This window comes from Pinus tabuliformis, chromosome 2_2 (assembly GCF_031772625.1).
Source record: "Pinus tabuliformis cultivar Carrire ecotype Pingquan chromosome 2_2, CPIR1, whole genome shotgun sequence".
In the NCBI taxonomy this organism is placed as follows: domain Eukaryota; kingdom Viridiplantae; phylum Streptophyta; class Pinopsida; order Pinales; family Pinaceae; genus Pinus; species Pinus tabuliformis.
In genome coordinates, this window is record NC_142300.1 from 148,287,999 (window position 1) to 148,432,177 (window position 144,179).

The 144,179-nt window shown below is 39.0% G+C and overlaps 3 protein-coding genes and 1 long non-coding RNA gene across 5 annotated transcripts; all 4 read right to left on the bottom strand.

The window, feature by feature from the left end:
• Window positions 1-67,250: 67,250 nt before the first annotated feature.
• On the bottom strand, window positions 67,251-71,950 carry LOC149191861 (formate dehydrogenase, chloroplastic/mitochondrial-like). Its single transcript, XM_089406755.1, has 5 exons — window positions 71,905-71,950; window positions 71,297-71,482; window positions 70,970-71,172; window positions 70,655-70,806; window positions 67,251-67,311 (listed from the first exon to the last, which is right to left on the bottom strand). Exons 1-5 carry the CDS (start codon window positions 71,948-71,950, stop codon window positions 67,251-67,253), a joined length of 648 nt encoding a protein of 215 aa, XP_089262881.1.
• Window positions 71,951-73,211: 1,261 nt separating this feature from the next.
• Window positions 73,212-102,803, bottom strand: LOC149191862 (cytokinin riboside 5'-monophosphate phosphoribohydrolase LOG8-like). Its single transcript, XM_089406756.1, has 5 exons — window positions 102,726-102,803; window positions 74,347-74,446; window positions 73,800-73,870; window positions 73,534-73,677; window positions 73,212-73,337 (listed from the first exon to the last, which is right to left on the bottom strand). The coding sequence occupies exons 1-5, from the start codon at window positions 102,801-102,803 to the stop codon at window positions 73,245-73,247; spliced, it is 486 nt and encodes a 161-aa protein (XP_089262882.1). The 3' UTR covers window positions 73,212-73,244.
• Window positions 102,804-103,901: 1,098 nt separating this feature from the next.
• LOC149191863 (formate dehydrogenase, chloroplastic/mitochondrial-like) lies at window positions 103,902-105,373 on the bottom strand. Its single transcript, XM_089406757.1, has 5 exons — window positions 105,328-105,373; window positions 104,719-104,905; window positions 104,393-104,594; window positions 104,078-104,229; window positions 103,902-103,941 (listed from the first exon to the last, which is right to left on the bottom strand). The coding sequence occupies exons 1-5, from the start codon at window positions 105,371-105,373 to the stop codon at window positions 103,902-103,904; spliced, it is 627 nt and encodes a 208-aa protein (XP_089262883.1).
• Window positions 105,374-107,253: 1,880 nt separating this feature from the next.
• Window positions 107,254-118,632, bottom strand: LOC149191864 (uncharacterized). 2 transcript variants are annotated; one of them, XR_016254302.1, is made up of 2 exons: window positions 117,220-118,632; window positions 107,254-107,870 (listed from the first exon to the last, which is right to left on the bottom strand). It is a non-coding gene; the product is annotated as an uncharacterized LOC149191864 (long non-coding RNA). The 2 variants fall into 2 exon arrangements; XR_016254301.1 differs by lacking the exon at window positions 107,254-107,870 and adding an exon at window positions 113,278-115,667.
• Between the last annotated feature and the right edge of the window lie 25,547 nt (window positions 118,633-144,179).

Here is a 144,179-nt window from a genome sequence, read left to right on the forward strand (position 1 = left end):
AGAGAGTACAACACTTTACGACTTTCGAAATGAACACTTGTTTCAACACTTAAAAGAGACAAACTCAAACCAAAAGCAAAAGTAAACGTATAATCAACTGTCAATCAGCCAATGAACTCTCTCCTAAGATCAAAATCAATAGATCTGAATCAAGGGCTACAGGTCGACTATTTCACTCTTGCAAAGGAAAACTGTAAATGACGCCACAAACACATAAAAACACTCACAGTCTTTTTGTACAAAAGGAGGCGGAATTAAAGTAGAGAAAAGGAGTTATCAGACAGGTACCTATGCTGGTTACAGGCTGTAGAAATCAGAGATCAAAACAAGGCAAAACAAAGCAGAGAACTGCAGCTGCACAAGGCCTAAGCTGGATCAGCGCACTCCCAACACAGAGGTTTTGAAATTCAGCGTAGGTAGCCTTCACGGGACCTGCGTTGAAATGCAGAACCTCTTCACAGAGTCTGCGCTGAAGCAGAAACGAGAGTTGTTTCTGGGTTCTGGGTTATGGTTTGTTGATTAATCTACGGTTTCAGGCCAAATAAAAGAAATAAGCAAGGTACAATCAAAGGGATGATTTGAAGGAGGGCTAAGATCTATCACAAAGGATCATCAAATCATTTGTGAGTCCATTGTTCATATCATAGAAAAATCCAGTGATTGGATCAAAGCAGCAGCTATCTACTTTGCATCTGAAAATAGCAGATGCAGTTCGATTGCTGCTGTTGAGTCTATGAAACAAACAATGATAGAGACACAAATAAAATTACTAAACAGATATCCCCAGTGGAGTCGCCAATTTGTTGTGGGGAAAAATGCCTATGCAGGACGATCCTATCCACCTAAGGTGTGACAGTGCCTTAGCAACAAACAAAAACAGCCATTCTAGTATTCTTCCTTTATGAATTAAGAATGAAGAGAGATGGATGGACTAACCAGTGTCTTCCGTTTGTCCCTCGATCCGATTTCTCTTCTCTTTGAGAGTTCCCAGCTACTTGCCTTCTCGCTCGCCCAGCTTCAACAGGTTTCTGCAAGATCACAAGAAGAGAACACTACACAAAGACATAGATTCATATTCATAACTAGTTCAGGATTAGAAATAAACTAAACATACTAATGCAATCATACATCAAAGATACATCAGCATATAGGAGAAACCAAGATAGCTTTATTGATGAGTAACAAGGTTCAGGAGGAGATACAACCAAAAGAGTTCCAATCCAGCATCTACCTCCCAGCGAATGAAATCCTTTCTTCACCTCCCTTCAAAGCATTAAGCACCCAATGATTCTAATCTCAAACCAACAGAAATTCTTTGCAATAACAAAATTCCAGCCTCCTGGATCTCATGGAGGAGAGATCCATATATAGATGTTTGGAGAGAGGATGAGTCAGCTTGAGATCTGACTAGTGTCCTCTCCCTCTGTCAGTTCTTGATTCCACTTGGAGACTAAGAGCCTCTTACTCATCACTAGTCGAATTCATTGAGGCAAGTGTCATTGGAGAAGATTCTGGAAGCTTCCAGGGTCTTTCCACCTCGTTGAATGAACTTGCCATTTGTCATTTCCTGCTCAGCGCACCCTGGTAGTGCTTCTACCTGCGTTGTAGTGCACCTAGCTAGTGTAATCTCTGCATTTCAGCGCAGACAGCTAGTGGAGCCTCTGAATTGATCCTGTATTGACTGTTTCTGAGTGGTTTTTGGTGGAGAACTTCTGTGAATTGATGTGGTTTGTTAGCCTTGTTCCTCTAGGGGTAGGAACAACATGTTTAGGGACTTTGGATCCCTTGGATTATGGGCATTTCATGCTTATAGTTGTAAGGCACAAAAATTTCTATAACAATTGGTAATGGTGTAAGTACCATATCAGAGTGGTCTGAGTTTCCAATAGGCTCTCGTAAGGCATTCCTTTTGCAAATGAAACCAGACTTTGTCGCCCACCTGAAACTTGTGTGGCACCCGATGTTGGTCATGTCGCTGCCTGTACTTGGCATTTGATTTCTCTTGAATTTCATGGACATGTTGGTGAATATGTTGGATGTGCTCACTGAAGTTGTTTTCCTTATCTATTTCGAACTAGACATGAACCGAATCTCTGTGAGTAACTACAAATGGCATGGCCACATCAATGGGACATAGTGGTTGGAATCCCAAACCCACCTGAAAAGGGTTGTGGCAAGTCGGGCTGTGAAGAGCCGGTTGTAGCTGTGCTGAACATAAAGGAGGCTCTCATCCCATGTGCATGGATGCTTTGAGTTATACATGCGCAGAATGTGTACGATCATCCTGTTGACAACCTTTGTCTGGCCATCAGTTTGAGGATGGAAGGCTATGCACTTAGTGAGTTTGGTGTCTAACATCGAACAAAGACTGGACCAAAAGGTACTGAGGAACCTGTTGTCCTGATCTAAGATGATAGACTATGGGATCCCAAAGTGTACCCACACTCGTTCAAAGAAGAGTTTAGCAATGGCTTCTGCTGTGATATTCTTCTTGCAGGCCACCATAATGGCCATCTTTGAGAACCTGTCGACGACCACAAAAACACAGTCGTTTCCATGCTTAGTGGAAGGAAGGCCTGACATGTAATCCATGGAGATGGATTCCCAAGGTCGACTAGGGGTAGGCAGCGAGGTATAGAGGCCTTGCTTCTTGATGGTCGGTTTGGCAATGGCGCAAGTAGTACATGATCTAATGTACTTCCCGACATCCTGTCGAAGATTCGGCCAATAGAAATACTTCTGCAGTACTGCCACCATTTTCTGGACCCCGAAATGCCCAGTAGCCCCACTATAGTGTGCTTCCAAAATCATCTTGGCATGCTTGCTTGATGGAACACAAAGGTGACCTAGGTGGCATAACAGGGTATCCTGGAGGTGAAAATCTAGAACATGCTAACCCTCTAAGATTTTCTAGTATGTGTGGATGAATTTTGGGTTGCTTTTGTAGAGAAGTGGCCAATCAGAAGTCTCATGCCCACAAGAGTTGAGCATGGTGGTTAAAACCATGATCGGTGGTCGACTGAGGCAATATACAACATTATTGGTGCTGCCCTTCTTATACTTGATATTCAAATGGAACTGTTGCAGATATGTGGACCACTTTTGATGGTTATCATTCTGCAATTTCCCTTGGGTCTGTACGAACTGTAGGGGTTGGTGGTCTGTGTGGATGACTTTTTCCTTCCCCAAAATGTAATGCTTCCATTGTCGGCAGGCCTGCACAATGGAATACATCTCTTTGTCATAAGTGGGATACTTTCAGACTATGTCTGAAAGTGTCTCATTGTGATATGCCATTGGATGCCCATGTTGAGTAAGGAATGCCCCAATAGCATAGTTAGAGGCATCTGTCTCGACCCCAAATGGTTGTTGCAAATCTGGTAATGCGAGCATTGGTGCTGAGCAGAGGTGATCTTTCAACTTTGTGAATGCCTTCTGTTGAGATTCAAACTAAAATAATTTTTCTTTCGCTTCTCCCTTGGTGACTTGACTCAAGGGCCAAGTGATATGAGAAAATCCCAACACAAACCTGCGGTAGAAGTTGGAAAGACCTAGAAAGTTGCGGAGCTCTGTCAGAGTGGTTGGAGAATGACAATCCCAAATGACTTGGATCTTGGATGGATCCACATGCACCCTCTGTTCATCAATAATGTATCCTAGATACTGAATTTGGGTCATGCCAAAAGTGAATTTATCCAAATTAGCACATAACTTGTGTTGCGTAATGTTTGGAGAACTTTTCGGATGTGGTGGAGGTGCTCTTCCCAACTATGGATGAAGATCAGGATGTCATCCAAGTATACCACTACAAATGAGTTGATTAATGGCTACAAGATGTCATCCATTAGCCTCATGAAGGTTGCAGGAGCATTCGTCAATCCGAAAGGCATAACCAACCATTCGAAAAGGGCCCCTTGGCTTTGAAGGTAGGCTTCCACACATAGGAGGGTTTGATTAGTACCTAGTGATATCTTGACTTCAAATCAATCTTGTTGAAATATTTTTCCCCCTTCAGTTGGTCCAGGAGGTCATCAATCCATGGGATTGGGTACCTATTATGGATAGTGATCTTGTTCAGTGCATGATAGTCAATACAGAGTCTCCAAGTCCCATACTTCTTCTGTACCAACATCCAAGTCCCATACTTCTTCTGTACCAACATGATCGAGCTCCCACAGGGTGATGAACTCAGATGAATATGACCTTTCTACAGCAACTCCTAAATCTGCCTCTTGATTTCATCATTCTCGAGAACGAAGTGCAAATAGATTGGTCCATTGGGTAGCGGCGCACCTAGGGTCAGATCAATGGAGTGCTTGACCTGACAATGCAGGGGAACCCCTGCAGGGGAGGTGAAGATGTCCTCGTACTCCTCCACGATCTTGTCCATTTATAGTTTTCGTGCAAAGGGGCCCTATCTGGAGGTCGTGGCCACCATCTTCTTCTTTCCTTGAGGGCATATCATCAGGAAAATAACTTTCCCTGTTTTGGAAATGAGCTTACTGCATTGTTTTGCAGTAACCAAAGAGATGGCAGTATGCGGTGCTACCTCCAATATCATGTACAACTTATTTGGCGAAGTAATAATAACAGCATAGGGCCTTGATTCACACACAACATTTCGCTTCCACAAGTATGGTTGTCCTAATAATACATCACAAACTTCAAGAAGAGAAATGTCACACAGTACCTCATCTGTGAAGGGCTTGATGTTGTATGGAAGGCGACACTTCTGGCTCATGCGAAGATCCCATCCTTGATGAAGCCACCTAATGGTGTATGGTTGTGGATATGTTGTGGTCGGTAAGCCCATCCACTTCATGACCTCTATCGAAATGAGGTTCTCTTGGCTCCCGTTGTCAAAAATGAACTATAGCGGGGAGCCCTTTACCCACATCTAGGAGTGGAAGAGACACTCCTCCTCCTTTGGATATTCGGGTTCCTCCTTCTAGATCTTCGTGGTGGAAATGGTGGCAGTGGGCTCTGCATCGATAATCTGCTTCCCTTTGTCATTCCCCTTGTCAGGTTCTGACTCATAGTCGGAACATGTATCTGATTCTGAAACCTTTAGCTTGGCCACCAATGACTGCTTGGCCCAACACTCACTTGTGTTGTGAGTGGAGCTCTTATGGAACTCACACCACTTTCCCGTGTCCTTTTTCGGCTTCATAGCACTGTTCTTTGATTGTAGCTTTGGCAAGTTGTCTTGGGCCGCCCCACCTTGGCTTTATCCTTTGTTCTGTGGTTTGGGGGCACCTTTCCCTTGCTTTGGATTCACAGATCCAAAGTCTCGCTTCTTCTGTTTAAACTTTTTCTAGACCTTGACGACATATCAGTATGTCATGTCGAGCGAGGAGATGTTCAAGAATTCTATTTCTTTTTAGATGTACTTGTGTAGGCAGCTGCCATATTTGAGTATCAAATGTTGTTCTGAATCCTTGATACCCTACTTTGTGAGAAGGGTATGGAAAATATTGGTAAACTCCGGCACGTCTTGGTCCCTTCCCTGCCGCAGCGTGGTCCACTTTATGTATTGATCCTAATAGCTTTCGACAGGGTAGTAATGCTCCTTGATGGCATCCTGGAATGAATTCTAGGTGGGTGTGGCTGAAAATAGTGAGCCTGTACTTTCATCCTTCTGCTCGCAGTAGGTTTCCCACTAGTCCTTGACATGGGGGGGCTGCTTTGAGAAGAGAAAAAATAATCTTTTCCCGACTAGAAAAATCATGAATAGAAAAATAACCCTTTAGCAGAATTAACCATTTATCAACGACATTTGCATCTATCTGACCCTCGAATATGGGGATTTCAAAATTAACTTGTACCTTAAACAGTGTGGCATTTCCAGAGTAGTTGTTGGAAGCCGATGCGTCGCCCCTGGGTAGCCGCTGAATGATTTAGTAAAAGCTATCCATGATCGCGTTCCTTTGTCACTCGAGGGCTTCTTTGAGCAAGATTTTGATAGGATCTCCTACCCCCTCATCTTTATTTTCATCTTCCATGGGAGGCCGTCGGGATTTGCGAGGTTGGTCTTGCAAAGGTTCGACCAGTTCAAGCCCTAACTCCTTATATCCTGACCTCATTGGGGACATGCAAAGAAAAACAGAGAAAAAGAAAACCGCTCTGATACAACTGATCTGGGTTTAAACAAGAATGCAACAAATTACAGAGATAACCATAAACATAGAGATGAAGCGGAAATAATACTTCATTTCATTCATGTAAAATACTAAAATATGCTTACAAACAGAAATGGAAATAAACTAGCTAGGGCAATGGTAGCTTATCTCTGAGAAGAGATGTGGTGGCTACATGCCACTGAAATGTGTTACAATGAGGCTCAAAGGCCTATTTATTGTTGAGAAACAATGGAAAACCCTAAACATCCAAAAACCTAACCCTAGAAGATGAAATGCCAAACTGTGGGCTCCGTTTGGATAAAATGGTACATCAACTTCCCGAGGTTGTAACTTTGGCATACGATCTCCATTTGACGCACACTATATCTCGTTAGAAAGATCTATCCGAGAACTACAACGTTGGGAAGAGAAACATCAGTCCATGGACCCATGTTGCTCCTAGTTTTCCCAAAAAACATCGTTTAGGGCCTTAAAATGATTTCGGAAGTTTAGGACACGAAAAACTGCTAAAAATAGTAAATTGTGCTACAATTAAGGGAACTGAAAACGCTGAAGGAAACAATGGTGGGGGTCCAAGTGGACTTGATGGGTAGACACCAATATCTACTTGGATCAAGAGTCCATTTATTTGACTTTTGCATCCATTCCGGAAGCCCTTCATGAGAAAGTCTAAGGATCCAGGAAGGGTGAGGAGAGGGTATTTTCAAAGAGGAAAAGGAGGCTAGAGGGAAAGCCCAAGGGGAGATCCAAGCAACTTCATCGTGATCCAGAGACGATTCCATAGTAGTTTCGTGTAATTCAAAACACAATGTTATGGCTTTAAGAGCAGTGGTTTTGGTTGGCGTACCATCATTTCTGAAGATCACCTTATTTCTTAATAACCATATATTACAGCAGACATACTTAGGGAGAGTGATCCAAAGCTCTTTGAAGTTGATTTTTTCCTAAGGAGACAACATATAATTTGGGCCAAGAGTCAAAGTACTAAAGGAGATCAATGGGCCACCTTGTTCTAAGGAAAATCATACCAATGGACAACGACCAAACAATTCTTGAAAATGGGCAGTGGAGGAAGAGATGTGGGATGCTTTCCTCAGAATTTTCACATAGGGGACATCTGGAGGGGCCAATGAAACCTATTTTTTGAATATTCTCCATCGTGAGGATTTTTTATGAGCTAACAGCTAGCAGAAGAAATTTACCTTGAGGATAGCATTATTTTTCCAAATAGAGGACTTGGGAGGGATTTTGGAATTGAAAATCATATGGGAGTATCCTTCCTTGATCGAAAAAATGGATCTTTCCATCCCCACTTGTCCTTCATTGATTGTGCAATAGGGGTGCATCCCCTTAGATTTTTAATTAGGTCATCTCTTGATGGCATCAAGTTTTTCATGTGATTCCTGATATTTGAGAGAGGGATCCAAACCCAAATGGTGGAGCCCCAGAATCAAGTCCAGCCAAATATTAATTGAAGCTCCTTTACCTAGAATTTTGCATAGATTGTTCAAGATTATAATCAAAGATGTTCTCATAAGTTTCCAAATTGGAGAGCCTTGAGACGGCTCCATTCAATAATCTATGTTTTTGTGTTGTTGCATATATGTTGATCTCATTACTTGCACCCACCAATTATCAGGCTTTGTTATCAGGATCCAATATAGCTTGGCCCCCATTTCCATGTTGACCATAGTAGGGTCTCTTATACCAAGCCCTCCATGTTGTTTTGGCACTCTAATAGTCTTCCAGTTTACCAAGTGAAATTTTTTTTCTTTTTTTTTTTCTTTTTTTTCCTTCCTTTCCTCCTTCCCAAAGGAATTTTCTAATGTAAATCCCAAGTTGATGCAGAACATACTTAGGGGCTTGAAGGGTAGAGAATTGATACAGATAGATAGTTGATAGCACTAATTTCACAAGTATATTCCTCCCCGAATTATTATCCCAGATTCCTCCCCAATTCACGATTTTGGATTTAATTTTGTCAAGGAATTTTTTCTAGGCATAGGGTGTTGATATTCTTAGGAATATAGGGACACCTAATGAGTTGAAATATTTCCAATCCCTGACTGTTTTGAATCCCATAATTTCTTCTATTTTGTTTGCTTTTTGAGGAAAGATATTCTAGGTGTATATATGGATTTTGTTGTCATTTGTGTCTCCTTTGGAGGTTCTAAGGAACCGATCTAGATTCCCTTTGAAGTGCTTGAAGATCATAGTAGAGGCACCTCCAAGAAGAATGGTGTCATCTATAAATTAACCATGGTTAATACTGTTGATTCCCTCTTTATATCTAATCCTAAGAAGGAGGTGAGAGTCATGATATTTCTCTAACCTTCCACTCAGCCTGTCTACCATAATTATGTAGAGAAAGGGTCAGAGAGGCTAGCGTTGGCGCAACCCCCTTGAGGCTTTGAAAAATCCAACCACCATACCATTGACCAAAGGTGTGATCTAAGGAGAAGAGATGCAAAGTCCAATCCAACTTATGAAGGTTTCATCAAAACCCATCTTTTTCAGAACTTTCAACAAGAAACTATGTCTAACTCTGTCAAAAGCATTTTCCATATCCAATTTTATTATCATTCCTTGATCCCCTCTTCGCCAGCTCGAATCTATAGCCTCTTGAATCAAATTATATTATCAAAAAATTGTCTACCCAGAAAAAACCCCCTTGGTTGGCCAAGATCAAAAGTGGCAAGAGATACCTGAGCCTCGAGGAAAGCAACTTTGAGATGATCTTTAATGAGACATTGTAGAGGGAGATGGGGCAAAATCTAGAGAAGGAAGAGGGGTTTGACTCTTTTGGGATTAAAGATAAGAATAAGGTGTTAATTCCCCCTCCCATAATGTAACTCTTGAAGAAGTATCCAACCATACGGCACAGGTATGCCCTTATCAGCTCCCATAAATTTTGATAGAAGTTGGTCGAGAAACCATCTGGGCCTAGGGCCTTGTCAAGGGACAAGGAGAAAACAATTGACTTAATCTCATTAGGCGATGGAGAGGAGGCCAATGCATTATTCATCTTCATCAAAATCAACGTTGGGGTACTCTCCAGGAAGAAATCCTCACTCTCTGGATCTCTCAGTGGGTCCCCTTGGTAAAGGCTCTTGAAGTGATCCACCGAAACTTTCTTTATTTTCTCAAAATTTGTTATTGTTTCCCCCCATGATGGATTTGAGATATGTTGTTTTTTATCTCCCTGAAATTTGCTTGCTTATGGAAGAAATTTTTGTTTATGTTCCCAGCGAAGAGCCATTTGTTTGTAGATTTTAGTCTCTAGTACTCTTCTTATCTTCTAATGTGGGAATGAAGAGCCTCAAAGGTTTCAACTTATTTTTGTAAGTTAGAAAGGTTCACCTGGGAAGCCTCAATTTTCCCCTGCAATGAGGCTAAATTTCCCTCCATGTCCTTTTTCATAAATTACCTTTCTGATTTGTTTTATTTTAGCCACTTCTTAAAATCACCTTTTAACCTTTTGAATTTTGTCTCCCAGATGGTAATTGGGCTTCCCACAACCCACTTTGACCAAGAGAGGGAACCAACTTTGAGAATTCAGGAGAGTCCAACCATAAAGGAGAGAATCATAAGGGGATAGTACCAAGGTTGAGGGAATGGGAGATAAGGAGGATAATAGGGTGATGGTTTGAGCGAGGCCATGGAAGAATGAAGGATTTTAGGCAAAGATTTAAGATAAGGAGGCTATAAAAGGCTATAAAATGATCAAGCCTAGTTGCAATGTGGCCCAGTCCTATACGTTTAATATTCCAAGTATAGAGAAATTTTGGGGGCTTGACATCAAATAGGTTGAGGTTGAGAAATAGGTCCTCCATATTCTCTTAAAAGGCATCCCTTACGATTGAGCCTCCCCTTTTCTCATTTTTACCCATTGTGATATTAAAATCCCCTCCCAATATACAGTTGCAACCATAATTAGTACTTTTTAAATATGTCAAGGATTTCTAGCAATCTTGTTTTTCTCTAAAATGAACAAGCATGTATACATTGATTGCAATGAAGTTCTATTGCATCTCTAAAATTTTAAATGTAGTTGCAATCCAGTGTGTGGTTTTTATAGAGCTTACCAGTTGCAATTTTGTTGGATTCCACATCGTGCAGAGGCATCCCAAAGCACCTCTCTAGTTTTTTGCTATCGTATTGTTATAACCCCAAATTTGGAGTGGAGTGAGTAGAGTTTTGTCTCACTCAACTTCATCTCCTGGAGGAGAGTGACTATTGGTATTTCATTTTGTATTAGTGATTTCACTTTTGATATTATTTTCCCATATCCTAGTCCCCTACAATTCTAGGAGATTATATCATTATTTACTCTTTGAGTTTGTCACCCCTTTCACAGGTCCCGCTATACTTCCTTTTTTTCCTCCTTTGTTCCCCAAGTGCACTAACTAGAGAGTAGAGAGGTATAGTGTGTTGGAATACCAACTCTTTGTCTTTTAATATTTTTTCCTGCCTTATTTCTTTGTTTGAATTCCTTCCTAATATTTTGACCTTTCTATCAATATCCTTAACTCTTGTGCCTTCAGATTTCTCATCTGTTGATCTCACTGGTATTACTATCCCCAGTTCTCCCTCGGAGGATAAGAATCCTTCATCTTCCTCCTATTCATATGTGGTGTCTTCTAAGCTACTGGATGTTCTTTGACTTGAAGTAATTTCTTTTTTCTTTTTTGAAGCCAAGGAGAAGCAACCTCCGGGGCATTGAGGCCAAGGTTATTTTTTTGGGGGGGGAAGAGCTTTCATCCTCATAAATTGAAGTCAAAATTGCGAACCTATTTTATTATTTGTCATTACCACCATCCAGAGTGGGTGAACCCAAAGGAGGGGTGGGAGCACTCTAGCTTGGACTTGCGTTCTTGGGGGTGTTCTTTGAATTTGTTACTAGTCCATTATTCTGATTTGAGTTCCCCTTTTTTAGTTTTACTTGTTGACATTTCTCATTTGCTTCTCCTTGTTTATTTTCTAGTATGTCTTGTTTAATTGGGAAGCTTTTGGAAAAGTTACCATATTCATGATAGAGTTTACATTTGAATGGAAGTTGGTCATAGTCTACTTCATGAACATGAGTCCAACTATCTCTACATAGATTTACTGCAACTAGGAGACCTTTTTCTAGGTTAAATTCCACACAAATCCTTGCACAGGAGGATAGACCATCCTTTGATTCAAAACAATCTATGTATTTTCCTAGAGTTCCCTATCAGTCTAAAGGTTGCATCATTCCAGCAGTGAAGAGGGGGGTAGGGAAATTTCACCCAGAGAGGGACTGAAGAGAGAACATCACATTTCAGGTTAAATCTTGGACTTCGTCGATCCAAATACATCCCTTGAGCTCCCATGAAGTATGGGCCACTTCTAAACACTAAGTCTATGTCCAATTTATTCTCAAAGTAGAAGTTATAGAAGCCCTTACCATAGAATGACGAAATAACCTGATCCTATGAGAATTTTCCAAGTCTTCTAAATCCAGGTTCAAACCATTTGTGGAGATGGACAGAGGCCCATGAACTAGCCAATAAGTCCCATGCTCTACAAGTTGCAAAACCTAAGAGCAAGCTTGAGGGGACAAAATCTCAATCTTAGGGATTTCATCCTTCTTTTTCACGAAACCTGTCAAGACCTATTTCTGAAAATTTGGGGCCACAACCACCATGGAGTTGAATGTTGCAATGTCCACATCTAGAGATCCCCCCTAGGCTAGCACAACCATCGGGGTTGTCCGGCTAGCCAAAAGCTGACCCACCAAGGCTGTGACTCCGAAGTAGAGGGGAGAAATAAAGGAAGGGGAGGGAGGAGAAAGGCCCTTAGCAGGATACCAAGAGCGCAGAGTCAAGCAAAACCAGTGAACTCATTAACCATTCACATGCAAGAAATCAGAGAGTACCTTAGGAAAGGTCCATCATTTTATTGCATAATTAAAAATACCAAGGCTGAAATATAACCATTTTTGTAATGTGTCCATAAAAGGGAATTTTGTACAATGGTTAATTGATTATATAGTTTTAAATGGTTATTGTGAGTTTTTGGGCTCATTATTGGTCTAAAGTGGATTCCAGAAGAAGCATGGTTATTATGGTTTAGAGTTGGATGCATATAAAGGAATGGAATTTGTTTTGAGTTGAAGCAAAGTATGGACAGATGTATGAAAACTAGTAAAAGTGATTGATATAATCGTTTGTGATACTGTTTATAGTGGCAATGATTGTAGTGACAGTGATTTCAAGTTGTGACAATAATGATAGTTACAATGATTGTAGGTTATGGTTGAATATTGTGACTTTACTTATGATTTAGTGATTAAAAACTATAGATGATGACAATAGATCCAATTTGAAAATGATATGAAATAGAGGTCCATAGAGTTTAAAGAAGGAGGTGGGTGCCTTCATTGTGGTTGGATCTTAGAGTAGGTCAAACCTTGCTCATCATCAAGGTTGGAGCCTAGAGCAAGATGGATCTTTCTCATCATCAAGGTTGGTGCATTAATAAGGTTGGAGCCTATATCAGGTTGCAGCTTGCTCATCATTGAGGTTGGTGCCTCAATCAGGTTGTAGCCTACAATAAGTAGTTGTTTGCATACTTTGGAGGTTATTCCCTAAAACATCTTGCATATCTTGGGGGATGATCCCTCCAATGGGTTAGAGCCTACAAATCTATGTAATGAATTGAAGCATATGAAGAAGAAGAATTTGTGGTTTTATCTTGTATGGGTTTCCGTGTAAAATATTGTGTCTCTTTGTGATGTATTAGATTCTTGATGTGTTATTAATATGATGGTAGTCTTATATTGCAATATTTTATTTTTTGATATGTTGCTTATGGTTGTGGTGTATTACAACGTGATTGCTTGACTATGAAAAAGTTATGATATGGTAAAATTTCTCACACTGATTCACCCCCCCAATAGTGTGATATTTGGTCCAACATACATCCCCATAAAGGAAATATTCCACTACTTTTTTGTGACCTTTAAGAGTGCTATGGCCATCAGTCATTTAGTGATGTATTTAATGTAGATGAGGATGTAGGATTTTTGTCTAGATGGAGGGTGAATGGGCTCCAAAAAGTGTAAGGCCTATTTCTTAAAAGATTCCACCACAAGATGAATTTGAAGAGACAATTTATTTGATTAGATAGGGAAACTTGTACTTTGATAGCTATCACAACTCTTCACATATTATCAGGAGTATCAATAGATGGTGGGAAAATAGTACACCAAATGGAGTATCTTTTATGTAGTCCTTATGTCCACCACATGGTTCATCATGAAAAATATTAAATATATCATGGATATCATCTTCTCTAACACATTGTCAAATTATAAGGTTTATTTTGGTGAAGAAGAGATAACCTTTAGTCCAAGAATACATATTGATTTGCTTTGTGATTTTCTATTGTTGTTTTTGTGAGAGGTGTGCTAGGATATCTAATGTAACCAAGTAGTTATCAATATTTGAGAACCATGTGTTATAGGCTACTTTGTCTCATCTGATCAATTAGAATCCTAATGGGATTATTCACATCCTATTCCTCCTTTACTTCATCATTGCACAAATCCCTATGCACAATTCTCTCATTCCCAAAAATTTATGGCATGAACTGCATCATCTGAGCCAGTTTTAGGACCAATGCACCCTGGCCTCTTGCTAGACAACATTCACCTACATTTTACTCCATTGTGACCTATGTTGATCACTTACAGATTGCCCTCTTTTCACCCGTGTTGGTTCTCGAAAGTCTGGAAAAAGAGAGAGAATCTCGAAGCCTCCATTTCCATAAGCTTCCAAGATCTATTGTAACCATTTACCTCATATAAAAATCTCAAATATTATCCTATACTACCTTGGAGTTTCCATCCCTTATCCTTAGATATCATCCTCCCATCAGGAGTGGATCTCAATCCCAATATTGGTAAAAGGATAAGAAGTCTCAACTTACCTCACTCCTCTATATATTTATTGCCTTCCATATGCAAGGGATTGGAATTTCGAGAGTGATTCTACCCTTATGTTGTTGTGAAGGGAGTTAGTTTTTAATGTATTTGGGGTGATTAGAGCTACACTTTGTGACAAAGGAAAGAAAATTAAACAATTTGGAGGAGTTCTTCTACAAGATCGACACCTATTTATGGTTGTAACTCACTCCATTTTTATCAATACAAAGAGTTCTCTTGTTTTCCTATATGTGATGTCATTATTTCATGTATTTAAATGCCATGTTTATCTGTTGAATGAAGTAGGTAGATGATCCTACATAGATCTCGTAGTTTCTCGACTTGTGTTGTCTAGTTGTGAAAGTTCTAATTTTGGCAGCTGGAGCTAGGATTGGAGCATTCAAGCCAAAGAAGGAGTGAAACATATGACAGGTTCCAAGTAGGTTTCTTCCCCTCATCTACTTAATTTAAGGAAAACATTGGTTCCTTTGTCATTTTGTTGTTCTAGGTTGGCAACCAAACCTAGGGGAGATTTTTCTATACGAGGTCATAAAGCTCACATAAAACTTAGCCACTCAACTGGGAAACGTTGTATTTCCTTGTTGGTTTCCTTTTACATTGTGTTTTATTTACCTCTTTCATAGACCTTTGCCGCTTTAATCAACCAAGAACAGACCTAGGAAGTTATTGCATTGAGTCTTGTTTGCAATTTTTGTGTCGGAATCCTCTTTCCTAGGACCAACGCACCCTCTGGTCTGCTGACAGAGCGTTGCAACCCACACGGGCCTTATTTTTTCCTGTGTTGCACCCCACCTCTGCCTTCTCTGTGTCTACATTGCAAAGCACTATTGCCTCTTCTGCACCTGCATTGATCCCTATTTTTGCAAGAAAATTTCCCTTGTTTGCTCAGTGTTGCTTTGATCATCCTACTTCCAGTGGACCTTCCTTGAGTCTTGAGTGTCGGGTGTTTTCTCTAAAGCCTCCATTTGGTTTTCATTTGTGTGTGATTTCCTTTGGTAAGAATTGGTTTCGATTTTATTTGCTCTTATCATTAGGTCACTTGAAAACTTGTTTCATTTGATCGTTAATCGCTTGGATGAATTGTTGTTCTAGTCCTCATTCTGAAAAGTGAATTTGAATTGGTGATTAGACTTTACATCTTATTTTTCCTCATTTTCGAAAATTAAGTCTGGTGAAAAGAAAAAAAATTGCATTTGCATCTAGGGTTTTATGTGTGAAATTGGAATTCCCTAGTGTGAAATTGTGTGTTTTTTCTTTCATTTTTGTAAAAAAAATTCTTGAGTCAATCGCTTGGTGGGGGGGTTGAATTGTGTATGATTGTTAATCACCTTTGAGTGTCATCTCTTTTGATTTTTGAAATTTTTACCCAATTTCAGTTTGAGTCCTCTGTTCATGAAATCCTAGATTATGTTTGATTTCATTGGAATCCTCTTGTGTTTGTTTTGAAGAATGCTCTTGCATAGATCACATTTGCATAGTTAGAATTCTAATTTTCATAGCTAGAAAGGAAATTGTGCATAGATTACATTTGCATAGTTTTTAGCGGAATTATGCATAGATTACATTGCATGGTTTGACATATTTTAATCCTTTGAATTAAATTTGAATAGTGAAATTGAAAGATCTAGTTAGGAAGCTCTTGTTGGCTTATATTTGATTGTTTCATCATTGTTTGCACCTCTTCCCTGCACTAGATAGTTTTCATTGAAAATGAAAAGATTTTTTTCGTCATATTAGTTGCATCGTAGGTGTGCTCAGGTGACATTGAATTTTAAGCCTTGAAATCAAAATCTAATTCAAGAAACTCTAAAATTCACCTTAATTAACATAACGAGCATTTGAAACTTAACGAAGCACATATTTTTAGGCTAGAGACGTGTTCCGACATCATTAAACATAGGATTTGTTCTTGTTTTCCAACGTTGCATCCCAGGGGTGAAATCTCATTCCACATATGTGAATATATAGGATCGTTCTCCACGTACCATCGGGTATACTTGTGGCACTCCATGCACATAAAGTATATGGGAATGCTCTCATCAAACAGTTACGCATTAGACAACACTACTATGGACTGCACTCCCAGGTAATGTTGAGTATATTTTGGGAGTCCCCTATAAGTTGCTATCCATCCATAGGTAACTGATTTAGCCACCTTGTATACCATGATACACTAAACACAACATTCAGGGATATTTCCTACACGTACATTAAGTCTTTAGTTTGCCAAGGTGTATATTGTAGTTCACAGTTGCTTGATAAAAATTTATGTCTAGTTACCCCTTTGTTTTGTTTGTGTCTTTAATTTCTAAAATCAATTAATTGATCGTGGAACAACATCCTCTCCATGGAACAACTCCTTAGTGGATCTTAGGTTGAGACTAATGGCAATAGTTTCAGAGTCTGCTAATCAAGGGAACCCCTATGACGGGATCCTGGTATTTTTACTTCTTTTGGAAATATTGGTGCTACTTAAATGACAAATTTTTCCCTTCTCGAATTTACCATTGGTTTGCCAGTTTGATTATTTATGACCCCTATGGTTCTGAATATCCAAACTTCTTCTCAACTAATTTCCCCTCCACCTGAAAAACATCAACCTCATGTTGATCCTAAAGTTGAACCTTTTCCTTCTTCACCTATTGTTTCTTCATCACTTTATTCCTCTTCGCCTAGTTAAAGTCTTGATTCTAGTAAACAGGAAGGTGTTAGTGTCAGTCTTTCCAGCCTTCCTCCAGTGATCAAATATGCTCTTACAAAGTGATCTCAGAGTATCAAGGTCAAATTTTGTCATTTCAAAGAGTTTTCAAGCAAAATTTGGTCACTAGGCATTAGGTCTAGGGTTTGCTTTCACTCCTTCTAAAGTTGTCCAAATGTTGGTCCATGTCACCATTCAGCTGAGCCTATCATCATTCAGAGGGTTGCTATCATCATATTAGGTTCCATTGGGTCATGTTACACCTTATTCATGCTTCAGTTGTGCCTAAGCAAGGTCATTTCCCTCTCCTAGGGTTTTGAAGGCAATTTCTCTTGGATGGTCAAATCACCGGCAAAACTTGTTTCCTGATGTTCATACACCTTCCCCTATCCTTAAAGTACCTTATCAAACACTTCCCATCCCTTAGATCCGCTAAATTCCTCATTTTTGCACAAACCCTAGTTTCTAGCGACAACTTGGCAATTTTCTAGGTTTGGACTGTGTTTTGCCCTTTTGGACCCCTTCCCCTCACTCAATCTATGAGATTCCACTTTCCATTGCTTCCTAACATCCCTCCCCACTCCCAAAAATTTCCCCAAGAATTTAGAAGCCCCCTATTCCCTTCATTTCGCTCCATTTCGACAAAATTCCTTGTTTCACACATCGGGACAAGCCGCACTCAAATGATGTTCCAGAGCAATAAAAGATGAATTTTAGAAAAATGAGAGAGGTTTTTGTCCAAAACATGCCAAGGAAGAAAAACCTCCTTCACTTTTTGCACAGGTGTCATGGTTTTAGAGAAAGGTCAAAATTGCAATCGCCGGATCCAAGGAGGTTGGCCAAGGCACTAAAACGACAAAAAAGGCCCGATCCACTCCAAATTTTGGTCAAAGCCTCTTTGAATGAGCATGGTACTTGATTGGGGACTCCCAGCCCAAATTTCAAGAAATTTGGAGAAAATTTTGTCATTTGTGAATTTTTTGTGTAATTTACAGGTTTTTGTCCATTAACGGGTCTCACCCCCCGCGCGACCCTTCATCATGGCAACTCCTTTTGGCGAAAACTCAGCATTTCTAGATTTTTCATGCAAAGTTACATATGCCCATGGATGGACTTGAGATTTTGTGCAGTTTTGGTCCCCCAAAAGGTCAAAAAACTACCAAAAAATGACTTTCTGGCCCTTTTTTGAGTTGCAGAAACCAGTCTTGGGAGAATTAAGTTTTGACAGGGCAAATGACCTCCAAATTCAACAATTCCAGTTGGGTTGGAAAGTAGACTCACATAAATTTCCAACAACCCCACGTTTGCTCAATTTTGACACCTGAAAGTGCCTCAAACATCGCTCCAAAGGCGCGCGACTCGTCAAGCAGGGGCGTGCGACCCGTCGGGCAGTTTTTGCCAGATTGCATTGTACAGCCCATAAAACGCAGTTTTGACCCAGTTTGACTTTTTCGGGTGGAATATGATTATATTTGATGTAATTATCGTAAATCTAAGACACTTTTACTCTTGTTTAACACTTCTAGAAGATTCATTCATGTAAAGGGTAAATATTTAATGAATGAATTGGTTTCCTAGCTTATAGAGGCAAGTTGTTTTGACTGCCTAGATTGTAGTGCTTAGTTTAGAAGTGGTTGAAACAGCTCCTAGTATAGTGAGCTCGACCCATGGAGGCAGGGAAAGAGGTTAGATCATCTATATTATGTACTTTCTTGCTCATTTTCATGGTTGGACTCTTGAGGGAGAAGCTATCATTGTATTATTTCACTGTATCTCTGCAATTTTTGGCTAAGGAAGACCAGGGTTTTGCAGTCCTCTTTGGGATTCTTGTGGACTCATGTGTTGATGGTGTGTTTCTCAATGTTCTTGTAAGTGTGTTTATGTGAATCATTTCCTTTCCTTTACTACTGCACATTAAACAAATGAAGTGTTAAAGTAAGAATTCATGCTTGCCATGCTCTGCTTTTAAATTTGTTTAATTTCTATGTTTTCTACTGTCTAAGGAGAATTCAAAGTATTATTTGCTCTCCTTAGCTCCTCACCGGTCTATTCCATCCACTCACCTCAATCAAAGGCATCAATACGGTCTCCTACCTCGCCCCAAAGAACCCCCTGCAGAAACTATGTCAAATCCCCGCACCCAAAATTGCAATTCCTCAATTTGCCACCAAAAACCCAAAAAACCCCAAATCAACCTTTTTAATCAGTTTACTAGACTAATATCAGTGTTACCTTGTTGGTCATCTCATCCCATTGAAGATCTGCCGAGATTGACCGGAGAGAGCCTTCTCCTGCCCCGTAGGGCTAGCTACGAGGCTAAATGGTTTGATGTAGCCTTGAGGTTTACCTTTCTCAGCCTGAGGTGAAATTTCAAGCGCTAACAGAAGGCTAAGAAGAAGAAGCAAAATAAGTAGGGGGGAACAAGAAACCATTATTACAGATGCAACTAGTATGGAAAATGCTTCCAATTAGCCCCGTAAAGTTAAATTCCCTTACATGTTATGTAAGGGTGATCACCTTCTTAGAGATTGTCCTGGTATTTCCAAGATATTAGAAGTGTGGTCCACAACTCACATCGACCTTTTTTGTCAGCTTCTGGAGATCATGTTGGTGACAAACCCTTAACTTGTGATTGTAAGGTCCATGAGAAAAATGGTAAAGTCAAATTTCATGTAATTTATGTGAAGGGAATCATCCTATTCAACTTTTTCCTTATATGGATGAAGCCTCAAAAGTGTTGGAAGACCTTACAACTTCTCAGCCACGACTTCCAGCTGATTACCTAAAGCTTTCTCCCAATCATCCACTAGTTGATGAAGTGATTGATCAAAATCCATCTCTAATAAATCCCACTCTCTGAACGTGAATCCCATGAGTTTTTTCTCAACCAACCATTGGTTGAGAAAATTGTTGACTCGATTCCACCTTTAGTTGATCGTATCTTTCCCATAGAGATTGGACTTCATATTGCTCAAGTTCTTCTTGTTTCTTCAGATTCCAATGAATTGGGGGGGAATCCTCTCGTTCCCACAACACAAGGGGATAGTTATCTCATTCCCACAAGACCCCCTCCAAGTAGCATGGCCACTTTGTTTGATTGGAGTTGACTGGCAGGATATCATCTTCCTCCTTACATGCCCTTCCAAATCATAGTACAGGCTTATAATGTGGTCGTACCTAGCACAATCATAAATGAATGTGCATTTTTTAGTATTTTATCCTCAACTACTTGGCAAGCTTTGGGTTCTCTGTAGCTTGTGCCCGTTACCTAGAATTTTTTGGCTTTTAAAAGAGGAACCAGTCAACCATTAGGGATCCTTCCTAAGTTTCCTATTACTTTGGGGGGGAAATTGTCTATATCGATGTGATGGTAGTCCAAGGCCCTTTGGAATTTAACCTACTCCTTGGGCGTGACTATGTTTATGTCATGGGAGCTCTTGTTTCTTCACTCTTTTGTGTGATGTGTTTCCTGCATGAAGGAAGAATCATGACCATTGACGAGATTTCATTAATTTGTCCTAATTTGGCTCCTAATTAACTAGCTTCCCTAAATGTTCCTTATATGAAAGAGGTATCTTCTCCACCATAGGTTAATTATGTGGCAACTTGTTCCATGATCGTGTCTATTAATGATCTAGTAGGTGATGTAGCACATCATTTACTAGGGGCATTGGAGTCTAATCTTTCCATTTGATCCCTTAATATATATCCCTTCCAGAGCATTGTTCTCCCATATGATGAGAAACTCTTAAAAGCTATGGTCTCTCGGAGGCCATGATCAGGATCAAAGAAGATTTTCTTTTCTTGTGTCAAGCTCCTTAAAAATGAAACAAGGTCCTTGAGAATAGTTCTTTTTCTTGTGTCAAGCTTGTTAAAAATGAAACAAGTTATTATGAGGATAGTACTTTTACTATCTCAACCTCGTTAAAAAATGGAATAGGTTCCTATGAGCAGAGTTATTTTCATGTGTCAAGCTCATTAAAAAATGAAACAAATCCCCTTTCAATTAGAGTCTTTGGTTAAATCTCATAAATTCCTAGTCGAGTCTTTCACTTGATCTCGTAAATGAACCTTCATTCCATCCACTTGTTAATACCCAGTAGTCTACTTAGGTGCATGATATGAAGCTTGGGGGGCATGTACCTCAAATTGAGTCATTATGTTGGGGGCATGTGAACTTATTTCAAGCATAATTTTTCTTTGTTTCAAGCTTCTGTAAAAACAAAACCACTGTCAAGCATAGTTTCCCATGTTTCAATCTTATGTAAAAATGAAACCATTTCAAGCATAGTTTTTCTCTATTTCAAGCTTCGGTAAAAATGAAACCAATTTCAAGCATAGTTTCCCATGTTTCAAGATTCTTTAAAAATGAAACCATTCCCATTTTATTCCTTGTGATTGCCATTTTTGTCAACTTATTTTTTTCCAATGAGCCTTGGTTCTTTCATTCCATCCTCACCATCTGCTTGGTCGATCATACACTTTCACTTGGTTGTTTTACCCTTTCCTAAATAACAACTGCGATGAGTGGTCTTCTTCGCCAACCTCTTGACCTTTGCGTGTTTTGAGTAGTTCCATCATGACCAGAACTAGTTGTTGCCCTTTAAACCACTCGTTCCTCTAGGAGGAGTCCTCTTTCATCTCTTTTTAGACTCCCAAAATATGAAAATATTGTCAAGCACTTGTCTTTTCGAACTCATAAAAGTAAATGAAAAGAAGTCTACTCAGTATAAGCTTAACCCTTTTCCATACTGAGATAGACTAACTATGAAAAAGGAATACCTTAGTCGAACATGGCTAAGAGGTTTTCATGGGTTTTGTTTTCTACCTTTTCATACCTAAGGGGCTACCTATGAAAGGGACATATGGAGTTTTCTTTTTCACCTCTTTTTCAAATCCTCTAAACATGAAAAAGAAGGCGAGTTTTACCTTCGTTGGACTCGTTAAAACATCAAACACTAATGGAATTGTCGATCATGACAAGGTCGAACCACTCCTTCTCAGGGTTCATTAAATATACTCAGAGGGATTCATTTGAAGGATGGACGTACAGATCAAGCATATGTTATCCTCCTCAATATTGTTAAAAAATAAAGAGGTACTAACAAATATGGTTGGGGAAATTGGGAAAACAGGGTACTCTTTTCATAATGGTAGAAAGTCACTCTTGGACATGACACTCTTCCACTTCATCTATGTGGTTTTTGGGTTGGGTAATCTTCTTGTCTTTCGGTTCATCATACCTTCAGAGGACCTCCATTTCGGTTTTGGGTCAATTTTTCCAAAGTCCATTTTAGTGTCATCGGTGTGTTCAAGAGAAGTCATTCAGTTGATATTCGTTACAATACTCTTGCCTCATTCCATGTTTTCATTTCCTGATCTAGTTCCATATCAGCATCATTCTGATAATTTTGTCTCAACCATCATACCCATTTCATTTCATTGATGGGGGATACATCAAGGCCCTCCTGTGATGGGTCGCTTCTTGTCGACTTCAACACATTATCCAGGAAGTTGACTTAGAAACAACCCATCGATACCTTGGTGCTCGCATACATCAATGGAAATTTTCCTCGCTATCGGTGACATGTTTACATCATTGGCCTTCAACCGAAAGATTATGTGTGGTGTTCAACATCAATTCATTTATTCACACCATACATATTGTACTTGAGTACCTTGAGAGCCATTAACATCATCAGTGGCTTCTCTCGCATCTGTTAATGGCTTACATCATCGGTCGGTAATCAGATGGTGTATACCATGTTCGACCTCACCTCATTGGTTCACATGGTTAGAATCGTACATGGTTATTCATGCGGATGAGATAGAAGACCTGATCCATTTTCTACCATTTGGGCTGCGATTTTAGGATTACATACTGAAAGACCAATATCTTTCGAACATCAACAATATAATTATGTATGATGGCTATGATCATACTGACATTCATCCAGTCATGGCCCCACCATCGGTCATTAGTGGACATGTCTTTTGATCATATACATGTAATTTTAGCTTATGTGTTGAGTATGGGTGTGCCTCCCTCATCAAAAATATGTCATGATGTAATGTATTTTAATAGAATATGAAGCTTGTTGGTTGTTCTTGATCCTAACTTGTCACAAGGTAAAGCAATTCAGTCATCAGTCATCATCTCTGACTTTGCACTTTAGGGGGCACTCTATTATAGGGTATTTTTTCTCATCTAATCAATCAACCTCCTAATGGGATCATTCACATCATATTCCCCCTTTAAATCATCATTGCACAAAGCTCTATGAATGACGCTCTCATTCCCCATAATTTATGCCTTGAACTGCATCAACTGAGCTAGTTTTACGATCAACACACCCTGGCCTCTTGCTGGATAGTGTTCACCTATAGGTTGCTCCAATGTGGCCTACGTTGATCACCTACAAGTTTCCCTCTTTGTATCTGTGTTGGTTCTAGAAAATTACAAAAAAGAGAGAGAATCCCAAAGCCTCCATTTCCATAAGCTTCCAGGATCTATTGTAACCATTTACCTCAGATAAAACTCTCGAATCGTATCCTATCCTACCTTGGAGTTTCCATCCCTTATCCTTATATCTCATCCTCCCATCAAGAGTGGATCTCAATCCCAAGATTAGTAAAATGATAATAACTCCCAACTTACCTCACTCCTCTATATATTTACTACCTTCCATATGCAAGGAGTTGGATTTTGGAGAGTGATTCTACCCTTATGATGATGTGAAGAGAGTTAGGTTTTCATGCATTTGGGGTGATTGGAGGTACACTTTGTGACAAAGGAAGGACACATCAACAACTTGGAGGAGTTATTCTACAAGATCGACACCTATTTACGATTGTAACTCACTCCATTTATATCAATACAAAGAGTTCTCTTGTTTTCCTATATGTGATGTCATTATTTCATGTATTTCCATACCATTTTTATCTATTGATTGAAGTAGATAGATGGTGCTACATAGATCTCGTAGTTTCTTGGCTTATGTTGTCTAGTTATGCAGGTTCTAATTTTGGTAGCTGGAGCTAGGATTGGAGCATTCAAGCCAAAGGAGTGAAACAAACAACAGATTCCAAGCAGGTTTATTCCCCTCGTCTACTTACTTTAAGGAAAACATCGGGTCCTGTGTCATTCTGTTGTTATAAATTAGCCACCAAACCTAGGGGAGATATTTCTGTCTGCAGTCATAAATCCCACATAACACCATGGAATGTTCATAGATAATGCAAATGTATCACTCATAGGAAGTGCATATCCATCATTGATTAGTCTGAAGAGCAAGTCAATAACGAAATTATCTCTTCTAAGTTTATCAAGGATACTTATGTTTAACTCCTATAGTAGCAAAAATAACAAAAACCATCTAGTCACCCTATCATTCTTGACTGATTTATTCATTAAATAACATACAACATATTGATTAATGTGCAATATTATAGGTTAGGATGATATATAGTGATTAAACTTATTTATAGAATAAATAACATGATAATTATTTTTTAGTTACTGTGTATTTTGAATTTTGTGGGATTAAAATTCCTATTGATAAATTAGATGGAACATGGAATTTTCTCTTCTCATTGTCTAAGTACCACTCCAACAGTAGTTTTGGAGGCATCAATAGATATGTAGAATTGTAAGGACAATTTTGGTCCTCTTAAAACAAGTGTTGTTATAATTTTTCCTCGTTTTGTGACTTTGGAGCTAAGAGTTTAGTTATTACCTCAATTTTTTCTATATTTACCTAAATACCTATAGAAGAAATATGATGACCCAAGAAAATACCTTTTGTTAGTAGCATGACATAATTTTCATGAATAGCGGTTACATTTGCTTCCTTATATGTTCTACGTAGCTTATCTTATCTTATGCATCCCCAAACCTCATAAATTCGTCCATGTAGACTTATACACAATCATGCATTAGGTTTGAAAATGTACAAAGGACTTCCCATTGAAAGGTTATTGATATATATAATCAAATTTAAGATAAAGAATGACAATATACAAGACTAATGACAATATACAAGACTTGACTCAGAATTCCTTTATTGAAGACTTTTGGGCGTGGAATCCCCCCCCAAGGCATATTTTGGGGCTTAAAGCCCAAGTTTTGACCAAATCCATTGTAAAGACTTCGCGATTTGTGGGCACGAAGCGCAAAGTCATAATAGAGTCGCAGGGTTGTCCGCCCTTATTTTTGCAATGTAATGTCGGTTTGAAATATCTACCCATGGTCCACGGACCATGGGATTGTATAAATAGAGCGAGGCTCTAAGTGTAGAAAACAATTAAGTTAATCTGATAGAAGCATGTTGAGTCTAAGGAAGTGACTGAGTCGAAGTGTAAGTTGTGTCTTTGGGTCATAGAGTAGGAGAAGGCTCTGCAGCTGAGTGCGCAAATGCCTAGTAGTCCATAGATGAGTGCGCGGACCCCTGCAGCTGAGTGCGCCGGGCAGGTCGAGTCTGTAATTGTTGGAAGCATTAATAAAGAGAAGTTTTATCATATTTCTATGTATCTTTTCCTATTTTATGTATTATTGGGTATGAATTGCAAGTTTACTATTTATTTGCTACGCAAACTCATATAAATGTGATGTATAAATAAATATAACATAAGGCATCCATTTACGCGAAGATAACTAACCAGTATAAGAAGATAAGTAAGATCTTGAGTGTGGCTTAGGAGAATAGTGCAGAGCGCTGCTCCAGTAGTGTGGGAGCCCCACAACCCCTGGTTAGGGCTATGTGAAGGAAAATATATCAAGACGCAAAGGCCAGGAAAGTGCGCGAGGTAACCTACGCGAAGGGGCTAACAATTGGACGGAATCAACCCCTTAGACATCTCAAGGGTGAAAAAGCCTGGTTCCTATACCCCTCCATACTTCTTCAGGTGAGACCTCATTCTACGCTCCACGGACTGTTTACGAAAGGGCTAGTAGTACAGGGATTTGTTTGGCTAATTAACTACAAGCCTGGGTCAGGCCCAAACAAGCCAACAAATGGTTCCGTTTCTAGGACCGGGATCTGCATAGAGATGTTTAATGTTGTATCACTAGAATCCAACTAAGAAAGGAATTGAGGATTGGTTGGATAGGAAGATCCATGAGTTCGCGGCACAGGAGAACAAGAATCTAAGACTATCAAAAGAAGAGTGGTTAGACTGCTACTTATACGCAGAGATCCACAAAATTTTCTTCGCATCTTTCCCTACTGAGCTATACAAGTGGATCGCGAAGCTAGCAGATAGCCAAGGAAGGTGCAAGTTCGATAGACCTATTGTGTGGACCCCAGAATTGGTGCACAGATTGGAAGCATCGGAGGATAATATCATGCACACTGTTGATCATTGGCTCGATCAAATTATAGGAGGATTCATCACTGAGTTCACGGTAGATACTTCAGTCAGCTATAGCAAGGTAGAGCGACGCTTCCTCAAAGGACCGCGAGGTAAGTACGTTAAGTCTTTGAACACTTGGATTAAAATGCTACTATGTGAAAAGCAGGTTATGCGAATAATTGTTGTTTGGGGCTACACGAAGTGGGAGAATTTACAGAAATGAAGGTAGGGTAGAACTAGAACGATTTCACTTCCGCGAGGGGACGAGGAAGAGCTCGCGAAGGTCTCACCAAGAAGTGCGATCAATTTGATAAGATAGAGGATTCTGTGCATACCACCCCCACCCACATCATCGCCAATTTCACTGTGTTCACCCCCATCTTCGCCCATACCACCTCCGCCACCACCGTGAGTCAATATGGCAAGCGTGATAAAGTTGTGAGTGTTCAAGGGAGTAGGAAATGAAGATGTGGACCAATTTTGGTTTGTGATAAAAGATGTATGGGAAGTGTAGGGAGTTACGAATGACAATATAAATAAAGCAACATTGGTTAGCGGTCTACAGGATTGTGCACTGACTTGGTACATTAAGCATTCCAATGACAATCCGAATGCGGGGATCGTGGATATCCAAACTGCGCTAAACAAAGAATTTAGCAGGCCAAAGTCATAGGCATAGTCGATCATTGGGTTCAAGGAGATCATGATTCTACAAGGTGAGACCCCTTGGGAGTTGGATCATAGATTGAAGCACACAATTCGTGAAGCTAACATGACGTTGACAGATAGACAACATCGCAAATGGTTTGTCGCATCATTAACGCCGCATCTAAGGAATGCAATGTCACAACAAAGGCTAACAACTCAGGCCGAGGCCTTGGAGATAGTGATGAGACTACACAAGACCCTAATACAGGATCCCAACCTGGGAGTTCAAAAAATTCACACACAATTGGAAAACTTGTTCCTTGAGATGCAGAGTCTGAAACAAGATAGGACAGCTCGCCCAGAAGTTCGCGACGAAGTGTGGTGTGTAAAGTGCAAGGGTTGGGGACATGACAAGGACCATTGCCCAGTTTTCGCAAATTACCTCGTGGGAGGAGGACCAATGCCATTGAGACCAAAGGCACAAGTAGCACCTAGTGCAGTGCCTGCATTATGGTGCCCGATTTTTAAAATAGGATGAAAGCATGCTACGGACAACTGCCATCTGTTGCAAAAGTACACGCAAAATTTGCAATCATTGTTCTATAATTTATGTAGATAAGTGGGACATGATGAGTGCACCTGTAGAAGTTATGAGCTGATGATGGATAGGACTCCTACCTACAGGAGTCGAAACGTGGCCCCATGACCAGAATGCAGGGATGGCGCGAACCGGATTTCAGGGGCACGGACGAGGCCGGGGTGGAGAAGGACCTAGAAGAGGTCACGGACAACTGATATGTTACAATTGCGAAGGGCCAAGACATTATGCCCGCGATTGTACAAATCTGACGCGTCCATCATGCTTGTATTGTACATTGTTTGGTCATGAGATGGAGGATTTTCCCACACTAATAGCAAGGTTGCACGATAAAGGATCACTCCAACCTCCCCTGACTCGGAACCTACAAATGATGAGGTCTGAGCTGCACAAGGAATACCCTAATGTGAATATTGTGCTCCGAAGTGGAATTACAACAGGGGATGACAGAGGCAAGCAACCTGAAGATAGTACTTAGGTTCGCAAGGATCTGACGAAAGAACCAGAGTTTGATTTGGAGTGTGGTAAGGAAACCTTCATGGAAGCTAGGAAGAGCTTCGTTGGTGCCTCCACTTGAGGAAGCAAAGATAGACAGGAGCTGGAAATGGAGAAATTTATGCTCACAATGTTCCTAGAAACATGCATGAAGTTGTTGCGCAATAGCATGGTCGTAAAGGGAATGCAAGAAATTATAAATAGATGCACAAGGACCGTGCCAGGAGAACCACGCATAGTCTAGAAGATTGGAAAGCACGCGATGAGGACGGGAAGGGAGATGACATTGATTGCGCAGATTAGAGAATATGATATGGACCAAGTGATTCTAGACCTAAGATAAGATGCAAACGTTCTGCTGAAGCAGACATGGGAGCACATGGGAAGGCCTACGCTACAATGGTCTCCTATCTAGCTACGAATGGCGAACCAACAAAAGATCCTACCTGTGGGAAGATTGCATGGAATCACAGTGGATATCGAAGGAGCAAGCACGATAGTAGATTTCGAACTGATAAAGATTGTTGATGACAGCAACCCCTACCCTGCATTATTAGGAGTAGATTGGGCCACTGACATGAATGGGGTGATAAATCTGAAGAAGCGCAAGATTATTTTTGAGAAAATGTCTCTGTGTGTAGTTGTACCTTTGGACCTTGTAGAAGGATCACACTACACAGAGACAATGCGCGACTATGAAAGCGACTACGACTTAGACAACATCTACAAAATAACTATGCGAGAGCAAGACTGGGTAAATCCAACCGCATATGGACGAATCTCATGGGAGCATGAAATCTCCTGCACATCGGATTCTGACGAGGAGATAGAATGATGGCAAAACCAGTTACACGAGGTAACCATACTGAACTGTAAAATGATGACGACATCGTTGCGCTACGTATCAATGAAGGTAAGGGATCTGCCTACGTGTTATAGGGAAAAGTGTCTATGCAGAACTACTAATCCCACTAAGGTGTGGTAGCTACCTTAGAAACAAAAAAAGTAAAACTACTTTCGTTTTCCTTTATGAAAGATAGATGAGAGAAGAATAAAGGAGACCAACCTCTATCTTGCGCTTGGCTCCTAGTTCGATTCCTCTCTCTTCTGATAGTCTTTTGCTACTTCCTTCCTTGTACACCCAGCTTCACAGAGTACCTGTAGAATCAACGTAGCATAACACTATACAAGAACATGGATCTATTATCATAAACAATCTAGGATTAGATGTAAATTGACCATACAAATGCATAAAACATAAACGACACAAGAGTATGGAGGAAAACTTGAATAACTTTATTGATAATCAAGAAAGAGCCAAGAGAGTTACAACCAGTTGTTCTGACCCAGCATCGTCCTCTCAGCAAGTAAGCCCTTCTTCACCTCATGCAAAGCTTAGATCACCCAACACTATGATGTTGCCTCAAGAAACCAAAAGCAATTCCTTACAAGATCCAAAATTCCAGCCTCTGGATCTCTGGGATGAGGGATCCATATATAGATATTTGTAAGGGAGATGAGTCAGCTTGTGATTTGATTAGTGTCTTCCCTTTGATAGTTCTTGCTTCCACTTGGATATTGATGATCTCTTACTCATCCTTGGTCAAATTCAGAGAGGCAAGCATCACAGGAGAAGTTTCTGGAAGATTCCATGCCTCTCCACCTCGCGGATTGACACTGACATTTGTCACTTCTCGCCCATCGCACCCCATAGAAGGGATTTTTAAAATGCAACGAACCCACTAAGTGTAGTTAGGTGAGATGCAACGCACTTTGCCTATGGAGCAGGTGAAATGATCCTTTTTTGACCAGTTCTAAGCAGTTTTTCATGGAGAACTTCTGAGAGAAGCTGTAATCAGTTGACCTTGTTCCTTTAGGGGTTAGAACAACACTTTTAGGGACTTAGGATCCCTTGGTTTATGGACATTTTATGCTTGGGGTTGCAGTGCCCAAAAATGTCTATAACAGTTGCCCCCTAAAGCATGAGGTCGTTAATATTTTTTTTTTTGATTTCGGGTGAAATGCTTTATCATGAGGGTCCGAAGTTGTTTCAAGCTGGGAGGAGACCTGTAATAAGATACAATACAATACATTGTCTTCATAATATTTTCATGATCTAGCTGAGGCGGGCATTCCCATGCTCAGCTTTATAAATTCATTTTCATGTACATAGGACAGAAAATCGTCTGAGTGTAGACTGATGATTCTGGTAGAGCCATCATCCCTTTGATTGGATGATTATCTGTGCAGCAATGATGTACATTTGATGTCTTTATTTTCCTGAATATATATTGCAGCCAGGATGGATGAAAATAGATCTGGGGTCTTCAATCTCGTTCGATCTTCACTCAAAGTACAAGTCGATCCATGTGGATATGTTCTGGAGTCGAACATGGAAAGACATCGCCTGATTACCAGCCAATGATGTAAGTTGTTAACAGGCGCTAGAGGAATCACCGATAATGATAATGATCCTCAAGGTACTACAGTACAATTCACGTGGTGTGAATAAGGGACTTGGTTTCGAACACCACGCAAAATCTTTCAATCGAAGGCCATTGGTGTAAACCTGTCGCCGGAAGTGAGAAACTTGCCATTGAGGTATGCAAGCTTCAAAGTACTGAAATGGGTGTTCCTAGATCGACTTCTTGGATAATGAGCTAATGTCGACAAGAAGCGATCCGTCATAGGAGGGCCTTAATGAATCCCACATCAATGACACGGAATGGAGCAAATGATTTTAATGGAGGTGAAAACGATCTGGTGATATAAGGTTCAGGGTGGCGGTCATGAAAGAATGGAGCGTAAATGTATTGCAGTGGGCGAGACACAGGTGAATTCTCTGAGTGACTTCTCTTGAACATACCGGCGACACTGACATGATGGATTGGTAGCATTAACCCCAAATGTGGATGGTGTGATGTGACCATGGTGATGTGACCGGTGAATGAAACAACCCAACCCGACTTGGATGCGGAGTGAAAGTGTCATGTTCAAGAGCGACTTGCTACCAACAAAGTTTCTTCAAGTTTTCTTTCCAATTTTTCCCCAGTCATTGCTGACCAGTACTTCTTTAGTTTTGTCAAGCTTGAGGAGGATAACATATGCTTGTTCTATAATTTTCCCTTCTGGCAAACCCGTCGCTATGTTTTAACGAGCCTAGCGATAGTGAAACTCGTTCTTGTTTGCTATGGACAAGTTTGTCGCTATTAGGTTTTAATGAGTTTAACAACAAAGATAACTCGGTCCTTTTCAATTTTAGAGAGTCTGAAAAGGGATGTAAAGGAAACTCCAAAAATCCTTTTTCGTCATCTAATCCCTTAAGTCCGAAAAAGTATAAAACAATACAGAAGGGATGAATTTTTGATACTTTTAACAAGCCAAACAAAACAAGCGCTCGATCTTTTTGTGTAATAATCCCTTAGGTCCAAAAAGATTAAAATCTAAAGGAGGGATAGCACTTCTGGTCCCTTTAACGAGCTGGAGAGGCTAATGGCTTGGCAATCTTTTCATATTTTACGAGTCAGTTGAAAAGAGCTTAAAGGAGACTCGTCTTTGAGGAACGAGTGATAAAATTGGGTAGCAGCTGATTCCAGGTAAGGTTTGGAATTTTCCAATCACGGCAGTGTTACAAGGATGGCTAATAGGATCACTCTTCGCAGCTATTCCTCAAAAGGGGTAAACAATCAAATGGAGGTGAATGATCGGCCAATACAGAGTGGAGGTGATGATGGGAACACGGCCAAGGCTTTAAAGGCTGAAGTACTACATTCACGATGATTAATTACTGGGAATTGGTTCAACTTTTATTGAGCTTAAACGCTGGGGGAAACATTTGCTCATTTCTTATATTTATTTTTTAACGAGCATGAAGTCCGCGTTAAAACTGCTCGATGCGGGTTTATTTTTTAACGAGCTTGAACCCTGCAGTAACACTGCTCGTGATAAGTTTGCATGCCCCTAGCATAATAATGCAAATCGAGGTGCATGCCCCCCAAGCTTCATTTCATTCAACTCGATGGTTGGAATGAAGGTTTACCTTTGAGATTTGGAAAGGGGATTTGTTTCATTTTTTAATGTGGTTGACATAGTAAAAGGACTATCCTCATGACTCCTTGTTTCATTTTTTAACGAGGTCGACATGAGATAAGAACCGTCCTCGGAATCCACCGTATTTACAGTATTTGATAGAAAATAAAAAACTGAAGGATGATTAAGGTTGTTGGAATAATCTTCATGGTAATCTGAAAGATGCGAACGATGGTGGTGATCTTCCCATGGTGCCTCCCCTAACATCATTGACTGAATGATTCCTTTGTCTGTAGAATGTACATGCGACCAAGGATCTAAAGAGGTACCATATTCCTTAGACCTATCTATCCAAACACTCGATGAGCATTGATTTGGGTTTGCCCCCCAGGCCAAGAAAATTGATTGCTACAATATTTCTAAAATGGCGATGATCCATGCTGAAAAAATGTTTAGGAATCTTCTGAATCCATTAGATATAGAAGATTTCATATTGCAGGTTTCCACTGTGGCCACTTCCGCCAGATTACTCGGAGGCGGTAGGGAAAAAGTACCCATTAAGGCAGGGTCTTTTAGGAGGCCTACTCCAATATTTTGAAGCGAATGATTGCTTCCATGGATAATTGGAATGCTTCCCATAACTTGTGAACTGTTGGGGAGAAATGTTTGTTGGTCGACGATTGTAATTCCTCCTTGGAAGGGAAATGCAATCTTCCTGAAGTAGGTCGACACAACTGCGGCCATGGCATATATCCAAGGCCTTCCCAGTAGGATGTTGTAATCGAGGTTTCCCTCGATTACTTCAACATCAATTTCTACTGTTTTTCCCCCCAGTTCAACTTTCAAGTTACTTAAAATCCCGTATGGAGTGTATGATCGTCCATCAAATGCTTTTAACATTGTTGACGATCGTGACAAGGGTGGTGAGCCTAAATTTTTCCAGCAACTCATCGACATAATACATGTAGATGCCCCCTCATCAATAATTGTTCGATGAACACTTTTGTTGAGGGCCTTCACTTGAATAAGGAAAGCTAGTTGAGCTGGTAATTGAGGGTCATATCCTTTGTGATTAAAGGATACAAGATTGGAATCCGTTGGGTCAATCCCACCTATTACTGATAATAGATCCTGCTTTTGGGAGAGGCAATTTTGCGGTACATCAAGTGTTGACATAGCGGACGGCGATTGGGCCAGGTCCTCTACTATATTATAATCCTGTGCTACTTTTTTACGAGGATTAAATGTTGATTTGTGTACTACTCCCTTTGGCAACTTTATAATTGGTTCAGGAATGATGGGTGGCACAACTTCGGTCAAAGTTGTTGTTGAACTACTAGGTTGTTCATTAGCCTTGTTATTCGACAGTTGTGGATTCCCGTAATCTTTATTCCTTGTCAAAGCATCATTTTGCTGCTTTGAGATAGACAACATATGCACTTGGGATCGGGAAGCATTTTGATTAGCAACCATTTTGGTTCCCGGGTTTGGAAACGGATCAGTCAATACTTCTGAGGTTTTTGAACTCTTAAAGAGTTTCTTAACTTCAGCTTTATGTGGACAATCTCTCGTCCGATGATCCTCATCGCATATCTAACACCCCGCAGGGGGTTTCCTTTGCCCAGAAGGGTTTGCAGAAGGTTTTTCAGGTGATGATTCCTCTTGTTTCTTCTTCTTCCCTTTGTTTTTCTTCTTGCCTCTTGGTTTCTTGGTTTCTTTGCCTTTATCTGTTGAGACGACATTTACTTTCGAGGCAATAAGTTCTTCTTTTACATTTTGACTGGAAATCTTACGGGCCTTTTTAGGTGTAGCCTTTGTCGATCTTGTGTTTGTTGCGCCAATCACGCCATCACCGACATGAGATTCATTGTTTGATTTAGGAGGAGGAGGGACCGAGAATTCCAGTCTAGGAGTGTCAGGTATTTTATCGTAGAGCGTGCTAGACTGAGTGCAAATCAAGTCTAAATATTGTGCACGAGTGATAACTTGCTCTTCGGTGACGACTCCCCCTTTTGCCACATCTTCCGTGATGGAAGGTAATAATGACTTAATAAACCATTCAGCTAAAAGCTGATCAGGAACATACGTTTTTACCATTCTACGACGACATCGCCACTCATGTATATGATTGGATATGTGAGTGGCCGTTGTTTGTTTGAAATTGGTAAAAAGTTCTGTTCCCATTTCGTACCTTATCGGTAACTGAAAATGGGTTAGAAAGGTTGTGGCTAGGGTACTGAAGTTGTCAAATGAAGCTCTAGGTAATTTGATATACCATTTTGCTGCCGGACTCGTTAACATCCTCTGAAAAAGGCGAAGCCTAATCGAATCATCATTTAGGGTGTTTGATGAACACCACAGATGAAAGGTCATCACATGATTCGACGGATCTTCACCCGGATTTCCATTAAATTTAGGAATATCTGATGGAAGTTTATGCGGAATTGTTGGCCACCATGTGGCGTAAGCGATTGGATCGTTTGTTAACCGATTTAAATCAGGTAACTCTAAAGTTGCCACAAAGGGTAACTATTGATTCAGGTTAGGTGAAGCATACCCAGGATAAGATGGAATCGCCTGAGCAGTTGGTCTTTGCATACCAGCATAATGCATTTGATGTTGGTAACTTTGGTAAGGTTGGTGGGCATGACCATTATAGAATGGTTGATTTTGACCATTTTGAATATACAGCTGCCCACTATTTGCAAAGATTTGTTGCTCAGATCCTTGGTATACTTATTGCAATTGCGGTTGTTGGTATTGCACTAGCCATGGTTGTGAAGCCATGTACTGTTGTCCGATACTAACTGTTTGACCAAGATGAGGGGTAATTGTACCCGTTTGGACCTGTGTCATTCTACCAGTCGGCGATTGTGGTTGAGTCGCAGGGTCAAGGGGTTGTTGCATTACAACCTGAGAAACCTAAGGTTGGCATACAACAAGCAGCGCTTGTACTTGCGACACAGTCACAATAGCTGGCGTAGTTGGTATATTTGACATAGGTAAACATCGTTGCATCGAATATACAACTCTTGGTTGTTGAGGTAGTATCGGTACCCAACAACTAGATGTAATTCCAGCATAACCTGAATTTTGTTGTGAACTCCCGCATGGTTGTCCTCCCAGAGGGGACAATGAAAGGGTATACTGCCCCCCATACGGCGGTAATCCGGTACTTAAAGGAATGGTTTGCCCTTGAGGACCGAACTGCCCAAATTGACATCCCAATGGATCAATTTGCTGAGACTCAACATAAGAGTTTCCGGATACTATTCCGGATGAACAAACAGGAACGAAACATACCGTCGAAATTTCCCCTGAGTGGGCTCCTTCTAGTGATTGAGAGCTAGTTGGGACAGATGGTATACCGGCGAACATTGTTGGAGTGATAGCAGGAAGTTCTGTCGTCGCTGTGTCGGACGACACAGCCCTAGATGTTGACGGTTGTTCAGACATTTCTAGTCTATCCAAAAGATTACCTAGCGATTCTACAGGAGCTTCCGCTGGTGGTAGACTAATTTCTGATGAAGAAGGATACAGAGTGATCCCGACTCCAAATTGCGATGAAGTACTAGATGGAGGATCCTCCACAATCTCTTCTATAGCAATCAGACTAGGTGGAAGAGGTAGACCGTCAGGTCCGTAGAATATTTCTGGTGCCGAAGAAGGTATGGAATCTGCAGCGATAGATGTTTGGGGAACAACACTCTCCGAACCGGTTGTAGATGGAACTGGTTCAGTGATACAGGTGTTTACCATCAGATTAGGATCAGTACTACTATCCTTCGGTGGCTGCTGAACTTCTTCTGTAAAGGCAGGGATACCAGAAATGTTTGGAGTAACTGGAGTCTCTGATGTTGTTGGAACACTTGTTCTAACTTTACCAGGAGATTTGGGACCGGTTAAACGAGTTCTCTTTGTCAGTAATAGTTTCGATTCCGGAGACAAAGACGGTTAACTCGTAAGCCTCCGCGAACGATGGGGTTTCAATTGAATTTCTTCCACGATTTCAGATTACTCGATCAACTAAAAATAAAGGGGAAGTATGTTTCCGATTTAGATGAATTTTAGACGCTTTTGACACAACTTGTTTTTTCAATTTTAAAGAGTCGAGAAAAAACAAAAGATGACTCTAGTCGCCTTCGATTTTTAATGAGCCTAAAGTGACAAGTGATCAGATGGACCTTTTCTGTTAAGGAGTCTGAAAATGAATGAAAGGGACTGCTCTGGAAATCTAGGTAGAGGGATTACCAAACCAATCGCAAAACTGCCGAATACTTTTTACGGTACGGCAGTCAATCTTCCCGAATGCTGTGTTCAGTGCATTGCAATTGATAGGGTGGCAGACACGGCTTCCTATGGATAAAGGATTAAGCCTATTGTGGTCTCCCAAAATATATTCGACGGTACATGGGAGCACAAGTCCGTACTAGCACTTATCGTCTCAAAGTGGAGGAATCACCCAACCAACAGTGAGAACAACAGTTACCAGGATTTACGATGCCGGAATACGTCTCTAGCCTAGACTTCTAGATGTTGTGCGTTAGGTTCCAAAGCGTTGTTAGATTCATCAAATTTATTTTATAGTTGATCTTGCTTAAGAAATTTGCCTTTCAGGTTCACCGCGTGATGTAGATGTACAATTCCTAAAATGCAATCTAAGATGATAAACAGTCTTTTATCTTCTTTGTGCAATGAAAATCCTAGCTACTAAGGAAAGAAAGACAAAATTATTTCAACAAAGAGCAAAGAGCACACAATATATGCACTGTCCTAAATCAAACCAATCAAACAGTCTAAATGCAAATGCATATGCATGTATTTGTTTTCAGCCTTCTTAATATGTGAATGATAAAAAGAAAGCTAATGTGCAAATCTGAATTTCTTTTCAAGCGACAATTACTAACAAGTTTCTTTTCAAAATAAAAAATGAAGACAATGACAACACTTTGCGATTTGGAAATGAAGACTTGCTTTCGACACTAGAAAAACCACAAATTCAGATAAAATACAATAGTAACAGGGTAATCGACTATCAAGAGCAATCAGACTCTCTTCTATTACTGAAAACGACACTTGCGACACTTTCAAATCAAGAAACGACAATACAATTACGTTACTTTTTTGCAAAGGAGAACTGAAAATGACTCAACAAATACACAAAAACATTTACAATTCTTTGCACAATGGAGGCGGAATATCAGCAAGGAAAGGGGTTTCAAACAAAGGTATACAAACTACAGGCAGCAAAATTCTTGAATAGATCTTAAAAGAGTGAACATAGAAACTAACATTCAGGAACAATGCCTAGTCTGATCAGCGCACCTATAACACAGTGAATTTGAAATGCAGCGCACCTACTACACTCGGGAAGTGCGCTGAATTTCAGATTCATAGAACAGAGACTGCACTGGGCTAGAGACGAGACTTTTCTCGGGTTCCGAGTCACAGTTTGCAGTTCAGTTCAGTGATTTTGGCCGAGCAAGTGGTAATCAGTAAATCAACAACAGGGGTAGATCTAAGGAGGTTACTAGAGCCACCACAAGGGTAATTAGAGAGTTTGTAAATCAGTTGTTTAATTCATAAACAAAACCCGGAGATTGACTGAAGTGGCATTTATCTACTTTGCATTTGCAGGGAAAATGCAGTTCGAAAGCTACCTGGCTCAACTTCAGGCTCCGTCTGTAAGTTTATAAAGTAAACAAAAATGTAGATAAACAAACAACCTAGTGGCTCCCCAGTGGAGTCGCCATTTTGTTATAGGGAAAAGTGTCTATGCAGAACTGCTAATCCCACTAAGGTGTGGTAGCTACCTTAGAAACAAAAAAAGTAAAACTACTTTCGTTTTCCTTTATGAAAGATAGATGAGAGAAGAATAAAGGAGACCAACCTCTGTCTTGCGCTTGGCTCCTAGTTCGATTCCTCTCTCTTCTGATAGTCCTTTGCTACTTGCTTCCTTGTACACCCAGCTTCACAGAGTACCTGTAGAATCAACGTAGCATAACACTATACAAGAACATGGATCTATTATCATAAGCAATCTAGGATCAGATGTAAATTGACCATACAAATGCATAAAACATAAACGACACAAGAGTATGGAGGAAAACTTGAATAGCTTTATTGATAATCAAGAAAGAGCCAAGAGAGTTACAACTAGTTGTTCTGACCCAGCATCGTCCTCTAAGCAAGTAAGCCCTTTTTCACCTCATGCAAAGCTTAGATCACCCAACACTATGATGTTGCCTCAAGAAACCAACAACAATTCCTTACAAGATCCAAAATTCCAGCCTCTGGATCTCTGGGATGAGGGATCCATATATAGATATCTGTAAGGGAGATGAGTCAGCTTGTGATTTGATTAGTGTCTTCCCTCTGATAGTTCTTGCTTCCACTTGGAGATTGATGATCTTGTACTCATCCTTGGTCGAATTCAGAGAGGCAAGTGTCACAGGAGAAGTTTCTGGAAGATTCCATGCCTCTCCACCTCGCGGATTGACACTGACATTTGTCACTTCTCACCCATCGCACCCCATAGAAGGGCTTTTTGAAATGCAACGCACCCATAGAGTGTACTTAGGTGAGATGCAACGCACTTTGCGTATGGAGCAGGTGAAATGATCTTGTTTTGACCAGTTCTGAGCAGTTTTTCATGGAGAACTTCTGAGAGAAGCTGCAATCAGTTGACATTGTTCCTTTAGGGGTTAGAACAACACTTTTAGGGACTTAGGAGCCCTTGGTTTATGGACATTTTATGCTTGGAGGAAAACTTGAATAGCTTTATTGATAATCAAGAAAGAGCCAAGAGAGTTACAACCAGTTGTTCTGACCCAGCATCGTCCTCTCAGCAAGTAAGCCCTTCTTCACCTCATGCAAAGCTTAGATCACCCAACACTATGATGTTGCCTCAAGAAACCAACAACAATTCCTTACAAGATCCAAAATTCCAGCCTCTGGATCTCTGAGATGAGGGATCCATATATAGATATCTGTAAGGGAGATGAGTTAGCTTGTGATTTGTTTAGTGTCTTCCCTCTAATAGTTCTTGCTTCCACTTAGAGATTGATGATCTCTTACTCATCCTTGGTCGAATTCAGAGAGGCAAGTGTCACAGGAGAAGTTTCTGGAAGATTCCATGCCTCTCCACCTCGCGAATTGACACTGCCATTTGTCACTTCTCGCCCATCGCACCCCATAGAAGGGATTTTTAAAATGCAACACACCCACAGAGTGTACTTAGGTGAGATGCAATGCACTTTGCCTATGGAGCAGGTGAAATGATCCTGTTTTGACCAATTCTGAGCAGTTTTTCATGGAGAACTTCTGAGAGAAGCTGTAATCAGTTGACCTTGTTCCTTTAGGGGTTAGAACAACACTTTTAGGGACTTAGGAGCCCTTGGTTTATGGACATTTTATGCTTGGGGTTGCAGTGCCCAAAAATGTCTATAACACTACGTATGATGGGTTAAGCAAGGTAGATGACTTCCTGAACAGATTTGAAAGAAAGGTGTCAGAACAGAAACGTTTTGAAGCTTTGAAATGGGTACTACGCGCTATGCCCGCGAGGTAGTGGGGTACACACCAAGGAAGCTTTGAGGGCTGGTGCAAATGCAGGAGGATGATGCGCATATGGTTTTGGAAGCCTCAGATGCGACTAACAGATAAGTATGATAGACGAGATGATCCGCTCGCACACCTCGCCAAATGGACAAAGGTCTATGGGGAAGAGCTGCAACCTGAGTGGGTGCATCTGTTCTGTCATACCCTAGAGGTTACCCATGAACTGGTATATAGAGACGGAGCTCCACCATGGAACGAGTGAATGGGATATCTTGTGTGAAGGGTTCCTATTAACCTTCACGTTTGAGGATAGTTGGTGGGATATTGTTGATGACGCGCTACAAGCGGTAAAAAAAACTATCTTTAAAATAACCTAGGAGCCAATAGAAGTAATCCAACCTGAATGGGCGACCCAGCTGAGTTGCACACTGGAGTGTTACAATGTGAATACTGAAGAAGATGACGAAGATCCGTGAAAAGTTAACATTCTAGAAACTGAAGGTTATCGCAAGGTTCAAGGGTCATTGATTGAAGACCCTGACATAACCGCACCAGTAAAGACAATGCAGGTGAACATTGGTACAGATGTCAAACCTAAGTATGCAACGCTCGGCGACTACTGGGATGACACAATGGTGGATAAGGTCGCTGAGTTACTCCGCGAGTATCATCCAGATTTAAATAGGAACGCAAAAAAATATAGAGATAACCATAAACACAAAGAGGTAGTGGAAATAATACTTCATTTCATTAATGTCAAATATTGAAATATGCTTACAAACAGAAATGGAAATAAACCAGCTAGGGCGATGGTATCTTATCTCTGAGAAGAGATGTGGCGGCTACATGCCTCTGAACTGTGTTACAATGAGGCTCAAAGGCCTATTTATTGTTGAGAAACAATGGAAAACCCCAAACATCCAAAAACCTAACCCTAGAAGATGAAACGCCAAACTGTGGGCCCCGTTTGGGTAAATTGGTACATCAACTTCCTGGGGTCGTAACTTTGGCATACGATCTCTGTTTGATGTGCACAATATCTTGTTAGAAAGATATATCCAAGAACTACAACTTTAGGAAGAGAAACATCGGTCCATGGACCCATGTTGCTCCCAGTTTTCTAAAAAAAACGTCGTTTAGGGCCTCAAAACGGCTCCAGAAGTTCAAGACCCGAAAAACTGCTAAAAATAGTAAACTGTGATACAATTAAGGAAACTGAAAAGATGAAAGAAACAAAGGTAGGGGTCCAAGTGGACTTGGCGGGTGGCCACAAATATCCACATAGATCATTCCTCCCCCCTTAGGAAGCAATGGTCCCCATTACGTTGAGTTCCTCCATGAGATGAGGAAACTTCTGCTGAACTTGGTCCCTGGTGAGCCACTTGCCCTGGTGAAGAAGTTGGCTTGCATTGAAAACTCGATACAAGTGGATATTCTGTTGGCGAGTGTGTTGATCTATGTGTCCATGATCTGATCAGTTGTAGCTTGTTCCATGCAATCTGGATTTAACTCTGTGGGTGTGAGTGGTTCTGCAATGTCAGATGTATCTAGTAATTGTGGAAAGTATGGCCGAAGGTGGTCCACATTGAACACTGGGTGCAAGCCAAGGAATGGGGGAATGCTGAGCTCAAATGCATTGTCTCCCATAGCCGTGGTAATGGTTAAGGACCATATCGGAGTGGTCTAATTTTCTGATAGGCTCCATTAAGACGTTCCTTTTGCAAATGCAACCAGACTTTGTCACCCATCTAAAACTTGTGTGGCACCCGATGTTGATCTTGTCGCTGCTTGTACTTGGCATTTGATTTCTCCAAAATGTCATAGACCTGCAGGTGAATATGTTGGATGTGCTCAATAAAGCTATTTTCCTTATCCGTTTCGGACTGGACATGAGCCGAATCTGCATGAGTAGCTGCAAATGGCATGGCCACATCAATGGGACATAATGGTTGGAATCCCAAGCCCACCTGAAAATGGTTGTGGCCAGTCGAGTTGTGGAGAGCCTAGTTGTTGCTGTGTTGAACATAGGGGAGGCTCTCGTCCCATGTGTTTGGATGCTTTTAGTTGTACATGCGTAGAATGTGTACGATCATCCTATTGACAACCTCTATCTAGCCATCAGTTTGAGGATGGAAGGTTGTGGATTTAGTGAGTCTGGTGTCTAGAATCAACTAGAGACTGGACCAAAATGTACTGAGGAACCTGCTATCCCAATCTGAGATGATAGACTGTGGGATCCCAAAGTGTACCCACACTCGTTCAAAGAAGAGTTTAGTAGTGGCTTCTGCTGTTATATTCTTCTTGCAGGCCACCATAATGGCCATCTTCGAGAACTTGTCGAGTACCACAAAAACATAGTCATTTCCATGCTTAGTGGAAGGAAGGCCTGACATGTAATCCATGGAGATGGATTCCCAAGGTCGACTCGAGGTAGGCAGCGGGGTATAGAGGCCTTGCTTCTTGATGGTCGATTTGGCAATTGTGGAGGCAGTGCATGATCTGATGTACTTCCTGACATCATGTCGAATATTTGGCCAATAGAAATACTTATGTAGCACTGCCACCATTTTCTTGACCCCAAAATTCCTAGCAACCTGACTGTAGTGTGCTTCCCAAATCATCTTGGCACGGTCGCTTGAAGGAACACAAAGGTGACCCAGGTGGCATAACAGGGCATCTTGGAGGTGAAAATATGGAACATGCTGACCCTCCAAGAGTGTTTGGTATGTGTGGCCGAATTCTAGGTCGCTTTTGTAGAGAAGTGGCCAATCAGAAGTCTCGTGCCCATAAGAGTTGAGCATGGTGGTTAATGCCATGATCGGTGGTCGATTGAGGCAATCTGAAACATTATTGGTGTTACCCTTCTTATACTTGGTATTCAAATGGAACTGTTGCAAGTATTTGGACCACTTCTGATGGTGATCATTCTGCAATTTCCCTTGGGTCTGTATGAACTACAGGGGTCAGTGGTCTGTGTGGATGATCGTTTCCTTCCCGAAAATGTAATGCTTCCATTGTTGGTAGGCCTGCACAATGGAATACATCTCTTTGTCATAAGTGGGATACTTCCGGACTGTGTCTGAAAGTGTCTCACTGTGATATGCCACTAGATGCCCGTGTTGAGTAAGGACTACCCCAATAGCATAGTCAGAGGCATTTGTCTCGACCTCAAATGGTTGTTGCAAGTTTGGTAATGCGAGCACTGGTGCTGAGCAGAGGCAATATTTCAACACTATGAATGCCTTCTATTGAGATTTAGACCAAAAAATTCTTCTTTTACTCCTCCCTTGGTGACTTTGAATCAAGAGCCAAGTGATATGAGAAAATCCCAACATGAACTTGCAGTAGAAGTTGGAAAGACCTAGAAAGCTATGGAGCTCTGTCAAAGTGGTTGGAGATGGCCAATCCCGAATGACTTGGATCTTAGCTGGATCCACATGCACCCCCTATTCATCAATAATGTACCCAAGATATTGAACCTGGGTCATGCCAAAAGTGCATTTCTCCAAATTGGCACATAACTTGTGTTGCTGCAGTGTTTGGAGAACTTGTTGAGTGTGGTGGAGGTGCTCTTCCCAACTCTGGCTGAAGATCAGGATGTCATCCAAGTATACCACTACAAATGAGTTGGTGAATGACCACAAGATGTCATCCATTAGCCTCATGAAGGTTGTGGGAGAATTCATCAGTCTGAAAGGCATAACCAACCATTCGAAAAGGCCCTCCCTGGCTTTGAAGGCAGTCTTCCACACATCGGAGGGTTCGATTGGTACCTAGTAATATCCTGAATTCAAATTGATCTTGCTGAAATATTTCGCCCCCTTCAATTGGTCTAAGAGGTCATCAATCTGTGGGATCGGGTACCTATTACGAACAATGATATTGTTCAGCACCCTATAGTCAATACAGAGTCTCCAAGTCCCATCCTTCTTCTGTATGAACATGATCGGGCTCCCATAAGGTGATGAACTCAGACGGATGTGACCTTTCTGCAATAGCTCCTAAATATACCTCTTAATTTCATCGTTCTCCAACACGGAGCACCAATAGATTGTCCCATTGGGTAGTGGCGCACCTGGGGTCAAATCGATGGGGTGCTTAACCTGATAGTGTAGAGGAACCCCTGCGGGGGAGGTGAAGCTGTCCTCGTACTCCTTCATGACCTTTTTGTTGGGTGTGGAGCATGATTATTTAGAGGTCTTTGTTTCAGCCGGATGTATACCCTAGGAAGTTTGTACACCCCTCCACGCGGGGGGGTGTAGGGGGGACTTGTCCCCCCCCCCGGCAGGGGTTTCAGGGGCAGCGCCCCCGAAGCTAAAAACAGATGTAAAGTTTCCTTATAAAGTATAGTAATTTCTAGTCAATCTGGGCCATTCATTAGGTGGATGATCTGATGATAGAACTTATGTTTAGTTTAGGGTTTTTCCCTAGAAGGCAACCCCTCTCTTTGTATGAGGGTATTATATTGAGGCTGTGTAATAGATTTGTATTCTTCGAGCGGGAAAGAAAGAGGTGAGACTGTGAGATAAAACAGAGGATATTACAGCGGATCTACTGTAGGTTGTGTCTCTTCATTTTTCTAGATAATAGAAAGGAAGGACTGGCTGTTCGGGGTGGACGTAGCCCGAACTGGGTGAACCACATATATCTGTGTCTTTCTAGTTTTATGCGTTTTCTGTGTTTATATTTATGCAATATTATGTGTTCCATTACTCTATAATATATAAATTTCTAACAACTGGTATCAGAGCCGAAGGTCTATTTGGCTGATAAACTCACAGAAAAGAAGGGTTTCTCGTTCGAGTGGGAGCAATGGCGAAAGATGGTAAGTTTAGGGCCGAGAAATTTAACAACCAAAACTTCTCGTTGTGGAAGATGTAGATGGAAGATTATCTGTATCAGAAAGATATGTACCTACCATTGGGCGGAAAAACAAAGATGCTGACGGGTATGACAGATGAAGAATGAAACCTTCTCAATAGAAAGGCACTCGGAATAGTACGTTGTGCCTGGCAACGTCGGTCACCTTCAAAATTTCGAAGGAAACAACGACATATGGTTTGATTAAGGCATTGACGAAACTATATGAAAAACCCTCAGCTTCAAACAAGGTATTTCTTATGAAATGGTTATTTAATATGAATATGTCGAAAGGTGGATCTGTTGTAGACCATTTAAATGATTTTAATATTGTTACAAGTCAGTTAAGTTCTATAGGGGTAAACTTTGATGATGAAGTTAGACCTCTGTTATTCTTGTGCTCATTGCCAAAAAGTTGGAATGGTTTAGTAATGGCCATTAGTAACTCTGTTTCTGGATCTAGTACTTTAAAGTTTGATGATGTTGTCGGTGCTATCCTTAGCAAGGAAATGCAACGGAAAAGCTCCGGTGAGACATCGAGTAATTATTTAATTGCAGAGTCTAGGGGAAGAAAAATGGAAAGAGGAAAGGGATCAGGATATCATAGTAAATAAATGAAAGGAAGATACAAGTCCAGATCGGGGATAGTGTGTTGGAAATGCGGAAAGAAAGGACACCTAAAGAAAGATTGTAGATCTTGGAAGGGAAAAGAAGTAGATGCACAACAACAAAACAATCATGAAGCAAATGTGACAAGTGAGGTGTTACAAGATTCTTTGATTCTTTCTTTCGAAAATATTATTGATTCCTGGGTGGTAGATTCAGGGGCCTCATTTCATGCCACACCTGATAAGAAATATTTTCATGACTATGTTCAAGGAGATTTTGGACAAGTTTGTTTAGGTGATGATAAACCCTGTAAAATTGTTGGAATGGGTAAGGTTCTTGTAAAACAGCAAAATGGAAACCAATGGATACTAAAGGAGGTAAGGCATGTTCCAGATCTGAAGAAAAATCTGATTTCAACAGGGCAGTTAGGTGGTGAAGGTTGTGTGACAACTTTCATAGATAAAGCTTGGAAGGTCATCAAAGGATCCCTGGTAATAGAAAAAGGTGAAAAGATTGGTAGATTGTATTTATGCAATGGTACTTCTAACTCTATTAATGCTTTAACTTCCAAAGGAGCAGATGCAGCATTATGGCATCATAGGCTCGGACACATGAGTGAGAAGGGGATGAAGATTCTTCACTCAAGGAATTTGTTGCCGGGTTTGAAGAATGTTGATTTGGACTTCTGTGAGAATTGCATTTATGGAAAACAGAAGAGAGTTAGATTTCTCAAAGTTGGGAAAGAAAAGAAGAGCGAAAAATTAGAGCTTGTGCATACAGATGTATGGGGACCTGCTCAGGTATCATCTCTCGGTGGCTCTCGTTATTATGTTACTTTTGTTGATGATGCAACTAAAAAAACTTGGATTTATTGTATTAAGAATAAATCTGATGTATTTGATATTTTCAAGAAATGGAAAGCTTTGGTTGAGATTGAGACAAGAAAAAAATTGAAGTGTCTCAGATTAGACAATGGAGGTGAATATTGCAGCAAAGAGTTTAATAGGTACTGTTTAGAGCATGGAATTCGCAGAGAGAAGACAGTTCCAAGAACACCACAAGAAAATGGTGTGTTAGAAAGGATGAACAGAACAATCATGGAGTGTGCAAGGTGCATGAGATTGCATGCAGTATTGCCTTTACAATTTTGGGCAGATGCTGTAGATACTACTATTTATCTAATAAATAGAGGGCCTTCAAGTTCCTTGAATGGTGGTGTTCCAGAGGAAGCATGGACATGTAAAAAGGTAAACTACTATTTTTTAAAGCCTTTTGGTTGTGAGGCCTTTGTCCATATTTATAAAGAAAATAGAACAAAGCTTGAGGCAAAATCAAAGAAATGTACCTTTATTGGATATGGTGTTAATGATTTTGGTTATCGCTTATACGATTATGAAAATCACAAAATCATTAGGAGCAGAGATGTAATATTCAATGAAAAGGTCTTGTATAAGAATCATTTGCAGGAAAAGAAACAGGAAAAAGAAAACAAGGAATACACAGTTCTTGATGAGATCACTAAAAAAGTAAAGGTGCCTGAAAATAATAATAATCAACAACCGCGACAACAACAACCACCACAACAGCAACAGGCACCCCAAACACCTGAAAGTGGTGTTAGAAGATCTACCATGATAAGTATACCCCCTAAATGCTACTCTCATTCATTATATTATTTATTGTTGACTGATTCTGGTGAACCCGGATGTTATGAAGAAGCAATGCAGGTTGAAAGCAGGAAGAAGTGGGAGGTATCCATGGAAGAAGAGATGGACTCCTTAATGCATAACCAGACTTGGGACTTAGTCAGGTTGCCTGCAAGAAAAACTACATTGAAGAATAAATGGGTTTACAGGCTGAAGGAAGAAGATGGAGGAAAAAAAAGGTACAAAGCTAGGCTTGTGGTGAAGGGGTTTGAACAGAAGAAAGGTATTGATTTTGATGAAATATTTTCTCCTGCTGTTAAAATGACTTCAATCAGAACTATTTTAAGTCTAGTAGCAGTTGAAGATTTGCATCTTGAGTAGTTAGATGTAAAGACAACCTCTCTACATGGGGATTTGGAGGAAGAGATATATATGCAGCAACCACAAGGATATATAAGGCAGTGGTATCTAAAATTTGACAAGTTTATGTCTAAACAAGGTTATACTAGATGTCACTCTGATCATTGTGTTTATTTGAAAAACAAAAATGATGGCAGTTATATTATATTGGTATTGTATGTAGATGACATGTTTGTTGTAGGGTCTAACATGCAAGAAATAAATGTGCTCAAAAGAAAATTGGCAAATTCATTTGCAATGAAGAATTTGGGAGCTGTAAAACAAATCATTGGTATGAGAATAACTAGAGACAGGAAAAATCGCAGATTAACATTGTCTCAGAATGAGTACATACAAAAGGTGTTGAAAAGATTTAATATGCACAATACAACCAGTTAGTACACCTTTTGCTAACCATTTCAAACTTAGTAAGGAAATGTGCCCAAAGACCCAAGAAGACATGGATTATATGTCTAAATTTCCATATGCATCAACAGTTGGAAGCTTAATGTATGTAATGGTCTGCACAAGGCCTGATATTGCACATGCAGTGGGAGTTGCAAGTAGATACATGAACAGTCCAAGAAAGGAACATTGGATGGCAGTGAAATGGATTCTTAGATATTTGAAAGGTACCACAAATCAAGCATTATGCTTTGGTGGTTCAAACATTTCTCTACAGGGATATGTTGATGCAAATATGGCAGGTGACAGAGATAACAGGAGGATCACTACAAGATATGTATTTATTGTAGGTGGAACAACTGTCAATTGGGTTTCAAAAATCCAAAGTGTTGTTGCACTTTCAACAATAGAAGCAGAGTATGTTGCTGCTACAGAGGCTAGTAAAGAAATGATTTGGTTACAAAGGTTTATGAGTGAATTGGGTAAGAAGCATGATATGGGCATGTTATACAGTAATAGCCGAAGTGCCATTCATCTTGCAAACAACTCAGCATTTCATTCCAGGACTAAACACATACAGCTCAATTACCATTTCATATGATCAATGTTGGAAGATGGAGAGTTGAAGCTGGAAACGATACACACTAGCCAGAATCCTATAGATATGCTAACAAAAGTTGTAACCAGGGAGAAACTGAGAATATGCTCAGTTTAAATTGGTCTTCAAGGATGACGATGAAGATGAGAAACAGCTAGGTCCAAAGAGGAGTCATTGTCCAACAAATGAAGCAGCGGTGGAGTTGCTACAATCATTCTCCAAGTGGGAGATTGTTGGGTGTGGAGCATGATTATTTGGAGGTCTTTGTTTCAACCGGATGTATACCCCAGGAAGTTTGTACACCTGTCCACGCGGGGTGCGCAGGGGTTTAGGGGGTCTGGGGACCAGCGGTCCCCTAGCGGGGGTTTCGAGGGTAGTGCCCCCAAAGCTAAAAACAGATGTAAAATTTCCTTGTAAAAGTATAGTAATTTCTAGTCAATCTGGGCCGTTCATTAGGCAGATGATCTAATGATAGAACTTATGTTTAGTTTAGGATTTTTTTCCCTAGAAGGAAACCCTCTCTTTGTATGAGGGTATTGTATTGAGGCTGTGTAATAGATGTGTATTCTCCGAGTGAAAAACATAGAGGTGAGACTGTGAGAGAAAACAAAGGATATTACAGCGGATCTGTTGTAGGTTGTGTCTCTTCATTTTGCTAGATAATAGAAAGGAAGGACTGACTGTTCGGGGTGGACGTAGCCCAAACTGGTTGAACCACATATATCTGTGTCTCTTTGGTTTTATGTGTTTTCTGTGTTTATATTTATGCAATATTCTGTGTTCCATTGCTCTGTAATATATAATTTTCTAACACTTTTCCATATGTAGTTGTCGTGTGGAGGGGCCCTGTCTAGAGGTCGTAGCCACCATCTTCTTCTTTCCTTGAGGGCGTATCATCAGGAAAACAAATTTCCCGATTTTGGAAATGAGCTTACTACATTGTTTTGCAGTAACCAAAGAGATGGCGGTAGGCGGTGCTACCTCTGGTATCCTGTACAACTTATTTCCCAAAGTAACAATAACAACACGAGGCCTTGATTCATACACATCATGTCACTTCCAAAAGTATGGTTTTCCTAGTAATACATCACAAACTTCAAGGGGAGAAATGTCACACAATACCTCATCTGTGAAGGGCTTGATGTTGTATGGAAGGAAAAACTGCTGGCTCACGCGAAGATCCCGTCCTTGGTGAAGCCACCCGATGGTGTATGGCTATGGATGAGTTGTGGTTGGTAAGCCCAGCCACTTCATGACCTCTACCGAAATGAGGTTTTTTGGCTCCCGCTATCAACAATGAACTATAGTGGGGAACCCTTTACCCATATCTGAGAGTAGAAGATACGCTCCTCCTCCTCTGGATCTTCGTGGTGGCAACGGTGGGTTGGGCTCTGCATCGATAATATGCTTCCCTTTGTCATTCCCCTTGTCAGGTTATGACTCAGAGTCAGAATATGCATCTGATTCTGAAACCTTTAGCTCAACCACCAGTGACTGCTTGGCCCAACACTCACTTTTGTTGTAAGTGGAGCTCTTATGGAACTCACACCACTTTCCCGTGTCCTTTTTCGGCTTCGCGGCGTTGTTCTTTGCTTGCAGCTTTGGTGGGTTGTATTGAGCCGCCCTGCCTTGGCTTTGTCCTTTGTTCTGCAGTTTGGGGGCACCTTTCCCTTGCTTCGGATTCGTAGATCTAAAGTCTCGCTTCTTCTTTTGCTCGACCCTGACGGCATATCGGCATGCAGTGCCGAGCGAGTAGATGTTCAGGAATTCTATTTCTTCCTGGATGTACTTGTGTAAGAAGTCACATATTTGAGTACCAAATGCTACTCCAAATCCTTAATACCCAACTTTGTGTGAAGGGTATGGAAAATATTGGTAAACTTTGGCACGTCTTGGTCCCTTCCCTGCCACAGCATGGTCCAATTTATGTATTGATCCTCATAGCTTCTAACAGGGTAGTACTGCTCCTCGATGGAATCCCAGAATGAATTCCAAGTGGGTGCGGCCAAAAATAGTGAGCTTGTACTTTCATCCTTCTGCTCGCAGTAGGTTTCCCACCAGTCCTTGACGTGGGGGGCTGCTTTGAGAAGAGTGAAAATAATCTTTTCCCAACTAGAAAAATCATGAACAGAAAAATAACCCTCTAGTATATTTAACCATTTATCAACAACATCTATGTCTATCTGACCCTCGAATATGGGTATTTCAAAATTATCTTATACCTTAAACGGTGTGGCATTTCCAGAGTAGCTGTTGGAAGCCGATGTGTCGCCCCTGGGTAGTTGTTGAAGGATATGGGCAAAGTTGTCCATCATCGCGTTCCTTTGTCGCTCGAGGGCTTCTTCCAGCAATATTTTGATAGGATCTCCTACCCCCTCGTCTTTCTTTTCATCCACCATGGGAGGCCATCGGGATTTGGGAGGCTGGTCTTGCAAAGGTTTGGCCAGTTCAAGACCTAACTCCTTATATCCTGACCTCGTTGGGGACATGCAAAGAAAAATAGAGAAAAATAGACTGCTCTGATACCACTAATCCAAATTGAAATAGGAACACAACAAAATATAGAGATAACCATAAACACAAAGATGCAACGGAAATAATACTTCATTTCATTAATGTCAAATATTGAAATATGCTTACAAACAGAAAAGGAAATAAACTAGCTAGGGCGATGGTAGCTTATCTCTGAGAAGAAATGTGGCAGCTACATGCCTCTGAACTATGTTACAATGAGGCTCCAAGCCATATTTATTGTTGAGAAACAATGGAAAACCCTAAAAATCCAAAAACCTAACCCTAGAAGATGAAAAGCCAAACTGTGGACTCCGTTTTGGGTAAATTGGTACATCAACTTCCCGGGGTCGTAACTTTGGCATACGATCTCTGTTTGACGTGCACAATATCTCGTTACAAATATCTATCCCAGAACTATAACTTTGGGAAGAGAAACATCGGTCCATGGACCCATGTTGCTCCAAATTTTCCCAAAAAACGTCGTTTACAGCCTCAATACAGCTCTGAAAGTTCAAGACCCGAAAAACTGCTAAAAATAGTAAACTGTGATACAATTAAGGAAACTGGAAAGCTGAAAGAAACAAAGGTGGGGGTTCAAGTGGACTTGGCGGGTGGCCACCAATATCCAACTGGATCAGAGTACCAGGACTTCTTCCCAACCAAGATCACGGATTTAAAGGGAATCGTTGGCGATTTAGGGATGATGAAGATCACCTTAAAACCTGACGCGGAGCTAGTTAAGCAGAGGCCTTACTGCTTAAATCCGAAGCACAAGGAAAAAGTCCGCATAGAACTAGACAAAATGCTCGTCACTGGAATCATTGAGTCAGTGGAAGAATCCGACTGGGTAAGCCCTATGGTAGTGCAGGAAAAGAAGAAAAAGGGTGAGATAAGAATATGCATGGACCTCAGAAAAATGAATGACGCATGTGTGTATGAACCATTCCCAACTCCGTTCAAGATGAAGTACTGGAAAATGTTAGAGGGCAGGAAGCATATTCTTTCACTGACAGATTCTCAGGGTACCACTAGATCAAAATTGCACCGAAAGATAGGAGTAAGACAACCTTCGTGACTGAATGGGGCTACTTTCAATACACCGTTATTCTGTTTGGATTGAAGAACGTGCCGACCATATTTTCAGGCATAGTTGTGTCAACATTCAAAGAATATATCCACAAGTTCCTGGAGGTTTATCTGGATGATTGGGCTACATTTGGATTGGTTAAGCACCATGTAGCGAGCTTACACTTGATGCTGGATACCTGCCGACGACACCAAATTGCGCTAAACCTCAAGAAGTGTACGTTCCTCGTTCCCTTTAGGAACCTGTTGGGACATGTGGTTTACAAACAGGGAATGATGGTAGACCCCGTGAAGATTGCGGTGATTCTGAATTTGGAAGTGTCGTGAAGTGTCAAACAGTTGTGTTCTACCCTAGGACATATGGGGTATTACAGTAAGTTCATCAAAAGCTATGCCCAGATCACCACGCCGATGGAGAAACTATTGAAAAAGGATGTCACATTCTGCTGGAATGATGATTGCATGAAGAGCATGGATGTACTAAAAGATAAATTGGCCTTTGCGCCAATCCTGGTCTTCCCAAAATGGGATGTGGAGTTTCATGTCCATGTTGATGCGTTGTGTATAGCAATGGGAGCAGTACTAACACAGGAGGGTGGAGAGGACTTGGATTACCCTATCGTGTTCGCAAGTCACAGGTTGTCCAAAGAAAAAAAGAACTATTCCACAACTGAACGCGAGGGATTGGCTATGGTGTACGTGCTCCAAAAATATCGGCACTATTTCCTAGGGGGACACTTCAAGATGTATACAGATCACTCCGCGCTGAAATACTTAGTCAATAAGCCTGTGATGGGAGGGCACATATGCAAGTGGCTCTTATTGTTCTAAGAATATGATTTTTAGGTCATTGTGAAACCTGGACGCCTGAACGCGGGACCAGATCACTTATCGTGCATTGAAATGGGAGAGGAACCTATTAGTTTGGAGGAAGGATTACCTGACGCACAACTCTTTGTTGTGTGCATAGTGAATGGAAACTTTGAAGATATAATCCACTTTTTCATGACGGGAACTGTGCCGAAAGAATACTCCATCCAACAAAAGAAGGAACTGGTGGTGCGCGCGACAGATTTTTTTGTCATCGCGAGGCACCTATATAAGATGGGCAATGACGAGATACTACAAAGGTATATACCTGAATTTGAACAAAGTCAGATCCTTGCGGAAGCACATGGGGGCACTGCAGGAGGACACTATGCAGGGTGAGCGACCGCGCAAAAGATTCTCCGCGCAGGGTTGTGTTGGCCAACCCTTCATCAAGATTCAAAAGCACACTGCAAGACATGTGATGTATGTCAAAGGATGGCTAAAACATCGCGGAGGGATGAGATGCCTTTGAATCCAAAAATGACATTGCAGCCCTTTGAAAAATGGGCAATCGACTTTGTAGAACCTATCAAACCTCAAGGAAAGATGGGCGTGAGATACATTATCACCGCGACAGAGTACCTGACTCGTTGGGCAGAAGCGCAGCCAGTAAAAGATTACACAGTCACCATGGCTGCAACTGTTCGAACACGTATTGACTCAATTTGGATGTCCAAAGATCTTGATGAGCGATCGCGTTACACATTTCCTCAACGAAACAATCACGGATTTAAAGGGAATCATTGGCGATTTAGGGATGTATTATTGGGTATAAATTGCAAGTTTATTGTTTATTTGCTACGCGAAATCATATGAATGTGTTGTATAAATAAATATAACATAAGGCATCCATTTACGTGAAGATAACTAACTGGTGTAAGAAGATAAGTAAGATCTCGGGTGTGACTTATGAGAATAGTGCAGAGCGTTGCTCTAGTAGGGCGGAAGACCCACAACCCCTGGTTAGGGTTGTGCGAAGGCAAATATATCAGGACATGAAGGCCAGGAAAGTGCGCGAGGTAACCTACACGAAGGGGCTAATAGTTGGATTGAATCAACCCCTCAGACATCTCAAGGGTGCAGAAACCTGATTCCAACACCCCCCATACTACTTCAAGTGAGACCTCAGTCCGTGCTCCGCGAACTATTGCCGAAAGGGCCAGTAGTAACAGGTATTTGTTTGGCTAATTAACTCCAAACCTGGGTCAGGCCCCAACAAGCCAACAAAGACCCCTTTGATCCAGGTGGATGTTGGTGGCCACCCACCTATCCCATTTGGACCCCCACAACTGTCTCTTTCAGTCTTTTTAGTTTCCTAAATTGTAGCACAGTTTACTATTTTTAGCAGTTTTTCAGGTCCTGAACTTCCAGAGCCGTTTTGAGGCCCTAAATGATGTTTTTTTGGGATCTAGGGCAACATTGGTCCATGGACCGATGTTGCCTCCCAAAGTGGTAGTACTCGGATAGATCTTTCTAACGAGCTATCATACGCGTCAAACGGAGATCGTATGCCAAAGTTACGACCCCGGGAAATTGATGTACCAATTTACCCAAACGGGGCCCACAATTTGGCGTTTCATCTTCTAGGGTTAGGTTTCGGGATGTGAAGGGTTTTCCATTGTTTCTCAACAATAAATAGGCCTTCGAGCCTCATTGTAATACAGTTCGTAACAGTTCAGAGGCATGTAGCCGCGCATCTCTTCTTAGAGATAAGCTACCATCGCCCTAGCTGGTTTATTTCCATTTCTGGTTGTAATCATATTTCAGTATTTTCCATTAATGAAATGAAGCATTATTTCCGCTGCATCTCTGTGTTTATGGTTATTGCATCTCTATATTTATGGTTATCTCTGTAATCTATTGCGTTCCTGTTTAAATCCGAATCAGTGGTATCAGAGCGGTCTGCTTTTTCTCTGTTTTTCTTTGCATGTCCCCAACGAGGTCGGGATATAAGGAGTTAGGGCTTGAACTGGTCGAACCTTTGCAAGACCAGCCTCGCAAATCCCGACGACCTCCCATGGCGGATGAGAAGAAAGACGAGGGGGCAGGAGATCCTATCAAAATCTTGCTCGAAGAAGCGCTCGAGCGGCAAAGGAACGCGATGATGGATAGCTTTGCGCAGATCCTTCAGCGACTACCCAGAAGCGACGCATCGGCTTCCAGCAGCTACTCTGGAAATGCCACGCCCTTTAAGGTACAAGTTAATTTTGAAATCCCCATATTCGAAGGTCAGATAGACGCAGATGTCGTAGATAAATGGTTAAATCTGCTAGATGGGTATTTTTCTGTTCATGAATTTTCAAGTCGGGAAAAGATTGTTTTCGCTCTTCTCAAAGCAGCCCCCCATGTCAAGGACTGGTGGGAAACCTACTGCGCGCAGAAGGATGAAAGTACAGGTTCACTATTTTCAGCTGCACCCACTTGGAATGACTTCCGAGATGCCATCAAGGAGCAGTACTACCCTGTCGGAAGCTATGAGGACAAATACATCAAATGGACCACACTGCGGCAGGGACGAGACCAAGATGTGCCGGAGTTCACAAACATTTTTCATACCCTTCGCACACAGTTGGGTATCAAAGATTCTGAGCTGCATCTGGTACTCAAATACCGCGGCTGCCTACACAGATACATCCAGGAAGAGATGGGGTTCTTGAACATCCCCTCACTCGGCACAGCATACCGATACGCTGTCAAAATCGAGCAAAAATTCAAACAAAAAAAGCGAGACTTTGGATCTGCAACTCCGAAGTCCAAAGGACAAAGCCAAGGTGGGGTGACCCAAGACAACCCGTCGAAGCCGCAAGAAAAGAACAACACCATGAAACCGAAGAAGGACACAGGGAAGTGGTGTGAGTTCCACAAGAGTCCCACTCATAACACAAGTGAGTGCCGAACCAAGCAGTCGCTGGTGGCCGAATTGAAGGCTTCCAATCAGGTGCATGTTCCGACCCTGAGCCAGAACCTGACAAGGGGAATGGCAAAGGGAAGCAGATCATTGATGCGGATCCCAGCGCCACTGTTGCCACTGCCAAGATCCAGAAAGATGAGCCCGAAAATCCAGAGGAAGGGGAGCGTCTTTTCCACTCACAGATGTGGGTGAAGGGTTCGCCGCTACAATTCATTGTCGACAGTGGCAGCCAAAAGAACCTTGTTTCAGCAGAGGTCGTGAAGCGGTTGGGCCTACCGACTACACCACACCCACAGCCGTACAGTATTCGGTGGCTTCATGAAGGACGAGATCTCAAAGTTCGCCAGCAGTGTCGCCTTCCCTACAGCATCAAGCCCTTCATAGACGAGGTATTATGTGATGTTACACCTCTAGATGTTTGTGATGTATTATTAGGCCAGCCATACTTGTGGAGGCGACATGCTGTGTATGAGTCCAGGCCTCGTGCTGTCATTATTTCTTTGAATAATTCATTATACAGGATACCGGAGGTAGCCCCACCTACCGCCACATCTTTGATTACTACCAAGAAAGGCAGCAAGCTCATATCACAGACCAGGAAATTCATTTGTCTGGTTCACTCCCAAAGTAAGGGGAAGATCGTTGCTACATCCATGACCCCTGCAAAGGGTTCCTCCACACAGCAGCAGCAGCAAAGGGATACGGTCATGACAGAACACAAGAACAACTTCTCCTCACCCATAGGGGTACCACATAAGTTTCAGGTGGGCGACAAAGTTTGGTTACATCTGCAGAGAGAACGCCTTACCAGAACCCATCAGAAACTCAGGCAACTCCGACATGGTCCTTACACCAGTACCAAGGCTACGGGCAACAATGCTTTGAAGCACAGCATTCCTCCATTCCTTGGCTTGCACCGAGTGTTCAATGTGGACTGTTTTCGACCATGCTTTCCACCATTTCTGGACACATCAGAGATTGCAGAACAGCTCACCAGAGAACCAACTCAGTAGAAGCTTCCTCATCTCAGGTAGGAACTCAACGCAATGGGGACCATTGCTTCCTAAGGGGGGAGGAATGATCCAGTTGGATGTTGGTAGCCACCCACCTATCCCATTTGGACCCCCACAACTATCTCTTTCAGTCTTTTTAGTTTCCTAAATTGTAGCACAGTTTACTATTTTTAGCAGTTTTTCGGGTCCTGAACTTCCAGAGCCGTTTTGAGGCCCTAAACGATGTTTTTTTGGGATCTGGGGCAACATGGGTCCATGGATCCATGTTGCCTCCCAAAGTGGTAGTACTCGGATAGATCTTTCTAACGAGCTATCATACGCGTCAAACGGAGATCGTATGCCAAAGTTACGACCCCGGGAAATTGATGTACCAATTTACCCAAACAGGGCCCACAATTTGGCGTTTCATCTTCTAGGGTTAGGTTTCGGGATGTGAAGGGTTTTCCATTGTTTCTCAACAATAAATAGGCCTTCGAGCCTCATTGTAATACAGTTCGTAACAGTTCAGAGGCATGTAGCCGCACATCTCTTCTCAGAGATAAGCTACCATCACCCTAGCTGGTTTATTTCCATTTCTGGTTGTAATCATATTTCAGTATTTTCCATTAATGAAATGAAGCATTATTTCCGCTGCATCTCTGTGTTTATGGTTATTGCATCTCTATATTTATGGTTATCTCTGTAATCTATTGCGTTCCTGTTTAAATCCGGATCACCCTTTTTTTTAGGTTCAACCCTCTATGAAACCTTAAGAAAATAGGAAATCTAACTTTCCTCTCCTTTAATGATTGCAAACCTCTTTTTTGAGGCCACCATTTCATTTTTCTTATCGACAAATTTCCAATAATATAATTTTTATCAAATTATGAGCTCTAGACACAAAGTTGTGTCCCTCAAAATATTTCACTACCTAAACCACAAGAGCATATCATCCTATTCACATATGGTATTCCTACCCATGTGCCACCAAAACATAGTGCCACATCCACAATTTGAACACCTCGTCATGCTCCTTTTTCAAAAAGGTTCCCAAGTTTTATAGCTTTCCTCTCCCAAAATTTTGTAAGGTCTTTTATTTCTAGTGGAGAGAAGGTATCACAACCACCTTGCTATTGTCGATTACAAGTTTGTGGTTCAAAGGTAAAATTTTTGGGTAATAATTTTCTTGGCCTGTTCCTAATTTGAAGCATGCATGTTCTCTAAAAAAGTATTTGTATTATTTTTTCTATGTTGAAACAAGAGATAATGCAAATTATTTGATGATAAGTGAATAAAATGTATGATTTTAGCACCTCCCTGGAAACAACGCCAAAAAGTGTTTGGATTTAGAATTGTAGTTATTAACTTTAATCATCAACCCGAGATTTTCACAAACTTCAAAGGTGTTGTGAACTATATGTGAAAGCCACATTCTCTTTTTCGTATTCTGCAACTACCTATATTAATGATCCTAACTAATGAAGGGGAAAATTACACTCTAGGTCTTATGTGGATGGTTTAGGTAAAGGGAAATCTTATTAACAATTCATTTTTACAACTGGAAATCTCTCTAAATCCACAAGGGAAACCAACTAATTCCTTAAACAAGTCTACTCTATCAATTATAGTTATTTCAACTTGAAGAGTTTCAAATTGTTCCAAGTAAAAAGAAGTGGTATTAATATTACCAGATTGTAGAAAATATAATTCAAAATGCAAGGAAAGAAAAAACACTCATAACAATAATTTAAAGGAAGTTTATGTAAATATTATTTTCCCTTTGGTTCAACCTCATTTATTGATGTCATTAGTGGTGTTATAGACAAAATTTGCATATGATTGTTGAGAAATATGTTTAAAAAATGAGTTTTGCACTATTCTACATGAATAATTGCAGAGCTATAGGAAACTTTCCCAATTAGTTAAAGGAAGTTGTAAACAGAGGTAAAATTCCTTTATGCGCATGAAAACTACTTAACTAGCCAAACACAAGTCATACCAACAAGATTTTTTCTCAAGAAAGTAGTTATATCATGTGAGTTATCATTGTACAAGAAAATGAATAAATGCAAATTTGGAAATTATGTAACAAAAAATAATAAGTAGATGATAAAATAGAAAAGAGGGCTAAGAAAATAATGTAAAAAAGGTTTCTTAGAGTCCTTTGAGTGGGCCCTCACCAAGGAACTAAAGAAACTAAGAGAATCACCAGCAATAAACTAAATAGAAAACTTTCTTCATCAACATGACAAAATTAAATACATGCTTCTAAAGTTTGGAAATGTCCAAGAGTGGAATCAACTTATACAACAAAAATGATCCAACTAGCTCTAAGGTTTGAGTACCCAATTTATACATGCAATAGGTAATTGAAAATTGGAGAGCATAAAACTTGCAACAAAGCCCTTTTAATTGATTGTAAGGGCTTGTAAAATTAAGTTACAATTTGTCACATAAATATACAAAATTCAACATAAACTTGTAACTTAATATGCATAAAAAATCACTTAGTCAAGCATGAACATGAAGTATCAAGACATAGATGATAATGGAGTTCACCCCTCCACTATGCTATGTCTTTGGATTCACCTCCAAAGGTCAAATCACTTTATTGTCTTTCTTCAAAAGAGGTTGAATGTGTACAATGTTTTACAAAAAGGACTAAATCCCAAAATTTCCTTCTACTACCAAAGAGATTTCAAAGCCAACACATTGCGTACATTTCTTCAATACCTCAAAAAAAAAAAAAAAAAAAAAACTCCTCTCAAGGCTCTCAAACAAGACTTCTTTAGCAAGCCCTTCAACAAGACTCTCTCAAACAAGCTCTCCAAAAACTCTCAACAAGCTCTCTCAAGCAAACTCCCTCCCTCCAAAGAGTACATAAGAAAATTTACAACTTTTTTGAGATCCATAAACAAAAGAGAGAATATCTCCTTAGATCCACATTCCAAGGAGAAATAACTCTCTTGATCCCTAAAAAGAAGAGCTTATGAGATTCTTAAGGAGAAAATCTCTCAGATCCACATATCAAGGACCTCATCCACATTTTTAGGGGAAACAATCTCATAAAAATCTCAGCTTCCAACTTGAGATTAAGAAATTGTTTGTGAGATGGATTCCACACTTAATCAATTTCCTTTTTAACAAAATTAAATGGGAGACACTTGAACACTTTGACCATTTATGTTCATGAGAAATATTAATCATGAAATTTAAATAATTTCATGTTTACAATCTTTCTTTGAACTTTTATTTGACATAATAAACTACTCGAATATCCTCCTAGATCATACCTCCCGGCTAAGGAAGGCTTTTGGTCCTCAAAAACATAAAGAAACTTGTAAATTCCTTCCTCGGTTTCAAGGAAATATTTAAAACATGACATGATGCTCTTCCGGCTTACAAGCTGCTCAGATAATGGGAAATGGCGTCAGTTCTCTGCATCTTAACATCCAAACGGACCCAACAACAATTATGAAGAACTCATCCGTTTGACATATGGCTACCAACTTTGGTCGATATATTGGACACCAAAATTCTCAACCGCACACAATTTCCGTCAATAACATGTTGGTCAGAATCCCCAAGACCTGAAGAGATTACGAGAATTCCATCCAAGAAAAGCACACAAAAGACCACAATCAAGTGGTCGAAATTGTGAAATTCCATGTTGGCACTCTGAAAATCAAAGAATGCTCCCTAATGACCTTTATTTAACACGCTGTTACAGTGGCCCAACTAGTCAACGTTCTCAGCTCAACTTTTACATTCCATGTAACGTAATAAAATCCACATGCGCCAAGGAATTGCCACTGGTTGTAATTTTTGTTGTCGAACAACAAGTGAAGGCCAAAGAGACTTTGACGAACGCACCCATCAGACTACTATGGAAATGGCTCTTCGTTAATGGCAGTGTAGATGGATAATCTAACTTTTCTTGTGTGTTTTTTTGGCAAGTGATGTGTCTGTTTACTAACACCTGCGGGTTTTGGTGTAAGGGCAATCCAACCAGTGGTATCAGAGCCAGAGGTCTCGAGTTTGAAACACTTTGGGCTCGCCCTGATACCAGAGGTCTCGAGTTTGAAACATTTTGGGCTCGCATTGGAGGAGATTGTTGGCTCCGGATTAATGGCGGTGTAGAAAAATAATCCAATGCTCCCTGTGTGTTTGGTGTAACGGCAATAGTTACTCCAACAAATTTGATGTAACAGCAATTGTGACTCCAACAAATATCTATTTCGATGGCCACGATGTACACAAACAGAATTTCATGCTAGTTTTCTAAGCATCCAAGAGTGCTCTTTTGCTAGCCTTGACCATCAATGCCATAAAAATTGGAAGCTACTGATAAATCTGGTAGCAACGATGTCCAACTTTGGCAGAGGGTATGGAGTCCCAAAGTATTCAGCATAATATGGAAGTGTTTGTGCTGCAATTTCCAGAGCAATCATCCCTTCATCTGAATATTCAAAGTTCGATCTCCAAAACTGCTTCTTCAAGGCTCCACGTGCAAAAAATATCTCTGCGTGGAAACCTGCGCATCAAAGATGCAATACATGAGCTAATTTCAGCTGCAATGTTTACCAACAAATGTGCATATGCTGGTGCATGTGTATGGCCAGTCATGTGTGCAAAAGGTTTATGGAAAAGATCTTCATTCTACCCATGATTGGTCTACTGAATAAAAGGGTCCACAATTGTCAAGAAATTTGGCTGGGAAATGATTAAAACTCCAGGCATCTCCAGCATCACCAGTGCAAACCTCCATGGTAGAACGTTAGAGCCAGCACAATGTAGTGTAATTTATGAAATCCATGCTATAAACAACTAGAATTTGCTTCAGTCCCTGCCATACAACATCAATTGCTCTATACGATCGACTCCCATAATATGGTCAGCGTTTTGCAGCATATATAATTTGTTTTAATTACCGGCATATAATTGCATGGACTGAGGCTTGTGTAAAGCTTGGAAAATCCATGAACTTGCAGCTATATTTATTTCTAATTGGACTGACTTTTTTGTTGGGGATTTTTCTGGCAAAATCCCAAAAACACACAAATAAAACTGAAACTCAACACACAGAGACAATGCTCTGTTTTCTTTGCTCCACAGGATCTTTTGTGCACAGGGAAGCTTTTAATAAAAATTCTCAGAACAGAGTATTACACAGTCATAAAAATCCTTGTATTCATTAAAAACATAATGCCTGATACAACATTCATCCTCTTTTACTGAGAGGGATTTACCAAAAATACATTCAGCCAACTCTGATACATATTCATCCTCTTTGCTGAGAGGGATTCACCAAAATTACTTTCACCCATCAAAAACAAAACTATGTCTCCACCTGAGATTTCACTGTGCTGGGTTTATTGCTGTAAAACCCCTTTTACATTACTGTTGTAAAACTATTTTTTACACTTACTGCTGTAAAAATAAATTTACATATGCAGTGAAATTTTACATTAGATTCACAAAATGAAATCCTTACTCACACCATACGATTTTCATGTTTCCTCCTCGTTTTCTCTATTCGCTGCCTCGAGCTCTCACATTGCACTGCTGTGCATGTCCTCCTTGCAAAAATCAACACATATATATAAATTTCTCGTTGCTCCCCCTGTTTATCTTAGCTTGCATTGCTGTGCAAAAACCTTAACTTTCGTTGCTGCGTTTTTACAATCGTTAACTGCATAAAAACATTCACCCAAACATATGCGCTCCCACGTTTTTTATTTATGCACTGCTGTGCAAAAATTACATGGTTCTTCGGTTTGATTTACTCCACGCAACGCTTTTAATGTTGGCTGTATGCAGGTTTTGTTGATGGACGGCGGAGGACGATCAGGCAGATCAGACGGCGGACAAGAATATCGGGAGGCCTTACTTGACTGAACGATAGCACCCGAGAAATGACGTTTGCTTATGTATGCTGAGAGCCACGCGGCAGCACTATATTATATCGGGCTCAAAAATACGGAAACAACTTTCACTCAAAAGCAGTCCGAGATTGAAAGGTGGTTTTGGAGGAGCGGTTTCAAGTGCTGTACGAGCTTGCTGAGTCGGCTGCCCACGTCTGCCTGCACGGTGTCTACAGCCTGCAGTTGGAATTAACATTCCAACACTCCCCTTTAATTTCAACTGTTGGGCGTTCAGTCATACCCAAACACTTCCTCACATAGAGGGATTCACCAACACTGTTGTTACAAAGACATCTTCCTCACATAGAGGGATTCACCAACTGCTTCTGATGCAGTTCCACAAACAACAAAATAGTCTTCCTCTTAACAGAGGGATTCACCTGAGACTGTGCTGAAGAGCACCTTCCTCTTGACAGAGGGATTCACTGGTGTATGCTAAAAAGCATCTTCCTCTTGACTGAGGGATTCACCATGACACTATGCTGAAAAGCACCTTCCTCTTTATCAGAGGGTTTCACCAAATGACTGCTTCAAGTGCAGTTCCAAAACAAAACATTCATTGCACTGTTGTGCATACTCAGTACATTGTTCTTTTATGCTGCTGCATATTATCTGCTGCACTGTTGTGCCATCTTCTTTGCTGCGTCTACCCCACATTGTTGTGTCTGCTCCACGCTACTGCGTCTACACCTGCTCTGCTGTGCGTTCCACTACTTGCTATTGTGTTGCTGCACTTCACTTACATTTCTTTGCAAACTCTGCATTGCTGTGCGTTAAAAAAATTCTTACATATGCGTTGCTGCGCCTTCCCTTTCTCACATTCACACTGTTGTGTGAGAATTCTTTACTTGTGCACTTATGCGTGCTTCCCTTCTTCACAATGGGAAAACTTTTCTTCACGTTGCTGCACCTCTCTTGCTCTGGTTTCATTTTCTTCGCACTGCTGTGCTTCTCCTTCTTGCCATCACGTCGCTGCCTCTTTCTTATTCACTGCTGTCCATACCAATAACCATAGAGTCTATCTCCCCTGAGTTTTTACTCGCTGTTGCGTTGCCTCTGCAATTTATTTTTCTGCTGTGCGTATTTCATTTCATCACACTGATGTGCCCATACACTAACTCTTTACTCTGCATTACATTTCACTTGCGCTACTGCGCATTCCCTTCCTGTTGTTTTCATAATGAACAACAACCAAAACTTCACGCTGCTGCCTGCTCCCCTTCATTGATTACAATCGTACTTCTGTTGTGTCTCACTTGCATTTCAGATGCAAACAACACACTCACTGCACTTACATTTGCTGTTGTAAAGAAAAATTTCTTTCACATGTGCTACTGCCCATTACCTTTCGTTTTCGTTTTTTTTAACAAAAAAATTTTCATGCTACTGCATTTTTCATATTCACATTGCTGTGTGAAAAATTTCATTGCATTCTCAAACACTGGGCATTTACGCTCTGCTGCGTTTTGCCCTCTTCTCATTTTCTTCTCACTGCTTTGCGCTTTCATTGCCAATACAAAACATTTCCATCTACTGTGCATTACACTCACTCTGCTGTGAGTATATTCTCTCATATTACATAAAAGGAAAACTACATTCCATTGTTATGCATTTCAATGCATGTGCTCCACAAAAAAAAATTCAAACTGCTGTTCATTCTAATCCATGTGCTCCTCACACAAAAGTTTCCACGCTGCCCCTGTTCTATGTTTTGGCTTCGCACTGTTGTGCGGGTCTCCTTGCTTTGCATTTTTCTTATCGTGCTGTTGCACTTTACATTTCAACGCTGCCTCTTTTTCTTCTCCGCACTTCTGTGCATATTGCATTGCATATGTGACAAAAAGCAAAGCAAAAACATTACAGTTTTCATCATCGCTGCGTATTACATTTCAGAGGGATTAACAACAAACAAAAAAAAATTCATTTGCGCTCTGCTGCGCTGCAATACATCCTCCACGCAGTCTCCATGCCCTGCAGACTTTTTTTGCTTTTATGGCAAATTTAATTCCATATCTCTCCCCTATAAGAAGATCTTCATCAAAGAGTGACTGTTAATACAGTTCAGCAATAAATATAAAAAAAATTACAGGCTCCCCTTAACTGTATGCATCATCTTCTTTCAGCAAAGTTTTCTCAAAAGAAACTTAGATCAACTAGGAGCTCAAGGGGCTTTCAGGCTGTATTTCCTTCCTTCTCCATACTTGTGTAACTCTCTTCTTTTGCATGGGTCTAGCTTGTGTAAGAGCCCATGCTAAGTTACAATCACGTGCCATATGACCAATGTTATGACACTTAAAACATTCTACATTGTTCATGAATAAGAATTCATGATTTCTTCTCATAAAGTTATTTCTTGGAGATTGTCGGAGACTACAACACCTATCTCTATGAAATGCTCTACAGTCTTTTGCCATATGACCAAAGTTTGAATAAGAGTAACAATAACCATAAAATGAACTTTGGTACCTGGGAGATGGAGGTTTCCTTGATGTACTTCTAAAGCCTTGCTGCCTTGAGATCCTTTAATGATAACCATTACCTCTTACCTCTTTGACATCAGCTACATTTCTTCTTGGAGCTGGTTTTCTACTTGGAGTAGGATTTCTTCTATTGTAGCCTTGATCTTTCTCCTTGCCTTTGCTGGAACTAGGAGCATCACCATTTCTTTCTGCCTTCTTCACATCTCCTTTGCTTAAAGCATTTTCATTCTTGTTTGAGGGTTCACCTTCATACCCAAGTCCTGATTTATCAGATGGGGATCTGTGATAGCTGAGCATGTCATCCAAGGCTTGAGAGCTCTTCATGATTTTGTTCATCCCTTCAACCTTTTTCCTAAGGAGGACAATCTCTTCTTCCAATCTTTCACACTCATTATTCTTCTTTGTAAGTTGTTCCTCAGTTTCTTCCTTGCTACGAGTAGCTTCAGCTGCTACTATTTTGAGGGAGATAATATCTGACTTCATTTTGGAGATTTTTGCTTGACTGCTCTCCATTTTCTTTTTAGCTCCTTGTGCCTGCTTCCTGGCTTCTTGTAGTTCAGACTTAAGGGAGGAGACCTCTACCTTGTATTGTCCAATCTCTTCTACAAGCTTGTTCACTCTCTTGTGCCTTTGTTCAAATTGACTTGACAAGGTGTCTTCCTGCTTCTTTGCTCTATTCAACTGATTTGTCATGGATATGACTTCTTCATGATGTTTCCTCTTGCATTGATCAAGTTCCTTCTTAAGCTTGACGAGCTCTTCATTCTTTTCTTTTACTTGAAGCTTGATGAGGTCAACCTTCTCATTTTCAGCTTCTATGATGGGTTCAGAATTTTCTTCTTCATTGATGGTCATGGTCAGTGCTCCCTTTGCATGAAGGTCATGAAGTTTGTCCCATATATCCTTTGCTGATGAATATTTTCCTAGATTCTTTTTTATAGAATTAGGCAGTCCATCCAAGATTATTTTTGCTGCTTGTGCATTATACTCCTTGGATTCTTTATCCTTCTTGCTATCATCAATCACTGATTCCCAGATTTCAATCCCTTGAGACTGTAAGACAGCCCTCATTTTTATTTCCCACATATCAAAATTTCCATTAAACTTTGAAGCCTCAAATAGAATGCTTTCAAATAGATTGTTTTCTATTTTAATAGAGGAGGGAGACACAACCTTAGGAGGATTGGAGGCTTTCTTCTTTGACCTTGCCATTCTTAACTATGCTCCAAAATACTTGACTTTGTTTTTAAAATGACTCACTGTTTCTTCAACAGCAACACAGAAAAAAAACTTTGAGGAATACCTGGGTTCTTTTGCCTGAGACTTCACACTGCTGGAGAAGCTTTTACTGCTGCAACAAGAGTCTTTCCTTCAGCTTCTTTGACACTTCAAAGAGCCTGAACCTGCTCTGTCACCATCAAAGAGCCTGGACCAGCTCTGATACCACTGATGGGGATTTTTCTGGCAAAATCCCAAAAACACACAAATAAAACTGAAACTCAACACACAGAGACAATGCTCTGTTTTCTTTGCTCCACAGGATCTTGTGTCCACAGGGAAGCTTTTAATAAAAATTCTCAGAACAGAGTATTACACAGTCATAAAAATCCTTGTATTCATTAAAAACATAATGCCTGATACAACATTCATCCTCTTTTACTGAGAGGGATTTACCAAAAATACATTCAGCCAACTCTGATACATATTCATCCTCTTTACTGAGAGGGATTCACCAAAATTACTTTCACCCATCAAAAACAAAACTATGTCTCCACCTGAGATTTCACTGTGCTGGGTTTACTGCTGTAAAACCCCTTTTACATTACTGCTGTAAAACTATTTTTTACACTTACTGCTGTAAAAATAAATTTACATATGCAGTGAAATTTTACATTAGATTCACAAAATGAAATCCTTACTCACACCATACGATTTTCATGCTTCCTCCTCGTTTTCTCTATTCGCTGCCTCGAGCTCTCACATTGCACTGCTGTGCATGTCCTCCTTGCAAAAATCAACACATATATATAAATTTCTCGCTGCTCCCCCTGTTTATCTTAGCTTGCACTGCTGTGCAAAAACCTTAACTTTCGCTGCTGCGTTTTTACAATCGTTAACTGCATAAAAACATTCACCCAAACATATGCGCTCCCACATTTTTTATTTATGCACTGATGTGCAAAAATTACATGGTTCTTCGGTTTGATTTACTCCACACAACGCTTTTAATGTTGGCTGTATGCAGGTTCTGTTGATGGACGGCGGAGGACGATCAGGCAGATCAGACGGCGGACAAGAATATCGGGAGGCCTTACTTGACTGAACGATAGCACCCGAGAAATGACGTTTGCTTATGTATGCTGAGAGCCACGCGGCAGCACTATATTATATCGGGCTCAAAAATACGGAAACAACTTTCACTCAAAAGCGGTCCGAGATTGAAAGGTGGTTTTGGAGGAGCGGTTTCAAGCGCTGTATGAGCCTGCTGAGTCGGCTGCCCACGTCTGCTTGCACGGTGTCTGCAGCCTGCAGTTGGAATTAACATTCCAACATTTTTTGAGCAAATTTTATTTACAAATATAAAACAAAATTGCAACTTGCAGCTCTGGTGAAACGATATTTCAACTGCCCAAGTGGGATCCTTGCATGCCCCCGTCGAAATCTTCAACAACGACCATGGCGACTCCTCGTTTACAGGAATTATGATTGGCGTGCATCCTTACACCTACTCAAATGACCTGCGCCATCACAGAGGGTTGGAATCCAGATGTAACGGATGCATGTATGTTAAGTCTCAGTTGTGGAGCCACATAATGCTTGAACGTACTTTTTTAATGCACACCCCATTCCTATCTCTTTGTGTGCCACTCATCAATTGCACTGTACCCAGAAAAATCAGAAATGCATTCTTGATAAACTTTAACTCCCCAGGCCAGGAGTAACTTCCCAAATAAATAATGCTCATATTTCAATGTTGTAAATCTTTGCACAAGACAAATTGTGGTCAGTTGTGAGTTCCCTGCATATAAAAGACCATCGTTGATATATGGTGTGGATCACCAAGATGTAACCTCCACTGTTTGACTTGGGTTGTGAATCATCAATTTAATAATAGCGTTGATTTTGGCATGGGCCAAGTAATAACATGGCCATATGCCACCATGGGCATGTTGGTAACTACCTCAATGCAATCTATGTTTTCCAAATTGGCGTGGTTGAAATTGTTCAGTGAGCCCAAAAGCTGCGCATAAATTGTGGAGAAAATCCACTGGCATTGTTAGCATAATCATTGGCAATGTAACTAACTCTAGTGTATCATGGATATTCCATTCATCTATTTAAGCAGATGGTTTAATCTCATGAAATGAAATGATATTTTAAAGTCTAAGAGATTAAAAATAGTCTATGAGATTATTAGTTCTTTTTTTGGCTTTTGCAATTCAATCCTTTTCCGATTCAAAATGATGATGCGCTGACCCAACCTTCTAACAATCCCCTAACTAAAAAGATAATGCCAAGAAACTGAGGTTAACATGTTCTCATAACTTTCTATAATGTCTTTGAATGCATCACATTCCAAAATGAAGCAGATGGTTTAATCTCATGAAATGAAATGATATTTTAAAGTCCACTATATTAAAAGTAGTCTATGAGATTATTAGTTCCTTCTTTTTCGTTTTTTGCAATTCAATCCTTTTCCAATTCAAATTGATGATGAGCTAGCCCAACTTTCTAACAATGCCCTAGCTAAAACGACAATTCCAAGAAACTGATGTTAATATGTTCCCATAACTTTCTCTGATGTTTTTAAATGCAAAATGTACACACCCGTTCTTCCCAAGTTTTTTTAGGCTTTTTCCACCGTCCTATTTCACACGGAAGTTGATGTGAGTTGGTCCTTAATTAAGAAATGAGAACCTTTTCCCTCCATGAAACACTAGCTCCAATGAACTCTTTTTGTTGTAGATCACAGGTAGGGTTGAATTCCTCAATGTAATATTTTTTATTTCTACTCAACTCTTTTCCCCATGCCTTTTTACTCCATAACAAAATCCTTTAGCTCCTTGTTATTTGCAAGACAGGCATTGAGGTAGATATTTCATTTTTGCATCCATGTGCAACTTTGTTTCATCCATGTTTTCTTTCTTTCACTCGTGTCTTCCTTGAAAATAACATCAGACCATCTACCTACTCTCATTTACTCAATTCTGTTTAGATATCTTATCACCCACACCATACCATGTTATCCACTATCTGATACATCTATTGGCTATTTGTGATTAATGTGTACGGTGAAGTGGGGTCTTGAAGCATATGCCACCGCATACGGCAACGCCTAACCAGCCATCTATAGAGTATTTAATGCCGAAATATATGCACGCAAGATAACACGGGAGCGCCCAAATATTATTTAATGCCGAAATTGCCCGCTCCCGTGTTATCGCATTAAGTTGCGTGCATATATTTCGGCATTAAATACTCTATAGATGGCTGGTTAGGCGTTGCCCACGACATACCACCATGGATCCACCGACGAGTACATCGTTCCCATGAAATGGGGCCACGTCATACTCATTGACTGGTTGTTGACCCATCACTCGGCGCAACAGGCCACGATTGCAGGTTCGATAAACCCGTTGACATGGAAGTATTTTATCTCTGTTTACACTGATGGACATTAATATTAACTAGCATTTGCACCAGATGTTGCAAAGGAAACGCCGTAAGGCATAAATTGAAAAATACAAATACAACAAAAGAATAATTTGATAAAGAATAAAAATATATTGAATGCTCAAATCAATGCCCCATTAACTGGAAGCACTTAGTAGACATATCTATCAACATTAGGATTATACACAATGATCAAGAAATTTCCCATATACAAACAACAACTTCCACAACAACCTTTTGTCACATCCACATTTTAAGAAATGCCTTCGAACATGATCGGAATCTTCCATATTGCCTTTTTCATTATGCAGATAAATCTTCCATATTTCTATTTTCATCATGAATATTGTTAGTTCATTGTTGTAAAGTGTTAGTGTGTTAAATTCAATACTATAAGTTCGACAAGCGAAAAACATTCCTCAATTAGCATAATATGCATTTTTCTCTCACCGTGTATTTTTCAGTCAAAGAGCACAAGTAACATATTAACATGTATTTTCCCTTCATTATTTTCATCATAGAGCCAAGAAATCTACGCCTTATCTATAAAGTAACAAAAACATTTTGAAAAAAAATTAATATTTCAAGCCAGTGTCTAACCTATAAAGTAACAAAAACTTTTTGAAATAAATTTAATATTTTAAGCAATTGAATAACCTACTTTAATAATTGAAAAATTCTCAAAGATGAATTATACTCCAAAATAAGAGAACCAACATTGGAGCCCATACTTTCACTAAAACCAAAAGAAACACAACCACTTGTTAAGAAGAAATTCAAGTAATAATAATAAAACAAAAATAATAAACATTAAAGTATAAAATGATATTTCCAACACACAGGTATAAATATACATGCTCTACATCCATTGTTAGATTAAATGGGTGTGGAGAAAATTAGTAGAGAACCCAAAATTGTATTTCTAATTAGGAGAGGGGTGGAGAAATGCTTTAAATGCGGGTTGTTGTCATTCTAATGAAACCCTTTGCAAAGGGGATGTTAAGATTTTGAGAAAGAAGCTAGGCTTGGTAGAGAACACCTTCCTTGTTAAACATTCCCCTACTGTAACCAAAAGGAAAGGGCAAGAGAAACAATAATTAGGTTTTTGTTCACAAGTTGTATAAAATATATAGGTGCTATTGATGTCTGAGTGAATAATGGGAGAGATTATTTATGAAATTGTGATAAGGTGCACCTAGTTTTGTCAGAAAGAGGCATATTAATGACAAGTACATCACATTTAGGTAGCATTTCGTCAAGATTTGTCTCCAATGTTGCTCCAATTTCCTTTTCCAATTCGGGTCCAATAGAAAGACGGTCGTGGTAAAGAAGCTTACAATTGAAGCGCTGTACAAAGGAACACAATTCAATTCAACATCATGTAATGTTTATTATTATTAGATTGAAATTTTGAAACAAACAACATGCATGCATAAGAATTATGGAGCACTGATTTTTGAAAAGAAGTTTGCAACATCATGAAGTAGTACTAGATCCTAAGAATGAATACCTTCAAACGCTTAAGTAGTTCTTTGCCAATACGCCCTGCACCAATAGTACCAATAGTTTTCCCTTCTAGATCATATGACCTGTAAGAAATTGCTGCCACTTTCCAATCACCCTCAACAATTTGCTTATATCCAGGCACAAAGTTTCGCATCAATATGAGAATGCGCATTAGCTCATCTTCTGCCACGGACACCACATTACTTGCTGTAAAAATTGTTGAAGAAGGTGTCAGTTAAATTATGAAGAATCATTGCAGAAACTTGTTCATACCAAAATGTCCATAGCGTGAACAGGGCAGTGACAAGCGGTATAATTTCAGAAATAGTACCTGTAACTTCTGCGACAGTCACACCAGCGGCTGCTGCAGCATTTAGATCAATGTGATCAGAACCAATACCAGCTGTCAAAAGAAGCTTTAAGTTCTTTGCCTTCTTGATCCTCTCTGCTGTCACATAGGCCGGGTGGAAAGGCGTAGAAATCAAAACATGTGCATCAGGTATGTGCTTTTCAAGTTCTGCAAAGGAAATTAATTGTGTAAGTTTAGTCCGTAGTGGGTTACAATTCTCAAATGTAAAAGCAAGCAAGAAATACACTGATTTCGACGATCCATGGTAGCAAGAAGTAGGAAAGAGAAGGCATACTAGAAAATTAATAGATTGGATTGTGGATTAAACAACCACCCAACTTCAATTGTGAAAAACCAAAAGTCATTTATGACTTGTTCGACAAGATATATATTCTGTAAATCTCTCTTTTTGAAGCAACACATACAATACCATCTAGATTGATTATCATTCAGGATATGAGGAACAAAAGGAAGTCTAGGACATAAACTATTCATCCATATCAATAACAACAACAAATAACACGATTTTATATCCCAAGGGGTGGGTGGCCCTTCACGGGAGCAAATCTCATTAAATACCTTGGGGTTACCAGCTGGTATTTCAGCGAGCAGTTGGTTACTACCCTCGTCATCCATCCAGAAAAACTGGGATGAGGGAGGAAATCTGCAAGGGGCTAGCAAGATGCTTGGAACGCCTAAACTGTGGGACAATATTTTTCCGGACCCGAAAAAGAAAGATGACTCCAGGTGATGTGGAGTTGGAGTATGATGTTACTAGGTACCATATAATTATACCTCCCTCCCAGGTCAAAGACATATGAGTTGAGTTAGAAGGCCGTCTCAGGTTTCAGGGGAAACTGTTTGTCAAGAAGATTCTACAATACAAGAATCAACATAGATGGTGCCCTGTCCAGTAGTCAAAGAAACTCTACCAAGCAAAACCCTGCTGATACACATTTAGCATTAGCTCTAAATCTTTTTCTATGCTTTTGATGGCTAGTAACTACAGTTAGACAAATGAGACCTGCTAACAATTAGACCACAGTTTATTCATTTATTAAGAAGTCTGGTGTACATAGCTTGATGATGAGTGTGTCCCAGCACTCTAGTGTTAGCAGATAAAAAATCGCAATTCCAAATCAGTTATCATGATTTCAAGTTTCACGGGGCCAATTTGACAGCACAGTACATGTAGCCTAGTAGGGCATTTAAATTCCATGTTATCACTTCACCAACACAGAGAACACATATGGCCTAGTCGTATACATGGATACAGAAATAAACAGGGCATTTGGGGGGCTTCTAATAGTTTAAATAAAGAGATGGCGTTTAACACAGCTCCCTCCAAGCGTTACCAGATGTATAATCAAGGAAAATTCGGGGAGGCCAAGTTTTGGGCAAGGATAAGGAAAAAATTCGGGACAAAATTGGAGAGTAGAACAAAATATAAAGATATACACATATATATTTTGATGAAAATATATAAGCAATGGTAAGTGCGACAACATGACCTCCCTTCAGTCTGTTTCACAGAAATTAATCACTCAGTAGAGGAGCAATGAACCCAGCAGAGGTAAAAATAACCTAAATTGGGCTGGATGAGGGTTTTTATTACAGAAGTTTGATTCAGTCAACTAAGTCATACTCATGCTCAGAGGTCAAACTCATGTTGACAGTCAAACTCTGTTAACAAACAAGTTACAAGTTGGAAAATCAAACTCTCTATCAACAACCAAGTTTGACTCAGACAAGTTGGGAAAATGGCAGGTTCAAGCCACGATCCTGGTAACACTAGTTCAAACTTCCCCTTCTATGTTCTGAACCTACAGATCCCCTGCGCAACTTCTATGCATATGATCGATGATGTTAAATTAAGAAGTTCAAAAAGACACAACTGCCTACAATTGGGGACCAAGCCGTGTCAAATTTATTATGAATGCAAATCAGAGGCTGCAGGGTATCCTAGTCGTTCAATTTCCCAGTTTCCTCGAGGAGCAACCGTGTCGTGTATAGGTACATATTCCTGCACAGAATATCCAAACTACAAATGTTTTTAATCCCCGTCACCAGAATATGTGAATATATAACTAAAATATGAGCAGTCAAAAGTTCTAATCCATTAATGATAACATTTTATTTTGAATACCAATCCCTGACCATGTTCTTTACTAGACACTGCAAACATCAAGCTAGAATCACTTCTATAACATTCTCCCTACCTCCATCCTGGCTATAAGTTCTTTTCCTGTTGGAGCAGACACAACAATATGCCGTGCAGAAGGCTTTATAAATCCCTCTTCAACACCCTTATCAAATAAGGCAAGCAAGAAATTGTAATAGCCATCAACATTAAGTAAACCCACCTGCACTTTCAATAAGTTATGACTGATCAATACTCTCAATAATTGGCAATACTCTTGAAGATCAATGGTAAGGGTACTGAATGAACTCTAAAACAATTCAACACTAAATAGTGGATATGTACCGTCTTATCATGAATGCCTAGTTGTGACCATGTGATCATCTCTAGCAGCTCTTCCATTGTTCCATAACCACCTTCAATCAGCCAAATCTTGAAGAAATCAGGGAATGAAATATCAAAGGATTTGCAAGTTTTATTATAAATTATCTGCATACTGTCTCTCACCAGGCCCTAATCAATGCATATTTACCATTAGCATAGATTCATCGTAACCTTTGATCTATTAAACATAGAGAGATATACTTAACAAACAAACAACAAGAGATTCAAATTTCTAGTTACCAGGTATGATGGATCTATATCAATTTAATTTTAAGTTTTTTTACATAATTACAAATGGCCTGAGCTCCTTTCTTAACATTGATAATTGGACCTTCACATTTTATTTTCATTTTAGTTTATTAGAATTACCTACCGTCATGGCACATTTCAGTGGCTATGGAGTGCACCTGGCTTCTCAAGGTGCAATTAAAAACTAAGCAATTAACAGCAAACCATCCTATTTATCATACCCCAAAAAGTTTCTTAAAAATGCGAAGTATCAAATCACCTAGAAGAGCAATAAAAGCATCAGATTGACGAGCCATTTCGGCCTTCCATTCATGCATGTCAGCAACAGTCTTTACTTCACCGGCTGTATGACTAGATATCTGTGATATAATTTACCATCTCAAACAGTTTAGGTTGTAGGATCTTTACAAAACATCATTAGAAAAACTATTTCAATTACATAAAAAGCCAGAATAGTCATGGCCATATCATCAAAAGCACATCAATCAATTGCAATATGCAAAATCCTAATCATCCAATTTCAGAGCAATCAGTCCTTGGAAAAGCTCCCGAAAGGTCTTATCTAAGCAGAGCTTTGGTCTTAGAAGGACTATACCAGGTTGGTGTTAAAGGGTCTTTCCTGAGATTTCCAAAAATAAACTTCCCTTTGCCAAAAGAAAGGTCCTGAAAGGTCCTATGTAAGTAGAAATTCAGGTCCTGAAAGGTTTTATATAAAGTAGAGTTTCAATCATAGAAGCTCAGCCCTTAGTAGAGCTCTGGTCCTAAAAGGCCAGCCTGCTAAGTCATGTCCCAAAAAGACCTTACCATGTCTTACTTGAGCATGGCAAAGAGTTAGTCCTAAATGGTCTGAGCTAGAATGTTCGATTGAGAACAAGTTGATGTATCCAACTCTGGTATAACTTGATTGACATAAAAAATGTAAGAGGGTAGTCCAGACTCCAAACTGATAATAGAACCTATGTGAATGGCTTGATGCTAGTCATGAACCAATGCCTTTGGCTACAAGTATTCTTTGATTTTATTAATTTAGACAGTGGAACTAGTCTAATAGAAAAAATGAAACCCTAACCTTAGCAATTTCATTCTAATACCAGTTGGACCCAACTCTACTCGAAGATATCTCTGGCTAAGGAACTATAACTTTTGTTGTTTATATTAACCGATACTAAGGTTCTAACATCAAATAACATCATTCTGATTATTTCATATTGGGTTCATTGATTCATCAAATACAAGCATGTTTGTGACTAATTTCATTGTTGGTTTGTACAGATGTGGGTAACACGAGCAGAATATGACGAATGTGGCCCATCAATTGTTCACAGGAAATGCTTTTAGTCCATCCTGTAGTTTCCAGTAGAGAGTTCATTGTTTCCTGAATCTTGTCGAGTAGTAGTTATTTTGTGAGAAAATGGTTTGCTGGCTCCAGGTTTGTAAAAGTATGGTTGAGGATATTGATTTCGGATTAACTACATACAGCTCAGAGACAACTAGATTTCTACAATATGTATGTTTTGGGTTGATTGTTATGGTTTGGCAATTATGTAGGAAGGAAAATGGGTTGTCTATTTGTTATTTCTTTTGAGATGCTTGTAACTATTACTTATATTGAACGAATAATATAATTTCTTTTTGTCTCCTAAAATGTGCTTGGCTGTATGAATTGGTCACTCCATATTAACTTACAGATTTCAATTCTCATTCTTGGTTGTTTGAATTGGTTACATGTATATTAACTTACAAAATTTCAATTTTCATGAAACAAGTTTTCTTGCCAATACAAAGGCACAATCAATGTTACTTGGGAGCGGGAGCGACATTTTCAGAAGCTCCCGGTTTGGGAGCGAATCCCAGAGCAATTTTTTAAAAATATATATATTTTTTATATTTTTTAATTTTTGATACATATATGTCAACAAAAACATGTAGAATGATGAATTAGATATAAAAAACATAAAAAAACATAGATTGATCATTGAACCATATCACATCAATCATCTAGAAGTTATAATCTTCATAATTAGAATTACATATCCCTAGGATGAGTGTATATCCTAGATCCAATATGGTAGCTCTAGGGTATTTATACCTTACAATGCAAGTGTCTGCGGCTGGGGTTGTCACCAAGGTATTGGGGCTTTTGCATCCTTTATACAGTATTGAGAATAACGGCTCCACGATATCCATAAGGCTGCATCGAGCTCCAATCTCCACCATAGTGCAACAAAACTCAAGCCCTCCTTCTTAATTTCTTAATGTAATGAAATGAAATTAATTATTCACATAGGTAACAACAAAATTATTATATTTAAATTCAATTTCTTATGTACATATACAATTAATATGTGTGTATATATATTAATCATAGTCTAATGTATAGAAGAAATAACATTTCCATCTCAAACGCAGATGGCATATGGATGCCTAGTCTTGACTCGACCATTGGGGGATAAAGGAGGAGGTCATCCTGAGGAATAAGGATAATATTAAAAGTACTATTAGCTCCAAATTTAAGGATAAATTGTTGGATGATAAGTAGATAGAGGAGAAAAGGAAGCTAAGGCATTACAAGAATGAGATCAACCCCACCCTTTCTAACACGAATTATCTCTCTATCTTGACCAGTATTCAGAATATAATAAACATTGCAAATATGAGAACTGATTCTCATGAGCTTCATAGTGAAACTAGGCATTGGACTATCGACCAAATACCTTGAGACTAAAGAACCTATCACTTAGTCACATTTTCAAGCTTTGTAGTGAAACTCTTGAGACTAAAGAACCTATCACTTAGTCACATTTGCAAGCTTTGTAGTGAAACTGGGCATCTAAAGAACCTATCACTTAGTCACATTTGCAAGCTTTGTAGTGAAACTGGGCATTGGACTATCCACCAAATATCCTCACACTAAAGAACCCATCACCTTTGCGATACTAAGAGGATTGAAGACGAAAAACACATCCTCTTAGATTGGTCAGGTCTTACCCACATTCGTTCTCATTACCAAAAAAAATGCCACACATCCAACCTTCCTAACTTGTTAAGTCAACATAACTATAGTGATCTTGTAACATTTCTTTTCCTTGTTTTTTATCATAGAATAAAATATTAAAGAGTGACAATTAATCCCTTATTAACATATTGATTAGAACAATCTTATATAATATTTAAAATTTTAATTTATTAAATTCAATATATGTAAAAAAATATATATATATATATATATTCAAAATCAATGTCATCATTTAAACATACCTAATACTTTCTATCTAAATACAAAAAAAAAAAATGTTGTTCATATATTTATATATATAATTATTGTTTAAAGTCAATGTCGTATGCCATTTACAATATTATGTGTTAACATGAATACTACATATCTACATAAATGACTGCATATTAACCAAAAACATAAAATATATATTTTTGATTAAACTTGTTTTACATAACATTTAAAATCTTAATGTATTATTTTTTATTAAATTAATTATATGCATAAGTAACAACAAAATTACTCATTAAGGGTGATTTCTATCATGAGGGCGACATTATGATCATGGGAAACTAGACAATGGATGTGGGAACTATTTTTCTAATGGAAGTTAGCCTATTGGTCGAGGGTTCTTCAAGAGATTACTGTATAAATTCCTGAGCTCCCCTTCCAGGTCCTTGCGTATGTGAGTTTTTTTCTAGAGTTTTCTAGAAGGGAAAATATTTGGTTATGGTGGTGATGCTAGAGTATAAATATGTGGAAGAATCTAGTAATTTTCTCTTCCTCTTTTAACAAATTGATTTATGATTTATGTTTCTAGAGTTGTTCTTCATGTTTCCTTCTTTCTTATTATTGCACCAAGATAGATCCTTTCTGTTGAGCTAAGGCTTCAGATCGACACTCTAGGATAATTTGTTACTGTATATATCCCATTTGGACTTTTAATTAGTTTTTTTCTTGGAGAATATTCGTAGACTCTTCCTCGGAGCCATCTTTTGATTTGAGCCTTGAGGGCTTTTAGTGTTTTCTAGAATATGGGCATTGGGGAATGGATTCGGAGTTCCATTTCCTTCCACCATTCCTTGGATTTATCCACGGAGGAAGGATCCTACAGCCATAAGCCTTCAAATCTAAATGGCCTGTTATTGGGGACTATTTGATGTCAAGCTCAAGGAAAATGGGTCATTAAATTGACCCCATGCTCGGTAAAATAGAAGCTCCCAAGAAAATATCTTTAGCAAGAAAAGATTTAGAGATTAAAAAGAGATTACACAAACAAGAAATTTGATGTTTACCTCCTTTGTTGTTGTTCCAGTTGTGGATTCAATTGCGGATAGGGATTTCCACCATTTTCATCGAGTTAGTAATGTTGTGGAAGAGGTGTGAGTTAGTGTCAAGATGGAAAATGCCACCCTTCTTTTCCTCAAGTGATTTTATCAGATCGAAATCACCTCTCACCAGGAAAATATCATTATGGAAGAGTTTACTTAGATGTAGAAAATAAAATAATCTACATGTATTCGACATTTCAAGAGAAAAATATGAAACTCTTCTGTGTGTAAAATGAGAAAAATAAACATCTCAAACTCCCAAAGAATGCTTCTCCAATGCCCCAGGAGTGCCTCGCCAACACTACAGATGTCATATCCATAGGGAACACTCAGAAACTAATCTGCGAATGTGTGTTTTCAGCTCCAAAGAAATGCCCAATCGCAAAGGAATGTCCAACGCCAGCGAATGCCAAAAAATGGATAGCAAATGAATGAATAGGAAATGGTGTAAGTCATCTGACTTGGGATTTGAATAGATTTTAATACAAGGAAGTGGGTCGATGAATCAATTAGAAAAGGACAGGACAGATTAAAGTTTTCTTCGTTTATTTTCTTTTATTGGAATGGGGTGCACCGCATGCAGGTGTCCATGACATGGCGAATAGAGAAGGGGGATATACCCGCACATACCCTCCCAAACTGGATACAACCCAGCCACACCCAGGATGTACCCAATATCCCCATCCAGGATCTGTTTCAGTGTCCATGACATGGCAAATAGGGAAGGGGGATATACCCCCACATACCCTCCCAAACTGGATACGACCCAGCCACACCCAGGATGTACCCAACATCCCCATCCAGGATCTGTACCTGAGATACAAGTCTGCATACCCATGACACAGAATTACTTCAAATCACTATTTTACATCTTTTGTAAATTTTCAATTTAAAGATAGGAACACGAAAATGCATTTGATCAACCAACTGATTTAATAACAGAACAATTTTATAGTCCTGAGAGCTAACCGAAATGGTAAGGATTTCAAGAATAAAGATAGCATAATAATGATACTCAAATGTTATTTCATTCAATAAAATAATAGATAAACATAGAAAATCCGGCCAATAGCATTGCCACTATTACAAAACACAAGTTACTTCCCATTTTGATCCAGCAATGAGAATATTTAAGTAAAGAGAAATATAAAAATGCACAATGCAAACGAAGTCCTCTGGAAAAAAAACCCAGTCTCCAGGAATCCGGAATGTGCAATTTGTGATTTTCCAATGTCCTTGTGGACCAACCTGTCCCTCTTTCCCCTTCATCACCTTTTAAGATCGGTACCAAAACGAGAAGGGATAAGCAGTTTGGTATCCTTTTGTTAGCCAACTGCTCCGTTATAAAATAAAACATTAGAGCAATAATTCAATATCTTCACATGCAACTCCCAACTCCATTATAACATTAATAGTGTTAATTAATGATGCATTTAATTGCAACTTGACAGGAATATGTTGAATTTAAGGAAGTCTATATATAACTGCAATGGAGAACAACTCATTTCCAGCATCATGTCTATGGAGTGAAATTCTTCATCACACAGGACATTTACCCGCTAAAAGTCTCGGATGAAACAATCAAATGTCTTACCCTTGCTTCTATTGCATCAGTAGATGTTGTAGCAACCTTCTCATATCCACTATTTGGGAGAATTCATCAGTCCGAAAGGCATAACCAACCATTCGAAAAGGCCCTCCTTGGCTTTGAAGGCAGTCTTCCACACATCGGAGGGTTCGATTGGTACCTAGTAATATCCTGACTTCAAATTGATCTTGCTGAAATATTTCGCCCCCTTCAATTGGTCTAAGAGGTCATCAATCTGTGGGATCGAGTACCTATTACGGACAATGATATTGTTCAGCACCCTATAGTCAATACAGAGTCTCCAAGTCCCATCCTTCTTCTGTATGAACATGATCGGGCTCCCATAAGATGATGAACTCAGACGGATGTGACCTTTCTGCAATAGCTCCTAAATATACCTCTTGATTTCATCGTTCTCCAACACGGAGCACCAATAGATTGTCCCATTAGGTAGCGGCGCACCTGGGGTCAAATCGATGGGGTGCTTAACCTGATACTGTAGAGGAACCCCTGCGGGGGAGGTGAAGCTGTCCTCGTACTCCTTCATGACCTTTTTGTTGGGTGTGGAGCATGATTATTTAGAGGTCTTTGTTTCAGCCGGATGTATACCCTAGGAAGTTTGTACACCCCTCCACGCGGGGGGGTGTAGGGGGGACTTGTCCCCCCCCCCGGCAGGGGTTTCAGGGGCAGCACCCCCGAAGCTAAAAACAGATGTAAAGTTTCCTTATAAAAGTATAGTAATTTCTAGTCAATCTGGGCCATTCATTAGGTGGATGATCTGATGATAGAACTTATGTTTAGTTTAGGGTTTTTTCCCTAGAAGGCAACCCCTCTCTTTGTATGAGGGTATTGAGGCTGTGTAATAGATTTGTATTCTTCGAGCGGGAAATAAAGAGGTGAGACTGTGAGAGAAAACAGAGGATATTACAGCAGATCTACTGTAGGTTGTGTCTCTTCATTTTTCTAGATAATAGAAAGGAAGGACTGGCTGTTCGGGGTGGACATAGCCCAAACTATGTGAACCACATATATCTGTGTCTTTCTAGTTTTATGCGTTTTCTGTATTTATATTTATGCAATATTATGTGTTCCATTACTCTATAATATATAAATTTCTAACAACTGGTATCAGAGCCGAAGGTCTATTTGGCTGATAAACTCACAGGAAAGAAGGGTTTCTCGTTCGAGTGGGAGCAATGGCGAAAGATGGTAAGTTTAGGGCCGAGAAATTTAACAACCAAAACTTCTCGTTGTGGAAGATGTAGATGGAATATTATCTGTATCAGAAAGATATGTACCTACCATTGGGCGGAAAAACAAAGATGCTGAAGGGTATGACAAATGAAGAATGAAACCTTCTCAATAGAAAGGCACTCGGAATAGTACGTTGTGCCTGGCAACGTCGGTCACCTTCAAAATTTCGAAGGAAACAACGACATATGGTTTGATTAAGGCATTGACGAAACTATATGAAAAGCCCTCAGCTTCAAACAAGGTATTTCTTATGAAATGGTTATTTAATATGAATATGTCGAAAGGTGGATCTGTTGCAGACCATTTAAATGATTTTAATATTGTTACAAGTCAGTTAAGTTCTATAGGGGTAAACTTTGATGATGAAGTTAGAGCTCTGTTATTCTTGTGCTCATTGCCAAAAAGTTGGAATGGTTTAGTAATGGCCATTAGTAACTCTGTTTCTGGATCTAGTACTTTAAAGTTTGATGATGGTGTCGGTGTTATCCTTAGCAAGGAAATGCAACGGAAAAGCTCCGGTGAGACATCGGGTAATTATTTAATTGCAGAGTCTAGGGGAAGAAAAATGGAAAGAGGAAAGAGATCAGGATATCATAGTAAATAAATGAAAGGAAGATACAAGTCCAGATCGGGGATAGTGTGTTGGAAATGCGGAAAGAAAGGACACCTAAAGAAAGATTGTAGATCTTGGAAGGGAAAAGAAGTAGATGCACAGCAAGAAAACAATCATGAAGCAAATGTGACAAGTGAGGTGTTACAAGATTCTTTGATTCTTTCTTTCGAAAATATTATTGATTCATGGGTGGTAGATTCAGGGGCCTCATTTCATGCCACACCTGATAAGAAATATTTTCATGACTATGTTCAAGGAGATTTTGGACAAGTTTGTTTAGGTGATGATAAACCCTGTAAAATTGTTGGAATGGGTAAGGTTCTTGTAAAACAGCAAAATGGAAACCAATGGATACTAAAGGAGGTAAGGCATGTTCCAGATCTGAAGAAAAATCTGATTTCAACAGGGCAGTTAGGTGGTGAAGATTGTGTGACAACTTTCACAGATAAAGCTTGGAAGGTCACCAAAGGAGCCCTGGTAATAGCAAAAGGTGAAAAGGTTGGTAGATTGTATTTATGCAATGGTATTTCTAACTCTATTAATTCTTTAACTTCCAAAGGAGCAGATGCAGCATTATGGCATCATAGGCTCGGACACATGAGTGAGAAGGGGATGAAAATTCTTCACTCAAGGAATTTGTTGAAGGGTTTGAAGAATGTTGATTTGGACTTCTGTGAGAATTTCATTTATGGAAAACAGAAGAGAGTCAGATTTCTCAGAGTTGGGAAAGAAAAGAAGAGCGAAAAATTAGAGCTTGTGCATACAGATGTATGGGGACCTACTCAGGTATCATCTCTCGGTGGCTCTCGTTATTATGTTACTTTTGTTGATGATGCAACTAAAAAAACTTGGATTTATTGTATTAAGAATAAATCTGATGTATTTGATATTTTCAAGAAATGGAAAGCTTTGGTTGAGATTGAGACAAGAAAAGAATTGAAGTGTCTCAGATTAGACAATGGAGGTGAATATTGCAGCAAAGAGTTTAATAGGTATTGTTTAGAGCATGGAATTCGCAGAGAGAAGACAGTTCCAAGAACACCACAAGAAAATGGTGTGTTAGAAAGGATGAACAGAACAATCATGGAGTGTGCAAGGTGCATGAGATTGCATGCAGTATTGCCTTTACAATTTTGGGCAGATGCTGTAGATACTGCTATTTATCTAATAAATAGAGGGCCTTCAAGTTCCTTGAATGGTGGTGTTCCAGAGGAAGCATGGACAGGTAAAAAGGTAAACTACTATTTTTTAAAGCCTTTTGGTTGTGAGGCCTTTGTCCATATTTATAAAGAAAATAGAACAAAGCTTGAGGCAAAATCAAAGAAATGTACCTTTATTGGATATGGTGTTAATGATTTTGGTTATCGCTTATACGATTATGAAAATCACAAAATCATTAGGAGCAGAGATGTAATATTCAATGAAAAGGTCTTGTATAAGAATCATTTGCAGGAAAAGAAACAGGAAAAAGAAAACAAGGAATACACAGTTCTTGATGAGATCACTAAAAAAGTAAAGGTGCCTGAAAATAATAATAATCAACAACCGCGACAATAGCAACCACCACAACAGCAACAGGCACCCAAACACCTAAAAGTGGTGTTAGAAGATCTACCATGATAAGTATACCCCTTAAATGCTACTCTCATTCATTATATTATTTATTGTTGACTGATTCTGGTGAACCCGGATGTTATGAAGAAGCAATGCAGGTTGAAAGCAGGAAGAAGTGGGAGGTATCCATGGAAGAAGAGATGGACTCCTTAATGCATAACCAGACTTGGGACTTAGTCAGGTTGCCTGCAAGAAAAACTACATTGAAGAATAAATGGGTTTACAGGCTGAAGGAAGAAGATGGAGGAAAAAAAAGGTACAAAGCTAGGCTTGTGGTGAAGGGGTTTACAGAGAAGAAAGGTATTGATTTTGATGAAATATTTTCTCCTGCTGTTAAAATGACTTCAATCAGAACTATTTTAAGTCTAGTAGCAGTTGAAGCTTTGCATCTTGAGTAGTTAGATGTAAAGACAACCTCTCTCCATGGGGATTTGGAGGAAGAGATATATATGCAGCAGCCACAAGGATATATAAGGCAGTGGTATCTAAAATTTGACAAGTTTATGTCTAAACAAGCTTATACTAGATGTCACTCTGATCATTGTGTTTATTTGAAAAACAAAAATGATGGCAGTTATATTATATTGTTATTGTATGTAGATGACATGTTTGTTGTAGGGTCTAACATGCAAGAAATAAATGTGCTCAAAAGAAAATTGGCAAATTCATTTGCAATGAAGAATTTGGGAGCTGTAAAACAAATCATTGGTATGAGAATAACTAGAGACAGGAAAAATCGCAAATTAACATTGTCTCAGAATGAGTACATACAAAAGGTGTTGAAAATATTTAATATGCACAATACAACCAGTTAGTACACCTTTTGCTAACCATTTCAAACTTAGTAAGGAAATGTGCCCAAAGACCCAAGAAGACATGGATTATATGTCTAAATTTCCATATGCATCAACAGTTGGAAGCTTAATGTATGTAATGGTTTGCACAAGGCCTGATATTGCACATGCAGTGGGAGTTGCAAGTAGATACATGAACAGTCCAAGAAAGGAACATTGGATGGCAGTGAAATGGATTCTTAGATATTTGAAAGGTACCACAAATCAAGCATTATGCTTTGGAGGTTCAAACATTTCTCTACAGGGATATGTTGATGCAAATATGGCAGGTGACAGAGATAACAGGAGGATCACTACAAGATATGTATTTATTGTAGGTGGAACAACTGTCAATTGGGTTTCAAAAATCCAAAGTGTTGTTGCACTTTCAACAATAGAAGCAGAGTATGTTGCTGCTACAGAGGCTAGTAAAGAAATGATTTGGTTACAAAGGTTTATGAGTGAATTGGGTAAGGAACATGATATGGGCATGTTATACAGTAATAACCGAAGTGCCATTCATCTTGCAAAGAACTCAGCATTTCATTCCAGGACTAAACACATACAGCTCAAGTACCATTTCATATGATCAATGTTGGAAGATGGAGAGTTGAAGCTGGAAACGATACACACTAGCCAAAATCCTATAGATATGCTAACAAAAGTTGTAACCAGGGAGAAACTGAGAATATGCTCAGTTTAAATTGGTCTTCAAGGATGACGATGAAGATGAGAAATAGCTAGGTCCAAAGAGGAGTCATTGTCCAGCAAATGAAGCAGCGGTGGAGTTGCTACAATCATTCTCCAAGTGGGAGATTGTTGGGTGTGGAGCATGATTATTTGGAGGTCTTTGTTTCAACCGTATGTATACCCCAGGAAGTTTGTACACCCGTCCACGCGGGGTGCGCAGGGGTTTAGGGGGTCTGGGGACTAGCGGTCCCCTAGCGGGGGTTTCGAGGGAAGTGCCCCCAAAGCTAAAAATAGATGTAAAATTTCCTTGTAAAAGTACAGTAATTTCTAGTCAATCTGGGCCGTTCATTAGGCAGATGATCTGATGATAGAACTTATGTTTAGTTTAGGATTCTTTTCCCTAGAAGGAAACCCTCTCTTTGTATGATGGTATTGTATTGAGGCTGTGTAATAGATGTGTATTCTCCGAGTGAAAAACATAGAGGTGAGACTGTGAGAGAAAACAAAGGATATTACAGCGGATCTGTTGTAGGTTGTGTCTCTTCATTTGCTAGATAATAGAAAGGAAGGACTGGCTGTTCGGGGTGGACGTAGCCCAAACTGGTTGAACCACATATATCTGTGTCTCTTTGGTTTTATGTGTTTTCTGTGTTTATATTTATGCAATATTCTGTGTTCCATTGCTCTGTAATATATAATTTTCTAACACTTTTCCATATGTAGTTGTCGTGGAGAGGGGCGTTGTCTAGAGGTCGTAGCCACCATCTTCTTCTTTCCTTGAGGGCGTATCATCAGGAAAACAAATTTCCCGATTTTGGAAATGAGCTTACTACATTGTTTTGCAGTAACCAAAGAGATGGCGGTAGGCGGTGCTACCTCTGGTATCCTGTACAACTTATTTCCCAAAGTAACAATAACAACACGAGGCCTTGATTCATACACATTATGTCACTTCCAAAAGTATGGTTGTCCAAGTAATACATCACAAACTTCAAGGGGAGAAATGTCACACAATACCTCATCCGTGAATGGCTTGATGTTGTATGGAAGGCAAAACTGCTGGCTCACGCAAAGATCCCGTCCTTGGTGAAGCCACCCGATGGTGTATGGCTATGGATGCGTTGTGGTTGGTAAGCCCAGCCACTTCACGACCTCTACCGAAATGAGGTTTTTTGGCTCCCGCTATCAACAATGAACTATAGTGGGGAGCCCTTTACCCATATCTGGGAGTGGAAGATACGCTCCTCCTCCTCTGGATCTTCGTGGTGGCAACGGTGGGTTGGGCTCTGCATCGATAATCTGCTTCCCTTTGTCATTCCCCTTGTCAGGTTATGACTCAGAGTCAGAATCTGCATCTGATTCTGAAACCTTTAGCTCAACCACCAGTGACTGCTTGGCCCAACACTCACTTGTGTTGTAAGTGGAGCTCTTATGGAACTCACACCACTTTCCCGTGTCCTTTTTCGGCTTCGCGGCGTTGTTCTTTGCTTGCAGCTTTGGTGGGTTGTCTTGAGCCACCCTGCCTTGGCTTTGTCCTTTGTTCTGCAGTTTGGGGGCACCTTTCCCTTGCTTCGGATTCGTAGATCTAAAGTCTCGCTTCTTCTCTTTAAACTTTTGCTCGACCCTGACGGCATATCGGCATACAGTGCCGAGCGAGGAGATGTTCAGGAATTCTATTTCTTCCTGGATGTACTTGTGTAAGAAGTCACATATTTGAGTACCAAATGCTACTCCAAATCCTTAATACCCAACTTTGTGTGAAGGGTATGGAAAATATTGGTAAACTTTGGCACGCCTTGGTCCCTTCCCTGCCACAGCGTGGTCCAATTTATGTATTGATCCTCATAGCTTCTAACAGGGTAGTACTGCTCCTCGATGGAATCCCAGAATGAATTCCAAGTGGGTGCGGCCAAAAATAGTGAGCTTGTACTTTCATCCTTCTGCTCGCAGTAGGTTTCCCACCAGTCCTTGACGTGGGGGGCTGCTTTGAGAAGAGTGAAAATAATCTTTTCCCAACTAGAAAAATCATGAACAGAAAAATAACCCTCTAGTATATTTAACCATTTATCAACGGCATCTATGTCTATCTGACCCTCGAATATGGGTATTTCAAAATTATCTTGTACCTTAAACGGTGTGGCATTTCCAGAGTAGCTGTTGGAAGCCGATGCGTCGCCCCTGGGTAGCTATTAAAGGATATGGGCAAAGTTGTCCATCATCGCGTTCCTTTGTCGCTCGAGGACTTCTTCCAGCAATATTTTGATAGAATCTCCTGCCCCCTCGTCTTTCTTTTCATCCACCATGGGAGGCCATCGGGATTTGCGAGGCTGGTCTTGCAAAGGTTTGGCCAGTTCAAGACCTAACTCCTTATATCCTGACCTCGTTGGGGACATGCAAAGAAAAATAGAGAAAAACAGACCGCTCTGATACCACTAATCCAAATTTAAATAGGAACACAACAAAATATAGAGATAACCATAAACACAAAGATGCAGCGGAAATAATACTTCATTTCATTAATGTCAAATATTGAAATATGCTTACAAACAGAAATGGAAATAAACTAGCTAGGGCGATGGTAGCTTATCTCTGAGAAGAGATGTGGCAGCTACATGCCTCTGAACTATGTTACAATGAGGCTCAAAGCCATATTTATTGTTGAGAAACAATGGAAAACCCTAAAAATCCAAAAACCTAACCCTAGAAGATGAAAAGCCAAACTGTGGGCTCCGTTTTGGGTAAATTGGTACATCAACTTCCCGGGGTCGTAACTTTGGCATACGATCTCCGCTTGACATGCACAATATCTCGTTACAAATATCTATCCCAGAACTATAACTTTGGGAAGAGCAACATCGGTCCATGGACCCATGTTGCTCCAAATTTTCCTAAAAAACGTCGTTTACAGCCTCAATACAGTTCTGAAAGTTCAAGACCCGAAAAACTGCTAAAAATAGTAAACTGTGATACAATTAAGGAAACTAGAAAGCTGAAAGAAACAAAGGTGGGGGTTCAAGTGGACTTGGTGGGTGGCCACCAATATCCAACTGGATCAGAGTACCAGGACTTCTTCCCAACCAAGATCACGGATTTAAAGGGAATCGTTGGCGATTTAGGGATGATGAAGATCACCTTAAAACCTGACGCGAAGCTAGTTAAGCAGAGGCCTTACTGCTGAAATCCTAAGTACAAGGCAAAGGTCCGCATAGAACTAGACAAAATGCTCGTCACTGGAATCATTGAGTCAGTGGAAGAATCCGACTGGGTAAGCCCTATGGTAGTGCAGGAAAGAAGAAAAAGGGTGAGATAAGAATATGCATGGACCTCAGAAAGTTGAATGACGCATGTGTGTATGACCCATTCCCAACTCCGTTCAAGATGAAGTACTGGAAAATGTTAGAGGGCAGGAAGCATATTCTTTCACTGACGGATTCTCAGGGTACCACTAGATCAAAATTGCACCGAAAGATAGGAGTAAGACAACCTTCGCGACTGAATGGGGCTACTTTCAATACACCGTTATTCCGTTTGGATTGAAGAACGCGCCGACCATATTTTCAGGCATAGTTGTGTCAACATTCAAAGAATATATCCACAAGTTCCTAGAGGTTTATCTGGATGATTGGGCTATGTTTGGATTGGTTAAGCACCATGTAGCAAGCTTACACTTGATGCTGGATACCTGCCGATGACACCAAATTGCGCTAAACCTCAAGAAGTTTACGTTCCTCGTTCCCTTTAGGAACCTGTTGGGACATGTGGTTTGCAAACAGGGAATGATGGTAGACCCCGTGAAGATTGCGGTGATTCTGAATTTGGAAGTGTCGTGAAGTGTCAAACAGTTGTGTTCTACCCTAGGACATATGGGGTATTACAGTAAGTTCATCAAAAGCTATGCCCAGATCACCGCGCCGATGGAGAAACTATTGAAAAAGGATGTCACATTCTGCTGGAATGATGATTGCATGAAGAGCATGGATGTACTAAATGATAAATTGGCCTTTGCGCCAATCCTGGTCTTCCCAAAATGGGATGTGGAGTTTCATGTCCATGTTGATGCGTTGTGTATAGCAATGGGAGCAGTACTAACACAGGAGGGTGGAGAGGACTTGGATCACCCTATCGTGTTCGCAAGTCACAGGTTGTCCAAAGAAAAGAAGAACTATTCCACAACTGAACGCGAGGGATTGGCTATGGTGTACGTGCTCCAAAAATATCAGCACTATTTCCTAGGGGGACACTTCAAGATGTATACAGATCACTCCGCGCTGAAATACTTAGTCAATAAGCCTGTGATGGGAGGGCACATATGCAAGTGGCTCTTATTGTTCTAAGAATATGATTTTTAGGTCATTGTGAAACCTGGACGCCTGAACGCGGGACCAGATCACTTATCGTGCATTGAAATGGGAGAGGAACCTATTAGTTTGGAGGAAGGATTACCTGACGCACAACTCTTTGCTGTGTGCATAGCGAATGGACACTTTGAAGATATAATCCACTTTTTGACGACGGGAACTGTGCCGAAAGAATACTCCATCCAGCAAAAGAAGGAACTGGTGGTGCGCGCGACAGATTTTTTTGTCATCGCGAGGCACCTATATAAGATGGGCAATGACGAGATACTGCAAAGGTATATACCTGAATTTGAACAAAGTCAGATCCTTGCGGAAGCACATGGGGGCACTGCAGGAGGACACTATGCAGCGTGAGCAACCGCGCAAAAGATTCTCCGCGCAGGGTTGTGTTGGCCAACCCTTCATCAAGATTCAAAAGCACACTGCAAGACATTTGATGTATGTCAAAGGATGGGTAAAACATCGCGGAGGGATGAGATGCCTTTGAATCCAAAAATGACATTGCAGCCCTTTGAAAAATGGGCAATCGACTTTGTAGAACCTATCAAACCTCAAGGAAAGATGGGCGTGAGATACATTATCACCGCGACAGAGTACCTGACTCGTTGGGCAGAAGCGCAGCCAGTAAAAGATTACACAGTCACCATGGCTGCAACTGTTCGAACACGGATTGACTCGATTTGGATGTCCAAAGATCTTGATGAGCGATCGCAGTACACATTTCATCAACGAAACAATCACGGATTTAAAGGGAATCATTGGCGATTTAGGGATGTATTATTAGGTATAAATTGCAAGTTTATTGTTTATTTGCTACGCGAAATCATATGAATGTGTTGTATAAATAAATATAACATAAGGCATCCATTTACGTGAAGATAACTAACTGGTGTAAGAAGATAAGTAAGATCTCGGGTGTGACTTATGAGAATAGTGCAGAGCGTTGCTCTTGTAGGGTGGAGGACCCACAACCCCTGGTTAGGGTTGTGCGAAGGCAAATATATCAGGACATGAAGGCCAGGAAAGTGCGCGAGGTAACCTACACGAAGGGGCTAATAGTTGGACTGAATCAACCCGTCAGACATCTCAAGGGTGCAGAAACCTGATTCCAACACCCCCCATACTACTTCAAGTGAGACCTCAGTCCGTGCTCCGCGAACTATTGCTGAAAGGGCCAGCAGTAACAGGTATTTGTTTGGCTAATTAACTCCAAACCTGGGTCAGGCCCCAACAAGCCAACAAAGACCCCTTTTTTTTAGGATCAACCCTCTATGAAACCTTAGGAAAATAGGAAATCTAACTTTCCTCTCCTTTAATGATTGCAAACCTCTTTTTTGAGGCCACCATTTCATTTTTCTTATCGACAAATTTCCAATAATATAATTTTTATCAAATTATGAGCTCTAGACACAAAGTTGTGTCCCTCAAAATATTTCACTACCTAAACCACAAGAGCATATCATCCTATTCACATATGGTATTCCTACCGTGTGCCACCAAAACATAGTGCCACATCCACAATTTGAACACCTCATCATGCTCCTTTTTCAAAAAGGTTCCCAAGTTTTATAGCTTTCCTCTCCCAAAATTTTGTAAGGTCTTTTATTTCTAGTGGAGAGGAGGTATCACAACCACCTTGCTATTGTCGATTACAAGTTTGTGGTTCAAAGGTAAAATTTTTGGGTAATAATTTTCTTGGCCTGTTCCTAATTTGAAGCATGCATGTTCTCTAAAAAAGTATTTGTATTATTTTTTCTATGTTGAAACAAGAGATAATGCAAATTATTTGATGATAAGTGAATAAAATGTATGATTTTAGCACCTCCCTGGAAACAACGCCAAAAAGTGATTGGATTTAGAATTGTAGTTATTAACTTTAATCATCAACCCGAGATTTTCACAAACTTCAAAGGTGTTGTGAACTATATGTGAAAGCCACATTCTCTTCTTCGTATTCTGCAACTACCTATATTAATGATCCTAGCTAATGAAGGGGAAAATTACACTCTAGGTCTTATGTGGATGGTTCAGGTAAAGGGAAATCTTATTAACAATTCATTTTTACAACTGGAAATCTCTCTAAATCCACAAGGGAAACCAACTAATTCCTTAAACAAGTCTACTCTATCAATTATAGTTATTTCAACTTGAAGAGTTTCAAATTGTTCCAAGTAAAAAGAAGTGGTATTAATATTACCAGATTGTAGAAAATATAATTCAAAATGCAAGGAAAGAAAAAACACTCATAACAATAATTTAAAGGAAGTTTATGTAAATATTATTTTCCCTTTGGTTCAATCTCATTTATTGATGTCATTAGTGGTGTTATAGACAAAATTTGCATATGATTGTTGAGAAATATGTTTAAAAAATGAGTTTTGCACTATTCTACATGAATAATTGCAGAGCTATAGGAAACTTTCCCAATTAGTTAAAGGAAGTTGTAAACAGAAGTAAAATTCCTTTATGCGCATGAAAACTACTTAACTAGCCAAACACAAGTCATACCAACAAGATTTTTTCTCAAGAAAGTAGTTATATCATGTGAGTTATCATTGTACAAGAAAATGAATAAATGCAAATTTGGAAATTATATAACAAAAAATAATAAGTAGATGATAAAATAGAAAAGAGGGCTAAGAAAATAATGTAAAAAAGGTTTCTTAGAGTCCTTTGAGTGGGCCCTCACCAAGGAACTAAAGAAACTAAGAGAATCACCAACAATAAACTAAATAGAAAACTTTCTTCATCAACATGACAAAATTAAATACATGCTTCTAAAGTTTGGAAATGTCCCAAGAGTGGAATCAACTTATACAACAAAAATGATCCAACTAGCTCTAAGGTTTGAGTACCCAATTTATACATGCAATAGGTAATTGAAAATTGGAGAGCATAAAACTTGCAACAAAGCCCTTTTAATTGATTGTAAGGGCTTGTAAAATTAAGTTACAATTTGTCACATAAATATACAAAATTCAACATAAACTTGTAACTTAATATGCATAAAAAATAACTTAGTCAAGCATGAACATGAAGTATCAAGACATAGATGATAATGGAGTTCACCCCTCCACTATGCTATGTCTTTGGATTCACCTCCAAAGGTCAAATCACTTTATTGTCTTTCTTCAAAAGAGGTTGAATGTGTACAATGTTTTACAAAAAGGACTAAATCCCAAAATTTCCTTCTACTACCAAAGAGATTTCAAAGCCAACACATTGCGTACATTTCTTCAATACCTCAAAAAAAAAAAAAAAACTCCTCTCAAGGCTCTCAAACAAGACTTCTTTAGCAAGCCCTTCAACAAGACTCTCTCAAACAAGCTCTCTCAAGCAAACTCCCTCCCTCCAAAGAGTACATAAGAAAATTTACAACTTTTTTGAGATCCATAAACAAAAGAGAGAATATCTCCTTAGATCCACATTCCAAGGAGAAATAACTCTCTTGATCCCTAAAAAGAAGAGCTTATGAGATTCTTAAGGAGAAAATCTCTCAGATCCACATATCAAGGACCTCATCCACATTTTTAGGGGAAACAATCTCATAAAAATCTCAGCTTCCAACTTGAGATTAAGAAATTGTTTGTGAGGAGGATTCCACACTTAATCAATTTTCTTTTTAACAAAATTAAATGGGAGACACTTGAACACTTTGACCATTTATGTTCATGAGAAATATTAATCATGAAATTTAAATAATTTCATGTTTACAATCTTTCTTTGAACTTTTATTTGACATAATAAACTATTCGAATATCCTCCTAGATCATACCTCCCGGCTAAGGAAGGCTTTTGGTCCTCAAAAACATAAAGAAACTTGTAAATTCCTTCCTCGGTTTCAAGGAAATATTTAAAACATGACATGATGCTCTTCCTGGTTACAAGCTGCTCAGATAATGGGAAATGGCGTCAGTTCTCTGCATCTTAACATCCAAACGGACCCAACAAAAATTATGAAGAACTCATCCGTTTGACATATGGCTACCAACTTTGGTCGATATATTGGACACCAAAATTCTCAACCGCACACAATTTCCGTCAATAACATGTTGGTCAGAATCCCCAAGATCTGAAGAGATTACGAGAATTCCATCCAAGAAAAGCACACAAAAGACCACAATCAAGTGGTCGAAATTGTGAAATTCCATGTTGGCACTCTGAAAATCAAAGAATGCTCCCTAATGACCTTTATTTAACATGCTGTTACAGTGGCCCAACTAGTCAACGTTCTCAGCTCAACTTTTACATTCCATGTAACGTAATAAAATCCACATGCGCCAAGGAATTGCCACTGGTTGTAATTTTTGTTGTCGAACAACAAGTGAAGGCCAAAGAGACTTTGACGAACGCACCCATCTATGGAAATGGCTCTTCGTTAATGGCAGTGTAGAAGGATAATCTAACTTTTCTTGTGTGTTTTTTTGGCAAGTGATGTGTCTGTTTACTAACACCTGCGGGTTTTGGTGTAAAGGCAATCATGACTCCAACCAGTGGTATCAGAGCCAAAGGTCTCGAGTTTGAAACATTTTGGGCTCGAGTTGGGGGAGATTGTTGGCTACGGGTTAATGGCGGTGTAGAAAGATAATCCAATGCTCCCTGTGTGTTTGGTGTAACGGCAATAGTTACTTCAACAAATTTGATGTAACAGCAATTGTGACTCCAACAAATATCTATTTCGATGGCCACGATGTACACAAACAGAATTTCATGCTAGTTTTCTAAGCATCCAAGAGTGCTCTTTTGCTAGCCTTGACCATCAATGCCATAAAAATTGGAAGCTACTGATAAATCTGGTAGCAACGATGTCCAACTTTGGCAGAGGGTATGGAGTCCCGAAGTATCCAGCATAATATGGAAGTGTTTGTGCTGCAATTTCCAGAGCAATCATCCCTTCATCTGAATATTCAAAGTTCGATCTCCAAAACTGCTTCTTCAAGGCTCCACGTGCAAAAATATCTCTGCGTGGAAACCTGCGCATCAAAGATGTAATACATGAGCTAATTTCAGCTGCAATGTTTACCAACAAATGTGCATATGCTGGTGCATGTGTATGGCCAGTCATGTGTGCAAAAGGTTTATGGAAAAGATCGTCATTCTACCCATGATTGGTCTACTGAATAAAAGGGTCCACAATTGTCAAGAAATTTGGCTGGGAAATGATTAAAACTCCAGGCATCTCCAGCATCACCAGTGCAAACCTCCATGGTAGAACGTTAGAGCCAGCACAATGTAGTGTAATTTATGAAATCCATGCTATAAACAACTAGAATTTGCTTCAGTCCCTGCCATACAACATCAATTGCTCTATACGATCGACTCCCATAATATGGTCAGCGTTTTGCAGCATATATAATTTGTTTTAATTACCGGCATATAATTGCATGGACTGAGGCTTGTGTAAAGCTTGGAAAATCCATGAACTTGCAGCTATATTTATTTCTAATTGGACTGACTTTTTTGTTGGGGATTTTTCTGGCAAAATCCCAAAAACACACAAATAAAACTGAAACTCAACACACAGAGACAATGCTCTGTTTTCTTTGCTCCACAAGATCTTTTGTGCACAGGGAAGCTTTTAATAAAAATTCTCAGAACAGAGTATTACACAGTCATAAAAATCCTTGTATTCATTAAAAACATAATGCCCGATACAACATTCATCCTCTTTTACGGAGAGGGATTTACCAAAAATACATTCAACCAACTCTGATACATATTCATCCTCTTTGCTGAGAGGGATTCACCAAAATTACTTTCACCCATCAAAAACAAAACTATGTCTCCACCTGAGATTTCACTGTGCTGGGTTTACTGCTGTAAAACCCCTTTTACATTACTGCTGTAAAACTATTTTTTACACTTACTGCTGTAAAAATAAATTTACATATACAGTGAAATTTTACATTAGATTCACAAAATGAAATCCTTACTCACACCATACGATTTTCATGCTTCCTCCTCGTTTTCTCTATTCGCTGCCTCGAGCTCTCACATTGCACTGCTGTGCATGTCCTCCTTGCAAAAATCAACACATATATATAAATTTCTCGCTGCTCCCCCTGTTTATCTTAGCTTGCACTGCTGTGCAAAAACCTTAACTTTCACTGCTACGTTTTTACAATCGTTAACTACATAAAAACATTCACCCAAACATATGCGCTCCCACGTTTTTTATTTATGCACTGCTGTGCAAAAATTACATGGTTCTTCGGTTTGATTTACTCCACGCAACACTTTTAATGTTGGCTGTATGCAGGTTTTGTTGATGGACGGCGGAGGACGATCAGGCAGATCAGACGGCGGACAAGAATATCGGGAGGCCTTACTTGACTGAACGATAGCACCCGAGAAATGACGTTTGCTTATGTATGCTGAGAGCCACGTGGCAAAACTATATTATATCGGGCTCAAAAATACGGAAACAACTTTCACTCAAAAGCGGTCCGAGATTGAAAGGTAGTTTTGGAGGAGCGGTTTCAAGCGCTGTACGAGCCTGCTAAGTCGGCTGCCCACGTCTGCCTGCACGGTGTCTGCAGCCTGCAGTTGGAATTAACATTCCAACACTCCCCTTTAATTTCAACTGCTGGGCGTTCAGTCATACCCAAACACTTCCTCACATAGAGGGATTCACCAACACTGCTGTTACAAAGACATCTTCCTCACATAGAGGGATTCACCAACTGCTTCTGATGCAGTTCCACAAACAACAAAATAGTCTTCCTCTTAACAGAGTGATTCACCTGAGACTGTGCTGAAGAGCACCTTCCTCTTGACAGAGGGATTCACCGGTGTATGCTAAAAAGCATCTTCCTCTTGACTGAGGGATTCACCATGACACTGTGCTGAAAAGCACCTTCCTCTTTATCAGAGGGTTTCACCAAATGACTGCTTCAAGTGCAATTCCAAAACAAAACATTCATTGCACTGTTGTGCATACCGAGTACATTCTTCTTTTATGCTGCTGCATATTATCTGCTGCACTGTTGTGCCATCTTCTTTGCTGCGTCTACCCCACACTGTTGTGTCTGCTCCACGCTACTGCGTCTACACCTGCACTACTGTGCGTTCCACTACTTGCTATTGTGTTGCTGCACTTCACTTACATTTCTTTGCAAACTCTGCATTGCTGTGCGTTAAAAAAATTCTTACATATGCGTTGTTGCGCCTTCCCTTTCTCACATTCACACTGTTGTGTGAGAATTCTTTACTTGTGCACTTATGCGTGCTTCCCTTCTTCACAATGGGAAAACTTTTCTTCATGCTGTTGCACCTCTCTTGCTCTGGTTTCATTTTCTTCGCACTGATGTGCTTCTCCTTCTTGCCATCACGCTGCTACCTCTTTCTTATTCACTGCTGTCCATACCAATAACCATAGAGCCTATCTCCCCTGAGTTTTTACTCGTTGTTGCGTTGCCTCTGCAATTTATTTTTCTGCTGTGCGTATTTCATTTCATCACACTGCTGTGCCCATACACTAACTCTTTACTCTGCATTACATTTCACTTGTGCTACTGCGCATTCCCTTCCTGTTGTTTTCATAATGAACAACAACCAAAACTTCACGCTGCTGCCTGCTCCCCTTCATTGATTACAATCGTACTTCTGTTGTGTCTCACTTGCATTTCAGATGCAAACAACACACTCACTGCACTTACATTTGCTGCTGTAAAGAAAAATTTCTTTTACATGTGCTGCTGCCCATTACCTTTCGTTTTCGTTTTTTTTAACAAAAAAATCTTCATGCTGCTGCATTTTTCATATTCACATTGCTGTGTGAAAAATTTCATTGCATTCTCAAACATTGGCCATTTACGCTCTGTTGCGTTTTGCCCTCTTCTCATTTTCTTCTCACTGCTTTGCGCTTTCATTGCCAATACAAAACATTTCCATCTACTGTGCATTACACTCTCTCTGCTGTGAGTATATTCTCTCATATTACATAAAAGGAAAACTACATTCCATTGCTATGCATTTCAATGCATGTGCTCCACAAAAAAAATTTCAAATTGCTGTTCATTCTAATCCATGTGCTCCTCACACAAAAGTTTCCACGCTGCCCCTGTTCTATGTTTTGGCTTCGCACTGTTGTGCGGGTCTCCTTGCTTTGCATTTTTCTTATCGCGCTGCTGCACTTTACATTTCAACGCTGCCCCTTTTTCTTCTCCGCACTTCTGTGCATATTGCATTGCATATGTGACAAAAAGCAAAGCAAAAACATTACAGTTTTCATCATCGTTGGCTATTACATTTCATAGGGATTAACAACAAACAAAAAAATTTCATTTGCGCTCTGCTGCGCTGCAATACATCCTCCACGCAGTCTCCATGCCCTGCAGACTTTTTTAGCTTTTATGGCAGATTTAATTCCATATCTCTCCCCTATAAGAAGATCTTCATCAAAGAGTCACTGTTAATACAGTTCAGCAATAAATATAAAAAAAAATTACAGGCTCCCCTTAACTGTATGCATCATCTTCTTTTAGCAAAGTTTTCTCAAAAGAAACTTAGATCAACTAGGGAGCTCAAGGGGCTTTCAGGCTGTATTTCTTTCCTTCTCCATACTTGTGTAACTCTCTTCTTTTGCATGGGTCTAGCTTGTGTAAGAGCCCATGCTAAGTTACAATCACGTGCCATATGCCCAATGTTATGACACTTAAAACATTCTACATTGTTCATGAATAAGAATTCATGATTTCTTCTCATAAAGTTATTTCTTGGAGATTGTCGGAGACTACAACATCTATCTCTATGAAATGCTCTACAGTCTTTTGCCATATGACCAAAGTTTGAACAAGAGTAACAATAACCATAAAATGAACTTTGGTACCTGGGAGATGGAGGTTTCCTTGATGTACTTCTGAAGCCTTGCTGCCTTGAGATCCTTTGATGATAACCATTACCTCTTACCTCTTTGACATCAGCTACATTTCTTCTTGGAGCTGGTTTTCTACTTGGAGTAGGATTTCTTCTATTGTAGCCTTGATCTTTCTCCTTGCCTTTGCTGGAACTAGGAGCATCACCATTTCTTTCTGCCTTCTTCACATCTCCTTTGCTTAAAGCATTTTCATTCTTGTTTGAGGGTTCACCTACATACCCAAGTCCTGATTTATCAGATGGGGATCTGTGATAGTTGAGCATGTCATCCAAGGCTTGAGAGCTCTTCATGATTTTGTTCATCCCTTCAACCTTTTTCCTAAGGAGGACAATCTCTTCTTCCAATCTTTCACACTCATTATTCTTCTTTGTAAGCTGTTCCTCAGTTTCTTCCTTGCTACGAGTAGCTTCAGCTGCTACTATTTTGAGGGAGATAATATCTGACTTCATTTTGGAGATTTCTGCTTGACTGCTCTCCATTTTCTTTTCAGCTCCTTGTGCCTGCTTCCTGGCTTCTTGTAGTTCAGACTTAAGGGAGGAGACCTCTACCTTGTACTGTCCAATCTCTTCTACAAGCTTGTTCACTCTCTTGTGCCTTTGTTCAAGTTGACTTGACAAGGTGTCTTCCTGCTTCTTTTCTCTATTCAACTGATTTGTCATGGATATGACTTCTTCATGATGTTTCCTCTTGCATTGATCAAGTTCCTTCTTAAGCTTGACGAGATCTTCATTCTTTTCTTTTACTTGAAGCTTGATGAGGTCAACCTTCTCATTTTCAGCTTCTATGATGGGTTCAAAATTTTCTTCTTCACTGATGGTCATGGTCAGTGCTCCCTTTGCATGAAGGTCATGAAGTCTGTCCCATATATCCTTTGCTGATGAATATTTTCCTAGATTCTTTTTTATAGAATCAGGCAGTCCATCCAAGATTATTTTTGCTGCTTGTGCATTATACTCCTTGGATTCTTTATCCTTCTTGCTATCATCAATCACTGATTCCCAGATTTCAATCCCTTGAGACTGTAAGACAGCCCTCATTTTTATTTCCCACATATCAAAATTTACATTAAACTTTGAAGCCTCAAATAGAATGCTTTCAAATAGATTGTTTTCTATTTTAATAGAGGAGGGAGACACAACCTTAGGAGGATTGGAGGCTTTCTTCTTTGACCTTGCCATTCTTAACTATGCTCCAAAATACTTGACTGTGTTTTTAAAATGACTCACTGTTTCTTCAACAGCAACACAGAAAAAAAAACTTTGAGGAATACCTAGGTTCTTTTGCCTGAGACTTCACACTGCTGGAGAAGCTTTTACTGCTGCAACAAGAGTCTTTCCTTCAGCTTCTTTGACACTTCAAAGAGCCTGAACCTGCTCTGTCACCATCAAAGAGCCTGGACCAGCTCTGATACCACTGTTGGGGATTTTTCTGGCAAAATCCCAAAAACACACAAATAAAACTGAAACTCAACACACAGAGACAATGCTCTGTTTTCTTTGCTCCACAGGATCTTTTGTGCACAGGGAAGCTTTTAATAAAAATTCTCAGAACAGAGTATTACACAGTCATAAAAATCCTTGTATTCATTAAAAACATAATGCCTGATACAACATTCATCCTCTTTTACTGAGAGGGATTTACCAAAAATACATTCAGCCAACTCTGATACATATTCATCCTCTTTACTGAGAGGGATTCACCAAAATTACTTTCACCCATCAAAAACAAAACTATGTCTCCACCTGAGATTTCACTGTGCTGGGTTTACTGCTGTAAAACCCCTTTTACATTACTGTTGTAAAACTATTTTTTACACTTACTGCTGTAAAAATAAATTTACATATGCAGTGAAATTCTACATTAGATTCACAAAATGAAATCCTTACTCACACCATACGATTTTCATGCTTCCTCCTCGTTTTCTCTATTCGCTGCCTCGAGCTCTCACATTGCACTGCTGTGCATGTCCTCCTTGCAAAAATCAACACATATATATAAATTTCTCGCTGCTCCCCCTGTTTATCTTAGCTTGCACTGCTGTGCAAAAACCTTAACTTTCGCTGCTGCGTTTTTACAATCGTTAACTGCATAAAAACATTCACCTAAACATATGCGCTCCCACGTTTTTTATTTATGCACTACTGTGCAAAAATTACATGGTTCTTCGGTTTGATTTACTCCACACAACGCTTTTAATGTTGGTTGTATGCAGGTTTTGTTGATGGACGGCGGAGGACGATCAGGCAGATCAGATGGTGGACAAGAATATCGGGAGGCCTTACTTGACTGAACGATAGCACCCGAGAAATGACGTTTGCTTATGTATGCTGAGAGTCACGCGGCAGCACTATATTATATCGGGCTCAAAAATACGGAAACAACTTTCACTCAAAAGCGGTCCGAGATTGAAAGGTGGTTTTGGAGGAGCGGTTTCAAGCACTGTACGAGCCTGCTGAGTCGGCTGCCCACGTCTGCCTGCACGGTGTCTGCAGCCTGCAGTTGGAATTAACATTCCAACATTTTTTGAGCAAATTTTCTTTACAAATATAAAACAAAATTGCAACTTGCAGCTCTGGTGAAACGATATTTCAACTTCCCAAGTGGGATCCTTACATGCCCCCGTCGAAATCTTCAACAACGACCATGGCGACTCCTCATTTACAGGAATTATGATTGGCGTGCATCCTTACACCTACTCAAATGACCTGCGCCATCACAAAGGGTTGGAATCCAGATGTAACAGATGCATGTATGTTAAGTCTCAGTTGTGGAGCCACATAATGCTTGAACATACTTTTGTAATGCACACCCCATTCCTATCTCTTTGTGTGCCACTCATCAATTGCACTGTACCAAGAAAAATCAGAAATGCATTCTTGATAAACTTTAACTCCCCAGGCCAGGAGTAACTTCCCAAATAAATAATGCTCATATTTCAATGTTGTAAATCTTTGCACAAGACAAATTGTGGTCAGTTGTGAGTTCCCTGCATATAAAAGACCATCGTTGATATATGGTGTGGATCACCAAGATGTAACCTCCACTGTTTGACTTGGGTTGTGAATCATAATTTTAATAATAGCGTTGATTTTGGCATGGGCCAAGTAATAACATGGCCATATTCCACCATGGGCATGTTGGTAACTACCTCAATGCAATCTGTGTTTTCCAAATTGGCGTGGTTGAAATTGTTCAGTGAGCCCAAAAGCTGCGCATAAATTGTGGAGAAAATCCACTGGCATTGTTAGCATAATCATTGGCAATGTAACTAACTCTAGTGTATCATGGATATTCCATTCATCTATTTAAGCAAATGGTTTAATCTCATGAAATGAAATGATATTTTAAAGTCTATGAGATTAAAAATAGTCTATGAGATTATTAGTTCTTTTTTTGGCTTTTGCAATTCAATCCTTTTCCGATTCAAAATGATGATGCGCTGACCCAACCTTCTAACAATCCCCTAGCTAAAAAGATAATGCCAAGAAACTGAGGTTAACATGTTCTCATAACTTTCTCTAATGTCTTTGAATGCATCACATTCCAAAATGAAGCAGATGGTTTAATCTCATGAAATGAAATGATATTTTAAAGTCCACTAGATTAAAAGTAGTCTATGAGATTATTAGTTCCTTCTTTTTCGTTTTTTGCAATTCAATCCTTTTCCAATTCAAATTGATGATGAGCTGGCCCAACTTTCTAACAATGCCCTAGCTAAAACGACAATGCCAAGAAACTGATGTTATTATGTTCCCATAACTTTCTCTGATGTTTTTAAATGCAAAATGTACACACCCGTTCTTCCCAAGTTTTTTTAGGCTTTTTCCACCGTCCTATTTCACACGGAAGTTGATGTGAGTTGGTCCTTAATTAAGCAATGAGAACCTTTTCCCTCCATGAAACACTAGCTCCAATGAACTCTTTTTGTTGTAGATCACAGGTAGGGTTGAATTCCTCAATGTAATATTTTTTATTTCTACTCAACTCTTTTCCCCATGCCTTTTTACTCCATAACAAAATCCTTTAGCTCCTTGTTATTTGCAAGACAGGCATTGAGGTAGATATTTCATTTTTGCATCCATGTGCAACTTTGTTTGATCCATGTTTTCTTTCTTTCACTCGTGTCTTCCTTGAAAATAACATCAGACCATCTACCTACTCTCATTTACTCAATTCTGTTTAGATATCTTATCACCCACACCATAACATGTTATCCACTATCTGATACATTTATTAGCTATTTGTGATTAATGTGTACGGTGAAGTGGGGTCTTGAAGCATATGCCACCGCATACGGCAACGCCTAACCAGCCATCTATAGAGTATTTAATGCCGAAATATATGCATGCAAGATAACACGGGAGCGCCCAAATATTATTTAATGCCGAAATTGCCCGCTCCCGTGTTATCGCGTTAAGTTGCGTGCATATATTTTGGCATTAAATACTCTATAGATGGCTGGTTAGGCGTTGCCCACGGCATACCACCATGGATCCATCGACGAGTACATCGTTCCCATGAAATGGGGCCACGTCATACTCATTGACTGGTTGTTGACCCATCACTCGGCGCAACAGGCCACGATTGCAGGTTCGATAAACCCGCTGACATGGAAGTATTTTATCTCTGTTTACACTGATGGACATTAATATTAACTAGCATTTGCACCAGATGTTGCAAAGGAAACGCCGTAAGGCATAAATTGAAAAATACAAATACAACAAAAGAATAATTTGATAAAGAATAAAAATATATTGAATGCTCAAATCAATGCCCCATTAACTTGAAGCACTTAGTAGACATATCTATCAACATTAGGATTATACACAATGATCAAGAAATTTCCCATATACAAACAACAACTTTCACAACAACCTTTTGTCACATCCACATTTTAAGAAATGCCTTGGAACGTGATCGGAATCTTCCATATTGCCTTTTTCATTATGCAGATAAATCTTCCATATTGCTATTTTCATCATGAATATTGTTAGTTCATTGTTGTAAAGTGTTAGTGTGTTAAATTCAATACTATAAGTTCGACAAGCGAAAAACATTCCTCAATTAGCATAATATGCATTTTTCTCTCACCGTGTATTTTTCAGTCAAAGAGCACAAGTAACATATTAACATGTATTTTCCCTTCATTATTTTCATCATAGAGCCAAGAAATCTACGCCTTATCTATAAAGTAACAAAAACATTTTGAAATAAATTCAATATTTCAAGCGAGTGTCTAACCTATAAAGTAACAAAAACTTTTTGAAATAAATTTAATATTTTAAGCAATTGAATAACCTACTTTAATAATTGAAAAATTCTCAAAGATGAATTATACTCCAAAATAAGAGAGCCAACATTGGAGCCCATACTTTCACTAAAACCAAAAGAAACACAACCACTTGTTAAGAAGAAATTCAAGTAATAATAATAAAACAAAAATAATAAACATTAAAGTATAAAATGGTATTTCCAACACACAGGTATAAATATACATGCTCTACGTCCATTGTTAGATTAAATGGGTGTGGAGAAAATTAGTAGAGAACCCAAAATTGTATTTCTAATTAGGAGAGGGGTGGAGAAATGCTTTAAATGCGGGTTGTTGTCATTCTAATGAAACCCTTTGCAAAGGGGATGTTAAGATTTTGAGAAAGAAGCTAGGCTTGGTAGAGAACACCTTCCTTGTTAAACATTCCCCTACTGTAACCAAAAGGAAAGGGCAAGAGAAACAATAATTAGGTTTTTGTTCACAAGTTGTATAAAATATATAGGTGCTATTGATGTTTGAGTGAATAATGGGAGAGATTATTTATTTAATTGTGATAAGGCGCACCTAGTTTTGTCAGAAAGAGGCATATTAAGGACAAGTACATCACATTTAGGTAGCATTTCGTCAAGATTTGTCTCCAATGTTGCTCCAATTTCCTTTTCCAATTCGGGTCCAATAGAAAGACGGTCGTGGTAAAGAAGCTTACAATTGAAGCGCTGTACAAAGGAACACAATTCAATTCAACATCATGTAATGTTTATTATTATTAGATTGAAATTTTGAAGCAAACAGCATGCATGCATAAGAATTATGGAGCACTGATTTTTGAAAAGAAGTTTGCAACATCATGAAGTAGTACTAGATCCTAAGAATGAATACCTTCAAACGCTTAAGTAGTTCTTTGCCAATACGCCCTGCACCAATAGTACCAATAGTTTTCCCTTCTAGATCATATGTCTTGTAAGAAATCGCTGCCACTTTCCAGTCACCCTCAACAATTTGCTTATATCCAGGCACAAAGTTTCGCATCAATATGAGAATGCGCATTAGCTCATCTTCTGCCACAGACACCACATTACTTGTTGTAAAAATTGTTGAAGAAGGTGTCAGTTAAATTATGAAGAAACATTGCAGAAACTTGTTCATACCAAAATGTCCATAGCGTGAACAGGGCAGTGACAAGCGGTATAATTTCAGAAATAGTACCTGTAACTTCTGCGACAGTCACAGCAGCGGCTACTGCAGCATTTAGATCAATGTGATCAGAACCAATACCAGCTGTCAAAAGAAGCTTTAAGTTCTTTTCCTTCTTGATCCTCTCTGCTGTCACATAGGCCGGGTGGAAAGGCGTAGAAATTAAAACATGTGCATCAGGTATGTGCTTTTCAAGTTCTGCAAAGGAAATTAATTGTGTAAGTTTAGTCCGTAGTGGGTTACAATTCTCAAATGTAAAAGCAAGCAAGCAATACACTGATTTCGACGATCCATGGTAGCAAGAAGTAGGAAAGAGAAGGCATACTAGAAAATTAATAGATTGGATTGTGGATTAAACAACCACCCAACTTCAATTGTGAAAAACCAAAAGTCATTTATGACTTGTTCGACAAGATATATATTCTGTAAATCTCTCTTTTTGAAGCAACACATACAATACCATCTAGATTGATTATTATTCAGGATATGAGGAACAAAAGGAAGTCTAGGACATAAACTATTCATCCATATCAATAACAACAACAAATAACACGATTTTATATCCCAAGGGGTGGGTGGCCCTTCACGGGAGCAAATCTCATTAAATACCTTGGGGTTACCAGCTGGTATTTCAACGAGCAGTTGGTTACTACCCTCGTCGTCCATCCAGAAAAACTGGGATGAGGGAGGAAATCTGCAAGGGGCTAGCAAGATGCTTGGAACGCCTAAACTGTGGGACAATATTTTTCCGGACCCGAAAAAGAAAGATGACTCCAGGTGATGTGGAGTTGGAGTATGATGTTACTAGGTACCATATAATTATACCTCCCTCCCAGGTCAAAGACATATGAGTTGAGTTAGAAGGCCGTCTCAGGTTTCAAGGGAAACTGTTTGTCAAGAAGATTCTACAATACAAGAATCAGCATAGATGGTGCCCTGTCCAGTAGTCAAAGAAACTCTACCAAGCAAAACCCTGCTGATACACATTTAGCATTAGCTCTAAATCTTTTTTTGTGCTTTTGATGGCTAGTAACTACAGTTAAACAAATGAGACCTGCTAACAATTAGACCACAGTTTATTCATTTATTAAGAAGTCTGGTGTACATAGCTTGATGATGAGTGTGTCCCAGCACTCTAGTGTTAGCAGATAAAAAAACGCAATTCCAAATCAGTTATCATGATTTCAAGTTTCACGGGGCCAATTTGTCAGCACAGTACATGTAGCCTAGTAGGGCATTTAAATTCCATGTTATCACTTCACCAACACAGAGAACACATATGGCCTAGTCGTATACATGGATACAGAAATAAACAGGGCATTTGGGGGGCTTCTAACAGTTTAAAGAAAGACATGGCGTTTAGCACAGCTCCCTCCAAGCGTTACTAGATGTATAATCAAGGAAAATTCGGGGAGGCCAAGTTTTGGGCAAGGATAAGGAAAAAATTCGGGACAAAATTGGAGAGTAGAAGAAAAATATAAAGATATACACATATATATTTTGATGAAAATATATAAGAAATGGTAAGTGCGACAACATGACCTCCCTTCAGTCTGTTTCACAGAAATTAATCACTCAGTAGAGGAGCAATGAACCCAGCAGAGGTAAAAATAACCTAAATTGGGCTGGATGAGGGTTTTTATTACACAAGTTTGATTCAGTCAACTAAGTCATACTCATGCTCAGAGGTCAAACTCGTGTTGACAGTCAAACTCTGTCAACAAACAAGTTACAAGTTGGAAAATCAAACTCTCTGTCAACAACCAAGTTCGACTCAGACAAGTTGGGAAAATGGCAGGTTCAAGCCACGATCCTAGTAACACTAGTTCAAACTTCCCCTTCTATGTTCTGAACCTACAGATCCCCTGCGCAACTTCTATGCATATGATCGATGATGTTAAATTAAGAAGTTCAAAAAGACACAACTGCCTACAATTGGGGACCAAGCCAGGTCAAATTTATTATGAATGCAAATCAGAGGCTGCAGGGTATCCTAGTCATTCAATTTCCCAGTTTCCTCGAGGAACAACCGTGTCGTGTATAGGTACATATTCCTGCACAGAATATCCAAACTACAAATGTTTTTAATCCCCGTCACCAGAATATGTGAATATATAACTAAAAGATGAGCAGTCAAAAGTTCTAATCCATTAATGATAACATTTTATTTTGGATACCAATCCCTGACCATGTTCTTTACTAGACACTGCAAACATCAAGCTAGAATCACTTCTATAACATTCTCCCTACCTCCATCCTGGCTATAAGTTCTTTTCCTGTTGGAGCAGACACAACAATATGCCGTGCAGAAGGCTTTATAAATCCCTCTTCAACACCCTTATCAAATAAGGCAAGCAAGCAATTGTAATAGCCATCAACATTAAGTAAACCCACCTGCACTTTCAGTAAGTTATGACTGATCAATACTCTCAATAATTGGCAATACTCTTGAAGATCAATGGTAAGGGTACTGAATGAACTCTAAAACAATTCAACACTAAATAGTGGATATGTATCGGCTTATCATGAATGCCTAGTTGTGACCATGTGATCATCTCTAGCAGCTCTTCCATTGTTCCATAACCACCTTCAATCAGCCAAATCTTGAAGAAATCAGGGAATGGAATATCAAAGGATTTGCAAGTTTTATTATAAATTATCTGCATACTGTCTCTCACCAGGCCCTAATCAATGCATATTTACCATTAGCATAGATTCATCGTAACCTTTGATCTATTAAACATAGAGAGATATACTTAACAAACAAACAACAAGAGATTCAAATTTCTAGTTACCAGGTATGATGGATCTATATCAATTTAATTTTAAGTTTTTTTACATAATTACAAATGGCCTGAGCTCCTTTCTTAACATTGATAATTGGACCTTCACATTTTATTTTCATTTTAGTTTATTAGAATTACCTACCGTCATGGCACATTTCAGTGGCTATGGAGTGCACCTGGCTTCTCAAGGTGCAATTAAAAACTAAGCAATTAACAGCAAACCATCCTATTTATCATACCCCAAAAAGTTTCTTAAAAATGCGAAGTATCAAATCACCTGGAAGAGCAATAAAAGCATCAGCTTGACGAGCCATTTCGACCTTCCTTTCATGCATGTCAGCAACAGTCTTTACTTCACCGGCTGTATGACTAGATATCTGTGATATAATTTACCATCTCAAACAGTTTAGGTTGTAGGATCTTTACAAAACATCATTAGAAAAACTATTTCAATTACATAAAAAGCCAGAATAGTCATGGCCATATCATCAAAAGCACATCAATCAGTTGCAATATGCAAAATCCTAATCATCCAATTTCAGAGCAATCAGTCCTTGGAAAAGCTCCCGAAAGGTCTTATCTAAGCAGAGCTTTGGTCTTAGAAGGACTATACCAGGTTGGTGTTAAAGGGTCTTTCCTGAGCTTTCCAAAAATAAACTTCCCTTTGCCAAAAGAAAGGTCCTGAAAGGTCCTATGTAAGTAGAACTTCAGGTCCTGAAAGGTTTTATATAAAGTAGAGCTTCAATCATAGAAGCTCAGCGCTTAGTAGAGCTCTGGTCCTAAAAGGCCAGCCTGCTAAGTCATGTCCCAAAAAGACCTTACCATGTCTTACTTGAGCATGGCAAAGAGTTAGTCCTAAATGGTCTGAGCTGAATGTTCGATTGAGAACAAGTTGATGTATCCAACTCTGGTATAACTTGATTGACATAAAAAATGTAAGAGGGTAGTCCAGACTCCAAACTGATAATAGAACCTATGTGAATGGCTTGATGCTAGTCATGAACCAATGCCTTTGGCTACAAGTATTCTTTGATTTTATTAATTTAGACAGTGGAACTAGTCTAATAGAAAAAATGAAACCCTGACCTTAGCAATTTCATTCTAATACCAGTTGGACCCAACTCTACTCGAAGATATTTCTGGCTAAGGAACTATAACTTTTGTTGTTTATATTAACCGATACTAAGGTTCTAACATCAAATAACATCATTCTGATTATTTCATATTGGGTTCATTGATTCATCAAATACAAGCATGTTTGTGACTAATTTCATTGTTGGTTTGTACAGATGTGGGTAACACGAGCATAATATGACGAATGTGGCCCATCAATTGTTCACAGGAAATGCTTTTAGTCCATCCTGTAGTTTCCAGTGGAGAGTTCATTGTTTCCTGAATCTTGTCGAGTAGTAGTTATTTTGTGAGAAAATGGTTTGCTGGCTCCAGGTTTGTAAAAGTATGGTTGAGGATATTGATTTCGGATTAACTACATACACCTCAGAGACAACTAGATTTCTACAATATGTATGTTTTGGGTTGATTATTATGGTTTGGCAATTATGTAGGAAGGAAAATGGGTTGTCTATTTGTTATTTCTTTTGAGATGCTTGTAACTATTACTTATATTGAATGAATAATATAATGTTCTTTTTGTCTCCTAAAATGTGCTTGCCTGTATGAATTGGTCACTCCATATTAACTTACAGATTTCAATTCTCATTCTTGGTTGTTTGAATTGGTTACATGTATATTAACTTACAAAATTTCAATTTTCATGAAACAAGTTTTCTTGCCAATACAAAGGCACAATCAATGTTACTTGGGAGCGGGAGCGACATTTTCAGAAGCTCCGGTTTGGGAGCGAATCCCAGAGCAATTTTTTAAAAATATATATATTTTATATATTTTTTAATTTTTGATACATATATGTCAACAAAAACATGTAGAATGATGAATTAGATATAAAAAACATAAAAAAACATAGATTGATCATTGAACCATATCACATCAATCATCTAGAAGTTATAATCTTCATAATTAGAATTACATATCCCTAGGATGAGTGTATATCCTAGATCCAATATGGTAGCTCTAGGGTATTTATACCTTATAATGCAAGTGTCTGCGGCTGGGGTTGTCACCAAGGTATTGGGGCTTTTGTATCCTGTATACAGTATTGAGAATAACGGCTCCATGATATCCATAAGGCTGCATCGAGCTCCAATCTCCACCATAGTGCAACGAAACTCAAGCCCTCCTTCTTAATTTCTTAATGTAATGAAATGAAATTAATTATTCACATAGGTAACAACAAAATCATTATATTTAAATTCAATTTCTTATGTAAATATACAATTAATATGTGTGTATATATATTAAGCATAGTCTAATGTATAGAAGAAATAACATTTCCATCTCAAACGCAGATGGCATATGGATGCCTAGTCTTGACTCGACCATTGGGGGATAAAGGAGGAGGTCATCCTGAGGAATAAGGATAATATTAAAAGTACTATTAGCTCCAAATTTAAGGATAAATTGTTGGATGATAAGTAGATAGAGGAGAAAAGGAAGCTAACGCATTACAAGAATGAGATCAACCCCACCCTTTCTAACACGAATTATCTCTCTATCTTGACCAGTATGCAGAATATAATAAACATTGCAAATATGAGAACTGATTCTCATGAGCTTCATAGTGAAACTGGGCATTGGACTATCGACCAAATACCTTGAGACTAAAGAACCTATCACTTAGTCACATTTGCAAGCTTTGTAGTGAAACTGGGCATCTAAAGGACCTATCACTTAGTCACATTTGCAAGCTTTGTAGTGAAACTGGGCATTGGACTATCCACCAAATATCCTCACACTAAAGAACCCATCACCTTTGCAATACTAAGAGGATTGAAGACGAAAAACACATCCTCTTAGATTGGTCAGGTCTTACCCACATTCGTTCTCATTACCAAAAAAAGATGCCACACATCCAACCTTCGTAACTTGTTAAGTCAACATAACTATAGTGATCTTGTAACATTTCTTTTCCTTGTTTTTTATCATAGAATAAAATATTAAAGAGTGACAATTAATCCCTTATTAACATATTGATTAGAACAATCTTATATAATATTTAAAATTTTAATTTATTAAATTCAATATATGTAATAAAAAAAAATAATAATTCAAAATCAATGTCATCATTTAAACATACCTAATACTTTCTATCTAAATACAAAAAAAAATTGTTGTTCATATATTTATATATATATAATTATTGTTTAAAGTCAATGTCGTATGCCATTTACAATATTATGTGTTAACATGAATACTACATATCTACATAAATGACTGCATATTAACCAAAAACATAAAATATATATTTTTGATTAAACTTGTTTTATATAACATTTAAAATCTTAATGTATTATTTTTTATTAAATTAATTATATGCATAAGTAACAACAAAATTACTCATTAAGGGTGATTTCTATCATGAGGGCGACATTATGATCATGGGAAACTAGACAATGGATGTGGGAACTATTTTTCTAATGGAAGTTAGCCTATTGGTCGAGGGTTCTTCAAGAGATTACTGTATAAATTCCTGAGCTCCCCTTCCAGGTCCTTGCGTATGTGAGTTTTTTTCTAGAGTTTTCTAGAAGGGAAAATATTTGGTTATGGTGGTGATGCTAGAGTATAAATATGTGGAAGAATCTAGTAATTTTCTCTTCCTCATTTAACAAATTGATTTATGATTTATGTTTCTAGAGTTGTTCTTCATGTTTCCTTCTTTCTTATTATCGCACCAAGATAGATCCTTTCTGTTGAGCTAAGGCTTCAGATCGACACTCTAGGATAATTTGTTACTGTATATATCCCATTTGGACTTTTAATTAGTTTTTTTCTTGGAGAATATTCGTAGACTCTTCCTCGGAGCCATCTTTTGATTTGAGCCTTGAGGCCTTTTAGTGTTTTCTAGAATATGGGCATTGGGGAATGGATTCGGAGTTCCATTTCCTTCCACCATTCCTTGGATTTATCCACGGAGGAAGGATCCTACAGCCATAAGCCTTCAAATCTAAATGGCCTGTTATTGGGGACTATTTGATGTCAAGCTCAAGGAAAATGGGTCATTAAATTGACCCCATGCTCGGTAAAATAGAAGCTCCCAAGAAAATATCTTTAGCAAGAAAAGATTTAGAGATTAAAAAGAGATTACACAAACAAGAAATTTGATGTTTACCTCCTTTGTTGTTGTTCCAGTTGTGGATTCAATTGCGGATAGGGATTTCCACCATTTTCATCGAGTTAATAATGTTGTGGAAAAGGTGTGAGTTAGTGTCAAGATGGAAAATGCCACCCTTCTTTTCCTCAAGTGATTTTATCAGATCGAAATCACCTCTCACCAGGAAAATATCATTATGGAAGAGTTTACTTAGATGCAGAAAATAAAATAATCTACATGTATTCGACATTTCAAGAGAAAAATATGAAACTCTTCTGTGTGTAAAATGAGAAAAATAAACATCTCAAACTCCCAAAGAATGCTTCTCCAATTCCCCAGGAGTGCCTCGCCAACACTACAGATGTCATATCCATAGGGAACACTCAGAAACTCATCTGCGAATGTGTGTTTTCAGCTCCAAAGAAATGCCCAATCGCAAAGGAATGTCCAACGCCAGCGAATGCCAAAAAATGGATAGCAAATGAATGAATAGGAAATGGTGTAAGTCATCTGACTTGGGATTTGAATAGATTTTAATACAAGGAAGTAGGTCGATGAATCAATTAGAAAAGGACAGGACAGATTAAAGTTTTCTTCGTTTATTTTCTTTTATTGGAATGGGGTGCACCGCATGCAGGTGTCCATGACATGGCGAATAGAGAAGGGGGATATACCCGCACATACCCTCCCAAACTGGATACAACCCAGCCACACCCAGGATGTACCCAACATCCCCATCCAGGATTTGTTTCAGGTGTCCATGACATTGCAAATAGGGAAGGGGGATATACCCCCACATACCCTCCCAAACTGGATACAACCCAGCCACACCCAGGATGTACCCAACATCCCCATCCAGGATCTGTACCTGAGATACAAGTCTGCATACCCATGACACATAATTACTTCGAATCACTATTTTACATCTTTTGTAAATTTTCAATTTAAAGATAGGAACACGAAAATGCATTTGATCAACCAACTGATTTAATAACAGAACAATTTTATAGTCCTGAGAGCTAACCGAAATGGTAAGGATTTCAAGAATAAAGATAGCATAATAATGATACTCAAATGTTATTTCATTCAATAAAATAATAGATAAACATAGAAAATCCGGCCAATAGCATTGCCACTATTACAAAACACAAGTTACTTCCCATTTTGATCCAGCAATGAGAATATTTAAGTAAAGAGAAATATAAAAATGCACAATGCAAACGGAGTCCTCTGGAAAAAAACCCCAGTCTCCAGGAATCCGGAATGTGCAATTTGTGATTTTCCAATGTCCTTGCAGACCAACCTGTCCCTCTTTCCCCTTCATCATCTTTTAAGATTGGTACGAAAACGAGAAGGGATAAGTAGTTTGGTATCCTTTTTTTAGCCAACTGCTCCGTTATAAAATAAAACATTAGAGCAATAATTCAATATCTTCACATGCAACTCCCAACTCCATTTTAACATTAATAGTGTTAATTAATGATGCATTTAATTGCAACTTGACAGGAATATGTTGAATTTAAGGAAGTCTATATATAACTGCAATGGAGAACAACTCATTTCCAGCATCATGTCTATGGAGTGAAATTCTTCATCACACAGGACATTTACCCGCTAAAAGTCTCGGATGAAACAATCAAACGTCTTACCCTTGCTTCTATTGCATCAGTAGATGTTGCAGCAACCTTCTCATATCCACTATTTGTAAAGTCTTCATGAAATGTTATTCCACGACTATTTCTGGATGGAACAGTATGTATGGGATCATTGTACCTTCAACAGTTTCTCTGGACGTGAGTCAACCTCTTCTTCCCATTGAGGGATCTGTTCCAGGTAGCATGAATTCATTGCACCTACACAGGAATGAGGCTAACAACATCAGAGATGCAAGCGCCAAACTTAAACCTTCAGCATCAATCAAACCAGTAGTACACATGCATATATATACACTGACAAGAAGTAACATGCTGCTTCCGAGTATATGTTTCGTATTTTCCATGATCATCATAGCTGATAAAACCATGCATTTTGGCTGCATTGTCAAGAGCAGCTCGATCTAACCACCCAGTTTTTCTCTTGTCAAGAGCAGCTCAATCTAACAACCTGGCTTTTCCATTGAAACTATACCTGTGCACAATTTGCACAGCTTCATTGTCAGACAAATGCTCCCCGAGGCCATCCCACAAAAATATCATGAATTTATACTCTGCTTTGATATCACATTCATGAACATAGGCCTCTCCCAACAAAAATGTTATCTTTACACTGTTCATATATCAAATTCCAGTATCTATTAAAACATGATTTACTCAAGTATAAAATCTGAATTATGCCTTTAATCAGCCAAGAGTTGTCCTTGGAAACCACTATATTTTGACCATATGGATGGAGTGCTTGAAGCTCTTTGCAAATCTCCTCCATGGCTGCACTGTGATCTCTAACCAATCATTCTGCCCTTATTGATTTGTTTCCAGAAATCCCTAAAACCAGCCCAGATTTTGCCAATGTTTGCCATTAAATACAATTTTGCTATTTATGTAACTGACCACACAGAAACATGAATGATTGATTCTGCTGAAGAAATGGCACTGATCACACTCCTTGCTTCATAACGTGCACTGTTTGTATTTTGCACATTTTCTTTTAACCATCCAAGAGTTGTCCTTGGAAACCACTATATTTTGATCAACTGGATGGAGGGTTTGAAGCTCTTATGAATCTCATCCATGGCTGCACTGTGATCTTTAGTCAATCATTCTGCCTTGATTGATTTGTTTCCAGAAATCCCTAAAACAGCCCTGCAGTTGCCAATGTTTTCCATAAAATACAATTTTGCTAGTTATGTAACTGACCATACAGCAACATGAATAATTGATTCTGCTGAAGAAATGGCATTGATCACACTCCTCGCTTCATAACACCCACTGTTTGTATTTTGCACATTTTGTTTGCAATCCAATCTTATGCCATACCTCAAGTCTTCTGTAGCTAAAATATTACATGAATGGTTTGTATTTTGCACATTTTGTTTGCAATACAATGTTATGCCATACCTCGAGTCTTCTGTAGCTAATGCATTACATGAATGATTGATTCTGCTGAGCATACAACAGTGGTCACACTCCTCTCTTCATATGGTGCACACTATTTTTTGTTTATTTTGCTTGCAATCCAAACTTATGCCATACCTCCAGTCTCTGAAAGTGGATCAGCATGAGGGCTGTTATAATCCACTTGTGTTTCCGAGCTGGGAGAATCAAATGGTGGAGCAATCAAATCTGTAAGCCCTACTGTACCAGCATGAATACATGCCTCTCCAAAAAAGTTGCATTTTCCTTCATTAGCCTTATGTTTTTCATGGCTTGCCATTGTGCAGTAGGTTCTGACCAAATTCTCAAATGGGACATTACTTTCACTCTGAACCGAGACATGTTGCTTAATAAAATCAGATCCTGTCCCAATGAAAAACAATGCCATTGAACTGACTGTACTAAAAGATTGGCCCTCCCACTCAATAACTTGAGATACTCTAAGAGTGCTTGATGAATCTGATTTTATACCACACTCTTCAAAACAGACAGTATGTGGAAGCAGAATGATAAGTCAAGCAAATTGATAAAATGTGTGTATTGAACCTTATAGCTATCCCCTTTCTCCAAGACCTTCACATAACAAATTTGCAATTTTCTTGTTTCAGACATAATCAGCCTTTGAATGCCTAATGATTCCTGCTGTGTTGGCAATGCTTCCAAATCAGAATCAAATACTTGCAGACAGAACTTTTGGCTTGAGTCGCATGATGATGATAGTGCTTTCAACCTGCCTTGAAGAGTCTCATACTTTGTGGAAGGTTCTCCCATTCCAGCACAGTTCTGACGTCTAATCCTTTTATCAGTAGCCATCATGGCAGACAAAGATCTCAAATCTAGCCTACTTGTGCTCCATCCTGATCATAAGGACACCAAGAGAAGACAACATGTTAATTACAAGTCAACGAGTCATAAGAAGTGCTTTCAAAAACAATCTAACACATTTTTATTGATTTTGACAATCAAGTATATTACACAGACCATAACATAAAACATTTAATTCTTCATCTCAAAACAGTCATAATAACATGAAACAAAATCCTTGACAACAGATATGACACTACTTTGTTTTTTTAAGTAAGATTGCATCTAAGAAAACATGTTTTTTTGAAAGATTGCAACTAAGAAAATATGGCAAATACAACAATTACAAGGGAAACCACAAAGCACACAAACACTTCTAAGTGATTTTAGTACCGGAGAAAGGGAAAAACCATTGTTTTTCATCCACTGAGCGAGGATTTTGAATTCTTCACTTCCACTCAATAGGATATTTGGAAATATTTGTTATCTCAAAATATATAACCAAGACCTATTTCCCCGTTTCCAACTAAGGTGATCAATAATAAGAGGGGTTGCTTCCTTTCACAGCTTTCAAATAGTAAAACCTAGACCTGCCCAATAAGTTGATTCTACCCTGAGAAGAGAATTCTTGTTGAATATTCCGGCAGAAAGCCAAATTTCCACCACACACTGAAATCTGAAATAAGTACCCAAACGATTGTAGCTCTAGGAGCAATATTCATAAATAGAGGGTCTTAGACTGCCAATCCCCCATTAACCATTGGGAGACAAATTACATTCCAGTTTACTAAATGGAATTTTCTTTCATTATTCCTCCCTCCCTGCCATAGAAACTTGTGAATTAACAAGCTCATCTAATTGAGCACAACTTTTGGGTCTAGAAGGTCAGAGTATAGGTAGACAGGAAGCGACGATAGAACATATTTGACTATCACAACACATCCTAATGAAGAGAGCCATTGAGCACCCCAGGCTTGAAATTTCTTCGAAAATTTATTTAAGGTATTGATTCAACTCTCCATATTAGAGGCACCGATCAAAATGGGGATTCCTAGATATTTAAATAATTTCCATTCCATTCTAAAGGGAATCCCAGAACCGTCACAATTTCATTAATATTTTGAAGTGGACAGTTCCATCCTATGATTAGGCTCTTTGTTTTATCAATGAAGCCCCCCAACAGGTCTAGATATTGACCAAACACTGGTTTGAATCGCCGAGCAATAATTTTGGAGGCTCCCCCTAACAACCATGTATCGTAATTGTCATATTTTCTTGACATTTCGTGTTAGGACATATTAAGAGTTTACAGGTTCAGTCTGATGCTAAGAGCAATGGTACATCACACAGGCAATACCTAACTTCACAAATAGTGTGATTTTATTCCTTCCTGTCGAAGGTTATTACCCAAATTCTTTTGTCTGCAATAGTAAATGAAAGTTGTGTATGGGCCTTACCCGCATGGGTCAGACAATATCCAAACACAAAGGGAAACTTTGAATCAGCCAAAATGGCTAAGCCTGCAAATTCCTACGGACAAGATAGAATTGAAGGTTTAATAATCCAAATAAGCAACCTAATAAAGAGCAGAATGTGAGCAAGCACCTGAAATGGTGAAAGACATAAAAGACCAGATTCCCAAGTTATTCCTGAGGCAACCCCGTTCTTGTGGCTAAAATTAGCCTTCGCGGTAGAGGGCCTGACACCTTGCAAATCAACCAAGAGCAGAAATAACACCTTGCAGAGCAACCAAGAGCAGAAATAAGGAAACTATTGTAAAACCCTAACCGGAGAACAAATCGAATTCTTCCAATTGTCAGTGGTCACTTACCAGGGTTTACGCATTCTTGCAATTGTCAGTCGTCACTTACCAGGGTTTACGCTCCACATTAGAACAGAAATTTTCCTGTGGGGTCTTCGGATTTAGCAGGGAAGTCCATGTATCGTAATTGTCATATTTTCTTGATATTTCGTGTTAGGACATATTAAGAGTTTACAGGTTCAGTCTGATGCTAAGAGTAATGGTACATCACACAGGAAATACCTAACTTCACAAATAGTGTGATTTTATTCCTTCCTGTCGAAGGTTATTACCCAAATTCTTTTGTCTGCAATAGTAAATGAAAGTTGTGTATGGGCCTTACCCACATGGGTCAGACAATATCCAAACACAAAGGGAAACTTTGAATCAGCCAAAATGGATAAGCCTGCAAATTCCTACGGACAAGATAGAATTGAAGGTTTAATAATCCAAATAAGCAACCTAATAAAGAGCAGAATGTGAGCAAGCACCTGAAATGGTGAAGGACATAAAAGACCAGATTCCCAAGTTATTCCTGAGGCAACCCCGTTCTTGTGGCTAAAATTAACCTTCGCGGTAGAGGGCCTGACACCCTGCAGATCAACCAAGAGTAGAAATAACACCTTGCAGAGCAACCAAGAGCAGAAATAAGGAAACTATTGTAAAACCCTAACTGGAGAACAGATCGAATTCTTCCAATTGTCAGTGGTCACTTACCAGGGTTTACGCATTCTTGCAATTGTCAGTCGTCACTTACCAGGGTTTACGCTCCACATTAGAACAGAAATTTTCGTGTGGGGTCTTCGGATTTAGCAGGGAAGTCGTTTGCGTGATGGATTCGGGCAACCTAGGAGGAACCCTACACATCACAGTAAATTTAACTTAGATTAGACATGGGAAATTGAGCTAAAATCTAAATTAAACACCTCAGGGCACGATAAAGGCTACATCTGTAGGGCAACTGTGTGAATCAGGAAATCGAAACTCCAGCGAAGCCATCACTACTGTGTGCGTGTGCGAAGGGTTTCGAGTTGGTAATCTCTCCAGCATGAGATAAACAGGGAGTTCAACTAGCACATGCAATTTTAACTGATTAAAATTCCAATTATAATGATCTGATCCAACGGCACACTCTCTTTTAATCGTCTAACACATCAGATCAATAGTCAAAAATAGGACACAGTGACATATAACAGAGTTCTTCCCAGAAGAAAACGCCTTACGGTGTAAAAACGCCTTACGGCGTAATAAAATTCCAATTACGGAAACTCTCTCAACGCCGCTCCTTCTCTTGAAGTGTATTACAGCTACTTCCGCCTTAATCACCGCCCCTTCCCTTGAAGTGTATTACAGCTCTATTGTCCTTTCGCCTTAATCGCGGAACTCGAGGCATAAGAATATGCACTGTCTTCACCTGGAGAGATTACGTGGAGAGATTGAGGCTGTTCTAGTTTTCACTTTATAATTTAATTAAACGCACTCCCTGGAGGCGCTGCACAAATCAGAATTATAAATTTTTTTAAATTAACGTATTTTATTTTCTTGGTTTACAAAAGAATTAATTTAATTTTTATTTAAAAAAATATTTTATTTTCTTAGTTTATAAAATATTTTATATACATATAATTTATTTTTTATTTTAAATTGATTAATAATAATATTAAAAAATTTATTATTAATAATTTTTTATAAATATATATAAAATATTATTAAATTATTTATAAATATTTAAATATAATTTAACGTAAAAAAAAATATATTTAACCACTTTTATTTGATTTGTTATTATTTTAAGTTTTTTGGTTTTTGTTTTCATATTATGAGTGAATTTCTAAATTTTTTTATGTGGGGACATTATTTAGAACTAAATTTTATAAAGGGGATATTTCTACGTTTATTTCTTTACAAATGTGTCTATTGTATATGTCATGTTACCATTATTTCTTTATTGTTTTTCTCAATTTTAAAAGGGAAAATCCAACATTTTCTTTTTCAACATTCCAAAAATAAAAATCTTATAGTTATCAATTTTTGTTTAAAAGACTATTCATTTTCTTTTTCTCTGGAATATTTATAACATTAAGATATATTTCTTATAAGCGCTGACCTATTCAATGATAATGATTGTGTTAATTATTAAAAATAGTTTTTCATGATCCAAGTATTAAATTTATTTAAAATTTCCATGTTTCAACTTCATTTAGTTTGGAAGACATTTACAAAAGTAAATATTGATACAATTGTTTGCATACATGAACAATTTATAATGAATCATTTACATCATACTTTAAAAAGTTTGCCAAAGTGTTTCTAAAGTCATTAAACATTGAGGGAATCAAAAGAAAGAGTTGTATTAGAGATCTTGAATCAAAATACCATTTTGGATAGAATCCTCAAATATTTTATTGTAATCATTGTGAATAAAAAATTATACAAGAATAAATAATTTATAGCACAAAGGATCTCTATTTTTAAATGAAAAAAAAAAAGAACTTCCATTCGATAAAGAGAAAGTTTTACATATTCACAATTCTTTACAAGATAGATTGCAGACAAGAGTAAGTATGTTCCACCAACATCTATCTCATGACATAATCTATTGTAGTGTCAAATCATCAATCCAAAGAGAGCATAGATGCATCATTGACAACAACAAAAAAGGAAATCATAAACAGGGGAAACCAACAAAAATCCATTCAGTTCAATGCAAAAATGGAAACAAAAAAACCAAAGATAGGGGAGGGAACTAAATCTAAAAAAACCATGTCATTGCTCCGACCACCAGAAAAGAGTTCAAAGAACATGAACCCAGGGCAGAGGGAGAGGCCGAGAGTGGAAAGAGAATCTGCCTCCAAATTTTGTTCCAGGTAGACATGCCTGAAGTAGATTTTCGGGATGAGATGCAGGAAATTCCTAATCTGTAGCAACCAGTTGGAGAGACCAAGGACATCAAGAGACGAGATTCCTTTCACCCAGTTAATCGTAGATAAGGAGTTTCCAATGATTAATATTTTTTCAATGCCAAACCAGGAAGCACATTGCAGGGCGCCCCAAAGAGCTAATAGCTCAACCCTACAGTTGTGTCCTCTACCACCATACCAGGAGAAATGGAAGTGAACATCTGGGTCGAAATGAAGAACAACCCCACATCCATAGTCATTGTCAGAGGAAGCCCCATCAAAGAAACATATTGGATAAATTCCCTCCACATCAGAATAAGAGATAGGTCGATGAGGGATTTTTAGTTGCCAAGTGACAATATCTTGGAAGAATGACACTATACCTATAGTACCTCGTTTAATTTCCAGAGCTTTGCCTTCAAAAATAAGGGCATTACAAGCCCTCCAAATGCCCCATATAATATAGAGAGGGACATTATTGTAGGCCTTCATTATGTAGTTCCAAAGGAGTATGCAATCATGGATGAAGGGTACATTACTAATAGCAAGGATTCCAAAAAGAATTGATACCTTCGCCCACATTTTAGAGGAAAAATGATAGCCCAGGAATAGGTGGGGGTCATTCTCTGAATCCAACCTACAAAGCGGGCACCATTGAAGGTCATAAAAGACTCTCTTCAAAAGATTATCCTAGGTCAGGACTCTATTATGGATGGTGAGCCAAGAGAAGAATTTTGGCTTCAAGGGAGCATCCCATTTCCAAATGAGCAAGGTGAGTTATGTGAATAGTAGGGGAAGAGAGGTCAAAGTGATGTGGCCATAGGCCTCCTTCACAGGTATTTTTTCATTGACCATTTTCCTCCCCCACATTAGCTTATCCAGACATGGTGATAAGTGGATACCGACCATGCCTAGACTACAGCGATAGTCTTCCCAATCAGTTGTCATGTCCTCCTATAAACCAATCTTCCATGCATTTGGTCAATCCTGATCAACACAAACAAGTCTATATCTCTCCCATAGGCCAGCAAGGGTGTTCATCGCCATATACAAGAGAAAGTTGATTATTTGTATTGGAAGAGAGTGGCATCCACTGAAACCCTTGATGGCATCCAAACCAATGTGGATCCTTTGTCCATTTCCAACCACCCATCGAAGGTCATTTCTTAGCCACGGAAGGACAACTCTAATACTGCCCCAAATCTTGGAATGTTAGGGTGATGTCAGCCAGCTGAAGGTGCCCCCTCAACAATCCATTCCTCTAGTATGCATGGAAGATAGTATTTGTCTTTCATTATGCTCTATCAAAGCCCTTGCTCACAAAATAACCTCCACAAATTTGCTACAAAAAGGGCTAGTGTTAGGCCCCTATACTACTAGTGTAACTCCTTATTTTTATTAGTAAAACCCACTTATTATATTGATGTACCCATGTAGTGCCCATATTGTTACTAATGTACCCCATAGAAGCCCACTATTGTTATTATTGTGCCCTTACATTATTATTGTTATGTCGGCTCTGATTATGTTATGACCCCTTAGACTCCTATATATAGAAAGGAGGTCTTTTCATTTGTATCATCCAAGAATTGTTCATTTATGTAATGTAAAGGAGGTTTCCCCCTCAAAGAGGCTGAATTCTAAGGCATTGATCTTTCTTTTCTATCTTCTCTTGAGCTGGTTTCATAACATTTGGTATCAGAGCTTTGGATTCTAGGTTTTCGCTGCTCCAAACAGGTCATCGTGGCATTTTCGCTATAACTTTTTTCTGTGACGTTTCAGAAGTCGCAAAAAAAAACCCATTTGAGAAGAAATTGCGTTGAACCTTGGGTCCGAATTTCAGAGCTTTTTGCGCGATATTTGCGGAGATATGATCTGAGGAAGTTGGTCTTTTTGCAGACTCCTGAACTACATTCAAAACAGGTGACCTGGGGAAAATTGTCATAACTTTCTCTCTGAGCATCGGATTGAAATTTTGTAAGAAGTTACAGAAAGAGGACGGATTGTAGTTTCTTGTATATTTTTTTCAGAGCCAAAGGTGGAAAATTTGACACGTGGCACTTCATACAATTTCGCTCTTCTGGAAAGGTCTATAATCAGGTCATCTTGGGAGATTGTGCATAACTCTTTCTTGGAGAATCCAATTTGGATCAGACTAGTGGCATTGGAAAGAGGACACAAAGGGCTACTACAGGTAGTAATTTTAGAACTTAAATATCTGAAAGTATAGAGTTACAGTCGTTTCAAGTTTGAGGTCCTAAAATCAAGAAAAAACAAGATGAGGAAGTTTGATGGCAAAGATCCGGTAAATTGGATACTTCAGATGGAGCAATATTTTGATCTACATGGTGTACCACTGTTACAAAAGGTATGTATTGCATCTTCATATTTAGAACCAGATCAATTTTTATGGTATAAAGGGCTTTTTTCTCGTAAAAAACTTGTTACGTGGTCAATTCTCACGGAGGAAATGATATCACATTATGAGGATACAAAGAGCAACACCTTCTTTAGAGCAACACCACAAAAATTGGAAAGAGTAAAAGGGCTTTGTGACATAGTGGAAAGAAAAATTATGGAAACCAAGAAGTGTACCCCTCACAACTATAAACATGGAAGTGTTGTTTCTCCTAGCCTTCCACAACCTACAAGGGTTACACCACAACAATTGGAAGAAAAAAGAGAAAAAGGACTTTGTTACAATTGTGATAGCAAATGCACTAAAGGCCATAAGTGTGCTGAGAATAAATTATTTTACATAGAATATGAAGAGGAGGAAGAAAAGGATCAAGAAACAACAAAAGAAGAAGATATACGCCAGGACCCCACCCCAGAGAAAGAAGAAATGAATCAAACCATATCTTGTAAAACATTGGCAAGAATTACCACTCCTCAAACTCTCAAGATAGAAGGACATATCAAGAAGAAAAAGGTGCAAGAAGTGAAAGATCACATCGAGAAAGAAGAAATGAATCCAATCATATCTTGTAATTCATTGTTCGAAATTACCACTCCTCAAACTATCAAGATACAAGGACATATAAAGAAGAAAAATGTTCAAGAAGTGAAAGATCACATCGAGCATCAAGAAATAAATCCAACCATATCTTGTAAAGGATTGGAAGAAATTACCACTCCTCAAACTCCAGAGATAGAAGGACATATCAAGAAGAAAAAGGTTCAAGCAGTGAAAGATCACATCGAGCATCAACAACAAGTTCTCCAACTTTTAAAGGATAACGCCACTTCAGTGCAAAATCAAACGAAACAACGGGCACTTAAAAAATGGCGACCTTACCGAATGGGAAGACTCTTCAAGGATGAGGATGTGGAAGCATTGTTTTGTGCTATTTCTATTATCCAACCAGATTGGATAAACGAAGCAAGGGATCAATGGAAGAAGGACAAAGAAGTATGGCCACTTATTCAAAAGTTGCAAAAAATCCCAATTCAAACAATATTTCCAGATATTGAAAAGGAAGGAAAAATCATATTGGAACCTGGAGCAGTCACAGAAACAAGAACCCGACAGCTACAAAATCGATCAATTTCAGAGTATCTCATCAAGTGGAAGAACTTACCCGCTGAAGATTCCACATGGGAGGATAAGAATTTTATACAGAAGCATCAAGAACTACTCAAGCGTTGAGGACAACGCTTGTTGAAGGAGAGGGGCATGTTAGGCCCCTATACTACTAGTGTAACTCCTTATTGTTATTAGTAAAACCCACTTATTATATTGATGTACCCATGTAGTGCCCATATTGTTACTAATGTACCCCATAGAAGCCCACTATTGTTATTATTGTGCCCTTACATTATTATTGTTATGTCGGCTCTGATTATGTTATGACCCCTTAGACTCCTATATATAGAAAGGAGGTCTTTTCATTTGTATCATCCAAGAATTGTTCATTTATGTAATGTAAAGGAGGTTGCCCCCTCGAAGAGGCTGAATTCTAAGGCGTTGATCTTTCTTTTCTATCTTCTCTTGAGCTGGTTTCATAACAGCTAGGTTAAAGGATCGTGTGTCAATAATGTCCCAACCTCCACATACAATCGAATTGACAATGGACTTTAACCCAATTAGATGGATCTTATTTACTGCACCAAAAACCAGACCAAACAAACTTAGCCACCATTGAGTCTATCTTGTTAATGAAAGATTGGGGAAGATGAAAGAGATGCATCCAATAGATTGAGATTCTAGTCATGATAGCCTTTATCATAATACTCTTCCACCCAATGTCGGCCACCTTTGGTCCCAACAAGATAGTTTTTTTTTTTAGAAAGAAACCATTCCCAATCATTCAATAAGTACTTGTTGGGCTTTAGAAAACATTACAGGTATTTAAAACCATCTATCATAGAGCGGATTTTTATTCCAAACATGGATGCTATTTCAAGTACTTCTAGGTCATCCACCACCACATCTATCAGTTTAGTTTTGTCTTTGTTTATGTAGAGCCCAAATGATTTACCGAAATCCATGAAGATCCTATGAAAAGTGATCCACTCAAAGATTATTGTTTCACCAGCCCATAGTATGTCATAAAAAAGTATTATATGAGAGATTTTTCATCCTCTAGAGAGTTTGCATCCATATATCAGTGTTTCCTCAAACCTGGCCTTAACTACCCTATTGAAGGCATAAATGATCAGAATGAAAAGAAGCAGAGATAGTGTAGATCCTTGGCAGATCCCCCTATAAATTTTGAAGAAATGAGTTGGCACCCCGTTGATGAGAAAAACCATAGATGTTGATGTTAAGCAAGACATTATCCACTTCACGTGCCTATGAAAAAAACCAATTTTATACAGGATCATTGAGAGAAACTCCCTATCCACACAGCCATACACCCTGTGGAGGTCAACTTTCATGTTCCTTTTTAACTTCTCTTTGATGGGAGAGTTTACAAAAAAAATGAACATAATAGATGTTGGTACATAAGCCAAAATTTTTAGTTTAGTTGTTTCACTTGAAGTAATCTTTAACAAGCTTTTTATATCCTCCATTACCAACCATAGAATTATTAAATTCTCTAGCATTGATTTGTAAGTTTAGATGAAACATGTCTTAAATAAATCATTTGATTTTAACCGTCATGTTTGAGGTAAATATTTCTCACCTTCACATGTTCGTACTTTTTTCATTGTCTCAAGTAGCAGCTCTATCAATCTCATCAGCAAATGTGTTTTTCCTTCTAGAAATCTATGTTAGGGAGAAAAGTGTGCAAAGCTAGATGATGTATATGAGTGCTTATGAGTCACCATCCTTTTCGAGAAATCCCTTTCATACCCCAATGTATGTCCAAATCCTTATTGGATTTGTTGGAAAGATGGACCAATTGGATGGCCCGACCTTAAATTTGTTAATGTCAATGTTGTTTTGAACTCATTTGTGATGTCTTTGATGCATTTCTCTAAGATTGGATATGTTTGTTTGTTGGGATATATGTTTTAATTATGAATAATTCGTTTGTTTTGAATAACAACAATGCAACAATAGTTTTGAGAAATAATTTATGTTTCACTTAATGGAATTATTATTATGATTTTGATTAAAGTAAAAAGGAAAAAAATATTGATGTTAAAGCAATATTATCATGATATTATGTATTTATGATTTTCTAGATCATTGTAAAATGTAAATTATACTAAAAGCATATTTTCCAAGAATAAAAGTATATTTTCCAAGGACGTACTATCTGAGTGACAATTTTTTTTAGCATATAGAGAATGAGATATGTATTTTTTAAGGTCAAAGAAATTTTGATTGAAAAATTACTTGTAGAGTGTTAAAAAGAAATTAGTATTTCAATTTTATTCCAAGTAATTTTTATTTAATATATTTTTATTTAAACGAAATTATTATAGTTTGAATTTTTTTGTTAAAAATCACATTTTTTCTATGTGCAATTGTGAACTAACAAATGACATGATTGGTTCAAAATTTAAAAAAATTGTAATCGAGTTAAATAAGGGTTAGTAGAAGCATTGAGTATTCTAGCCAACAATATTTTCGAGAGAAAATGGGTTGTAACTAAAACACCAAGGTTTTGGATTAGTATTTCAAGATATTGAAAGCCCAACTTAACAAACACTAAGCCTATTGTTGAGAACAAAAATGTACCATGGAATCTTTAGGATATAGGGTGGCTAAAAAAAGAGATACTTATATAATTATAATACACAATGCAAGAAGAAACACATAGATGTTGGGAACTAACTTACAAGACGTGGAATAAAAATGTCAACATATAATGATATTACAAATTTAGGGGAGAGACATTTCGAGAATAAATATTTGGTAATTTATCTACAATTATTAGGAATATGAAAGGAAACTCAAAGAAGTAAATAAGTATAGAATGAGACTTTGTCTACATTATTTTGGGTGGCATTTCACAATGATATGGGAAATCCCACTCATGATATGAGTTTGTATAGATTAAATGTTAAACTAAATTGTTATTAAGCAAATGAGAACCTTAAATAACTTTACAAGAGCAAAGATAGCTCCAAACATTTGTTGGCATTATGATACAAGTGTTGTCCTTGATGGCAATATGACAAATCATAGTGCAACAGGTCAGTAGCAAAGAGTTAATGATCAGACTACAAAGAATGAAGAAAGAAGAGTATATACGCAGGTTCACTATATACCAAGTCGCGTACATATGCAGGTTATACGCAGGTTCATTATGTACCAAGTCGCGTATATACATAGGCTCGCTATATACCAAGTAGGGTATACATGCAGGTTATACATGTAGGTTCTCTATATACAAAGACGCGTATACACGCGGGATTGCTAATCAAAAGTTGTGTATGCATATGCACGCACTCTCATGCACGGAAAAGCGCGTACATGTGGGAAAGATTATTTTTGGGTCATGGTATTTAGACCTATGGTTTTGGTCCTTGGTATTGCGTCCGAAGTGTTGAACCCAGGTATGGACCATGGTATTGAGTAAGGCCTAAGACTATAAAAGGAGAAGAAGATCATTAGGCAAATGCATTGAGAAAGTCTTGAATATCTGATGAAGTATGAGATCCAGTATGCAGGTTATGGGTTTATGATGCATTGCTTGATCTGAGCTAAGGAGGAATCTCACCGGTTGATGGAGAACAAGATCTAAGGATAGATCAGGATCTAATGGCTTGGAATGAATCATCTCTATACGGTTTGATCTTGTTTAGTCTAGATCTGTATACCAATGCATGTAATGTTCTGTAAATTTTATGATTTGGGTATGACTGATGTCTGGAACAGCTGCAAAGCTCTAAGTTAATATTTGCAGATGTGTACGCGGGTTAGCTTTGGTAAAAGCACGTATGTACGCGGGTTTTTTTCATCGTAGTAGCGTATACATTATGAAGTATGATATTTGAAGTTGCAGTTGGGTCTGATTGTTATTGCAGAGTTCTGTTGTCTGCTCTGGTGACTGTGTTGTTGACAAGGTTTCAGTGTTTCAGTGATTCAGAGATTGATGATGCTAGTATTGATTGATTTTGTGCTTCAATGATATTGATGGGTCTAGTGTGAAAATTGGATGAAACGCGGCCTTCAGATTATGGTGTTGTGCTTCAGGAGTATCCAGTCTGAAAGTGTATGAAACGTGGTACCTAGAGGAAGAAAGAGAAGGTTGTAGCCATCTGTAGCTCGGCACCTACGTACTAATACATCAGCTAGTACAAGAGCTAAGGGGGTTGATAGATCCCTTCTAGTAGCAGCTGGAAAACGAGTAAAGGTTGGAGCATTTCAGTAGGCCGGCACCTACGTACTAGTAAATGGATCGGCTAGTACAAGAGCTAAGGGGGTTGTAGCTCCCTTCCAGGAGACTCTGGAGAACGAGAGAAGGTTGTATCCTTCTACAGGTAGAAGCTTGCGTACTGGTATAAGACTGCACTAGTACAGAACCATTGTAAAATAAGTTTCTTATTAAAAAGAAGATTGAGACGACTTGCGGCAGGTGGTTTTCACCCACATTGGGTTTCCACCTTACATCATGGGGTTCATGTGTGCTTCTTGTGTGTGATGATCTATTTTATTTTACTGCTCCTGTTTACAGTTCATATGGTTAATAATGTTTTGATGCTATCATTAAGGATCAACTAACTGAATCACAAGTTTACTGGATATACGCTTGTTGCATTACACAGAGTTGCATATATACGCGGTTTGCATTAACTAAAGTAGCGTATATGAATCTTAATATGGAAATGAAAAATTTATATTGATTTGATAATACTGATTCACCCCCCCCCCAGTATTATTTCCAACAATTGGAATTAGAGCAGGTCCTTTGGTAGAATCTTGATCGCTTGAAGGAGATCCATAGATCAATGGGAAAGAAGCTTAAGAGGAAAGCACCTAAGAAGAAGAAGACATCTCAGAAGAGCTATGACAGTGGGAGAATCGATTGGGGATTATGTGGAAGAAGCACTTCAGATTCAGAATCACTTCAGAATGAAGATGAACTATCAGGTATGAATTTGTTATCCTCTGGTGATACACTTATCTATCCATTTGAAGATGATGAAAGTGACAATGAAACAACTGAATTTGCTCTTATGGGTGAGAAAGAAAGATATCAAATAGAGGCAGAATTTAAAAGGCTTACAGACAAAATTAGAGATCAACAAGATCTATTGAACAAAAGGGAATGTTCCTTCAATGAAGAAGATACCAAACTAAAAGCTCAACTAGAGGAAGGAAACAAGGTAAGGAAGTTATTCAAGGACAAGGAAGATCAATGTCAAAAGTTGCAGGATGAAGTAACATCATTAAGAAATGAAGTGAATGAAAGGATCACAACCATCAAGAAACTCAGAGATAGATCCAGTTACTATGAAAGTCTTGAAGCCACGATCCGCTCGCTAAAAGAAGATCTTGAAGAATCAAATAAGTAGAATAAATAACTACTCCAAGCTGTTGAAAAACAGGAAAACGAAGTTCTTCAATTAAGACATCAGTTGGAAGAAGAAAGAAAAGCTGAAGAAAACATGAAGAAGCGGTATCATGAAAAGGAAGAGCAACTTCAGGTTGAGGTAAATATTCTAAAAGATAACTTAGAAGAAAAGGATAAGCTTTTACAATTTCAAGATAGTACTAAGATCTTGGATGATATTCTTAGTAGTCAAAGGTCCCCTGCTATCAAAACTGGTCTTGGTTTTCATGAATCTGTTGAAGGTGAATCTAGTTCACAAAATAAGACAAGGAACTCTAATGCACAATGTGAAATACTCAACAAAGAGATGAGAGGTCAATCCCATCAACAACCAAGGAAAGAAATTCTTCAAAGAAAATATTTTACTCCTCCAATGAATAAAGTTGAATGTTATGTATGTCATAATCTTGGGCATGTTGCAACCAGATGCAGAAGAAGAATGGTTCAAGACCATCACACAGAAAGACCATCACGTTCCAGGTACTTTAAGGGATATTGCTTTACTTGCAATATGTTTGGTCACAGAGTTGTTGATTGCTATAGAAGGAATATGAAACATGTGAGATGTTATGCATGTAACAAGCTTGGACATATAGCTAAGGATTGCAGGAACAAAGTACGGGCACCATACCAAAAGGAGAAAACATCATCACACTTGAAGATATGGAAGAAGAAGGAAGTACAGTCAGAAAGATGTGGCACAACACAATATACAGACATAACAGACCCAGAGGGAGCTGATAGTGTAAAACTTCAGTGTCCTAAATCTCATACACAAGTTTCATAAAGGGAAGTCGGGTATATACGTGAGTTAGTTACTGCACAGTCGCATATATGTTAGTTTGAAGAAAAGCAATAGGACATGCTCAGGAAAAAGGGTTCGATATGACTCAGTCCATTACTTGCTCTGTTTGATAATGGTTACAGTCTGCTGATGATGTGTGGAAATGTCTTGATACTTGTAATATGTTTAGAAGTGTTTTGATCCTAACTTGTTGATGATGATGCCTTGATACTTCTTGTTGATATATGCATGATCAAATTTGACAGTAAACAAGTTGGCACAAGTTCAGGGGGAGCATATAATTTTAATAATGCATTGTTGGCATTATGGTTAGTAGTCCTTATTGATGATGCTTATATGGCTAAATGATACATCTTGCTATGGTATGGTTATGAGTTGTCCATGGCAAAATCTCATATGATTCTTGGGTTTACGTAGTTGGTGTTTTGATCAAATTTGTGGATGCATATATGGCGCTTACATGGTGATCTTCATAAGGATAAGGAGAAGTACAAAGCTTGAATACACTTGATGATGAGTCACTCATATGCTGCTGCCATCATATGCATAAAGATCATATAATACAATTATGATGCAAGATTCCTATAGTTCTTGGCGCTCACTATTGTTGTTGATGATATCAAGAAGTCTTGACAAATGATCTTGAGATCAAGATACATAGTGCTGGATACATGAATGTTTACTCAAAGTTGCATTGTTGGAGACATGATGATGATAAGTTCTTACCTATATGATGATAGGTCGATACTTAGATATGTTGATTGATGCAAATGTTCCCATGTGATGATACTTGGATCATGCAGATCTTGATGTTGATGAGATGGCTATGGTGTTTTTCACATATGATATAATGTGAATGATTCTGTATGTCATATGCAGAATTATGTTCAAAAGGATGAGTTGATATCTATATGCAGACATACCTTGTTGATGACTTATACACTAATGGACATATACAGGTTGTTGGTCTAGATGTTGTTGACAGATGCTTATGGAGCAGATCATACATTGTGTATGATAGTTGTTGATGACTATCATGGTCTTATTTAGATGTTTGGTCTCTGGTATAAATGTCATGTAAAGGTCATATCAAGACTCATGATGTAATAATTTGTCTCTGTCTATTGCAGTCATTTGATGAATCCCTTTTGGTCATATGATGTAATTTGTACCCCCACTATGCATGGGAAAGATGATGTAATATTTCAGTCATGTATAAACAATTGGTATCTGGTGTATCCCCACTTAGTTGGGTGGATGAGTCAATATTGGTATATCCCCACTTGGTTGGGAGATGGATGGATGTATGAGTCTTTGGTGATAGGAAGGTCATTTATGATAGAGTCATGTTCTTCTTGTAGAACATATTTTTGCAGACCTTGCTTACAGTCAGGGGGAGCATGAACGGCACACTTCAGCAGAGCAGAGACTTCAGCATGTACTCAGAGGGAGCATGGTTAGATTGGTACACCTTGGTATATACAAAGGGGGAGCTCATTCAAAGATTTCAGCGGGTACTCAGGGGGAGTGTGGACAGCGGAATGTTTATCAAGGAAAGAGAATATCTTGGTCGGCCCTTTGCCCTTGATGTCAAAGGGGGAGAGTGATTTGGTGTTATTGCCATCAAGTCCAAAGGGGGAGATTGTTGGCATTATGATGCATGTGTTGTACTTGATGGCAACCCACTCGTAGAAGAACAACTCACTTATATATATCTAGATGAATCTACAGAAGAGATATCAGATGTGACAGAATACATGGGATGCAGGACAGCTCAAAGGAATCAGATAACAGTTCTCAGTATGACAAGTTAGCTTTGCCATCAAGTCCAAAGGGGGAGATTTTTGGCATTATGATACAAGTGTTGTCCTTGATGGTAATATGACAGATCATAGTGCAGCAGGTCAGTAGCAAAGATTTGATGATCAGACTACAAAGAAAGAAGAAAGAAGAGTATATACGCAGGTTCACTATATACCAAGTCGCGTACATATGCATGTTATACACAGGTTCACTATGTATATACGCAGGTTCGCTATATACCAAGTAGGGTATACACGCAGGTTCTCTAACAAAGATGCGTATACACGCAGGATTGCTGATCAAAAGTCGCGTATGCATATGCACGCACTTTCATGCACGTAAAAGTGCGTACATGTGGGAAATCTTACTTTTGGGTCCATGGTATTTAGACCTATGGTTTTGGTCCTTGGTATTGCGTCTGAAGTGTTGAAGCTAGGTATTGGGTCCCTAGTTGTTATAGACATTTTTGTGCCTTACAGCATGAAGCATGAAATGTCAATAATCTAAGGGATCCAAAGTCCCTAAGCATGTTGTTCCTACCCCTAGAGGAACAAGGTCAGCAAACCACAACACTGAAAATCAGTTCTCCACCTGAAAACACTCAAAAACAAGCTAATTCTGGATCATGTCAGCTGCTCCACTGAGCATCTGCGCTGAATGTCAACTGCTCCACTCTGTACCTACGCTGAATGTCAAAAGCAATGAAGGCTACCTGCGCTGGACGAGATTGACCAAGTGGCACAGTCATTCCTCAATGTGTCAAATGCCCAGGAAGCTTCCAAAATGACACTTGGATCAAGGAATTCGCCTTGTGATGAGTAAGAGGGTCTAGATCTCCAAGTGGAAGCAAGAACCTCCAAGTGGACTCAAGAACTGAAGAATAACTGAAGTGGGAGAGGACACTAGTCAGCTCCATGCCAACCTCAAGCTAACTCATCCTTTCTCCAAAACTCCTATATATAGAGCTCTCTCATGAGGTCTAGGGAGGCTGGAATCTTGTGACTATAAGGAAGTGTTGTTGGTTTGAGTATAGAACTATTGGGTGATTTGCTTAAAGGAGGTGAAGAGGAGATTTCTTTCTGCTGGGAGGTGTTGCTAGATTGGGCCTCTTATGGTTGTAACACTCTCAGAACTTTACTTCTTCCATTAATAAAGCATTTGAGGTTCTTCTATATGCATGTGTCTCAATGGCGTATTGATGCTTCTATATTTGATTTATTCTAATCCTTGAATCAATTATGGATGTATGCTTCTTGTAGTTTCCCTTTCTTGTGCTTTTGCAGGATCTTTGTGTAGCTGGGCCAGTGAAAGAGCAAGGAGCTGGGAGCAAGCAGCAAAGAGGGAAGATTGGATCAATCATTAGCGGAAGATAACGGTTAGTGGATCTCTTTCTCCTCTCTCTTACATCTCATAAAGAAGTAATCTTGAATAGCTTTGCATTCGGTTGTTGCTGAGGTACTATCACCCTTAGAGTGGGATAGGGTCATTCCGTATTGGATACTTTTCCCAACAACAAATTGGCAACTCCACTGGGGACCGTATCTTGTTGATTGTTTGTGTTTTTGCTATTCATTTCATAAACAAAGGGAGTACCGAATCGAACTGCATTTGGATCTTTCAAATGCAAAGTAGAGGGCAGCTACTCTAGCTCAGTTTCTGGGCAAGTTTATGATTTGAAGAGCTGATTCACAAGGACTCTAAATAGCTCTTAGTGATAGCTTTTCATCCTCCTTTTCATCCCTTAGTGTGTACTTGACTGATAGCTTTTGATTTGGCCAAAAACTGTGAATTTTTTAGCAATCTGTGACCCGGAAACCAAGAGAAATGAAAGTTTCATTCTTCAGTGCAGGCTGTGTGAAGGTTGTCTGCATTTCAGCGCAGTTCCCGAAGGGGCTACCTGCGCTGAAGGTCAAACTGCCTGTGTACTACCTGCGCTGGACCAGTTTTGCCTAGTTTTACTGGGGTTTCCTGCTGTTTCTTGCCCTGTTTTCACTCTTGTTTTGCAGCCTGTTACCAGTCAATGTACCTATCTGAAACCAACTTTCCTTGCCACTATTCCGCCTCAGTTGTATAAAGAAACTGTGTTTGTTCTTTTTGTATTTCTTGTATCATTTACAGTTTCCCATAACGAAAGTGAACTAGTCTTGCTGTGGCCTCTTAGATCTAGACCTGTGATAAAGTGTCGTTTTGATCTTAAGAGTTAGGTTATTTGCTGTTCATAGCTGATTGAGCTTTTTCTTTAGTCATATGGTTTGAATTTATATATTTCTAGTGTCGAAACAAGTAAATTTTAAGGTGTCTTTTGATTTTGGACAAGCTTGTTTGCTTTCACTTGAAATTGAATTCAAAGTTATACAACAGCTTTCTTTTTGTGTCGCACAAACATTAAGAAAGAGAAAAGAAATACTTGCATTGTGCATGTGCATTATGACAGTTTGCATGTTGATTTAGGAAAAATGCATTAGTGTGTGCTCTATGATCTGTGTGAAAAGATGTTATCTTTCTTTTCCCTCAGTAGTTAAGATTTTCAAAGTTGAAAGATTGAAAAGCTTCCTTATCATCTTAGACTGCATTTAGGAGTGTTGCTATACATCTCGTGGTGATCCATAAAGGCAAACTGCTAAACAAGATCAACCTTAAAATAAATTGAATTTACATAACAACGCATTGAAACATAACGCAAACACATAGAGGTCTAAGCTAGAGACGTGTTCCGGCGTCATTAAACGTGATATCTTAGCGTTGAGTGGTTGGATGATTCCTCCACGGTGAAGCGATAAGTATCAATACGGACTTGAGCTCCCACGTACCGTCGCGTATATATTGGGAGACCCCTATAGGAACAAAGCCTTTATCCATAGGAAACCGTGTCGGCCGCCCTACTGATCGCAATGCAGTGAACACAGCATTCACGAAGATCAACCACTCGTACCGTAAAACGTATTCTGTGGTTTTGTGAAAAGTTTGGCACACCCTCTGCCTAGAACTCCAGAGCAGTTTCTTTTGGCCTTTTTCAAACTCTATAACTGAAAAAGTCCATCCGAGCATTTGTCACTTCGGGCTCGTTAAAACATCGAAGGAGACTAGAGTCATCTTTAGCTTTTTCTCGACTCTTAAAAAGTGAAAAAGCAAGTTGTGTCGAAAGCGTCGTTATAAAATTTATTTTAAACGGAACATAATCACCTCCTATTCCTGCGTTGATCTGTAGGTTGAGAACATGGAACGCCCCAACCAAGGAATTCCACATGATGGAAATCCTAGTCCTTTCTCCTCTTGGGGAGAAGTTGGTGCGCCCCACATGGCCACATTGTCGCTTCCAGGACTGATAATTGGCCTGCCTATTTGGTTATTCTCAACCAATGTAGTTCAGACCACCATGGTTCCTGAATAGTCGAGTCAACAGTTAGATGAGTCTAGAGCTGCCCACCAGCCTTCTACTTCCTATAACTCTTCCTCCAATCCTTCATCTTCAAAAGGTAGAGCCGGCAAAAGCCAAGCTCCCATGGGGAAGAAGGAGAAGAAGAAGAAAGAGAAGAAGAAGAAGGAGCCTAAGGCGACTGGGGGCAAGCAAAAGACATCTGAAAAAAAATCCACACACAGCACAGACCGGGCCTAAATCGCCATGTGTCATATGTAGAGGAGACCACTTCCATAGAGATTGTCCCTGTATTCCCCGGATACTAAGGGACTGGTCCCCTCGGTTGCACAATTCGGGAGCATCAACCTCTGATAGCCATGTTGAATGCTTACCGTCAACCAGCGAAAGTGAAGGTTCAAGACAAAGAGGGGGAGCAAGATCCCCCTGTAGACTGTGTGAAGGCGATCACGCCATCCACCGTTGTCCCTTCTTAGACGAAGCGAAGAGAGTTTTGGAAGATCGCCCGGTTTCACCGTTGAGACTTCATCCTGGATACAAAAAACTCGTGCCAAGTCCTTCGTTGGTTGAAAATACAGCTGGCCCGCTCAAGTGGTCAGCTGAAGCATCAGTCATTGAAAATGAACCTACTGAATCCAGACCAGACGAAAGTCTAAAGGTCGATACGGCAGTTGACCCGGTTCTTCCTTCAGAGGTTTCATCCTCAAATGACACCGTCACTGAAGATTCATCTTCAAATGACACCCTCACTGAAGAGAATAAGGATGACACCATCCAGATTCTTTTCATCAACACAGATTCTTATGAGCATCAGGGCAATGCGCCCATTCCTTTATCGCAGGAAGGAACATCGTCAGGGTCATATCCAGCCATGTATTCGGTCCCACCACCAAGCAACCTGGTTGTGTCCTTTGATTGGAACCAACTAGGCAGACCCCGGTTGCCAGCCAGTGTACCATTTAGAATCATAGTCCAAATTTATAGAATGGTAATGGCGGGAACTATCATTGATGAAGGGGCATCTGTGAGTATCCTTTCCTCTATTGCTTGGAAAGCACTGGGTTCCCCGGAGCTTTTACCTGAGATAAGAAATCTCTCAGGTTTTGATAAAGGAACCAGTCGACCATTAGGGATCCTCCCCAATGTACCTATTACATTGAAAGGGAAGACCGTTAAAATGAACGTGATGGTCGTTCAAGGACCTTTGGATTATAACCTACTCCTTGGACGAGACTATATATATTGCATGGGAGCTATAGTCTCCTAACTCTTTAGAGTAATGTGTTTTCCACACGAAGGAAGGGTGGTCAAGCTCGTAGACCAACTTCCATTTCCGGGATCACACATCGCAAATAGTCAAATACCAACCCTCAATGGTCTATTCACTCAAGAAATGTCTCCACCCCCAGTCCTCCTTCCTGATGAGTGCGAGTGATTCGGAAAGATGGGACTGGAACCCAGGGGGCATGCATCCTGGTCTGATTCGGGCAGAGGAAACCTTGGGTATAAGGTAGAATCTCCGTGAAAGAATATGACTAGTCCGTACCCCGTCCGTGGATGGAAGAGGGGTTGTTCTAGAATAGGATTCTTTTGATAAGGTTACTTGTTTGACAACAGTCATTCACCCTTGTCTATTTCGGTAGACATTGCCGAGGAAGTGTTCAGTTTGAAAGATTAACAGAACAATCTTTGGGTAACCAGAAAGAGGCAAGCCTCACCCTTTAGAACAAATGTTTTATCGGATAAGTAGGGGCAGCCTTGAAATTGTACTTTATACCTGGGGGCATGCAAACCTTTTGGAGTGCAAGCTAGGAGCGGTTATTTATCTATTTTTGGGATTAGCCGTTTCCGAACTTGCATAAAGAAAGGATGAGAGGGAGCAAAGCTTAGTGAAGATGAAGCTCTATAAAAAATAGAGATCTCACAGGAGACATTCTTATCTTATGACTGGTATATCGAGCAGTTTTATCGTGGAATTTATGCTCGTTAAAAAATAGAAAAGCGTGAGCAAGAGTTTCCTCCAGAGTTTAAGCTCATTAAAAAATGAACCTATTCCAGTAAATAACCATTGTGATCGTAAATTTATTAGCCATAAAAATCCTTGGTCGTGTTTGCACCTGCCACCTCCATTCCATTTGGCCGATCGTTCACCCCCATATGATCGTTTACCCATTTTGAGGAACAGCTGTGAAGAGTGATTTCACTTAGCCATCCTTGTGACACTGCCGTGATTGGAAAATTCCAACATGTACCTGGAATCTGCTGCTATCCCTGTTTATCACTCGTTCCTCAAAAGACGAGTCTTCTTTGAGCTCTTTTCATCTGACTCGTAAAATATGAAAAGTTTGCCGAGTTTTGGCCTTCCAGCTCGTTAAAGTGACCGGAAGAGCTATCCCTCCTCTAGATTTTAATCTTTTTGGACCTGAGGGATTATTACACAAAAAGGTCGAGCGCTTTTTTTATTCGGCTCGTTAAAGTTATTGAAAACTCATCCCTTCTGTATTGTTTTATACTTTTTCAGACTTAAGGGATTAGATGACGAAAAAGGAATTTTGGAGTTAACTTTCTGTGCCTTTTCAGACTCTCTAAAAATGAAAAGGACCGAGTTTTCCTTGTCGTTAGACTCGTTAAAATGATTAAATAGCGACAAACTTGTCTTTAGACGAGAACGAGTTTCCCTATCGCTAGGCTCGTTAAAACATAGCGATGGGCTTGCCCGAAGGGCAGGTTATAGAACAAGCATATGTTATCCTCCTCAAGCTTGACAAAAATAAAGAGGTACTGGTCAGAAATGACTGGGGAAAAATTGGGAGAACCTCAAAGCTTTAATGGTAGCAAGTCGCTCTTGAACATGACACTTTGTCCTCCGTATCACATCGGGTTCGGTTGTTTCATTCACCGGTCTCATCACCATGGTCTTCGCCAAACCATCCGCATTTGGGGTAATGCTACCGATCCATCGCATCAGTGTCGTTATATGTTCAAGAGATGTTGTTCAGAAAGAGTCAACCGTGTCCCATCCACTGCCATACATTGTCCTTCATCCACCCATGATCGCCACCCTGAATCATATTTCCCAGATTGTTTTCACCTCCACTAAAATCATTAGCTCTGTTCCGTGTCACTGATGTGGGATTCATTAAGGCCCTCCTTTGACGGATCGCTTCTTGTCGACTTCAGCTCATTATCCAAGAAGTTGATCTAGGAACACCCCCTCAGTACTTTGAAGCTTGCATGCCTCAATGGCAAGTTTCTCACTTCTGGCGACAGGTATACATCAATGACCTTCGACCAGAAGATTTTGCGTGGTGTTTGACGCCAAGTCCTATATTCACACCACATGAATTGTACTACAGTACCTTGAGGGTCATTATCATTATCGGTGATTCCTCTCGCGCTTGTTAACAGTTTACATTATTGACCGGTAATCAAGCGATGTCTTTCCATGTTCAACTTCAGCGCAATTCTCACATGGATCGACTTGTACTTAGAGTGAAGATCGAACGATTTTGAAGACCCCGGATCTAGTTTCATCCATCCGGGCTGCGATATATATTCAGGAAATATAAAGACATTTGATATGTACATTATTGCAGCAGATGATCATCCTACTCAAAGGATGATAATTTCAGCAGAGAATTATCAGTCTACCATCAGATGGTCGTCTGTTATATGTACCAAAATGAATTTATAAAGCTGAGCATGGGAATGCCCGCCTCAGCTAGATCATGAAAGCAGAATGAAAAATAATGTATTGTATTGTATTTATTACAGGGCGCCTCTCAGCGATTGAATGAACTTCGGATCCTCCTGATAAAGCATTTCACCCGATAAACGACCTCATACTTTAGGGGGCAACTGTTATAGACATTTTTGTGCCTTACAGCATGAAGCATGAAATGTCAATAATCTAAGGGATCCAAAGTCCCTAAGCATGTTGTTCCTACCCCTAGAGGAACAAGGTCAGCAAACCACAGCACTGAAAATCAGTTCTCCACCTGAAAACACTCAAAAACAAGCTAATTCTGGATCATGTCAGCTGCTCCACTGAGCATCTGCGCTGAATGTCAACTGCTCCACTCTGTACCTACGCTGAATGTCAAAAGCAATGAAGGCTACCTGCGCTGGGCAAGATTGGCCAAGTGGCACAGTCATTCCTCAATGTGTCAAATGCCCAGGAAGCTTCCAAAATGACACTTGGATCAAGGAATTCGCCTTGTGATGAGTAAGAGGGTCTAGATCTCCAAGTGGAAGCAAGAACCTCCAAGTGGACTCAAGAACTGAAGAATAACTGAAGTGGGAGAGGACACTAGTCAGCTCCATGCCAACCTCAAGCTGACTCATCCTTTCTCCAAAACTCCTATATATAGAGCTCTCTCATGAGGTCTAGGGAGGCTGGAATCTTGTGACTGTAAGGAAGTGTTGTTGGTTTGAGTATAGAACTATTGGGTGATTTGCTTGAAGGAGGTGAAGAGGAGATTTCTTTCTGCTGGGAGGTGTTGCTGGATTGAGCCTCTTATGGTTGTAACACTCTCAGAACTTTACTTCTTCCATTAATAAAGCATTTGAGGTTCTTCTATATGCATGTGTCTCAATGGCGTATTGATGCTTGTATATTTGATTTATTCTAATCCTTGAATCAATTATGGATGTATTCTTCTTGTAGTTTCCCTTTCTTGTGCTTTTGCAGGATCTTTGTGTAGCTGGGCCAGTGAAAGAGCAAGGAGCTGGGAGCAAGCAGCAAAGAGGGAAGATTGGATCAATCATTAGCGGAAGATAACGGTTAGTGGATCTCTTTCTCCTCTCTCTTACATCTCATAAAGAAGTAATCTTGAATAGCTTTGCATTCGGTTGTTGCTGAGGTACTATCACCCTTAGAGTGGGATAGGGTCATTCCGTATTGGATACTTTTCCCAACAACACTAGTATTGGTTCTCAATGGTTTTGGACCATGGTATTAAGTAACGCCTAAGACTATAAAAGGAGAAGAAGATCATTAGGCAAGTGCATTGAGAAAGTCTTGAATATCTGATGAAGTATGAGATCCAGTATGTAGTTTATGGGTTTATGATGCATTGCTTGATCTGAGCAAAGGAGGAATCTCACCGGTTGATGGAGAACAAGATCTAAGGATAGATCGGGATCTAATGGCTTGGAATTAATCATATCTATATGGTTTGATCTTGTTTAGTATATATCTGTATACTGATGCATGTAATGTTCTATAAATGTTATGATTTGGGTATGACTGATGTCTAGAACAACTGCAAAGCTCTGAGTTAATATTTGCAGATGTGTACGCAGGTTAGCTTTGGCAAAAGCACGTATGTACGCGGGTTTGTTTCATCGTAGTAGCGTATACATTATGAAGTATGATATTTGAAGTTGCAGTTGGGTCTGATTGTTATTGCAGAGTTCTGTTGTCTGCTCTGGTGACTGTGTTGTTGACAAGGTTTCAGTGATTTAGAGATTGATGATGCTAGTATTGATTGATTTTGTGCTTCAATGATATTGATGGGTCCAGTGTGAAAATTGGATGAAATGTGGCCTTCAGATTATGGTGTTGTTCTTTAGGAGTATCTAGTCTGAAAATGTATGAAACGTGGTACCTATAGGAAGAAAGAGAAGGTTGTAGCCTTCTGTAGGTCAGCACCTACGTACTAGTACATTAGCTAGTACAAGAGCTAAGGGGGTGATAGCTCCCTTCCAGTAGCAACTGGAAAACGAGTAAAGGTTGGAGCATTTCAGTAGGCCGGCACCTACGTACTAGTAAATGGATCAACTTGTACAAGAGCTAGGGGGGTTGTAGCTCCCTTCCAGGAGAGTCTAGAGAACGAGAGAAGGTTGTAGCCTTCTACAAGTAGAAGCCTGCGTACTGGTATAAGACTACACCAGTACAGAACCATTGTAAAAGAAGTTTCTTATTAAAAAGAAGATTGAGACGACTTGCAGCAGGTGGTTTTCACCCACATTGGGTTTCCACCTTACATCATGGTTTTCAGGTGTGCTTCTTGTATTCTATTTTACTGCTCCTGTCTACAGTTTATATGGTTAATAATGTTCTGATGCACTCATTAAGGATCAACTAACTGAATCATAAGTTTACTAGATATATGCTTGTTACATTACACACAGTTGCGTATATACGCGGTTTTCCTTAACTGAAGTAGCGTATATGAATCTTAATATGGAAATGAAAAAGTTATATTGATTTGATAATACTGATTCACCTCCCACCCCCCCCCCCCCTCTCAGTATTATTTCAAACAACATTAGGAAGAGAAAGAATCTATGAATGTAACAAATTAAGGTTTAATTTATTATATGACATCAAAACTCATAATGACTTTTTTTTTGTAATGACTAAGTAGTCTATAATGCCTACATATCTTAAATAGATTATACTTATGATATAGATGTGTGCAATTTTTTTGTCAATAATTCATAAAATTTAATTATTAATAAATATTGTCTCTTTATAATATATTACATTAATTAGGTATTATGATTAGCTTTATTCGTAAAGTTAGGTATTTTAATATAAGATTGCAGTGGTGATGTACTAATTCTTATCCAAAATAAAATATCTTCTAAACATTATAATAATTCCTCTTAATAATTTTTGTAAACTATTATAATGGATAAAACCAAACTAAGTTAACATTCTAATCAAAACGTTTCTAGCCAAATAAAAAGTATTCGCATATTTTTTAGATAAAATATTATAACTTAATTTAACAATGAATAGAAATGCAATCCTATTATACATAAACTCATCAATTATAATTTTCTCATTTAACATTCAACTTATAATATGATAATATATTATATGAGTTTGATAATAAATAATTTATTACTAATTATCATATATATGTTTAATTATAATGTATACTCTATACAAACATAACTCAATGTTGTTGCAACCACAATCGTGTCAGAGAAAAAAATTTGTGAAGCTTTAAGGACTAGCTAGTTCACAATTTTCTTTAAAACCCAATACATTAAACCAGTAAGTTATCCTATTCCACTGCAAAAGATGATATTATGGTATTCCCACCTTGTCACTATTGTGATATTTCCACAACCGAAGATAATCAAGCTCTTATAGTATCCTGGGAAATGTTAATTAAATTGAAGTTACCGACACTTAAAGAAAATATGTTCTTAAATATCTTTACTTTTAACAAATCCTTTAATGACATATAAAGTTATTAAATTTGGAATTTAAATAATACTAATAGACTTATAATTTAATATAAATAGATAAAAATAATTGATATTATCAAATATCATGATAAAAAAAATTACACCTATGATGAAATTTAAACATATATTCCATTACTTTTATTGAAATGAAAATCCAAAAATAATGCCCAACAAAAAAAACATATGAACGAACTAATTCATATAACAAAATAATCAAATTAACTTTGATATAATAGAATTCTTAGAAGTTTTCATTTAGATTCAAGGCCCACCAAATTCACACAAGTTATATTGAGATAAGATAATTCTCTCCTACCAGATTTAGAGTTATAAGAGAATCTCCAAACTAGCATGTCTATCTCTAATTTTGGATTACATTGGATGGAGATTGCGTGGAATATAACTCAGGCCTCCAAATCAATCTAACCATGGAGAAAAATAATTAGTTAACCAACAAAATTGCCGAGTAGGCTGTTAGAACACTCAATCTTCCATAGCTTTAATCTCTCCCATGTTGGCACTGCAAAGAAATTAAAACACTAGGAAAATTAATGAAATTAAAATACTAAGTAAATTAATGATATCTTTGTGCACATACTACACTTAAAACAAAGAGTTGCAACAAGGAAAGCAAATAAAAATGCAAGGAAAAACATCATGTTTACCAAGAAAATGAACATGATAGATGTTGGTACATAAGTCAAACTTCTTAGTTTAGTTATTCAATTTGAAACTATTTTTAAAAACTTTTTAGATCCTACAGTACCAACCATATAATGAATAACTTCCTTCACATTTCTTTGCAAGTTTATATTATACATGTTTTAAATTAAAACATTTGAAACTAACCTTCATATTTGAGATATGTAATTCTCACCCTCATATGTTTGTATTTATTTCATTGTCTCGTGTAGCAGCTCTATCAAGCTCATTAACAAATGTTTTTTTTCCTTCTATAACCTTGTGTTGCAGGAGGAGATTGTGCAAAGCTAGATGATGTATATGAGCGCTTACGAGTGACCATCCTCTCCAAGCAATCTCTTTCACACCCAAGTGTATATCCAAATCCATCATGCACTTGTTGGAAATATGGAGACGTTGGATGGTCCAACCCCAAAGTGGTTGATGTCATTGTTGTTTTGAATTCACTTGCAACATATTCCATGCGTTTTTCTAAGAAGTGGAGATGTGACTCATCACTAGGTAACTGCATAAGTGACTTAAAAATATGCCTAATATTTTGCGATATCTTTTCCCGTTTGTGACTTGGATCAACATTAGTGGAAGAATCCATGGAATAATTAACATTACCATTTACCTACAAAGAAAAAAACAAATAGTCAAAAAAAGTAAAATAGTGATAAAAAACATAATTAACATTATCATTTACCTACAAAACAAAACAAAAAATAGTCATAGCAATAGTAAAAGAGTGATAAAAAACATAACATTAGTCAAGTTATGAAATTATTACCATGAAATTAACATAAGAATCCATGGAAGCATTAACATTATCATTTACCTATAAAGCAAAAAAACAAATAGTCAAAACAATATTAAAATAGTGTTAACAAATATAAAATTTACAGAGTTATGAAATTATTACCATCACATCAACATCTCAAAGTCATCATTTTCATGTATCTGTGAACAAAACATTGTATCGTATTAGATCAAAATGACTATTATTTATTATTATTGATCTACATATTCAATAGGA

What these genes read in the sequence shown, in the direction of transcription:
- LOC149191863 (XM_089406757.1), bottom strand. Translation starts at nt 105,373, where the DNA reads ATGGACGACGAGGGTAGTAACCAACTGCTCGTTGAAATACCAGCTG. An exon ending in GCTCGTTGAAATACCAGCTG is followed by an intron (nt 104,906 to 105,327) that starts GTAACCCCAAGG and finishes TTTCCTTTGCAG; the next exon opens with AACTTGAAAAGCACATACCT. An exon ending in CCTCTTTCTGACAAAACTAG is followed by an intron (nt 103,942 to 104,077) that starts GTGCGCCTTATC and finishes TGGTTACAGTAG; the next exon opens with GGGAATGTTTAACAAGGAAG.
- LOC149191862 (XM_089406756.1), bottom strand. Translation starts at nt 102,803, where the DNA reads ATGGGTCAACAACCAGTCAATGAGTATGACGTGGCCCCATTTCATGGG. An exon ending in TGCTTTTATTGCTCTTCTAG is followed by an intron (nt 73,871 to 74,346) that starts GTGATTTGATAC and finishes GGCTGATTGAAG; the next exon opens with GTGGTTATGGAACAATGGAA. An exon ending in AACTTATAGCCAGGATGGAG is followed by an intron (nt 73,338 to 73,533) that starts GTAGGGAGAATG and finishes TATTCTGTGCAG; the next exon opens with GAATATGTACCTATACACGA.
- LOC149191861 (XM_089406755.1), bottom strand. Translation starts at nt 71,950, where the DNA reads ATGGATGACGAGGGTAGTAACCAACTGCTCGCTGAAATACCAGCTG. An exon ending in GCTCGCTGAAATACCAGCTG is followed by an intron (nt 71,483 to 71,904) that starts GTAACCCCAAGG and finishes TTTCCTTTGCAG; the next exon opens with AACTTGAAAAGCACATACCT. An exon ending in CCTCTTTCTGACAAAACTAG is followed by an intron (nt 67,312 to 70,654) that starts GTGCACCTTATC and finishes TTCCAACTGCAG; the next exon opens with GCTGCAGACACCGTGCAAGC.